The sequence below is a fragment of the Falco peregrinus genome, chromosome 15 (assembly GCF_023634155.1).
Source record: "Falco peregrinus isolate bFalPer1 chromosome 15, bFalPer1.pri, whole genome shotgun sequence".
Classification (NCBI taxonomy): domain Eukaryota; kingdom Metazoa; phylum Chordata; class Aves; order Falconiformes; family Falconidae; genus Falco; species Falco peregrinus.
This window is the reverse complement of record NC_073735.1, coordinates 6346742-6468637: the sequence shown is the minus strand read 5'-3', so window position 1 is coordinate 6468637 and position 121896 is coordinate 6346742. Positions and strand designations below refer to the sequence as shown.

Below are 121896 nucleotides of genomic sequence, written 5' to 3'. Positions count from 1 at the left end.
CCTCCTGCATTGCTATCCCCTGCGCTCCAGCTGCTGCGAACAGATTATCCCCCAGGCTGCCCATGTCCCTCACCTCAGTGAACTGGGTATCGCTGGCTGGGTGAACTTTGAACATTCACCTGATGGAAGTCTTTGCGCTCCCAGCCAGGCCAGTCCGGCAGTAACTGGGGTGGAGCTTTGCCTGACCACAAGCCAAGCTGATGCAGAGGATGTCACCCCGTCTTGCAGTTCACCGGCAATATTCCCCTGTGCCCCCAACAGCCAAAGCAAGATCTTCACGTTGCTCGTGTCTCCAGAGATCTTTCCTCATGGGCAGCCAAAGCTTCCTCACCCCCAGCATCACGTACCAGCTGCGGGCTGCCTGAAGGTGCCTCGCTTGCAAAAGGTGGGGTCTCACTTGTGTTGCTAAGTAGCTTTTTTTTTTTTTTTTTTTTTGGTCAAATCATTTTATTCCGGGAACTTTTGCTGGAGACACTGAGAATGACTCATTATTAGACTTTGTGGAGGTCATTGCTTTGTATTCTCCACCCCTTCGTCATCCCTTCCTGGTACTCATTAAAAGACTTGCTGTAGCACAACCTGTTTCTGATCCAAAGGCTTCTGTCTACTCGGGGTTCTCCAAATATGTTTCTAAAGGAATTTTTCTCTACTTTTCTTAAGGAAAATCTGAAGGAGGACAGTCTTACCTGGATTGCCTTCTTGTAATGGTAGCTGGCTGTTAGGTCTCTAGCTTCTAATCTTGTTAATTACGAGATGCACATGCTTTTTTGGAAGATGAGGAGGAGGAAAAAAAAGAAGATTGTTGTGCAACAACAGATCCAGCAGAATTTGCACAGCAGAAAATGGCAAAGCAAAATTTCTATGCCGACAAAATGGAAAATCAAGAACCTCTGTGACCTAAACGTTGGCAGATTTTAAGGACCAATTCTGTTATTGCCTCACCCAGCTAAACTCTGATGACTTCAGTATATGTTTCTTCTACACTGGACCCAATTGAGAAAGAGGAGAATCAGTTCTGGGAAAACAGTAGCCTGTGAAGATCAAATGGAATTTCCCATTACATGGCTTCAGTCACTAAAACTGCCATTACACTCGCAAAATTATTGGCAGCCACAGAAGGGGACAAAAATAGTTTTCTTGGAGGGAGATGGAGAGAAAAGAGCACAGCTATGACAGAGGACCTCAGAGCATGTGTTGAGGCCAAAACAAGATGAGGAGCTAAACAGAAGCTCTTCAGAAAATGCCAGGGTCCCCTGTAGGGTCCCCTGCTTTTTCTGTCTCTGCATAGGAGCCACATGCAGGAATCCCCGAGTGCCATGGTCCCTAGAACAGGATCAGCACTCCTCACAGCCACTACTGTGTTGCTAATTACTTTTAATAAACGCATGCTGTGGAAAATGCACTGAATTTATGGCCAAATTAAGCCACATAGTTTCTGTTCTTTTCCTCAGACCCTTCATGTATAAAAAAGAAGCTTATCAATAGTAAATAGATGAGTTCAGCTTGTTTGAAGCCTCGCTCCCTAAGCTAAGTCGCGGGGGGGGGTGTGGGGGTGGGGTGTGTGGGGGTGGGTGTGTTCAGGTGATGCCTTTGGAAAGATTATGGGGTTTGAAGCTGGATAACGGGAGATTTTGTTTCTGTGAGGGGCAGAAGCTGCCTTACTCCGTGGTATCAGATATCTCTACATGCACAGAAATCCTGTGTGCGGCTGTGCTGAGATGTTCCTTGGGGTTCCAACCTGCGCTGCGTTCCATCTTTCCGTTGATTAGTCATGGACTTTGCTGTATGATAAGACCATATGCTTTCCTTTGTAGGATTTGATAGGATTATTATTTTTTTTTTCATTTTCATCCCAGTGTCTTACTGCTAAAAAGACCACATTTCTTCACTTGACTGACAAAGGTAATGAATTTCAAGGAGGAAAACCTGAAAACATGACATTTTTTGATGCAGAAGCTGTGTTTTCCAAAATGCCCTTTCTGCTCTCTCTGAAGAGGTGTACCTGCATTCACGTACAGTTTCTTTCTTAGATTTGTGGAGCAAAGCACTGAACCCATCATTCAGCCACTCTGTTCTCCGTCATGCTCTGTAAATTATGGATGAAGTTACAGAGGCGCGTGAGCATTTATAACTACAATATTCTGGAAGCGGCGGAGCACTGCAGCCAGGCTGGCCAAACAAATCCATCGGATGACATTCAGAGATGTTTAAAGGAAAAACATGGACCCCTTCCTAAAAATTTCATGGTCAAATTTTATTTTGGATTAAGGACAAACGAAAACTGAAAAAATAAAGACACCTTTCCCCAGAGGTTTCTCTGCCTTGGTTTTTTTTCTGTTCAAGGTACCAAACCCACTCCTCACTCCTCACAAATAATCAGTGAAACCCCCATCCAAAACATGCCTCTGTATCATACAGGTTCAGAGGGGGAAAAGCTCTATTTTAGTATGGCAACAAGTTCTATCGCTTAATAAATTACCGAGCTTTTGTTCTGTATGGCCAGCATCAGTGGAGGTTATGCTGGAAAAGAACCATCAGCGGCTCAGGACCGTGCGTTTTCCCAACACCTTCAGGTACCCTCACGCCTCACACCGATCCATCCACCTGCATCCTGCCTGGAAGAAGGAGCGTCAGCCTTGTTCATGGCCGGGTGACGAGCTGCGTTAGTAAAGCACTCTGAAAACCTATGGAAAAAAATTGTTCATACATAAATCAGGAGGGATCTGAAGGAACATGGTCTGGACCTGGCTGGATCGGCAGCTGGGAAGCCGTATTTTACTCGTGCTCACCCTTAGGTAACAGAACAACTCCTTGGGGCTCTGTGTGCACACGTACAACTTTGCTGACATAACGAACAACTTCAATTTTCGTTGGGAATCAAATTGCCATTAAGGATTTTGATGCTGTCACTGCTGTAGCACCTGGCAAATAGTTTATAGAGCTTCGTTCTGGGAAAGTGAACGAGGTACAACGCCTGAATTGGTGGCAAGCTGGCATTTTCCACTCCTTTTTAAAAGAGGGGAGGAAAAAAATGATCTATTATGACTAGAAGTCATAATGATATTTTCCCTGAAGGCAATGATAAATTCTGAGATTAAATGGAAGCCACTGCCCCCACCCTTTTTCTTCCATGATTTTAGGAAATCACAAGGAAACCAAGGGTTTTTTTGTATGGTTTTATCAGCAACAGGAGTTTTTAGGACAGGATTGAAGCTTTGATTTCACAATGGAGATCATATTTTAAATCACCTAGGGCTTTTTTTCTTGACATGATGCTTTTAAAGTCACCTTTTATGACCATCTGTTTTGTTTCATATCTGCAGTAATGATGCCACTTCAATTAAAAGGGACTACCCAGAGATTCCTTCAGCAGGGCAGCTATTCCAAACACCTCACCAATTCCATCTGCCGGTGATACCATGATTAAGGCAAATGAATTGATTCCTTTGACGGAGCTTGCTGGGTTTTGCTACCACCGCCTGTACAAATGCTTCTGTTTCTACAGCTTGGGGCTGTCTTCAGCAATGCAAATTGCTGATTAAAATGGTCACCTCTCCCACAACAGATGCATTTTTCACCTGAATACAGCTCAAAAATGTAGTAATTTGTGCCTCATGATGTTTGTGTTAGTCCATGCATGGGAAGACTTGAAAAAATATGGAAAGCAGAGTCCCATCACACCAAGGTTGATTTGGATTGAATGGCAGGTTTGGGGTTAGCTGCTTTGTGTTGCTAGAGAAAGACTGCAGGAAAAGATATCAAATTCTGTAACAGCTGATGATGATGATGGTGAAATCCTGAACAGAGTTATTTCTCTCCTGCCCTGGGACAGGGGGCCTGGTTACTTGGACGGATTTGTGCTGTGCCCTGTTTGCACACCATGCACAGTCCCACCGATGCTCCGCAAGGCACAGTCCCTCGCTCCCAATCATTTTTGCCCAGCAGAGCCTCCTTCATCGCCCGTTGCTGCCGGCTTGCCCTGCGCAGAGCTCCTGTTCAGCATTTGGAAGCACTGCCCTGTAACCCCGGCGCTGGGAGGACTGAGCATCTGATTCTCACTCAGAAGCACAAGGGCACCCGCTGTTCTCATTGCAGTGAAAGGAGAATGACATGGTCCTTTCTCTTTACTCACCGTTTTCCATCTTTACAGAGGCTCCGTTCTGTTACTTGATGGGGAGAGATGCATTTTCCTTGGCACAGCCACAGCAGAAAATGAGCCCAAACCACCACCTGTGACTCTCATGATTCGGAAATATTTGTCATCTCAAGCTGCACAGATCTTGAGTGGATCTTACTCAGATGCTTCCCACCTCCTGCCTGGACTTCCCTTCGCTCCACACCCTCTTACCCATGTCACAGGTGCCTTATATCTTGCAGTGCACAGGGAGAGCAGTCACATTCACCTTCCCTAATTAATGGGATGATAAACAGTCATTGCTTTTTTTGTCCTTACCTTGAAATACAGTTTTTGGCTTAGGCTCTCTGCATCTCGTCTCTGTGCCAAGGACTATCTGTCTGTTGTTAGTAGGCACATCACTTAAAAATCTTTTTCCCCGGTGAATCACATACTTGACAGAAACTGTTCTCCAAAGGCTGTTCTCACAAAATGAATGGGTTATCCTGATTCCTGCAAACCACAGTTTATTTTCTCCCAGCTGGTCTTAGCACTTAAACAGCACCAGGTGACAATTTTACTATTCCTCAAGAGTTTAGAAGAGCTATGAACTAATGGCAGCACAGTGGTGCTAGGCACTGGTGACATCTCTCCTGTCCTTCATGCAATGACTTGTTAGTGTGTTCTTTTTTTCCCCACCTGTAGTTCTAGACGAGCTAGAACTTTTTGTGTCTGCCATGGACCAACATGGGGTTCAAGATTTTTTCAGAGTGACTGTTGATGTAAATAACCTAGATAACCTTGCCTAACTGCACTATTACTGGGAAACAAATTCTCCACAATCGTTTTGTGTAATACAGAGCATCAAAATGCTTAATTCCCATCCTTGACAAATGTGAATTACACTCGGCATGGTAGCTAGAAGTGAGTTAAAGGCACTATTGGAAAAAATCAGGCACCTTCGAACCTGTTATCCTCTCTGGTGCGATGTAAACAACAGTACCAGCCACAAAAATGCCACCCTGGTGATAGAAAAGTTTTCAGCTTTTACTCCTCCCAGTTCCTCCATCTCTGATTGAAGATGTTAGGTAGGCTATGGACACCTTCCCTTCCCAGCTTTTCTGGAACATCTTTCACTCTCTAAAATCCTTTCATTAATCTGAAGGTATGACTAGCGTCAGATAATGAAACGCATTATTAAACATTATTAAATGCATTAGATGAATCCACTGCATTTATTAAACTACGGTAGAAGACAATATAGATGTTTTTTAGCAGCTCCAGAATATTTCAGAAGATTCTCTAGGTGGAGGTTTAGGTTCTTGGGACACAGAATGCTGTAGGTGCCTGTAGATGTGCTTGGTTAAAGAAACCTCTGGTCCCCACGTAGAATGATGATGCTGTGCTGCTTTGCGCTCACCCACTGCCTGCTTGTCAAGTCCACCGCGAGTGTGGTGGGATCCAGACAGGCAGCAGGAGATTAGCTGGGGTCTAGTGAGCCTTGAAAATATTCCAAAGTGCCACTAACCAGCGTTGCCAAAGCGGATGACACAACGTGACATCTCCTGCCAGGCAGCCAGCAGCTGGTTATGTCTGTGGTATGTTAATGCTGACTGGTATTTGGGGAGGGAAGGAGCCTCAGCTGCTCTTTTGTTGAAATGTGGGGCAGAAGGATGTTTGAGGGACTGATCACGAGCAAGATTCTGCAGCAAGACCACTTGTTCGGGTAAGAGCCCTGCCTGATGTCCTCATTACAGGAGGCTGGTGACTAGAAGAAGAAGACACACAGACTGGGAGCTAGAAAAAGAGATGGGGAGAAAGCTGCAGCGATGGAAACACCGAATCAGCCCCAGAGAGCGGCAGTGCTGAAGATCCTTGCCTATGTGGTTGGCAGTTGTGCAATATTTGGGTGTGTGTCCTTTCCTTATTATATATATATATAATATAAATTACAGGCTGATGCCGATTAGCCACGAGAACCATCTGAACGATGTTCAGATATTTGCAAGTGTAGAAGCTTAATGAAGAGAGAGAGAAGGTGCAGGACCTCCATTTGGTTCAGTGTTTGCTGCCTTCCCCAGTCGCTGTCAGGGCTCATTCGATAAGGACGAGAACCACCAGCAGCTACCAAAGCTGGAGAGCCTGGGCTTCCTTCTGCCGCTCCCTCCCACGCGCCAGCCCCCACTGCAGTTAGCTTTCTTAAAGAATATTGCTGTTTGCCTTAACTTTCTGCTTCCTGCTAAAATCCACAGGGCTGCCTTTCTGGATTCCCACTGGGACCTGCAATCCAAATCCTTCCTGCTCCACAGATGGAGGGGGAAACCCACAGGCAGAAAGAGGCGTAAAGACGCCTTGGCTCCCCGCAGCTGCTGGGGCTTTTTTGCACTAAGTCTGCAGAGTCAATGCCTTCACTGCTATATATTCAGCATATTAATTCAGATTGCATTCTCTGGGCCTAGTGGAGAGCTCTGACAAGGCAACCTATCTTTTTGTCCCTTTTATAAATCCTGTACCATTTTTCGAGCATCTTCTGGATATCTCTTTCATGGCCCAAAGCAACCGACACGTATCTTTTTAATATCTAGGGTGAACTCCTCTCAGGGATGAACATCCCCACTCATAACATTTTCTCATTCATCAGTTCCAGGTTTTGCTCTGTCTGGAAATGACACCCTAATATCTGCAGCTGTGTCCTGCTGGCTGGGCTGCTAAGCTCCTTGCTCATGTTGGTCACTTTATCACACATGACAACTCTGTGGATGGAGAGAAGCCTCAGTCAGTGCTGGACAAAGGTGGCACGAAGCTGTGAGCCCTGTGATTCACAGCCCTGGTTTGCACGTTGGGATAGCCAAGAAGATTTTCAGGTTTATCTTCTTCGGAGATTATTTGGGTCTGGAACAACTTTCAGTGAATTCTCCTTTAATCTAAAAGAAGAATGTACGTGGGCATCTCGGTGTCTGGGGTAGCAGTTGATTTTTCCTCTGTTTCAAAGCGAACTGGAATTTTACAGTATTCTTCCCCTTAGCTCTTTCCTTTGTGAATGTTTTACTGGGAAGGAGGATTTTTAATGGCACGTGTGAGTTCTAAATCCCTGTGTTTAAATGGTTCCCTGTTCAACACTTCTGATTCCCTGTTCAAAAGTGAGAGGGTAACGCTCCTGACAGAGGAAACACAGAAATCAAGGCAGAATTTAGGGCATCTGAACATAGATATCCCGAGTGTAGGATCGTGGTGGTACTTTGTACATCCTCCATACCTAAATGTTTTTAAAACCACTGAGCATCTGTCATGACCACCTGTTCTCCTCTTTCCTGAGCTCAGCTTTACAGACGGGCTTTGGAAAGAATGCATTTTGAATCACTTGGCCATTTGCTTCTGCTAGTATGACTTGCTAGCTCAGTGAAACCCAGGAGCCACTTGCATACAACAAAACTCCTCTTTATCCTGAGAGGGATTGTCTGTGCCAGCTCATCCACTTATTGCCAAAACCATCATCTGATTCATGAGCAATTACTGCAAAACAAAGCAATGAACCGATTCTTGACTACAAATCAGAAATGGGGACACTTCCCACAGATGTTACAACCCTTTGCAAGGGCTATCTGTGGATGTAAGCACTGTATTTCTTCATGCCTGCCCTCAGGATGGCATCTGCTCTAGAGAACCAGCCCCACCTGCCTTAAGGGCCGGTGAGATCTCAGACAGGTTAAATTCAGGCTACTTGCACAGGAAATATGAAATCTGTGGAGTTAGTTCGTGCAAGCGCTTGGATTCTGGACTGATCCTGAAATCAGCTGCCTGAGGTCCAGGCTGACTCAGCCTTCATGATTCATTGTTCATTGATGAATTGAAAGAACCGGTTAAAACCACAAATGTGGCAGAAAGAGGCAAAAGAAATAAGGTAGGAACTGGAGCCTAAGTGGAACATAAGTTATAAAGGCAGTACCTTTCTCTTGCAGTTGCATGTCATTCCATGTTGGTTATCCCAAAGTTTTCCCTGCAATTGAACTAAATGGAAAGAGAAGAGCAAGTTCTAATAGAGCACTTGTGTCACACAAGCACTCTCTTCTGGTGCAACGCTCACTTGGCCATCTGTGAAATTAAGACCATTAGAGTATTCTCACTGCAGCTCCCTGGCTCTTCTTAAGCTTACAGGAATGCTGAGGTGGGAAATATTTCTTCCCAGAGCCTGTTGATTGAGTCCATGTGGAAAGCTCTACCTGACAGTTCGGCTCACATGCCTGAGCTGGAGCACAGATCCCCACTGAGTTGCTGCTTTGGAAATTTAACTCCTGGAAGAAGTGTTTCCTCTTTTCTTTGAGGCACCCTTCTTTCAAATATTCTGGATAGAATAAAACCTGTGTATCAATTCCTGATGTGACACAGGAGAAGACCAGAGGTAAAGACAACTTTCGCCACGGGCTACTCTTACTGTCATTTCACTAGAGGTCACACGTAAGACAGGGACATGGACTGTGCTCTTACTGGTGCCTGGTAAGAAATGATGGGTACGCTTGAACTGCCGGCAATTTGCACTTTGATGGCTCTCCAAATGAAGGCTGGGCCCATCCAAGTCTCCAAACAATAAAAAAACTAACCAAGTAAAGGTCGCTTTGAGAGGATTTTCCACTAAAACGTTTGAGTTGGATGAGCTACAGGACTAGGAAACCCAGCGATATTCTGTGATTGAGACAGGAGTGTGTTTCCTCAGACCAAGTAAGAGACTTGGTTTGGATCCTCTGCTTTGGGTAACAGAGAGCCCTGGGATCTACACTTGATGCTGTGGCGAAGAGATCTGAGTCTCCTAAAAATAAAGGCTGTAGCATCATATAGTGCTAGCCTCTTATCTGGAACTATTCCGTGGAAGCCAACAGGACAGGAACCAGTAGCCGGCTGCAAATCCAGAATGGGACCGTAGGAGATATTTACCTTTCCTCACCAAGAAAACTGCTTTTTCAGCTTCAGTTCTTGCCAGTCTTTGCCCTGCTCTCCGTCTTGACCGTACCCTTGAATATACAGCGATCCGCCACAAATGACTGCAAATCCAGAAGCTGGTCTTGGGAGGAACAAGTCCTGCTCCTCAGCTTCTCTCTTATTTCATGGTGGACTTGGTTCCTCAGTTACTATTTGTACAATCCTTGTCTCAGTTCTCACCCTTAATTTTTAACTTAAACACTTCTACCTCAGAGCATCCTTTTTATTTATCCTTTGTGAGTAACTACAATAACTCACTGTTTCATGCCTGCCACAATGTTTTGTGGCCATGGCTTTGCATCCATCGCTTTGTAAGGAAAAGAATGTGCTTTCAGCTAGTTACACTTCGGTTCAATTTCTGGTAGCATGACTGCTGTGGAATGGAGACAGGCAGAGGTGAATCACACCGCAGCTGTTTTGCCCTGAAAACTGATCCTTGTGGTGGGACACACTCGCTGACACTGGGAGTTGTCACTAGAGCAGGTGGCTTGGGTCTCTGCGGGACCAGGCTGGTGGCATTCCAGAGGGACTACTGTCTTTATGCAAGCAACCACCTCCATGCAGCGTTAGAGGAAACCTCTCCAGCTTCAAGCCTTGCCCACAGGGAAGGTGCCATTCAAGCCTCTTTGAGAAGCATTGGGAGGGAGCTACATGTCTGGAAAAGGGGGAGCACTGATCCTGACCTCCTGCTGCTGCCCTGGTTCCTCAATCCCATTTCTTTGACCTTGAGAGATGGCCATTTCAAAGCTAAGCCCAGTCTCTTTGCCAAGTCACCTGTTAAATATTGGGGAAATGTTCAAAGCAAACATGTTTATCCTTTCAAAGCTAATGATAGGTTCACTTCAAACCGAGCCCCATTCTGCTGTGATTTATTCTTGTAGTCTATATCTCTCTTTCCTTTTTTAAAAACTTATTGAATACAGGTGATGTATTTTTGACATGATTGATTTTGACCCGAATGTGCCTGAGCTAAATGAATCAACATTGCCAGTTTCCCCTGCCTGTGACTAAAGAACAGCCAAGTTGATAAGGGCATTCTTCTTCCGATTGAAATGTTAGAGCAACAGCCCCTGGTTTCCAGCTGAGGAGTCATCTGCACTGTGTCAGGCTGCACTCCGTGAAACGGTGGAAATTTTGTAGAGCCAAACCAGGGGTGTTGCATTTCCTTTGGATTCAGCTTTCACCTGTTCTGAGGCAGTTCAGTCCAGGCTAACGAAGAAAGTCAGGTGGATTGATGCTGGCTACTTGCACCTCTTCTGGCTGTCGCTCTGAGCTTCCAGGCGACAGGCTGCTCGTTAATATTTCCCCCTGAGCTGGGAGGCACTGGCCTTTTTGTGAGAAATTCTGCTGTCTTGCAACACTTTCCCCTCCATATTGCAGCCAACAGAGGCTCAATTTAACAACTCAGCTTACTGCTGCTGCTCTGAGCTCAGATCTTTTTTTTTTTTTTTTTTTTTTTCTTTTTTAGTTGTGTTTGTCCTTTGCCTTAAATGATTTTAATGAGTCAATTCCTTGTCATGGAGTTCATACAACATCCATCAAGAACCGTAAAGTACAAAGATGCCATATCAAGAAGAAACTCTTTGGAGAAACTGTGTCAGCAAAGTGCCAGACATGCCCCTGCATGGATGTTCCAGGCTAAATGCTGCTTTGTGATCAGAAACAAGTGCCCAAATACCTAAAACAAGTTCTTTCTCCATGGGGAACTATTTTTGGCACAAAAAAAAAAGAGGATTTTTTTCCTGGCAGAGAGCTGCACCTTGGAAAGGCAAGGCTCCCAGTTAAGAGTAGGTGTCTAGGGCACAACCGGTGCTGTTTGCTCTGTCTTGAAGCCGAAGGAGTGGAACGCTCTGGGATCTGCACTGGTGTTGAGCAGCATGAGCTACATACGGCCCAAATCTTTGCCAGCGGGAGGAAAAGGGGGTTGGAGTCTGCATCCCTCAGGGTAGTGCAGGAGCAAAGGATGCTGCCTCCCTCGGCTTTGGGCTGACCTGCTCTTCCCACCTCACTGCTGACAAAGAACCTCCCTAGGGCTGATGTTTCTCTCACGTCCTTGCTGATGCAGCCGTGGCAGGATTGCCCTGTGCCTGGTTATATCAGAGGCTGGCAGATTTTTCATTTCCCAGCCGCTACCTACTTTTCTTCCACTTCTTGCCTCTTCTTCAAGCATCCGTGCCACTCCCTCTCTCCCAGTAGCTCTTACTGGTGATGTGGAGGATGTAAAGGAGCAGATCTGCTCTTGGATTGTACCACTCCTTGTTTTACTTCTGTGCAAATGTCATGTGTCAGCTCCCAACATCACTTTGTCCAGCCTATTCCACTCTGCCAAGTGAACGCTAAGCTGCTTGCCTCTCCATCCTGTGACCTGGGTACACGAAGGAAACCAACAGCACGTTTCTATAGAGAAGTTTATCAAGTAATTATACACTGAGGTTCCCAAACACCAGGTTTTTACAGGGAAACAGCTTCTGGAGCAAGCCACTGGAGGGAGCCGCTGGAAGGAGGCTGGGCTTGGGCAATCCCAGTTAAAACCCATCCTACACCAGTTGCCACTCAGTCACTCCTTTCTGCAGGCAGGCAGGTCCACGGGTTGAGGAGGGATGTAAATAAGCGAGGAGTGAGAATCTCGAAGCCCTCAGGTCTCTCACAGACAAAGCCCACGTCATGAAAACCGTCTCGTCGGGGACCCAAGGCTAGGAAGCAGCTCAGCCTAGTTCAGTCACAGCGTTTGCTCCTGACGCAGACAGACACGGTGGCTTTGGTAGAGCCAAGAGGAAGGAGGAGGTGATAAGTATTCAGGTAAAGAAGAAGTGTCAAGCAAGCAAAGACTGAGTTTTAGTGACAAGAAGAAACTCTTTGGAGAAACTGTGTCAGCAAAGCGCCAGACATGCCCCTGCATGGACCGTCCATTTTAGAATAATTTTGTTCCAGGCTAAATGCTGCTTTGTGATCAAAAACAAGTGCCCAAATGCCTAAAACAAGTTATTTTTCCAGAGGAACTATTTTTGGGTTTCTTTTCACTGGTTGTTCTGGAAAATTCTATTTCACTGCCCGTTTCCCTTCCATCCTGTGCAAATGGGGAGGGAGGTCTGCAGTGCAGGTGTCCTCGTTATCCAGCGCTGCTGAGGTTTGAATATTCTTTAGAAATTCTGAAATATTTTGACCAAGTGTGTGCAAACAGTATGGTGTGGGTGTTGGTGTGAAGCTAAGGCTGGAAGAAATGTCCACATTTAGTGAACAACAATAAAGACAGGATGCTTTGTGAGGAAGAGCCTTCCTACCAGCTCTTGCAGTCATCGTCCCTCTGCGTGGTGGCACTCCGGGTGGTGGAGTGGGGACCAGATCTTCGCCAAAGGTGGCCCTTTGCCAGCACCAGCTCTGCACACTCATCTTCTCCATCCCTGCAGTTGTTCAGCAGGAGCAGCATCACAACAGCAGCCATCTGGAGTCACAGCAGGGGTGCTGCAGCGGCTCAGCCACAACAAGATAATACCGAAGCTGCTCTCTGCACCTGCTGATGCTCAGCCCCCAGCAAAGTGCCTGGCATTACCCTCAGAAAATCCTCTGCTCCCAGATCTGGCCTGTGCTTAGACAAGACACTCTTGTATGGAGGGAGAGGTACTGTGGGTGCAGATGCTGAAGGAAGAACACAGGAATAGGGTGAGAAAGTAGAGATTGCCCCATTTCTCCCAGCGAGCTGTGGCTTAAAGACATCCAGATATGGCATCTTTGTACTTTACAGTTCTTGATGGATGTTGTATGAACTCGATGACAAGGAATTGATTCATTAAAATTATTTAAGACAAAGGACAAACACAACTAAAGAATATGTCATAGTGTAAGGACCAGGGAAACACTTGGCACCTAGACATGTCCGTGGAGGCTTTGGCTTATGAGGGATATTCATCGGAAAATCAAGGAAATTGCACAATTGTCAGCACCTCCATCCTGCTTTGGGTTACCTGTTTTGACTCAAAGATGTCACTGAGTGGACAGCACTAGGGAAAAGAAATAGGTTTGGGGACTTTATTTTGGATTTCTCTATGCCTTTCCTGTTCAAAGAAGTAGGAGAGGAATTTGTGACAAGATACGTCTTCTGAATGACATTTTCAACAAAAACAGTAAGAGGGAGTGTGAGGAAAAAAGACAGAAGCTGAAGTTGTGGCAATTTTTTGTGACATTTACAAGCTGTCAATACATATCTACTTTACATGTGCTGCTGAAGGACTTGAGAGGCCGTAAGCTGTTCCTAGTTTGGGATTTTTGTTTTGCTGCACTTCTAAATCTTGGCTGTTAAAGCATCAGAGCCCTGGCTTTGCATACAGAACCTGAGAAGGGCTTGAAGGGACACCTGGAGATCACCTACTGCAAACCCTGCTCTTTCAGGGACAGATGAAGCAGGTAGCCCAGGACTATATCTAGCTGGGCTTTGAATACCAGGGATGGAGACTCCACAGCCTCTCTGAGCAACCTCTTCCAGGGTTCAATTGCCACCCTCACCCAGGTTTTTTAATGTTCAGACAGAATTCCCTGTGTTCCGCTTTGTGCCCTTTGCCTCCTGTCCTGTCACAGGCTAAGGAAAGCCTGGCTTCCTTCCCATTTCCTTCCCAGAAGGTATTTATCCGTGTTCATTAGCATCCCCTCAGTCTCCTCTTCCCTGGGCTGCAGTCTCAGCCTCTCCTCACACATGCTCCAGTCCCTTCACCATCTTTGTGGTCCCTCGCTCCAGTAAGTCCATATAATTTTTTGTACTGGGGACCCAGAACTGGGCACAGCGTGACTCCAGATGTGGCCTCACCAGTGCATCATAACCAATACTCTTCAGGTGAGTTTATAAGGGGTTAATGATTCATAATAGTCATAAAGGAAGGCTATTCAGATCTTCATGGTGTCGACAGATAAATTAAAGCAGGACATGCAGGTAGGTAATTTTGCAGAAGGAAGGGGTCTTCTCTCCCTCAAGCCTGTGCAGCTCTGGAGAGGGGGAGGGCAGTCAGGACATCCCACAGCTGAGCAGCACCTCCACGGCCCCTTCACCTCCTCCACGTCCCCCACTGCCACGTTCTCCCAAGAGGTGCTTTCACCTTTGCCTGGGATCCTGGGGGTGCGTTTGTATCAACATTAGCAGTGCTCCACATTACCCACTTGCACCTTGTTCTGGGGAGAGTCGAGCACTGCAGCCGTGCCTTCTGTTCTCGTCTCTCCATCAGGCCATCGCGTATTTCTGGAGAATTTCCTACTTTCTATTTCAGACACTGCTACTGAAGCCTAGTCAGATGAATTTATGTAGAGTGAGACAGAGATGTTAAAGTGTAAATGCAGGTCAAAAGCATAAACGCTTCTTTACCATCCTGTCGCTTCTGTGCTGCTCGCTGGTGCCTTGAAGCTGACCCAGCCCTGGGTTTTATTTTGCAAAACCAAACCCCAGAAGGCATGGCTTTGCAAATGGTTTAAACAGCAGCACTCGTTCCTGCCTTTTCTGACAGTATCCGCGACTGGCAGATGGAAATTTCTCTCTCTCCCTTTCCATAGAACTGCTCTCCTCGAGCTGGAGATGAGCCCCTGCAGGGTTTCAATATTGCTTTAACACCCGCCATAAATAAACCCTGCTTTCAAGGAGAACAAAGGCAGCCATGTGGGGTGGAGGAGCAGCCCAGGCGAGGCTGAACGATGGGCTGGACCAGGGGGCAGACACAGCTACATCTGGTGAGTGGCTGGGCAGCTCTGGGTGGTCCCGTGGGGCTGGCAGAGGGACACCTGGCTCACAGGGGGGCTGCCCGGCATTGATTTCACACCAGGGACGCACAGATGCACATTTGCTTAAACTAATTAACAGGGTAGAAGCGACCTCCTCATCTGCCTTTGCTGATGGCTGGCGCAAGCTCATTTTTGTATCGGTTTATTAGCTCTGATAGCTGATCTTATCTAATTGAATTATCTCCTAATGATGACTGCACTTTGTATATGCATTAGGAAAAAGACCAACTAGAAACTCCATGGCACTTAGCAGAAAATAAAAGAGGAAAAAGAAAATACTTATTCTATTAACTTTGGCAATGTGTTATTAGGGAATCTGAGGGCCAAGGTTGAGCATAAATGACATGGAGAAAGGATTAATGGGAATTCAGGCCAGGATGCAAGAGCCAGCTTGGACTGAGAGCTGAGTTATCTTCTCAAATAGGTGAAGAAAAGAATGATTCAGAAATGGTGGCAATAATGACAATGGACCTAAATAAAACCCCCAAGATCTACAACAGGGAAGTGTCTGGACAGACGTGCGGCTGTGCCATGCTCGGTGAGGCAGCGGAACCGCATCCCAGCGGACCAGCGCCCTGGCAGATGATGCTCCCAGCTGGCTGCAGGTTGGAAATGGGTAGATGTCGATCCTGGTTTGAAAAGAAGCGCAAGGACTGAGGCAGGAACAAAGCTCAAAAGCCTGTGCCGTGTTATTCCATGTGCGTGCGTGAGGGCATTTCCCCAAAGCACTGCAGTCTCTCCAGCGTTCTGCAAAACATCGGTCCGGAGGGCTTGGTGCGCTCTCCCAGTTTGATGCATCCCAGCAGCAGAGAGGCACTCCATCAGGCCGTCTTCAAGTTCTTGCTTTAGTCTTTATTTTGTCATGCTGTTTCAGAACATCGAGATTTAGCACAGCGCTGGACAGAATGACGTTTTTCAAGAGCTCACTTCATGCGCTTCTTCTCTTGTTTTCTTCTTTTAAGAAACTAAAATTCAATGGCAGTTCCTGGATAGAGGGTGGTGATGGTCAAAAAATACCTGCAACAGGCAGCAAAATCACCACAGCCCATAAATACACTGAAACCACTTGGAGTTGCTACAAAAAACTGAACCTTTCTGACAAAGGGCTGCAACGCCAGGGTAGTGGCAAGGAGATGGGACTGAGCTGTTCCTGTGTGGACGCTCACACTGCAGATGTGCCCATCTACACCTGTCTGGACTCTATTCTCAGTTGGGAGAAGCAGTTGTCTCTAAGATGCATCATCTAATCTGAAAGCATCTAAATTAGGCTCAAAACATTCCTCAGTGTCTATTTCTTTCTGTTGGCTGCAGAGGGAACCTTGCTAAGCAGCTTAGGTGCAGATCCGTTAGGGTGGGATGAGTCTTGCTGAAGAGCTTGGATTTGTGCAGAAGGTCTCTATGTGCTTTCTGATGAAAAACAAGATATCTTTTGCCTCGATCATGCTGTAAAATCAACTGAGCTGATCGCCTCGCATTCTTAACGGTTTTACAATTAGGCGTTCAAAGAGCTGGTAGGTCTGTTACTTTGACTGCACAATGTACCAAGCAAAGAAGAGACGCATTCCTGAGAAGACAGTCTGGTAAGGAGAAATGCTGGCATCTAAACCCTGGAGAACGATAAAAGCTGTCAAATGTCATGCCTGGAGGATTTTAAGAGGGGTGAGAAAGAGAAGCTGCTGCAGTGTTGCCCCATGAATGTTTGCTATTCTCACATAGGTGGAACTTGAATGTATTGCTAGACATCTGATGGGTAGCATTTGGTACAAGGCACAAGCAGGCAAGGGAACTATTCAACAGACTTTTTTCTTCCACATATGTCATGCACACTAGATCTCACCAGCATCTTCCTCTGTTGCTCATATTAATCAGCTTGTCCAGAGCTTGCCTTGGAGCTCTGCTTGTGATCCCCTGGGAAATGAAGCCAGAAAGAAAAAAAGGTTCTTCCAACATCAGCGAACTTCCCCTATACCATCATCTAAAGTGCCTGGTGTTTACAAGCGAATGAAACAGAAAAGCAGTGCTGAAGGGGAAATTAAAATGGGAATCAGCTGGGAATGGAGCATAATGCTATGTTTAGCTTTGCTAGGCATGGAAAAATATTTACTTCAAGCCTCAGGGATGGAACAGGGGGCACGTAATTAACCAGCATCAGCAGCGAAGGCCCACTGTTGCTGTGGCTTTCTGACCCCAGGGACCAGCGGCAGCAGCTGAGGTGGCAGGAGCTGGAAACACCGCCTGGGGCTGGTCTGGGACCAGCACCACCAGCCTAAAGCAGAGCAAACGTCACTGCTCAGGATTTCTTGAGGACTTTCTCTGTAGCCACAAGGCTAGGAGCATACCGGTGTGAAACCGGAGTCATCAGTCTGGTGGTGAATGTTCATCTAATTCAGATCTTTAGATAAATTACTCTTTGATTCCTAAGGTCCTTAGGTGTGCGGGTATGTTGGGGCTTGAAGGCTGGACTGCTGAGAAGTGACAAAACATAATGTGACAGCTCATGACAGGAGGGGGAGGAGGGAGTGGAGAGAGGTGATAGGAAAGCCATGTGAGAACAGAGACTGCAGCAGTATCAGGTTGGTAAAACTATGCCAGTTCCCGTACTGAAGGGAAATCACTGTCAGGAGCAGGGAAAAGAAAAACCAACCCACCAAAAACCTATAAATAAATTCTCCGTCTGACTTTTGAGTAAACCCTGGGGATTTCACTGAATCCCTACCTGGAGCAGCTAATGCCAGGGAGTCACTAACTGTGACCGCTAGCTCAGACACCAGTTTGCTTTCGGAAGGGAACGCGGCCATCCTAATGAAACGCACGGAGCACAGGGAGCGCGGCTTGCAGGAGGGTGACTGCTGTGGGACACCCATTAAACTGGGGGGCCCTGCTGCTTTGGAGATGGGGTCTATGCCCTCAGGCATTCCTGTCGCATGCTTTAACCCTCTACATGGCAGTTCCTCAGACAGAAAAGCAGAGATAGCAGTGCCTCTTTCCACGCAGCCTTGCTTGATTTTCCTAATTGCATGCTGTGTTCATTTAGGAGCAGAGACCGACTCTGCTGATGGAAGCGCCCAGCACCCAGCACAGTTTGCATTTTCTGCAGTAACAGAACAGACTTTTTGGTCTGTGCATATCTAAGGAAATGTCAACTTTCCTGATTTCTTTTAAATTTTCCCAAACGATGCTTGGATGCTAACATATTATGCAGCTGCTGAGTCATGCCAGAAAACAAACCAAAAAAAAAAAAAAAAAAAAAAAAAAGAAAAGGGAGAGGGGAGGAGAGGAGAGCAGGGATGAGAAAACAAAGACGTTTCCTGGGGATATTATAGCAGCTTTTCTATGGGCCATTTAGACCATCCTATAAAATTATTTAGAGAATTAATTCCTTAGTCTCCAAGTCGTCAGTATCTTTAAGAAACCCATTAGCAGGAATTGTATTATTTCTAGTTACCATCTTTATTTCCATTCTGGGACCCTTCCTGATTTCCCTTCCTCTCCTATTCATCCTGTAGCATTTTTTCTGTAACGTGGCAGGTAGGTGAATGAAGAATTTTTCTTTATTCAGTACAGCTCTCTGCATCAAGCATTTCGCATGGAGCATGCAGCGGCTTCCCAAGCCCTTCCCATACCCCAGGACAGGTAGTGTCTGGAGCATCCAGAGCAGTGATGCTCTTATTTGTACGGGGTTATATTTCCATTTGCTGCCCAAGTCCCGGCACAGCCTGGCCCCAGTATTGCTATAGAAACAAGGCAGCAGCAAGAGATGTGCTGGAATCTCTGTGTCTGACTGAAAATAGCTCCTACCTACCCGGCGCGCCGCAGTCTTTAACAGCCTGACCTTTCCACCGGAGCCTCCTGTGCTTTGTAGCAGAGACACAATTAGCTCTTATTTGGCCCCATTAAAACTCGCTTCTGCAGCCAACTGTTGTGCTGCCAGCTGGATTCCCGAGATGGCTGCTTGGAGGGGTGGTAAACGAGGAGAGTGTACTGGACCATATCCCAAGAGATGCTGTCCTCCCTCCCGATTGCTGGGGACCTCTGACCTCAACCCAGACAGGGCAAAGATATGCCTCAGCCAGGGGGTATCAGAGGACAGAAAAAGGCAACAATCCCAAGTACGAGCTGCTCCCTGCACCCCTCCCCAGTAACAGAATGCAGTCAATCCCACCTCCTCTTAAAGCACCTGGATATGCCTGCGTGTCTGCATGCATCAGACGGGTCACACCGCAGACCTTGCAGCAGCGAGCTGACCCTTCTCAGGGCTTAATGTTGACTGAATGCACCTGGGCTCACACTGCTGCCCATCACCATGGCATCAGGCATCACCCCGATGGAGCAGCAGCATCCCTGCTGGATGCTCTGCAGCCAAAAGGAAAGAAGTCTATCGTTGAGACCTCTGGGGGAACAGCCCTTCCAAGGAAACCTGTGACTCCTGGGCCTTGCAGGACCCAGGGCTCCCAGGCTTTGCCTTGTGGCTCTCTGGGAATGGCAGCACCCCCACCGCTGGTAAAAAAAAAATACCCCGGTATTTCTGAGGCATATGTCAGACAACTGCAGGATGTGGAGAGAGCCCGGTGCTAATTTCTATTCCTAGGACACCCCTGAGTCACAGAACCTGTGAGACAAAGCCACATCATGTGTCCCCACCAGGGGCTTTCTACGGGGCTAAATCAGGATGACAAGCTCAGACTCTAAGAAAAGAGACACAGACCCTCATCGTTGCCTCTTGCCCATTCACCAGCTGCTGCCTTCGGTGATGGGCAGAACTGGCACCAGGAGAGCCAGCCCTTCCTCTCCCACACCCTCACTGTGGAGCAACACACCTCTAAAATACACACTGCAACCCTGCATCCTCCTCTCCATCACCTCAGAGACCCCTCTCCACGCTGCCGTGGCTCCTCTCAAACACTTCCAGCTTCCTGCAAAGACTCCTTGGATCTGTGCCTTTGCAGCAGCTGCCCTCCTGGCTCCTCCATCCCCATCGCATCCCTGGTGTCCACGGGCACAGCTCTGGAACCGGCTTCCCGTGCAGCGGGGTGGATGCCTCAGCAGCAGCACGGGCAGCCTAGGGTTAAATATCTCCTTGAAGCCGAGAGCTAGAGAAGATTTGGAGGAATTATTTATAAACAGCTACTGGATTTAAGTCCGATACCCCATAAAGTTGGGTTTTCTTTTCCTCCAGCTTTCAGAATCAGATGGATTTCTTCATCCATCACTAAAAAAATCAAAAATAAAGAGAGAGGAACATTCATGCCTGCTTCCAGTGCAATTTCTTTAGGACCCAGTAATGTCAGCTCTCACCGGACTGCCTTCCCTTCCATGCCTTGGAAAGGAGTGGCAGGCAGGCACCAACACACAGAAGGACAGACAGTGTTTACAGAAACCTTGCTGCTCGAAGAGGGCAGGCTGAGCACTTCGTTAAAAGATGACCTCTGTTTTAAACATAACGTTGCCCCTCTTAAATTATTCAATTTCTCTCAATGTTAAGTCCATCTCTCTCTGGGCTGTAGGGATGCTTCTCCCCCTGCCCCACTGAAAGAAACTGGAAAATCGGTGCAAATATTTTTCTGAAAAAGAGTTAATTTAAAAGCATCTCAGCAGCTGAGGCAGTTGCCATTGCAATAGTCTGCAAGTGGACCATACTCAGGGAGCCAGAGCAAATGGCCTCAGCAATCACAGCATTAATCAGTAACTGACAGTAATAACAGGCCAGCGTTTATGACAGGGTTTATTCTGTGGGAACAGGGGCTTTGACTTGTTATCTCCCAAAAATCCTCACTGCCAAATCCTGCCCTGTGTATTGTGAATGCTACCTTCCTTCTAAGCCAAATACTCACTGGACATGTTAGAGCAAGTTGATGGGAGCTAATGAGGCTGGGCTGATTTATTGAAACCAGCTTGCTTGTTTTTTCCCCTCTCTCCAGGGCTGCTATAAACAAGGGGTAAATGCACTGACATCACTGGCGTGAGCCTGATGTAAAGCCAGGGAAAGGAGTGGCAATCACACGCTGTTTAATCAGATGCTCTGGCTGCCGATCTGCTTGGCATCCCCTACTTGTTTTGCGTGTCTCAAAATAGGAATTGCCAGCACTTTGCTAAATGCAGTGCAAAATCCTTCTCTTCCAGCGCTGGGGCTGTATAATCTCCTTGAGCTTTCTCTGCTATGCTGCTTCCGAAGCATCCCCCGAAACGCTCCTGGGAGATGCGTCGGCAGCTCTCCCTGTCTCCGGCAGCATCTGCGCGCTGGAGGGGACTGTTCCTCTGCTCGCTCCGGATTCCCCAGAGCCCTGTGCCTCCTCACGCCCCTGCTGCTTTGCCCAGGGTCTGTAAGAACTTCCAGCTGGACCAGGGGCTGCATCCACCACTTTGCAGCCCCTCTCAGACCTCCAGCCAGAACTTTAAGGATGTAAAAACGGGGTTTGCAGCTACAGCTGTTTGAGGTGCCTCCGAGCTGGCTGGCTGGCGGCTTCTGTAATTTACACTGCATGGGCAGCGCTGGTCCTCTGGGAATCTTATGGCTTTAAGTCCCCTGATAGAGCCATCCTGACACATGCCCTGCGTAGGTGTTTCACCACTTAATCTGCAAATGGCTGATCTCTTGTTCATATTTCAGCCAAAGCCTGATAAAGTTGGACCTAGACAGACAGGGTCATCTCGGTGACTCAGTCCAGCAGGAACAGAAATGCATATAAATCCTCCATTGCTCGGTACTGCAGCCGTCTTGGCCCTGTGCGCGTTCGGTACGTTGCACAACAGGAATCCATCTCTGTTTGCGGCTTTCAAGGTCTTTGGTAATATAAATTAATCATGTCATAAAATAGAAAAAAAGGACAGAGAAAGAGAAAGACTTTTCCTATAATGAAGGCTCCAGTGGAATACTTCATCCTGAAACCCGCTCGCTGCCAGTTTGTGGCAGCCATCGCAGAATTTCAATGGGAAAACGAATGATTTCTATTGGATCAGTGTGTCTGTCATTAAAAAGTGGCACTAAAAAGCTGGATTTCCAAATTAGTTGGTTAAAGAGCCTTACAAAGCACTTAGATTGGAAGCAATTCACAGGAGGTAACAGCTTGTTTTATATGTCTCTGAAGTGCCATGTACATTCCCAGTGGCATATAAATAATAAATAATAATAAATATGCATATGCAGAGATACAGAGAGCCTTAATCACAAACCACGTACGCATGCTTGCAATACAATGCAGGGGATTCACCCTTCAAAACCTGCCCCAAAGCTGCAGCTTTAAATATGCAATGAGGGGTTTTATGGCCGTTACACCTCTTCAGCCTTTGGAAGAGCCGGGGCTCCCTCCTCCTCTCCATCTGAGCCACGACCTGCGTCTGGTGGCTTCTCGTGTGCCCCCCCCCCCCCCCCCCCCCCCCCCCCCCCCCCGCTGCAGCACAGCCAGCGCCGCATCCCTGGTGCCCACACCCACGCGGACAGTGGCACAGAGTCCTCTGTAACGAAAATAACACCAGTATCTGCACCACCTGCACCACAAACCCATCGCACAGGGTTTCCTCGAACGTTCAGCCCCAAAGCTTTTAAATCCCAAAGGCCCAGGCTATGCCACTTGGGGTGAAAAGAGAAAGTGCAGCTGCCTGTGGGGCAGTGTCTATGCCCTACGCACCATCCACGAGGGATGAAGCAGCCCCACAGCCTTAAGGAAGGGATGGCTGTCTACTTTCTATCTCTTCTTCATATTTTTTTTTTCTCTCTCAGGGCTCCCATTGCCTCTTGTTCCAATACTACCGCCCCCAAGACCAAACTGCACTGTCAGTAAAAATTTTTTTACTAAATGATATACATCACGCACAACCGAATTTTTATGCTTTCTGAATAACGGAGATTAGGACTTAAAACCCAAGTTTTCCATGCGTCATGCATTCTTTCTTTGTAGGAACTAGGCTTTTATTTAAATGGGGGTTTATTTGCCGATTACAAACAGCGCATTCATGCATTGGAAGAAGTTATGCCTTGTTTCTCAGCAGGCATAAATCAACACGGGCTCCCTGATTCCAGAGCTGCACTGATTTACCCCTGCTGAAGATATGACCCTTTTCCCCACACAGCTCTGCCCTTCTCTAAGCAGTCTCCAAATTCTAACCCTACCCAAAGAGAAAGAAGTTGCTCTATCTCACAGTTAACTCTACAGAAGGGGAGTAATTTTTGAGTTGCAAAGGTACGTGCATTTCCCTGGTTGGATGGTTAGCTCATAAAGGTTCTCCCATCTGAAACTGGAACCTCAGTAAGAAAAAGATGAAGCACACTGAGCTCCAGCTGGGGCATGGGAAGGAGGAGGCAGGCATCCTGTGGTCCAGGTAAGCTCTGAGACAGTGGAGCAAGAACCCAGCCAGGCTCCCTGAGACCACAGTACATCCCACATAAACCACTGCAGGCTTCTTTCCTCCGCTCTTCCCAACGCCACCTTGCTGGCACCAGCTCTACCACCACACTACCCTGTTCACAGGGATGATGGAGCACACCCATTCAAGAAGCTGAAAAACCCTCACATATTCAAGGGTCTTGGAGGGACCTCCTAAGAGAGAGCAAGATTCACCATGACATCCAGGACTCGTAACCCCCCTCAGCTTTAGTAGCTACAGGAAAACACAACCGAGAGACAAAATCGTCAAGAGACTGCACAGCTCTTCTCGCGAGCAAGTATTTCCAGAAACTATGGGAGGAAAAAGCAACATCAAGAGGCAGCACTAAACAGGCTTTATTTATTTATTTCACAGCAGCCACTGAGTCATAGGCTAATTAATAAAAGCCCTTAGATGCGACAGCTTTGTGTTTAGCAAACTCATCTGCATTTCTTTTGCCACTCTGCATCAAAGCCAAGCAACCCCTGGGGCTGTTCCACAGCCAGCTTCTTACATCTGCATCCAAAACCTGATCCTTTGAAGGAGGCTTTCTAAGAGGGTTCCCTTAACTTATGGGAGACCTGGCTCTGTGCTGCTGCTCCCCTCCTGGTATGCTACCATTAACTTTTGTTGTGGAGAAATTTCTGGAGATGGATGACCTGCATACTTACTTTAAATGTGTGGGGGTTTGGTTGTGTTTGGGTTTTGTTTTTCTTTTTTTTTTCTTTTTTTTCTCTCTCTCTCTCTCAAGGGAGCACCTATCACTCATGGTGTGGCTGTTCCTGCTTCATTGGCATTATCACTATTCGTCCTTCTGTTTGTTTAATGTTTCATTTTCACTCCTTTCTTGGTTTTAAAATGCCCTTTGGTGAGTTCAGCTAGTGTTCAACTCCATTTATTCCTACAATTGCAAAACCTATGCTTGAAGCCAGGCAGGAATACTTCCACCTCATGGTCCAGTAACAACCTCTATCCAAATCATGGTGCCTTGAGAGTATTCTTTTAAAGGAAAGATACACAGCATCTGAATTGACCAGGTGTTGTAAAGTTTGATGGATTTAAATCTTAGCTTCTGCAGATTTAATCTTCTGTTAAACTCCCATTTTTATTCAGCCCTGCAATGTCACACACTTGAGGGTGATTTCTCATTTCCTACCGAGTATGCGGCAGAATTTCCTCCTTTCACACTGCCCTGAACGATGCTGTCATTAAACATCAATGTCTTGGGCATGTGTCTGGGAACAACTTGTATTCCAGGCCTCACCAGTGATGCTGCTTTATATTTTGATCTGCAGAGATGGTCCGCTCTGAATTCAGCCATGCCAGGAAATGGAGCTGCCAATTGCAATTTTTGGCTGGGGCAGTCAGGCAACTTTCAGACATATGTTAAATTACATTTGAAAATTAGCATTATTGGTCCCAATATAAACAGGAGGAGAGAGTACAGGCTTTCCATTTTCTGCTTCATGGGGTCTGAGGTAGTAGAAAAATATTCCAACACATGATTGTTTACCAGAGTAGCAATCCCAACACTTAACATACTCCAGATTTTTTAAAGCATTTGTAATAACAATGGTCCAGATCTAGATCTTGGAGAAGCCAAGGAGAGTCAGTCAGTTGGATTCTACTGAGCTATATCCTTAGCAGGCATAAAGTGGCCCAGCTCCAAAAAAATTAGCAGAGCTGCAAGCATTGACACCAACTGAGGATCTGGCCATATGTGGATTTGGATGAATATTTTGATTTTATGTTTTCCAGGCATCGGGCAAAACATTGGCTAATTGGCAACATTTGTATTGAAAAGGCAGTTAAAATAGTAACTGTATTTATATATCCGAGTATAGAAAAATAGATGCAGAGTGGGAGGAGAAAGCCTAATGGATGTAATCTTTAGGAATCAAGAAGCAAAAATTCAGTTTTAGGGCAGCAACAGATTCTGTTTGCAACCTCCCATAGTTAAATCCCAGCCCATTTCTTTGCAGACCTAAGGTTCCTCTAGGGACTTGGGTTTTTCATTTAGAACAAGGAATACAGTGACCCTTAAAGAAAGGCCAAATGGCTCTTAAGCTCCATTTTTTTTTATTGACATGAAGGTCCATGCCTTTTAGTAAATTGGTATTTTAAGACAATTACCAAACCCTTTTGCTGCTAATTTTTGTACAAAGAACTCAAAAAAGCGTATGTCACTCAGTGTCAGGAAGAGTGAAAAGTCTCCAAGGTACTCGCATATTCTTTCCGGTTTAAAAAAGAAACAATAGTAGGAGAAAAGCAAAAGCATCTTTTCCCTGGCTCAGAGAGGAACTGGAGCATTTTGGAAACACACCATTCTAGGCAGCTGAGTTGGTGATTTCAGTTTTGCCCATTTCCCGTTTTTGTTCCTTGGTTGTTCATTGGTGAGCGCAGGAATTCGCTGTGCTGCTTGTCCCAGACTGCGGCTATCCATGTGCTCCCATGGATACGAACTTCCAAGGAGAAGACCACAACAGGTTGCCCAATTCCTCCCATTTCAAGAGGCACTGCAGACGCAGGCAAAACCCCAGCTGAGCTGGCATGTCGGGTTTGCCTGGCAAGGTTTGGTAGCAGGGGGGCTATGGGGGGGAGCTGCTGTGAGAAGGTGCCAGAAGCTCCCCCCATGCCCGATGGAGCCCACGCCAGCCGGCTCCCAGACAGACCCACCACCAGCCAAGGCTGAGCCCATCGGCGATGGTGGGAGAACTGCTGGGATGATTGATTTAAGAAGGGGGCAAAAAACCTGTGCAGCAAGTTACAGCAGAAGAGAAGAGAGACACTGCACCAAAGCAGCCCCCCAGGTCAGGGCAGGAGGAGGTGGGGGGGCTCCAGGCACGGAGCAGAGGTGCCCCAGCAGCCCGTGATGAAGACCCTGGCGAGGCAGGCTGTGCCCCCAGCCCATGGAGCCCACGGGGGAGAAGATCCCCCCTCCTGCAGCCCAGGCAGAACCCCACACTGGGGAAGGGGGATGCCCAAAGGGGCTGTGACCCCTGGGCAGCCCCTGGCAGGACTTGTGCCCCCAGGGGGACCCCTGGGACCAGCTGTGCCTGGGGCTCTGCACCTCCTGGGAGGGACCCCCCAGGGCTGGTGCGTGAAGAGCTGCAGCCCGTGGGAAGGGCTCGCGATGGAGAGGTTCATGGAGAGCTGTCTCTTGTGGGAGGGACCCCGCTCGGGGACAGGGGCAGAGTGTGAGGATGAAGGAGCAGCAGAGGCAGAGTGTGATGGATTGATCGTGCCCCATCCCAGTCCTCCGTGCTGCGCCAGGGTAGAAAGGAGAGAAATGGGGTGTGAAGTTGAGCCCAGCAAGAAGGGAGGGATTAGGGGGAAGGCATTTTTAAGTTTTGATTTATAGTTCTCATTATTATCATTCAAATCAGAGTAGGATAAATTAAACTAATTTCCCCAAGTCGAGTCTGTTTTGCCTGTGACAGTAATTAAGGAGTGACCTCCCTGTCCTGATCTCGACCCATGAGATCTTCATTATATTTCCTCCCCCGTGCCCGGCTGAGGAGGAGAGTGATGGAGCAGCCTTGGTGGGCACCTAGGGTCCAGCCAGGGTCATCCCACCACAGATGGGCAAATATTTACTTCAGTTTTGTTTGTATGGAGCCTGATACGAATCCCCACACAAACCCAGCTATTTATCAAGTAAAAAAAACCCCAAAACTATCCCATGATGAGTCTCTACTGCAAAACCAATATTTGATTTTAATATTATGTGTACAGGCACTTGTAAAATAAACAGCCCTGTTTGCATTGGTATCTAGGTGCTTGGAGACAGAAAATCAGATACACCATTTTGTTCATTTTTCCCTTTCCAGACCAAGATCATACAAAAAACTTTGGGAAAGAGAGAAAGAACTGAACCACCAAGTGCAAATCTTTATTTTAAGACTGAGAAAGATGCGGAGCTGCGCATTTATGAAGAGGCCTCTAGCTTACACAAGCCACAGAGGCAAGAGTTGCCACTACTTCTACCAGAGAAGACCACCAATTTAACCTGCATTCCCCCCAGCTGTCACCCCCATGTGACAAGTGCTTGTTTCAATAAGATTTCCTCTGTCAGGGCTGCAGTGCCTTCACCCAAAGAAATAAACCCAGACTAGAACAGTTCTGCTGCAGGGGATGTACAACCATCATCTAGTCCAGCTACTTAACCCAAAGCTCCAAGCACGTTATTAAGGGCACTGCCCAAGTGCCTCGTGAGCGCGGACCGGCCCAGGGCATCGCTCGCCTCCCCAGGATCCTGCTGCAGTGTCTGACCACCCTCCATGAAGAAATGCTCCCTACATCCAGCCTGCACCTCCCTGGTGCAGCTCTGGGCCGCTCCCGCGTGTCCTGGCACGGGACCCTGGGGACAGGAGCTCAGCGCCCGCCTCTCCACGTCCCCCCCCAGGAGGGTGCAGAGGGTGACCAGGTCACCCCTCAGCCTCCTCTTCTCCAAACCGGACAAGCCCAAAGCGCAGCCGCTCCCCAGGACGTGCCTTCCAGCCCTGCCCCAGCCCTGGTGCCCTCCTCTGGAAGCGCTCGTGGACCCGCACGTCCCTGTGAAGCGGTGGGGCCCAGCCCTGCACCCGGTGCTCCGGGTGAGGCTGCACAGCGCGGGAGGCGGCAGGATCAGCCCCTCGCTGCCGGGCTGGTGGTGCTGGGCTCGCCGCACCCCAGGCTGCGGTTTGTGCTCCCGGCTGCCAGGGCTCACTGCTGGCTGCTGCTGAGCTGCTGCCAGCCAGCACCCCCAGAGCCCTTCCCGCAGGGCTGCTGGCCAGCCGACCCTCTCCCAGTTTATACTGGTGCCTGGCATTACAGCTCTGCCTCCCCATCCCTCCTGGACAGCCTGGAGCCCTCCATCCCACCACTCCAGTCGTGGGACTCCTTCCAGCAATACCACTAATACCAACAACACCCTAAGCTCTGGGAGCTGACCAGTGCTTCCAGTTCATCCTGTTTTTCTCTCATACTGCATGCGCTGGCATACAAGCATTTCAGAGACACCCCTGAGCCCCCCATGCTCCCAGGAGCAGCATAAACATCCCCACTATCACCACCAGCCTCGGGCAACGCCACACCAACCCCTGGCTTACCTACTGCAGTCCTGCTGGCGTCCCCTTCCCACACTGATTAGTAATTAAAGCTTTCTCAATCAGTCCCGCCAGCTTACACCCAAAGACATGCTCTCCCCATCCCACCAGGCCCCGGCATACCTTGCGCCTCTAAGGCTCTTCCATGCTTTAAAGCCCCAAAGTTCTGGTGCAGGCACCAGTCCCGGAGCCAGATATCAATATGCCTCCGCGCATCCCGCAGCCGGAATCCTGGGCGGCCACACGCTCGAGCAGGAGCTCTGCCTGGAGCTGCGCCGGCCGTACCGGGTGCGAGGAGCTCAGGAGCAGCAGAGGACACTGCTTTTGGAAGGGTGGTACCATGCTGCCTGCTGGGAGGTACAGGGGCTGGTCCATTGCCACCAGCTGGGCTGATGGTTTTCAGCTGCTTAAACCTCCCACGCTGCCATGCAGGCTCTGCCCCTCGCTGCCTCAGCCCATCAGCAGCTCTGGGGTCAGCTGCTCAGGGAACACCCCCTGCCCAGACAAGCCAATGACTTGTCCACGTGTGTCCCTTGCATGTCCCATCCATGTCCCACAGCTGCTGCTCCTCCATGCACCGCTCCGGTATCCGCCACAATCAAAATAAATCAAAGGCAACCTATAAATGATGGTTCAAGTACACAATTTCTTCATAAAAGCTGTTTTTCACGTCAGCTTCATCTCCACGCCACGTAGTTGGATTCGTATCAGTTGGTGGCCTTCTGCTACCCATGTGCTACTCTTCCCAGCTGTGCAGCCAGGCAGTGTTATCCCTCTGCTTGCTTCCCCGCATGGCTTGCTGCAGGGCTGGGGGAACAACAGATGCTCTGGGATGTGTTATTGTGCATAGTCAGTGCTAAAGCTTTAAAGGCCATATATAAAATGCATGTGTCCAAAAAGCCTTTCCAAACAGATGTTTGGAACCGGGCAGCTCTGACGTTGCATGTTTTTTGCCTCCGTAGATGACCGTGGGTGGTCAAGCACTGGAACAGGCTGCCCAGGGTAGCGGAGGAATCACCATCCCTGGAGGTGGGGACTTGGGGACGTGGGTTAGTGGTTGGACCTGATGATCTTAAAGGTCTTTCCAACCTAAATTATTCTATGATGATCCAGGATAATTTTGCTTCTAAGATCTTCTCCCCAGTTCTTTTACAGCTTCGTGAGTCTGAAATAATGCTTTTAAGCTGAAGGGTTTGCTCTGGTGCAGACTTGGGTCCCAGGGAGAATCTAGCTTGCAATTTCCATTTCTTCCACAGACTTCACTTGCAGTTTATCACTTGCATCTGTAGGCTACAAGGCTCGCTGCAGTCCGGACAGATGTTTTAAAAGATGTAAAGGGTATGAGAGGAATAATCCAGCTGTGTCCTGCTGGACTTCGTGTCTCCTCTCTGACATTCCTGTTTCACTCCCTGGGTCCCTCACAGAAACTAATCAAATTCTGTTTGCTTTGACCAGACAAATGTTCCTTCCCCGGTAGTTTGAACTGCACTATTAGGAAGCCTGTTTAGAGCCCTAATTAAGGTTTCTGCCACTTAAATCAAGTCAAACACCATGCAGAGTACTGAGTAATAGGACCCTGTTCTCCACAGCAGCTTTTTTTTTTCCCTACATAAAGGAAAATAAATGGCACCCATGCCTTCTCCAGTCTGTTGTGTGTTTTCCAGCAGTGGTCTCTGATGCAAATTTTCAGGGTTTGAGCTCTTGCCTGGGAGAGGGGAGGGAGCGAGACATATTGCCTCCCCCACGCTGAGATGAGACACTTGAAAGAGGAAGGTCCACGTTTACATGCTAGAAAGGCTGTAGCAAGCATGACCTGGTAAAGTCCTCCTTGCTCCCTAAATCTCCCATTCAACCTGCAAAACTTCACCTTCCATCTGTATTCCAAACCCTCCTTTGGATGCTCCTGCTGCAGGGATGTCCTTGCTTTCTTCTGGCTGATATACAACGTGGTCCTCAAAACATGATCAAGATCACTCTGCTGTAGCCATGATGGAGGTGTATTTTTTAGCTGACTTCTATGTAATTTCGCTTCGTTTTGTGGCCTGGGAGGAATTATCTTCTCTTGGCTTTTATCTTCCTGGAAAGCAGCAGGTGTTTTCACATACTCTAATTCTTCAGGATAAATACATTTGTTGCTTCACCTGTAGCTAGTGCTTAGTAGTACTCCTGTTTGCATTATGGCTGGGATGTGCTGATCTCCATCTGTTTTTATTTCCAGATTTCATTCTACTTCCTTATGTAAAGAAGAGCCAGTAAATCTCATTTCATCAGAGCGTATTCATAATGAATTCACATCCAAGCCTCTTTACAGGCTTTTGGCTTCAGTTACCGTGTTTACACCTCCAAATAAGTAACATTTTTTCCTCTTGCACAAGAATAATGTTCTTTTCAAAGGATGTTAGAGCTCAATAAGATAACTGTAATAGTGCCGGGCTGCCGATTCCCATCTGTAGCCTATCCCTGTGCCTTGCATGTGAAACCACGTGAATCCCTGTGCCTGTATTTCCTTAGTGGCATGGTATTGTAACTGGAATATTGCTTCTTCCCATGCTCTAGTAAGCAGGTCTTTTTTTATGTGAAGCATTTCCCATATCACCAGCTCATGGGCTGCAGCTGGTACCGACTTGTCATTTTTCCTGTGGGTTTCTTTGCAGACCCCAGTATCTCTTTAGGCCTCCTCTGAACAATGTAAGTGGGTCGATGAGAACTAAACTCTCCAAACACTAGTGCCCTAATTAATGTTCAGAATTAAAGTGCTAATTGTGAAATGGCATGTGATTCATCCTTCTCCATTCAAAAGCCCTTTATCCGTGCGCCTGAGACATGGTTTGGCTTTGTTTTGCGGCTGCAGAGGGGGATTGCATCTACCTCATGCAATCCAGAACTTTGTTTTGGGGTACCAGCATGTGCAGACCTTAGTAGGTCCAACACTCCAGTAGTGTTTTAATTAGAAAATTACGCCCGTCCCCGGCTCAGTGGCAGGCTGACCAGCACAGCCTTGGCCCACTGGGGCACAGTGGAACAGCAGCGGCCCGAGGTGCGTTCGGGGGCTGGTTTGTGGAGCCGTGAGTGGCACTGGTCAGCTTTGAAACCCAAATACCAGGCAGGGAAGTACCAGCCGCTCGGTTGCATGACTTGGGCATGGTGGGAGAGCTGCTCTCCTTGCATTCACTGTATGAGAGCAATGCAACTGCTTGGAGACACCGAGGCTAGGGAATTTATGGTCCTTTCTTCTTGCACCAGGCTGTTTTTCCCAATGACTCATCAAGTGCTTTGTACCTTTTAATGCTTTCAGACATAAATAATCCATGACATCATCTAACAAAGGAAGAAACTGTAAATGAAAATCAATTGTGCTTGGCACCTATTGGTAACAGAAAACCTTTGGTGCCGTATATTGAGTTACATTCATTGTGTTAGACCTTTTTTGGCTGATACTTGGTGCCAGAGAATTCCAGAGCATGAAATAATTTCTTCATGTGGTGTGTTAGTCAGGGTTATCAGAGACTCCTGCATCAGCAGGACGATGCACTGTGCTTCCCTGTCAGTCATGGAGCCTATTCCCGGCCTTGTGCTGTGACTTGTGTGACCTTGAGGAAATCGTTCCGCCTTCCTCTGCTCTCCTATCTCTCACGCAGCTATCTGGCCCTTCTGGCTGTTTGTGGCAGGGCCTTTTCTTACCCTTTGCCCATAAATCATCCAGCACCGCAGGACGAACCCTTGCTTGGCTCACCACCTCCTTTATGGGTTTCTAGAGAATACGAACAATAACATCAAGGTACCAAATTACCAGCACAGGACAATAACGGTGAGATCTGCTGGAAATCAGAGATACTTCCACAGCAAAGCCCTGCTCTGTGAGGTGTTAAAATTGCATTAATCCTTGGAGAATAATGAAGGAAATCCAAAGCCCTGTGGGTGCTTTCCAGCACCTTACGCTGCGTTCCCCTTACACTGCTATCTCATGGCAAAGGAACTGAACTCTGGATCACCCTGGTTCAGAATACCCCCTTCCCCTATCGCAATTTCCAGGAACTCAGAGAGAGGCTTCGCTGCTTATAAATCAGAAATATTTGTCAGGAAAGTATGTCCCTAAACGATAAGGACCATAATCCTGGATCTGAAATAACTGAATAGTGCAGTCCCAGGCTCCTGAGAGCCTCTCTGCCCCAGCTCATCACTTATTCCTTTGAACAAAGCAACAGCTGCTTCCTAGGAGTTTTGGCACAAGCTTGCCTTGTCCTGGCACTGTAGGACTTTGCTTACATTCATTAGTGCTGTATTGCATTTGCATAAGCAATGTCTCAACAAGCATGGCCCTTTATCACTGTGATTCATGGAAATGACACAGTGGATGGTTGTGCTAACTTTGCCTTGAGATTAGGATGATTTATTCATTGCGGGGGGTGGGGGGGGTGCTATGAAGTCATTGCCATTGCTGTTGTGTCTACATACAATCAGAAACAAGGGTTGTTTAAGTGAGGTACAGAGCAGGATGAAAGGCCTCTGGGGTCCTCCCTTGTCTGTACTCTTCAAAGTGTGCAAGTAGAGGGCAGGAGAAGAGCAAAGCATGGCTCAGGTGCACTGACAAAAGTTTTGGGGCCCAGAGTAGATCATTACGAATTCTTGTGGTAGCCACTCTAATCTCATTAGTTGTGATGGATTCTGATGATGTCCACGTTGTAATTTCCATTGCTGTTCAGCATTAGTCCACTTAGCGTCCACTTTCCGTGGAGTGTTTCCAAGCAATTAGTATTCTCATCTTTTATCCGAGGGGTCATGGGTTACAGTGCATTACTGAGAAGGATAGGCTGGAAGGAGGGGGGGGGGGGGCAGCATCTCCTCTGCAGAGGAGAAGGATAAAAGACAACTCAGCTTGCTACAGGGAAAGTAACGTGCTGAAGTCCCACCTGCTGAGCTCTACAAGGGTGACCTGTACATTCATACTTTTACCTTTTTCAGATTAAATCCCAGCTCCATTTTCGAGTATCTCTGAAATACCTCAAAGAAATATGGTGCAAGAGGCTTGTTTCCACACCTTTAGCTGAAATTTATTGTGCCTTCTGGAAGAGGGCTTTGAAGATCCAGGCCAGGATAGCAGTGGGATGCGTAACAGAGCCCTAGGTGGTCCCAAAACACACGAAACTGCATTTAATAGAGACACAGCTCATGTAATGCACTCCCTGAGCTACCTGTGCTTTGGGGTCCCTGCCCCCAGAGACCATACTGGACACAGAAATGCCCAGTGACCTCTAGTCCCTCTGCCTCTGAAGCAGGCTTGGGTGAGGTCCTAAAGGCACGACGATGGCAGAAACCGGCAACATTGCCTGGCTCACGGAGAGTATTGGATTGTTGCCACTCACATGCTGAAGCAGCCTGGAGATGCCTCCTACCCACCTGCAAACAGCAGGTATTTCACCCTCTTCGGTGCTGTGGGGTCCTGGCGGTGGTGAAGCAGCGGTGATGTCTGGCTGCATAAGCCTGTCTTGGGCGCCATGTCCAATCTGATCCCTTGACCCCTAGGGAGCCATGGGGTGATGCACACCCTTCTTTTTATAGCCCAGCAACACTAGAAATACATGCCATGGTCTGCACCTAAAAACCTCAGAGGAGGAGGAGAGGGTGAGCAGGCATCCACCTTGCCCTCAGCGCTGCCTGAAGAGGCCAAACTTTTATTTAAGCTCTAAATAATTAGCAAGCCCACGTGTTGCTGGCTTTCAGCTACTTTTGGAGTTTGAACTGGTGCCCTGTTTGCTCGCCAAGCTGTGCAGGGTGGTGGAGGACAGGACAGGTTTCCTGAGGACAGCTTGGGGGTGTTAAAGGGAGGTGATAATAAACGAGGGAAAAGAGAGCAGAAGACTTCTGCACTCTTTCTCCTATCACTCCATTTATTTTTCTTTCAGGCACCAGCTCAACTGAGCAAAGCCAAAGGCATGGTGGTGCCTGTATCACCTTCGTGGGACACGGTGTGAGTGCTCCCACGCTGAGCAGGGCAGGATGCTGAGCAGGGCTCCCACCAGGCTCCAGCCACCCCTGCATCCATGTAAGGACAAAATCCTCTGTTTTTAGCATGGAAGGTTATCTGAAACACCAGCTATTGCCCCTTGTCCAGGGACCACTTGACCTGATCTTTGCTCTGACCTACTACAGCGAGTAGGTCCTGTAGTATACCACCGAATTCTGACAGTATTTGGCTATCGGAAAGGAACAGCTTGCCAGGAGTATTTTAAAACGTCTGTTGGTGGAGAGGTTAAACCCAAATGTTCTTCACATCCTCGCGTTCAGTAATAAATTGTGTTGCTCTTCCAAATGCTCAGTCTGTTTCAGGGACAAAGTGTGAACAGTGCCACCAAAACGCAGCCTGACCTCTTCGTGTGCCAAAACACATTCATTTCTCTCTCAAGACAGGGTTACAATTTGACAGGAGAAAGCAAAACATTTCTTTTTCTTTCAGAGAAGAGTTCTACAAGATGCTTAACATGTTTTTTAGCTCAGCATGCTAACCAGCAGAGTTTCAGAAGCTGGCCTGAGTCTGGCAGTGAGCAACTCCACGGATGCGGAGCAGTGGGAGCCTTTCCCTGCACTTGCAAAGACACAGATTGAAAATAATTTCCATGCTTTCTCCTCCCTCTTTGGCAAGGCAGTTTGCTTGTTTCTGCCTCACGTGAATCCTTCTGGCACCGATGAGGGAGGCACACTGCCTCCTTAATCTGTGAAGCTTTCTCGCAGAAGGGGCTGGGGAATCGGGCTTGCCAGAAAAACAGCTTTGGGAAATGCCCGCTAATCTCCGCTCCTGCTGTGCCGGGGCAGCGCGAGCAATTGCTGCCCGTGTGTTCCAGGCTTGCAGTGAAGACATCAGACCGCGGATGCCACGTATGTCCCAGCAGATTTGTCACACGGGCACGTGCTGGAGTTTCCTTGGGAACCTGTCTTTCGACCTGGGGAAACCCTCACAGCTTTCCTGGTGTTAATTCCTCTCTCATTCCCAGACAGCTCCGCCTCTGTCTGGCAAAGGACATCCTACGTTCCTGAGCAGCTCCTCAGGGAGCTGATCCCTGTATCTGTAACATCAGCCTAATCCTCCAGCAGCCCTCAAGAAAGGCAGCCTGGCCGCATCTCCTGCAAAACCCTGAAAACCTCGCTCCAATTCCTTTTTCCTGGTGACCTCTGCTGCTGCTCAATGCCACCATGTGTCCTACCAGAATTAAGCAACGTTTCCAGCCATCTCTCAGGTGATGCTGCCAGCAGGCATTGCAAACATTTTAGATGTAAAGCCACCACACAAGGAACAAGGTTACCTAAAATTGCTATTAAACCATAGGGGAGCAAATACAGCCTTTGAAATGGCATGCAAGCCACAGAGCAGCAAACTACTCAATGTCACTTGAATGTGACTGAGCTGTGTGAATCCCTTTGTCATGTTCGGTTTGTGTACAGGGTGGTAATGGAAATTGATTCAGTTTCTTCTCACAAATCGGCTTTGTTTGTTTCAATAAGATGGATTTTTCTGTAGATCCCGCTCCCAATTTAAAAGATGAAAGTACAGATAGGAAAGACCGACTCTTCCCAAAGCTACTGCCAAACTCCTCCAGTAATCCCATTATTAGGGAAAAACAGGATTTGCAAATGACAGCTCAAGTGTTCTGTCTGACTGCAGGATTCAGGATTTTGGAATGAGTATTTAAAAGTATTTCAGTACCTAAGGATTCAGAGAAGCCTTAGGTGAGTTTTTCACAGGCAGCTCCTGGAACTGGATATCTAACTGTACCTAAACGTGTTTACAAAACTTGACCCCTCAGACCCAATTAATTTTGATGGAGCTCAGCTCAGTGCAGGATGGAAAGGCTCTGTAAAGGCGCTGGCCTGCACGGGCTGCTGCCGTCCCTGAACTGCCCCTGCGGTTTTGCCAATCCGGTAATCAGGCACCAAGGAAATTATTTTTCTGGCAGGGGATGAGGTAGCAGAAGGCTTAACACTGACACCTTATGATGAAGCCTTCAACAGCTACAAACTGCCTTGTCCACTGTGGCTTCCCGTCCAAAACTTATGGATGGTCTGGATAGAAACATCTGGCTCTGAGCCTGAAATCGTGAGTGAAGTCACCGTGGACCTAGACAGACTGGTTTGCTGGAGTGATGGAGACACGTGGGAAACTGTCCTTTTTTTCTCCTTTCTTCCCTCAGGGCCAGATAAAAAAAATAATAAAAAAACGGAAGAAATGGATTTGTGCCCCCTCGAGCAGTGGATAGCATTCTGTCTGTGAGCCACTGGGATGCTGCCTGGCGATGCGCTCTCTTTTCCATCTTTCCTGAGATGTTCTGTCAAGGCATCCCAGGAGAAATTGCACCTTAAGATGACCACCATGTCCAAATCTTTTCCTGGCCTCTTGATATGGTTCAAATGCAAAAGGAGGCTTAGGAGATCCTCAGGGCCAGGCTAAGCAGAGCGGGTCAGCTCCCTAGTGGGGGGAAATCCCAGGGGGATATTTTACACGGTGCCTCTGGAGGAGCAGGTTGTGGGGTTTTCCCATCTCCTTCCCTTCTGTGCCCTACGTGGACAGCACAGCCTAATCAGCACTTCGAGGCCACGGAAATACTATTGTTGAGGGAAACCCCTGAACTTCTTCCCCCAAACTAGGAAGGCTGCTCACCCAAAGGTGGGAGCAGGTGGGTGACCTGGTTTTTGTGGGTCTGCCAGGGCGGCCTGAGAGCTCCCACCAACAGAGGTTTTTAAATACTCCTCATAATCTGCTCCTTTCCAATAGCCAAATACTATCAAAACTCGGTGGTACATTGCTCTTCCCAGGATCTACTCGCTGTAGTAGGTCAGAGCAAAAATCAGTTGGTTTTTTTTTATTGACAGAGGCAATAGTTGGTGTTTCAGACAACCCTCCATGCTCTCCACGTTACTGAAAACAGAGTTTTGTCCCATGTGCTCTGTTTATTGCTACTGAGCCAGAAATCCGGGTGTATTAACCCAGGTCTGACACATGGTAAAGGTTCAGCGTTTCTCCTCCGTCAGTGAGGATGCGACCACTGGGACAGGGACCAGCAACAGCTTCTCAGTGTGTGCTCATCTCCTCAGCCACTCCTGATGAGTTCAGAAAGTAACTCCTGGTGAAGCACCTTATTGTATCTTCTTGGCAGCTGCCTAATCTATAGATGTCAGGAGAGATGAAATAAACTTGCTTACTACAGATTGGCCTGTCTCCCTTTACTGTGTCTCCAGGTGATGGATGAGCGCTACCTGTGATCTTTGAGTAGCAGCTGTATCTTTCAGAGGTCTAACTACAGCCAGGAACTATAAATGCTGCATTGCTTCACTGACAGAGCAACCTAGAAGCAATAATCTTTGCCTCCTGCAAAGGTTAACTCCTTTGTATCTTCACAGGACAAAAGAGAGTCAGGAACACGGCAGTTCCCAGGTCCATCAGCTGGTTTGTGTTGTGCAGGGATAAGCCCAGTAGCCAAGGAGGATGAGGACGCCTTCAGGGCTGGAAAGGGCAGGTCGATGCCCTGTCCCACAACTGGGTGCCTGATCTCTCTAACTAAGGTAGCAGAACCTGCAGCTGTCCTGCCAGCTGGCTTCCCGGGAGATCTCACTGGCTTCTGCTGACGGGCCACTGAGTAGAGGGAAGAACGCATTTGTTTTCATTATTACTGTTGATAGAGCTGCTGCAAAGCAGGAAGAGTTGGACCGTGGAAGCAGCAGAGCTTGCGAGGCATGCCTGGAGGATTAGCAGAAGGCTCTGGGGAGTGAAAAAATGAAGAGGTAACAGTTGGAGAAGAAAGAAAAACAGCAATCAGTGTAGACTGGTCTCTATCCTTCCCTTCGCTGATCACAGCTAGAGACCACCGATGCTTGCAGTAGAGCAGAAGTGATGCAGAGCTCAAGCCTGGCTGCCGAGCCAGGATGGGGAGCAGAGAGATTTCGGTACGCAGGTGCTGCTGCTGAGCTTTCCCAGTCCTCACTTGGTGCCTTAAAAGATGCCACTCTCTCCTTTGCATTTCATTCTGTGCAAAATGCCACTGTTCTGGTTCCATCACATGTCACATTGACTCGGTGCTAGCAGAAATTTTGTTTTTAAAAAAATAATCCTTTGGATCAGGTAACCAAATGGTTGTATGCTGCTGATTTCCATAGCCACAGGTAGCAAAACAGAGAGTAAATCAAAGCAAAGCAAAAGTAATTGAAATTCTGACTTTGGCATCAAAGAAGATTTCAAGATAAAAGCTATACCAAAAAATGGGGAGAAAGGCAGAGAAAATGGGGCAGAAAAACTGCAAGAATAAGAAAACACCGGCCTTTTCTTTTTCTCTGTTGAACTTATGGTCTTTTGATTGGGAAAAGCACCAGTACTAGGTGGGAACATATTTTTCATATTTCCTAGTGCTACAAAGAGAAATGTAGCTCTTTCCTACTGCGAGCTGCGTGTATGCGTGAAGCTAGACAGCTCCTGCCCCCTCACCACTTAGGACAGCCAAAGGAAAGAGCACGATCCTCACTTTACAGATGGAAAGACAGAGGCACAGAGATTCTGAATAGGTCTTAAAAAGAGTCTGCAGCAGATGTATGGATCAAACCACAGCTTCCTCAGCGATAGCTCAGTGCTCTCCCAGCTGTTCTCTTCCTCTGTGCTCAAGGGTGTACCTGAGACCCCTTGCAAAGTGTCAAGGCTTGTGTTGAGGGGAAGGGGGTTGCCCAGCAGCCGCAGCCCCTCCCTGGATGCCGTCAGAAAAGACCTGAAGGGGACAGGGCTACTTGCTAGATTTCAGCTTTGCCTTGCAGTGCCTGAACACCACAGCTGCTGCTTCCAAGTTACCTGATGTATCTTGGAGCCCATCCTGAAGCCCAGGGATACAGAAAATTTGTGTTCACACCTGGGTGAACGCACAAGGGGCAGAAGCCAGCTAGCTCCAAGGAGCCTGTCTTGCCTATGCTCTGCATCTCACGCCATCATTTACTGCAGTGTACAGCACTGCTTGTGACATTGACACCTTTGCCATTTCTCCATTGATATTCTTAATGACTTATAGTACGTCTGTTGGTCCTGACCGATTTAAGAGAATATGGTTAGTCTGAGCTCTAGGCTGATCTCATAATTTGACAGCCATACAAACCTGTGACTGATCTGGATCGAGGCATGTACAGATGCCAGCCCTTCCTTAGGAAGGTGGTTAGCTGAATTTCCCCTCTCTTGTTGGTGAAGGCAAAAGACACAACCAGAGAAAATCCCTTTCTTGTGAATCTAGAGCAAACTTGGCTCAATGCCTAAGTGAAGAAGAAAAAACTCCTCTAACACAGGAATGCAAGAACTACCGTAGGCAGAGTCACTGGAACTTCTGAAATAACGTAGTTCTTGGCTCTGGTGCGTGAAGCAAAGCCTTGTTGCTTTCTATTCAGAGCACACATGTTCATTTGCTACAATTCCCTTTTGCTGTGATTTAATTGCTTGTTTCTTTTCAAAATTCAACAAAGCATTTGGCAAAACAGAATTTCCACACCTAATCCTCAAACAAACAAGCGGCTACTTGCTTCTGCTGCATAGAAGGAATTAATGCATTCAGTGTGGCTAAAACCCAACAAAAACACGTATAAAATATATGAGCTATTTAATTTTGGTTGCACCACGTTGAAGACTTCTGCACAATGAATCACAGAGCAATCTTGTTGCCGGGGCTATAGCAGAATTGAACATCAGCCCTAATTCTGCCTTGTTGTAATGTCTGGTGGTCCTGGGGTGTCACCCCCTGGGTTCTGTGTGTCTGGGGGAGGAGATCCCCATGGAAATCCAAATGCACCATTGCAGGCTGCACTGTTCTGGCTGCATCAGTTTTAGACTAACTCCAGCCTGTTGGTGCTCAAGAACGGAACCAGGGGTCATTCCCTTCTCTCCAGGTTCCCTGCAGGAGCCTCTGCCTCTCTATAGATGCTCGCAGCCCTCCACGCCTGAACATCACCAAACCAAAAGCAGAAAGCGGGAGCAAGACCCCGTTTGACTCTAGAACGGTCTCCACCGGGGCACGGAGCGTGATAACGGGGTGAGTGACGGGGCCAGAGTGGCTGGAATTGAATTTCTGTGCCGTCTTTCGGCTCTGCTCACAGCAGCTTGGTTTCCCTGAGGATTGCTCAGCTGGCTCTGGGCACCAGAGCACTGATCCTGTATTTCTTCTCTATATTAAAGGAAGGGACCATTAACCTCTCTGCCTTAAAATTCCTGATCCAGACCCTCACCAGCATAGATCAGTGTAACTATCGATTTCTAACTACACAGTGCTGATTTACACCCTTGAGTCGCGGTCCTGGTTTGTATGACCAGAAGCTGTTTCAATGGTTCTGTTTTCCTGCAGGCAACTGGTCAGATCCAAGCGATCCCAAAGCAACTGGTGAGACAACGGCCGGCTCTACTAACTGCTGCTCCACCACCCACCTCTTCCATCCCAACCCTCCAGGGAAGCTTGCATTGGTAGGAGCACTACACAGGCTATAATTTAAAATCTATTAACTCGGAACATCAGTACAGCACATAAACTTAACTGGCCCTTGCAATACTGCAGCAAGTTCCTGTTCCTAGTTATTCCTATAAATCATCCCGGATCGGCTAGGACCCAATCGATGGGAAGAAATTATACCACAACATTAGATTTCATCATACATGACTTGAACGATTACTTTTCTGTCTTGTGGTATGAAGAATCGTGAAAATGAATAGTCTCTCTGTGCCCAAATGAAGTGTTTATGGGGCAGCATTATCTATCCTGTATTTCTTACTTAAAACCATACGTTAATATCTTTGGATTTACAACCGGTCAATTGTTTTTTGAACTTGCTGTTGTATCAAAAACAGGGAAACTTTATGGGATTTTTTAAAATTGTTTTACAGTCTCCTTCTCCAGAAACCTTTTAATGCCCCTTCCATAGAGGTGTCACATCCCACTAGACTTTGCCTTGTGCATCTGCACCCGGGTGGTCAGGGCTTAGCTCTGGCCAGCAACTCTCACTCAACACATAGTTGGCCTCGTGCAAACGGGTTGATGCTCAGAGGCAGGGGCAGGATGGACACAGCTTGTCCCAATGTGTCTGTTCTTGCAACAAATTCATATCTCCATGCTTCAGAGCTGTCAGTTTAGCATGACCTGACGTGGACCATCCAGACAATCCAGGGTGCTAACCTCAAAAAGGTGGCTGGACTTGAGTAGATTTTACTAAACATTGAATTGTTTCAGCTTTGGTGACAAAGCAAGTTAAGGATTCCAGCAGTGATTTTATATTGCGAATATTTATCTGTGTCATAAAATGCCTTTGACAATTTGTGCCAAGTAACTGGGTATCTGAAGACCTGTGAAAACTAAACCAGATGTCCTGTATTTTGTTCTTTGGTCTCCTTCTTCAGTTGGTGGCTGGCATGCTCAAAATTAACTCACCTGTGCAATTGTAGGGGTGAAATATTTTATGCAGCTGCAATGAGCAGACACTATTTCACCTCTGGGGATTGTTTTTAGTACCTTGTTTTGAAGGCAAACCAGTATGTATGTGGTTAGGTTGTGGGCAGGGGATGCAGAGCTGTGCTTAGAGAAGTGCAAGACGCGTGGATGCGGAGCAGCAGCCCTGTGCCTGCCCTGCAAGGAGCACGCTCCCTGCGTGTGCAGAGCTCCCACCTCTCCCTGAATATCAATTATAACGAGAGGTGAACACGGGCCCTTGATCCTCACCATAAGCTTCACAGCCGCCCCCTTCTAGGGATGAAAGGGACCTCTCAACCCGCCTGCTGCTGTTGTAAGAGCGAACCAGGGAAGCCAGTGGCTGTGGCATTTCTGTTCCCCATCACACTGGTGTGATTTCTCTTAGTGCCTCTGATTAGACAGAAGCATCTTCTTATTTTTATCTGTAGCCTGGAGGTTATTGATGCATATAAACAAAGGGAGATTAATGTTTGGCTGGTTAAAACTGTGCACTTAGAAAGATCTGGTTCCAGCTTTTAGCCGTGCTATAGATTTTTGTGCAAGTCACAGGTAGATTTCAGAGGTATTTTGATCCCTGAAGATGCAATCCTTTTGACCTTGGCATTCTTATAAACAACATCATACACTTACCTAGTTTTAGGAAGCAAAATCTCTTCCTTAATCTCTTTGGTTCCCAGCTGTCAAATATTTCTTTGCATCTTGGAAGCTCCAGAGATTAATTTGTTCACATAGATGGTAGAGTCTGTGGTGTGAGACATGAGGAAGAAAACATCTTTAGTAGTAGAGGATAGCTAACAAGTTTTAAACAAGAAATGGTTTTTTATGTGGTTACCTCCAGATCAGGAGGAAGGGGGTGGGGGCAGCTGATTTTCCATTTCCTAGGAAATAGCAGAAATTAAAACTTCCATATATTTATGCATTCCATAAAAGAAATGGAAGAGTTTTCAAAAAACCTATGGTAACAGAGTTCAGACTGTCAAATATCTCAAATGATTTTGATGTTGAAAACATGAGTTTCATTTTGAAACAACCTTCTGAAATGAACTCCCAGAACTACTCTGAAAACGTTGCAACAGGATATTTTGACACGGAGACATTTTGCCTCTGTTGTGGGTATGTGAAGTGTCAGAATTAACATGTATTTCTAAAACATGTCCATTTCAAAGACAGAAGCTTTTGTTAGAGTATACAGTAAAATGGAAAAAAATAAAAACGTAAATAAGTCTCAGCCTTTTCACTCAGCCCATGTCAGAACAAGGACCATCTGAGGACGCAGCAGCAGGTCCTATGATCCCTGTTGCACCACCCAGACTAGAGCAGAAGCGAGCCCCCCATCACCTGCCAGCACTAACTACACATCAGCCCTTCCCAAAACACTTTATCAGTTCTCTTCAGTAACAAGCCTCTGTCAGAGAGCTGAGACCATGGGGACAGTCACCCTTGCCAGGGAGGTGATGGTAACCAGCCCAAGACAGGCTAAAGCAGGCAGATCACAAAGGGCACGTGTGACCGCGAGCGAGTCAGAGCGGTCCCGCACCATCTACCCAGCCTCCCTGCTGGTTTTCAAACCCAATCCATTTGCAGCGAACGACAAACCCAAAGCAGAGCATTTGTGGCAGCGAAAAAAAAAAAAAAAATCAATTGAGGGACCTGTGATAGAATGGAAAATACTGTAGTGCATGCAGCGTGTTGCCCTTAGGTAGAGGCTGCCCCAGCTGCCAGGCGCTGCGACGTGAGTCCCGGGGGGCAGAGGGGACCGCTTCCCTGCTCGTGCTTTCATCCCGTGCAGTCTCACCTGGGCTGCTGACTCTTAAACCTACCATGAGAGCGCAGACTTTACTGGGAAAAGCAAAAGGAGCGATGCAGGAGCGCGCTGTGCCCCAGGCAAGGGCTGCTGCAGAAAAGCCATGGGGCAGGCTTATCCCTTTGGAGCTGCTACGGCTTGTGGGTGGCCACTGCGTAAGGCATCGTCCTGCCCTTGTTGTTGGCACGTGCCGTAAGAGGAGCAAATCAGAGTCTGTCCTGTTGCAGCTTTATACGTACTTCCCACTTCTTGTCTCTTCAAGACGTGTCCAGAGCTGCTCAGCGCCTGCACACTGTGCATGTGGGTGGACCGCATGTATGGCTGCACAGGAACACTACCTGTTTCTCATCATGGAAGACTTAATCCTCTCAGCTGCTTGAAAAAAAAAAAAAAAAAATCCATTTTCTTCCATTTGGAAATCAAAAAACTAATGATAATTCTATAAATAGCAGTGGCAGCATTTCCTGAGATGGCTTGCAGAACAAGAAGCGCATCCGAGGAATACTGGTGTGAGCTCAGCACCTCTGAATGTAGCTGCTTAATTTGTGCATTGGGGCAGGCTCGTAATCTGGAACACGAGCAGCATGAGCTCACGTCTGCCTGCTAAACAGCGTGTTGAATGCACGTGGTATATTTAGAAACTCAGAACAGTTTGAGAACTTTGACCTGAAATAGCCCCTTGTCTCAGCCTGTGACACCCAATATTATTTTATCACGGCTTCTCGTTATTCCTTGCTGGGGCCCAGCACATCTGCGCCACACAGAACCAGACCAACAGGCAGCCTATGCCCTGGGAGTCCAGCACAGAGCTCCCCCAGTGTGTTCTGTGGAGCTCAGCACTGTAAATTCTGCGCTGTGAAAGGATAGAGCTGACTTCAGGACTTCGTGCTAAACCCTGATTTGACTTTCTACTTCATCTCCTCGTTTTCCCACCCACTCTTTCCTCCTCCTTATGTCACATTTGTTTTACATTTAGTAGCTACAGAAACTTCAAGTTTTGCAAATGTAATAACAATTTTCCCTCCAGAATATTGAGTTTCCCTTGGCAACTGTCTCAGCTTCTGGATTCAAAAATGTATTTTCTTGACCTCTAAATAGGAAAAAAGAGCAGCTGTAATGCAGATGAAATGTGTCCTACATCATCTGGGATTCTCTTCCTAGTCCTGGAAGCTAGAAACAACTTCCCTTCTGTGTGTCTCTTTTTTTTTTTTTTTTTTTTTTTTTCACTTTTTTATGGAGAAGAGTTGAAATGTGGTATAATCACACGAGGAACTCCAGGAACCTGGACTCTAGGCATGGGCCTCTCAAACCTCATACTTAGTCACAAGTCAATGCTCCCTTCAAACTAGCAGCGCTCGCTGTTAGCTCAGCAAAGCAGAAGCCTGAGGTACCTGGAATTTTACCGTTCCTGATGTGTTTTGTCCATACCCTGGTTGCCTCGTGGCTTTGGAGGGAGAATGGCAGCAGCCTTTGCTGCCACCAGGCTCTGGCTGGAAGAAATCCTGCTCCACAGCACGAGGATCTCCTGCCGTTCATGGCACCATCAGTAGCTCTCTGTAGGCTGTCAAAAGTCACCCATGAGCAATTCACTCCAAGGAAAAAAGACGACCCTATGAAGGCAACACTTCAATTGGCATTAGGCTTAAAACCAGAAGTCATATCCTAAACGCAGCGGTGTGCTCCGTAGTGGAAGCAGCCCACACCCCCTCCATCTGGGTAGTCTCACCTGGGTGATGAGGCTATCAAGGGCTTGGAGGGGAGGAGATGATGGTGTAGTAGTGCCTCATTCTTGACACCAACCAACCTATCCCAGCAATAAGGACATCACCATGATTTCATGCAGGTAAATCATCCTCATCTGACTGTTACTGCAGCTACAGGTCCTTCCAGCCGTGCAGGCGATGCTCTAACCTACGGCCACAGAGCCTCGGTTGCATTCCCAGGAGAGCTCCTCCTCTAACATATCAAACAGGGACTGTGCTCACATCTCCTATTCAAGCCATGCTGCAAACTCACAAGCAAAGTCCCAACAGTCCTGCCTGAGTGGGAAAGACTTTGGGGTTTTGGGGGAGTTTGGTTTTGTTTTGGTTTTTATTTTGTTTGGTTTTGTTTTGTTGGGGGTTTTTTTGGGGGGGGGAGGTATTTTTTTTCCAGTTGGAGGTTTATTTTTTGTTATATGATTTAAACAGCTAGGCATGACAGATATTAACCGTGTACAACCAGACAGGGTTACCTCCCAAATGATTATAACCTTGCCTAAGACATGAGGATAGAAACCAGTGAACTAAAACGCCTCCTTAATTTATGCAAGATCTGTTAGTCTAGACTGCCAGCTACTTTCCAAAATGATGGGCTAGTTTAAAGACACAGCACTTGAATCATGGCTTTTCAGCATTGTTAACCTGTTTCCTTTGTGCCCTTATAAACAAAACAGTTGGAAAAAACCCTCCTGAGAACATTTTCTAGTAGATAGTTGACTCCCAAGGACAGACATGAGCTCTCAGGTCAGAGCAGGAGCGTTATCTCCTTCTTAAATGGAAATTCCAAAGAAATTGTGAGCCCAACAGCAAGGCTGCGATAGTACTAAGCTAACATCACGCAAACGTGATGGTGCTTCAGCAAAGCAAACTCCCTCCTCTTGTCCATAGGCAGCGAGGGTTGGTAGAGCTGGGAAATACATTCATGTATAAACACCCTGCTATGGCTTCATCCTGAACAACCAGCTTCCATGGTGAAGGACCACTACTAAAAGAACATTTGAAGTTGTCAGTTAAGGATTCTAGAGAATTTATTCTTAATAGGAAAACAAACATTTTTCTTGCAGATTAGTTGGCTCTGCAGAGGCTGTCCATGTTTTCCTGAAAGATGAAGGCAGGGTGGGCTTCAAGCATCAGGAGGAACAAGGGGAATAAGTTCCTGCAGCCTGGGCTGGAATCACTAGGAAGCCTCTTGGTGGCTGATATAGCTCAGCCCTTCAGCAGAATTAAAGCAACAGGGGGATGATGATTTCATTCTTTAAAATACCAAACTGTAAATTCACTAAACATCCTGGGGTTAACAGTACTGTCATTCTTTGACAGCCTAACACACAATAAGGATATTATATCCTAGGTCTGCTTCATTATACTGTATAATACAGAGAAGAACAAAAGGATTACAATAGGCAATATAAATATTTTTGATTGCTTTGTAGTATGGTGCAAGTTTTTAGCTTTTTTTCCTGCAATGGAATGGGCTCACATTGCTGCCCCTGTGGCTGTGCTCAGCTTGCCAAGGAGCGAGCAGCACCATCAGTCCCCTGAGGTCAGTGATTTGTGTCTGGTGAATATCTACCCTCTGCATTCCTTCCCTCTGGAATAGATGGCTTACCTTGGCACAGAATCACAGAATGGGTGAGGCTGGCAGGGGCCTTTGGAGATTATCTAGTCCAAACCCTGCCCAGGCAGGGGCACCTAGAGCAGGTTGCCCAGAGCTGTGTCCAGCCAGGTTTTTAACCCCTCCAGGGATGGAACTCCATGACCTCTGCAGGTCACCAACAACCCTCATTAAAAAAAAAAAAAAAAAAAGTTGTTTTTTACTGCTCAGTCAGAATTTCCTGTGTTTCAATTTTTATCCATTTTCTCTTGTCCCTTCACCAAAAAGAGTCTGGCTTCATCTTCTCTGCACCATCTCGTCAATGCAAAACCTGTTTCCCTCCTAAGCAAACCAACACGCTAGCTATCTGCAGGGGAGATGAAAGTGCTGCCAAGCAACAAGACAAGACGTCCCACTGGGATAAAGATGCTAAAGCTGGTACAGAAGTCTACGGGCTCCGAGAGCTGGATACAACTGAGTTGTACATAGATTATAGTTATTGATTAAGAAAATTAGTGGGCAGTGAAAAGCCATGCTGGTTGTGACCAAGAAACCAGCATGGGAGACTTCCTGGAGGTGTCACCTTGGTTGGGGCGTATCGATGAGCTCAGAGGGATGCCCGTGCTGCAGAGGTGGCCGAAGGCAGCGGGCTGTGCAGAGATGATAAACACCTCACAGCCTGCAGGACCACCAAGTCTTTCTTTTCTAATCCCTCCTATAGCACAAAAAGAAGGCAAAGCCAAAGGAGATGCATTCCCGTGTCATGGAAGGTGAAGCTCGTCTGAGCAGCCAGTATGGGAGGTGCATTGGAATTGCAAGCCTTTCTGAAGCCAGAAGGGAGCTGGAGCACACGCAGCTTGCCATTTTTCCCTTTCTGTGTCACTCCCCTGTACAGTCAGAGCAGTACAGAGACGAGTGAGCTGCCTGCAAGGGAGCCAGCTCTGCAACCACGACCCGTGCCAGCGCCCACCCCAATTCACTCCAGAGAGAAGCAGCACCAGTGCAGCTGCTCTGGGGCCAGCACCTCCACAAGAGGCTGCACTGCTGCGCGGACCTGGCTGCTTGGAAGCATCTCTACAACCCAAGCTGACAGCCCTGGGCAACACTGGACAGTGAGGGAAAATCATCTGGGCAAAGAAAGCGTGGCCAGCAGAGCACGTATTGAAGCCCAGAGTGCCTTAGCTGCTACGCGCGCTCTCGGTAGCGACAGCCCTCCTTGGCAGCAGATTCATCCTGCAGCTGTCGCAGGAATTGCATAAGTTTAAGATGCAGCTGCCACTTCTGTGAGTTCCTTCCCTGCCTCTCCTTCTTTCCCTCTCCCTTGTGACGCAGGTGTCCCCCTTACACCTGACCAGCCCCAGTGCTGGGTCCTCTCTGGTGCTGGGTCCTCTCGGGTGCTGGGTAGCGGAGCAGACGCATCCCTCTGCATCCTCCCTGCAACCGCTGCTGGGGGCTCGAGGCCAGCCAGTCCTGGCATTACTCCGCGGTGGTAGGAACAGCAACAACCGCCCCCCCCAGTGGACCAGAGACCATTTCAAGCTAAGAAATAGCAGATTAAATACACGGGGTGGCGGGTGGAATGGGTGCACTCACAGTTACCCCGCTTGTAAAGGCAGCATGGCTTTGGGAAGTTCTGCTGTTCCAGGGGCCATAAATCAATCATAATTGCTCTGCTCGACTCAGAGTCTTTATAATAGAAATTAAATACATCCAGGAGCTTTGGGTTCAAGTCACCATGGCAACCCCAGCCTAGAATGGCTGCGGATGATCCACCTTAACTTTTCCATTGATCCTTATCTTTTTGTGAACACGGATTACCTGGTGCTTCGTGACACTTTGAACATACCATACTTTCCCTTTAGGTCTGTACTTAACTCGCCTTGTGGCAGCATAAATATGCACAAGTAGGTGCTGCCTTTGGGGCATTAACCCAGTCAGAGTTTAATTAAGCACTTGATTTGATGTGGCGTTATTCTTCGACATGTGGATTAGAAACGTGCAGTCAGGATTTACACTTTTATAGCGCCTTTAATGCAACAGCCATGAAATTGTTGAGACATATATACGAATACAGGCGGATGGAAGCCAGAATTCCCCTTTTCCCCTTTCCATGGCAGCTCTGAAGTGTTAAAATAATGCTCATTCCATCTGCAAATAAAAACTTACTATTTGGGGAGTTTCCTGATGAACTGGAGCTTTTCACTGGCAGAAGTTAATGGGACATTGCAATGCAGCTTTTGGGGGGGGGCAGGGGGAGGTGTTTGAGGGTTTTTTTGTTTTAGTAGAGTACACTGTTGAGGCATAGGTTTAATGACAAAAAAATTCTGGGATACTGAGAAACTGATAGCCCTGACATTGTTATTTTGGCCTTAAATTCTTGGAGTTTCCAAGCTCCTACCTCTGCCTGAGCTGTAGGTTATCCACAGGACACGAGACTAGTTTTCTATCCAACCCTGCTTCATTTCCATCATCGTTAATGAAAATTAACTGCAGCCTTAAAAGAGTTAAAGATGAGAAGTTTCACAGAACAAACATCAGTAAGAAATGTTCCGATGGACTGATTAAACCTCATAACCAAAGTGCTCAGAAGCAGACTGATTAGCCACAGTTTCCACAGAGGTATCCTTGGTCACAGGGAAGTCTCCAGGGACACCCCAAAAAAATGAATTAATAGCTAAGCTGAGGTGACAGTCCTCAATTCCTGCTGACGTCACTAATGAACTTTCTGTATCTCCCTTTTATTTTTTTTTACAAGGGAGTGGTGGGGGTGTGAAGGAGGAAGCATCCTTACTGCTTTCTGCCAGCCACACAATATTTGCCATGGAGACACTTGGAAATCAAAAGGTTGTTAGACTTTTCTCAAAATAGCTTAAAGTAATCATTGCCTTACATATAGCTTTTAATGCTAATGAAAGTTACACACATTTTGTGGTATTCTCCTCTCTTGTGCTTTTTTTTTTTTCTTTCCCCATCCACCACTCCTTCATGGTTCCCTTTAACAGCACATTTCCCACCACTAAAAGCTCTGTTTTAAAATAATTTTTTTAATGTTCAGTATAAATGGCTTAAAAATAAAACCCTGCTGTATGTGCATCTCAATCATAATCCCACTCCTTCAGACACTTGAAGGATGCTTTTCCCTCCGCATAGCTGCTGTTGCCAAAAGGTCTGGAAAGCTGTGTTATTTCTACTCTAGCAGTCACTTTACTTGCCATGGAGATTAAAAAAAATAATAATAAACTCCCAAAACATACAAAAATCAACCCTCTGCAAGCCCTCCCCACCTCCAGACCTGAAGAGGGCTGATTGTCTTTCCACTGTTCAAAGAAAGCCTTCTCCTCAGGTGGAACATCATAGAATCATTTAGGTTGGAAGAGACTTTTAAGATGACGAGCCCAACAGTTAACCCAGCGCTGCCAAGCCCACCACTATCCCATGTCCCCAGGTGCCACATCCACAGGTCTTTTAAATCCCCCGAAGGATGGCGACTCAACCACCTCCCTGGGCAGCCTGGTCCAATGCTCGATAACCCTGGCAATGAAGAATTTTTTCCTAATATCCAATCTAAACCTCCCCTGGTGCAGCTTCAGGGAAAAAAAAAAAAAACAAAAACAAAAACCACCAAACCCACAACCCGAAAAACAAAGACAACCCAGGGAAAACTGGCTGCTGGCACAAAGGGTGTGGTAGAAGCCCCGAGACACAGCCCTGGAGCGAGATCTTTATTATTTTATATTAAAGAGAGACAGAAAGAAAAGGGAAGAACAGAGAAATATCCAGTACACACTGAGAGCGGAGACAATCATGCAGAAGCAGCACAGGGAGATGGAGAAATACAGGGCAAGAAGAGAGAAACTCCAGGGAAGACATGAGCACAGGCCTGGGGTAGTATGGACAACGCAGCTGCAATATCTTGATGTAAATTACATCAGGGACTTCACTGTGCTTTGTACCAGCAGCTCTCCAAAGAGCCACACATTTAGCACTTGCTTTCCCACGGGCATTTGCTGACTTTCCCTTAACTCATTGGACCAATTAAGTTTTATGAAAATATAATTAGCGACAGTTCAGAACAAAAACAGAGGGTGTGACAATAAAGGTGAGGCAGGATCAGTTGAGGCAGATGGACAATCTCTCCTATGGGTTTGCTCCCTGTCAGGGGAAGGGTTAGCTACTGGGGAGCAGACGTAAAAAAAAATATAAATAAGTTACAACCACCAAAAAAATATTACTCGGAGAAACACCAATCAACAAAGAAGCCCTCAAAGAAAAAGGAGGGGAAAAATTTTTTTTTAAAAATTTAAAGTCTGTTCTTGGCATCTTTGTGGCTTATGGCTTGTCTATGCAATGGTTAGGTTGGTCCTCCAGCTTGCAAGGGCAGGCACTGATCTGCTTGCTGGCTGCGGGAAGGAGGAGGGGGCAGGCTGCCTGCAGGTGACCTGCTAACCTCAATTTTAATTAGGCTTGGCAAGACAACAAACAGAGCAGGTTTCCCTTCTGAATGCTGAGCAATCCACAGCAGCAGTGCTGCAGAGTACAGCACAGAGGAACAAACATAGTTCTGCTGAGGAACCTTCAAGCACATCCCTTACAGGAGGCAATATTCCTGGTGTTACCCACTGGAAGAAAATTAGAGCCATCAATAGCCTTCCATGGTGCCACCTGGAAGAGGACAGTGCTGCACCGTGTGTGAGCACCTCCGGCTGAGCAGCCCGCTCGTGCCTCCCCTGCCGCTGCCTTTATCAAATACTCCCAGCACTGACTGTCAGCATTTATGTAACAGTTTATCTTACGCAAATTGAACTGTCGGCTCTCATTTGCGAGTAGTCAATAAAGAATTAAAAAGGATGCTGCAGACATGGTTTGACCATTTTCTTGACATCTGCAGGTGCATCACTAGCAGGTTTTTAGATGCACACTCCAGATGCACAGGCGCACGCTTACCCAGGAGGGCAAGCTTAATGCACATCGAGCAGAATTTTGACGTTCCAGAACATTCTGTTCTCATTGGCACTGATAAGAAGGCATCTCTACATGCTTTGTGCTCTCACCTATAGTGCACCCATCTACTAGGCTTCATGGGGACTGCTAATGGGGATCAGAGAGGTGAACCTTCCTGCTCTCCTGTGGGCACTCAATAGGATCACCCTTGCTTCATGGAACACCAGGTTCCTATCAAAGCACACTCCTTCTATGAGGGGAAAGAAAAAAAAACAACCCCTCAGAGTTTTTCCAATCCATTCTATGATCTGTCAGACTTCCTATTTTAAGACTGTTTAAAAAATGTCCTAATATCTTCCAATCACTTCTATTTCTAGTCCTTTACAAATGATGTTTCAATACAAACTTAAGTGTATTTAGCCTTGGTTTTCAAAAGGAGTTTCAGAGAAGTAAACACAGAATGTTAATGAAATCCCGGTCTTCCAGACACCTAGGTGTCTTAGAAGCCAATCCTGAGCTGTAAAATCCTCTATAGCTTCTTGCTTTGATATAACTTAATAAAAACAAGACTTGCTTCTCCCATTCAGGTGTGATAGAATTGTATTTGTTTCATCAGAAGGGAGTAAGACAATATTGAGACTAAGTAAAAACACCTGAATCTGATCGTAAATTACCGAGGAATCAGTTGGTTTGGTGATAACACGCAGTGGCTCAGAATGAATTTGTGTGAAGTCTGCAGCAAACCCTGGGTACATGTCTTAGTATTTTCAGCTTTTCCCAATTTCATCTGCGACGGGAAGTAAAAGTCATGGTATAAGCAGAAGGTGGGGGAAAAAAAAAAGCAAACCAGCCTTGCTAGAGAGGCTCATCTAACATGAACTATAAGCTTTGAGAATCCCAGAGCAACGAGAAGGTATTACTGCTCACACGTTATCTGAGACTTGCTACTTAACCTGTGCACGCCTGCCTCCCTGGGAGAGCTCCTCGGGGCAAACCACAGCTGGGTAATTCAACGGCGTGTGTAATGGGACCAGGATGGGGTTTATCCAGAGAACGAGCCCAGCTGTAGGAGCTACAGCAACTTTTAGACATTCTCTGATCTTTAACCGAAGCATCTGGAGTAGATACAGCAAAGCAAAGCATCCACATCGCTGTGAATCTAAGGGCAGGCTGAAGTGGGTTCGGAGCTTTTACTAAAGATGGTCCCATCAGCAGCCTGATGTTCCTCTGGCGAGTGAAAAAAAGGGCACAACAGCTCGGCAGCTCCTGGTCCCAGCTGGAAACGTGCGCCCTGGAAGACCCGTGCTGGCTCAGCTGACCAACTGCCAGTTCCTAAAGAGAATGGAGCACGTCCAGAAACACCCAGGGATTCTGTTTTCCCTCAAAAGGGCAGACAGGAACAGTGAAACGATTCTGCAAGGCTAGCAGGACATCAGACACACACAGTTGCTTTCTTAAAAAAAAAAAAAAAAAAAAAGCAGCAAGAAAGCAGCTGTATAAATCCTGTTGGATCAGCATCTATGTTTTTCCCCAAGTTGTAGTCAACTGATTTCAGGTGCCATCATCAAACAGGAGAATATTTGGTAATCCACAGACCCACTGCCAGGCTTTGTCTGGTCAAATGCTTTTGAAATTCAGTGAAATTGGCTTCTTTCCGTTTCCTCTGTTCTCCTCCCAATTGCTAATGGCAGGAAAACTCCTGCACGCTCCTGCTAGAAGCTGTGTCATCACACACATGTACAAGTACACAAACACTGAGATAAACCCCGTAACACGGTGAGAAGAGCTGGTTTCCTGACACAATCTTACCTTCTTGCTTGTGTATTTCCAAGGACAGTACTCCTCTCAGCCTCAGACTTTTCATTGTTGAAAACCTTAATCCCTAAAATTATAAACCTTGCAGCTTCATTTGCAGAAAATTGATTTCTTTTATCTTCAGCTTTATTGCATGGAAAACTACGAACAAAACCCTCTGAAGCCAGCGGGTGGGGTTTGCAAGCACCTACTGCCTTGCACCGGCGGCAGCTGTGCAATTACAAATGTACTGGGTCCAAAATACTTGCAAAGAAAGTTTCTAAGTTTCTTCTTGTTTGGCATAAAAATTTGATTTAAAAAAAACTTAAAATATTTTGATCCTTTGGGATTGTTTGTTTTGGGGTTTTTTTTGTGGGGGGGTGTTGTTTGGTTTGCTTTTTGGTTTTGGGGGGTTTTTTTGTTTAGTTTTGGGGTTTTTTGGGGGGGAGGCAGGGGTTGTCAGTAGAAATTCCAAATTTTTATCACCTCCCAGCAAAGGTAGATGCACGGCACTGCTGCTGTTCTGAAATGCCTTTGGCTGCTGGTGACAGCGCTGCCTCCGTTTCCCTGGCACAACGAGGCCTCCGTCCCTCAAGCCTCCAGGTACCAGTGCAATAATAAAAACAACTGGAAATGAGTTTGTTGAGCTCATTCCAGAAAATAAGTGTTACCCGGTAACTACAAAGCTATAGAATGCAGTATGTTCTGAAATCAGTTTCCTTGAACCCACACCTAATATTCTCCACAGCCGGTCTTTATTAAACATTGGAAGCTAAACCAAGCCTCCTTTATGCACACAAATGCCAAACCCCAATTTTTAGCCAATTACTGGAGAAATCTTTTTGGCAGCATATGGGGTAACCAGTGGGCTATGCATCTGGTGCCTAGATTATTGGTTTGGTTAGATCAAAGCATGAGTAATTTTTAAATTTCCACATCATCATACAGAGAAAGAGACATATTGAACATTGCGTTTGACAATGCAGGTCCACTCCTGCTACTGACTTTCTGAATTGTAACCCTCTTTGGAGGATTTATGTTTCTATTACCTGCTTTTACTTTTTCATTATCAACTGCTGAGTAACGCAATATTGCAAAACAAATAAATTCAGTTATGACTCCCAATAAAATAAAAATTGTTTATACATCTGAGAAATGCTTTCTGTTCCTACAGCCTCTTACAGCAGATCTCAAAGCACTTCACAAAAAAAAATCAAGATTTGGATTACATGCAAATGTGGTTTAGTTGCCTGGTATCTTTGCTGTCTAGTCAAACTGGAACAACGATGCACAGCTATGAAAATCCTGCAGAGACTTAAACTCATTTAATGTCATTTCAGCTTATTCCTACAAACACAACGTAAATTGCTATCAGACAAACCTTAAAACAACAGCAGATACTGTCAGACAGGTACTCACTCTATAAACCTTGGAGCCAGTTGGAAAAACTTCATTGCTTCTGCATTTTTTTTGGAGGTAGCAGCCTGTTAGTCTGTCGGTGGGGCAGTTTATGTAACTCTGCCTATAGTGCTGCAGGCAGAATCAGCTGGTGTGGCTTAAACTGATTAAATTGATGACCCGAGCTCACACAGCTTTTTTTTGTTGTTGTTGTTGTTGTTGGTTTTTTTTTTTTTTCCTGAAGCAGGTTAAGGAGTGCTGGCACACACCACTTTGCCTGCAGATCTGAAGGATTTCGCCGCTGCCCCCCATGTGGCATTGGGTACCTGCCGTGGTGATGTAGCTGCCGCAGGGATGGCTCTCCCTGGAGAGGTTTGGTCGTAGCCTTGCTGGGTGAAGCGCCGTAAACCAAGTTTAAACCAGTACCAATGCTGGGCACAACTGGAGCTTGTTTCACGGAACTGGTGCAATGGTTTCCAGCAACCCCCCCATCTCACAGCTTCCTGCGGAAGGGCACTCGGTAGATGAAGTTGTCCTGGAGGCAGACAGATGGTACATGTATTTATGTGAGAGCTTAGATGGGTCTTCACTTTTGTGCTAGCCCCTCTACAAAGAACTGAGTTGCATCCAGAATTATTACTTATTTTTTTAGCAAATGTGAAAACAGGGAGTGACTTGTCTAGGCTACCTTAGTCTGTCAGAGGCCAAAATGCAGCCAAGATGCCCTCAGCTGAACGTTCCTCCTTGCCATGCTTCCACTGAGTGAGCTGAAGCCAACGCCTCTGGCCAATATATCACCTTTGACTCCGTGGCAGTTTGATCCAAAAGAAACAGGAGTGATGCTACATATTGATCCCAAAAGTGAGTAGGAAATGCTCCAGGTCTTGTCAGCAAGCATGGGATAATAAAAGAAGATTATGGCAAAGTCCTTAAGGGATCATGCTGAAGATTATTTCTCTGAACCAATTAAGCATACAAATTAATTTCCTGAGGGGATAATGTTTTATTAGCAAACAGCTTTTGTAGAGACCCTGGAGTTTGCCTTGCTTGTGGTTTTTTTGGTTTGTGTTGGGGTTTTTTTTCCCAAATTTGTTGCGGACGCTGCCATCACCCTAGGGAAAATATTTGCTTAGTCAGACTGTGTTTTTCTGAAGTAGCTCTTCAGTAATTTTGCTAGAAGTAGATGAAATATAAGTTATCTGACAAGGAAGATTCACAGCCAAAACTTAATAAGTGACTCCTAATGCAAGAATGAGCTGGTAGTTGCATATTAATTAATTAAACCTGACTCTAACAGGGCATGTTTCACCAGGACTTCTTAGGTGCTTTGCAAAGTGTATTAACTTCTTACAGATGAACAAAAACAGCATGGAGAAGAAAAAGAAGCTCCATGGTCAAAAGAACTTACCTGTCTAGGAGCATGCACGGTGTCTGATGCTCTCTAATTAGCACCTAACACCAGATGCTCTGGCTTGTCAGCCTGACACCAGGGCCATGTATGAGGACATGCAAATGTTGGACTTATGCAACACGCTAATTGCTGAAAGACTGTCCATGGAGAGTCAGCTCGAGGCCTTGGCTCCTTCCTATCCACTGCAAAGATACGCAGAGTATCAGGGTGATGCCAGCGGTCCTGCTTCTTGCATCCTCTTGATGCTCATCCAGCGTTTGGGGAGCATATTCACATTGGGCACTATCTTTAGTTCCCAGTCCCCAAGGAAACCTGCAGGAACTGTAGGATGATGGTGAACTCACCCTGGAAGATGAGGGTGCAGGTACTTAAAGGTACTTATTTATTTTCTTGTAATAAATGCATTGTGGATTTAAGCTTGGAACTGTGCCCAAAGCTCACAGTTCTTGTTATTTCTCTCTGCTTGACTTAACTCGCCTTTTAACAGGAGCAGAAGAAAAAGGTAAAAACACGTTACAACATAGATACGTACAACATCAAGTGTCGGTGTGCCTTAAATTTAGGAGCACTTTCCTTCCTTCAGATTTCCAGGATGCTGGCTCCTCTCCGGAAACACTGAGCTGAACAACCCACCCCTGACCTCAGCAGTCCCCTCCTCACCGAGAAGAACCAGAAACAGTTGGAAAAAAACCCTAAAAAGCACAAAAATAAAAAAACATGGCATGGAAGTATAATGCGGTATGGAGGAACTGGAGGCGCCGTTAGCCTATCTGCTAGCATCTAAATCTAGAAGTCCAGAAAGAATGAAAGAAACACCTTAAACGCCTTCTCTGGGGAACCTAAGCCAATTCTTCTGGCTTCTAGCCAAGGCTCTTTCAGCTGTACTCCTTGGCTCCCTGTGTGGCTGGATGCAAGCCACAATTTTCTAGACTTAATCCACAGCTAGATGCCTCATTTCCTCTGTTGCTAAACATAGAAACCATCCACAGATCTTCAAGGGATGATAACAGGAGGTTCAAGCGCTCTGTCTTTTCATAAGGGAAAGCTGTCTGCCTCAGATCCCGGGGCTTCTGTGTTCCAAACCCATTTTTGATTCTAGCCTTGGGAGAAATTTACTTTTTACGTGCCTGAGCTTCAACCTAGGTCAAATCGGTAGGACAAACAATCTGCAGGCTGCGGGAGGTATGAAGAGAAGCCAAGTCTCCTGCGAACCTCGTCAGAAATATCAGGAGCTGGCAACAGCAGCATGCTAAAGCAAAGCGATGCTTTATTCTCCGGACTAAAAGCGTTTGCCTTAGCAGACTGCAGGCTATCTCCTGTAAATGCTGTAAGAGGCGAGAATGTTAATAAGCCTAACTTGTCCTGTTCGGGTTTTCTTCTTTCCCTCTGTCCTACACCTCAGGTTGATATTAACCTGTATTCACAGGCCCTTTCCAGGCGGATCTGAACTCTCACAAGGTTCCCAAAAAGCCATGAGCAACCAAACTCGGCATTAAGAGCCTCAGGCTGAGCCCATAAAAGAATGGGAAGGACACCTCTTCCACTTCACAGGGGCTAGGTCCCTGGGACCATATATAGGAGTGGTGCGGGGTGATTACAGTTTTAGTTTACGAGACGGTATTTAGCTAAAAGGACCTTTTTGAGTCATTTCTATGAATGACTGCCTCCAGCAGCGCCTTTCTGGGAAGCTCTTTCCCCAGTGGGGATGTGCTCATCAGCAGGCTGATCTGTTACAGATGAACAAGCACTCAGTCAAACAGCTCCAGCTGAACTGCGAACTCTAATTGGAAAGTCACCAACGAAAAGAACAGGAGGAAAAAAAAATGTCTTCACTTGATTTTAGCCTAAGTGATGTTTTTCTGTAAATTGCACTAAATGAGGAATTGATAACAAGATTCTGCAGGCTTAATGAAATGACAGTGAGGGATCTATACATGTGTCTCCAAGCATAACAGCCAACCCCTTCTCTGGAGCAGAGTGAGAATGTGATTTGGCATATTTTTAGACCGCAAGTTTATTTTTATGGAATGGTTAGCATGGGTCAGCAGCATGCATGCAGACTATAATAACAACAGGAATAATAGGAGAAGTTGCTTCTCTTTTGAAACCCCTGGATAAATGTGTCCTTGTTTCCAGTATTGTTCCCCGTGTGCTAATCTTTGCATGCAGTAGGGACAGATGCATGTTGCTCATCAGCCCAATAAAACTTTTCCATTCTGCTAACTTCCCATAAGCCGTTACATAGGCAGAGGCATTATTCCTGCAATTGATTTGTAGCTTCAACAGCATAAAAGAAAAGACGAGCTTTAGTGAAAAGAGATGAGAGAAAGGATCCAACACTTTGTGTGCTGGCTGGAGCAGCTTTGTTGCCTCGGCTGTGAGATACAAGGAGTGATGATGCGAATGGGCTTGAGAGGAAAACCTTCTGTGTTCAGCAGCTCTTAGTAGCCTTTGGCCACCTGCTGTGGACAGCCTTGGAATGGAATTCAAGAGATGCAGAGGTGTTAGGTTTTATTCTGAAGGTTAGTGACTTCTCCCTCCAAAATTTGGTACCAGATTCAATCAGATACTATAAAATCACTATGAGTTCTGCATTCGGAAAGGATCCATTCTTACTTATTTGGAATCCCATAATGATCTATTAATACTCTTATGAAAAAAATGTTTTATGGAAAAGGTGAAACCCTCAATGAATTTCCATAATACTGGCCACGGTAGATGTAACCCTTGTGAACAGAGTCCCTTTTGTCACGGTGGGGTTCTCAGTCACTGGGCAGGATGGAGTTCTTGTGTGAATACGGTGAAATGAATGTGATGTGTCCTTATAAACACATGCCTCCAGGATGCTATTGGTGATTTTTATTTTTTTTTAATGCAAACGTGTTTGCTGGCAGACACGTTGTGACAGATGCCTGCTTTAACCTTTGGACTCTAGACACATGGAATCCTCTGTATCTACATTTATCCGTTTGTGGTTTTTTTTTAGTAGCCCTCTGCACTGCCAGAATTGTAAGAGTATTAAGCCTTACTCACTGTTGTTCGGTTTGCTGACTTGCCCTCATTTCTAGAAAGAATTGAACCAGATCATAGGAGCAGAAATGACACCGGTAATAAAACCATCCCTGTTTTGCAGCAAGATCTAGGAACAAAACTCCCTGGCTGAAGCCTTGTTCATAGAGCTGCTGTTCATTTCGATGCCTGAGCATGCTGAAGCCTGCAAACAAAAAGCAAGAGGGACCGAGTCCTGTGCGGGGGGCTGCCAGCGTTGGTACACACACAAACTGGGAGCTGGGGGTGTCCAGCTCCCCCAGTGTCTTGTTGGCTTGGGAGAAGACTGGAGCTGGGATAGTCAATAGCCGCAGTGCATATGCGTGCTGCATTTCAGCTCCAGAAAAATACAGCCCTTGTTTATTGTTGTAGTTATAATAGTTTGCCATTTAGATGGGCCTGTATAAAATTTATACCCATTTAATATCTTTTTTATTGTGCAGTTAATCACAAGGCAGAATAAAAAGGGAGAGTGCCTGAAAGGCCTCTATTTCACTGGTGTAATAGAGCACTTGTGGGGGGAGCCAGCGAGCGTTCGTTAATAATTTATTTTAGGAAGATGTCTTAGATTTGAGGATTTCTGATGGTGGGAATTTCTGAAGAACAGGGCTCTTCATGAATAAATTTCTTTGGCAAGGAAATAGACCTCAGCCTGAGTGTTGGGTGAGGGACTTTACTTTCTTAGGAATTGGCCATCCTGCTCATCGAGGTCATCCCTGGGACCAGCCTTGTCCTTTCTCTGTGGTCTGCTCCTGCTCTTTGACACCAGTTTCATACCCCAGGTCATGTTTTCGATTCTTCATATGTTCTTCCTCCATCTGTTGCCACCTACCTCAAGCCAACTCTAACTCCCCGTGACACACATTGAAACAGTTGATGTTTGCAGCGCAGCCCCGTTCCTGTCCTAGAGCCTCACCAGCCTGAGTCCTCGCTCACTCAGCCTCCTTCAAACGGGCACGAAGAGCAATGTCTCCAACCTATTTCTTCCCCTGGCTCCTAAGTTGTAGTGTAACCACCGAAACATCCTTTCTCCTGAGGGTTATCTCGCCTTTTCGCTCTTCCCATGGTGTGGGGAACTGCTGTGTTGACTGTGGCCGTTGCTCCCTGTAGGACAGGAACGGTACGTGGTTATGGGCTGTTGGTGAAGGAATATCACTGCTCTTCTTAGAGATGCTCTTCTTAGGGGCATCATTGAGCCGGGAGCAGAGTTCAAGGTGTTGATCCCAGTGTGATATTATGCCCAGACTGTCCAGCTGAGCGGCTCCTGAGCTGTGACCCGCAGGTGCTACACCGAGTCCTCAAATTCAGATCACTTTCATTGCATTACTGCATTAACATTTTAGCAATAACAATTTGCCGTAATCTGGAAGCCGTGGTGAAGGCTGTCTTTTCAGTACAATCATGAGACCACAACATTTGACGTTGTCTGCTTCGCTCCAGCAAGACAACGCTGAGATTAAGGAATTATTTTGAACCTCCTCTCGGCCCCAGAGAGAATCAAAGAAACCCACGTTGACAGGGAATTTCAAACACCATGCAAATAAGCGCTGAGAACGAGAAAAGCACCAGCCTGACTTTTTTGGGGAGCTAGAAATAAGTCACTACTGAGGTTTTACACTTACACCTGTGATAAACGTGGCAGTAATTTTTTATTATCTTCTTTATTTCAGCGGGGAAGCTCTGCACAAGTGTCAATAAAAATAAAACATATATAAATCATGGAAATAGTGCCTTTGAGCAGATGTGTGTGGTAGGAAATAAGGAAGCATTTGGGATAGAAAGTGAAAAGCGCAGCATTTAATGCACTTAGCTTTCTAATAGCATTTCTGGATTTTTTTAAGACACAGCTTTGCCCATCTCATTTTAATTTGGTTCTGTGCCCAAATTTTTAATGCTGACATGGCCTCCACCACAGAACAAATGAGCGGCCGCAGTGACTTACACTCACAACAGCTCTGTGTCAAAGTGACATGTCATCCAACTTAGAGATCAAATATATGTACCCCAAGATCTTAATTTCATCAAATTTCAAAAATCCATTTCTGTGCCACATTCAGCACTAGCACTGCAGAAAAAAAAAACACCTTTAGGTTGTTCTTTTCCATCTGGAGGTAGGAACAGATGTATGGTTTGTAACCATATAATCACGTCCTCAATCTTGCACTAGACCACCGTTCTATTTACCAGATTAATGTTCCACCTTTCAAGAACTTGTAGGATTTGTTTCCTTTTTTTTTTTTTTTTTACTGGTGCTGCTAGTGCGGGACTGGTCAGGTGTCTTTACTCCTGGTTGCCACAGAACTTCCATCTAGGAGGAATTGCTATTGGTATCTCCAGCTGGGAAGGGCTAAGCAGTACCTGAGGGGTGCCCCGTGCACCCTAAAGTACAACCTTAACATCAAAGCAGCCAGGTGGAAACCTCTGTGGGAATTGCCAGCATTTCCATTTGAGAAAAGTGATGTTTAGCAGGGGATTGGACTTGACAGAATAAAAGGCCCCTCTGGTTCTCCGTTCCCGTGGTAGGAAAGAACATGACATAAAGCAATAACCTATAAATTAGATGCCCAAAGTTTTCTGTTAGGTGCTGGTCACTGTTCATTGCACCGGTGCAAGTACCTCTTTCAGAGTGCAAACCAATCTGGAAGAAAACTACAGTAATGATTTGCACTTTCCTCATTCCCATCCTCTGCTTTTTGTATCAGATGCCTTTTTAATTAGAATTCTGTGATAATGAAGTTTTGCTTAGGGTAAATTGATTTTGCTATTAAAAAGTTACTCTAAGGTAACTGTGATTTGAAACAGTAATAGGTGTGGAAGACCAAAGCAAAAAAAAAAAAAAAAAGATCTGAATGTAATCATGTGAGGGGTTTACATTAGAACTTAAATTTTATGTCCAGTATTGTAGCTTTGGAAGATGTGCTGCCCATACCTCAGCCTGAAAAGGACCTGCCTCGGCACACGGCATGTCGTGAACGACCTCCAGGGCTTAGAACTTCTGCACGTAGGAAGTGACACCTGAAATCTAGGACAGAACTTCTCCTCGGTATCAATTCAAACTGCATGTTAATAACACCCTAAAGGATCCAGCTCCTCTCCGGGAAGGCACACGGGTCCTGCCCAAGGGCAAGGTGCAGGGCCAGCTCAGCACCCAGGGCGTAGCTGGGACCTCCATGTGCCTTCCCTGCCTGGCTTTGGACGCAAGTTTTGGTCAGCTCAGGGGAGTAACTCCTGTGTTCTCTCTGATGTGCTGGTGGAGCAGTAAACGTCACAAGACCTGTGCTGCCTTTTTCTTTTTTTAAAAAAGAAAGATTCATGGACTGACTATTTCCTTGCTTCACCCCATTAACTCCCTAACTGCCCAGCAAACCAGAAAGAGAATAACATCACTTACTCTTGCTGATGTTAACAGGAAAGATGTGATGTTGGCAAATAATAAATACTTTCCATTTGCGAGTTTGCTTTTGCATGTAGATTAATGGGTTGTGAGTTTAAATTATGTATTTCTAATGTACTTTTCACCAAAGACATAAAAATGCTTTAAGGGAATGAATCTTCAGCGGCCCCAACATTGTGTGTGGAGGCAGCAGCAGACATCCCTTCCTTGCTAAATGCTTTACTTGGGTAGCAGGGGTGATCAGATTCTGCTGATCAAGAAGAAATAATGCAGGATTAAAGCTCATCTTGCAAAGCCACTACCTTTAAAATCCTGGGTATTTCATGGAAGGGCGAGTGCTTAGTTCTCATTCTCCCTTCCTCGAACAGAAGGTGCATTTCAGCCAGCATCGCAGTGCAGATCACCAGTATGCGTCGGAAGGACATCCTGCACTCCTTTCCGAGGAAACTGAACAGGAAAACGTGCATCCCATGGTATGTGGCAGAGCCCACTGGGCATTCCGTTACTGTGACCATACTAGAACTGGCCTGTGGAAAAGCCATCAGAGCTTATAACAGGGATATTGGGTCCTCACCACTAGTTGTTGCATGCCATAGAGCCTCGGCTCTTGGGCTGCACTACGTGCCGACACAGCCATGGCCAAAGGCTCTTCCCTGGCTCAGGCTCTTCTAAACACATCCCTTTGATGTTTCTCAAGCTGGCAACAGTCAGCTAGGGATGGGGCCCAGGGTCCTTACACACCAAGCGTGCATAATCCGGCAGTTTCCTACTACCCACTGCTCCTTTCTGAAGGACAGTAAGGTGAATCTTCCATATGGACACCCTAAATACAACCGTCACACACACACACAAAAATATCCCCAACTCTGTAACTAAGGCCACAATAACATGTATTTCAGCTCCTCCCAACTCATCCTGGTCATTCTGATTTAGTCTTTCTGATGTATATTCCTATCCCACCCACAAGCACATACCTTGATTCTGGAAATCGATGCTTTAAACTGGAAAGACGTCATTTATCTCCACAGCATTGTGGCATATCCCTTGTAAAGATTCCAATAGATCTGTAAGCCCCAGAGTTTATTGGTATAGATGGCCACATAACTGAAGTATTATCTTAGCAGCAACTGCTTCAGGAATATAGATGGATTTTTGCGCAATGAAATTGTATGATCAATCATAGCATTGAGCTGCAGAAAGCAAAGCCCTGATGATATATCTCTGCCATTAGAAAGGCATTTTAAACAGTTGCTTTCTATCTTGAGTGTCATGAGTCTGGAAATCCTGACGCAAGTGCTTTCCTAGTTCAGCCAGATGAGGGGTGATGGGGGCTTGTTCTGATGGGGGCACCGTTTGCTTGGGCGGTGTGGGGCTCCCTGCACAAGTGTGCACAACACAGAAAAGTATATTTTCGGTTAGACTTAATTGAGCCCTTGCTGCTTGTGGGTAGAAGACTTAAACCCAGAAACTGGTCCAAAGGAAATGACGTGCTTCAGTTTGAGTTCCCTCATCACGCTTCAGCTCCAACGGTAGATGCTGGTGTTCTGCACCCAGTCCCAGCTTACTAATTTCTGTTTGAGACAGGCAGGGAACCAGAGTGCCTTAAGTAGCTGGTTTTCCCCTGCCTCTTACGTTCTCAGATGCTCAAGTGCTACAGAAGCCTTCAAAAGATATGGCTTCTATCGATCATGGCAAAAGTATTTTTGTCTAAAGCTCTTAAACTCCTTATGAGCATCAATGACAAAATCTTGGTCTATACAAGCCCACGCCTGGCTCATGGAATGAAGGCACGTCCATCTGTCCCTGCACAGGCTGCCTTCGGTCCCTCTGCCCTGAACCTTGCTGCCTCTCCATCTCCTGGAAATGTCAATCCAAATTGCCCTGGCAGGGTGAATCCCACGAGAAATCACGCTTTTCATCAGCGAAATGTGAACCTTTCAGGACTCAAAACCTGAATAATTCCCCACTTCCTCAGGCCAAAATTTCCACATGAGGAGCAGAGAGCTGTAAAGCAACGGAAAAATGGTGGCATTTTGTAATGCAGCATCTACTCAAGAAAATACGTGAAAAATGTGATAAAAGAAGCCTCATTTTGATGACATATCCAGAGCAGCCAGGTTAGAGGCAATCCAAAAGAGAATACCCTGCCATCTAGCACTAATATCCCAGAAAAAAATAACCGCTCTTCCTTTCAATGGCTGGCACTTGATTTTAATAGGCCCAGAGCACATAAAAGCTCCCACAGAGATGAGGCAGACATATTTAGATCAGTCAAACAGAACACTTTCCCATCCCTTCCCCCGACCCTATAGGAGTACATTTATGGTCTAATATATTATTGACGAGGCTGACTTTTATAAAAGTGCTCTGGCATAAGTGGTTATAAATGTGTATCGTCTGCTCTGTATAATCCATTAACTCATTAAAATAATTGTCTTAATTTGATTGTTAAAGTGATTAATAGGGCAAGTGTTAAAGGAAATTAATACTCCAAACTGAAGCATAACTGCAGCCGAAAAATAACACCGCTGAAATGATGTGGTAACAAGGTGCAGGCTTGTGGTTAATGAGCCTTGGGAAGTTAAATATGGACCGGGGTGGGGAAGGCAGGAGGAAGACGATTCCTGGGTGAAGGATGCCTGGGATGGCTGTGTGACCTGAACCCGGCGCCCTCCAACCAGCTCAGGTGGTCGCCCAAGCACAATCAGACCGTGGGCTCTGCTGCCTGTGCCCATAAGTCATCCTAGCTGGGAAGGAAACACCAACACGGATTTAATCTCCTCTGATGTGGGGGAGTAACAAGCTAGGGACTATTTAGAGAAACCAGATGTATCCAAATTCACGGGGCTGGGTGGGAGGCTCCAAGGGTGCTGGGAGAAGTGGCCAGCGTGACAGGAAGGCTAAAGGACAAGAGGAAGATGCAATGTAGTAAGGTTTTCACACTGTCTCTGGCAGCATTTTGTTTAGAAGCTGAGGATGGACCTCAGGGATGGGCTGATGGTTGGGTCAGAATCGGGCTGGCTCACCAGGCTGAAGGTTAATGGTCACTGATCGGTGCCTGGGAACCCGTATTAAGGCCCGTGCTGCGTGTTCAGCAGAGACCTGGCTGATGGCAAAGAGTATTAATTGCAGGAAAGGTGAGGGTGAGAACAGACTAGGGATGCGGCTGACCATCAGCCCAAAGGGACTATCCCTACAGCGTCACTTGTGGAACCAGACTCTGAAGATTGCGACAGGTTGTTTATCAAACACCTCATGCCTGCTGGTTACAAAAGATTTCCACCCTTTACAGATCACTTTCTTTTACACAGGGCGTTCTACTGCTTTTAAATGTCACACCCGAGGCCAGGCATGGTATTTTATCATGAAATACATGATCTCCCATGCATCTGCTAACAGAGTGCCTTCAATTTCGTCTCTCATTTCTGGGGTTTAAGTGTACATTTAGATGGAAAAGAAAGTAAAATAAAGAGTCAACTTGAAAAGCAGCTCTTTCCCAGGAAAGCATCCCCTTCTTTTAATTCAGGGTCTAACCTACTCCTCCAGTAAATTCTGCTCATTTTCACAGGCTCACAATAGCAGTGACTTTATGCTTAACGTTCTATTTGATCCGTGTAAAATGATAAAATATTAAACATATACTCTTTTAAAAATCCCCCCCTAGATAACTGGTTGCCAATCAGTTTCTTCAGCAAATCCATGACAGTGACAGAGATGAGTTCCTTGCAGAAATTACTCTTTCACGTATATTAGATTTTGGAAGGATGCCACAGCCTCTTGCGCTGAGTAACTGAGTTATACAGTGTGTACTGCAATATCACACCATATATAGTAACACTGAAGAATGTCAAACAGCCATTTATTACTGAGATAATAGAAATCAGAGCTGTTTTCTCCCTGTGTGAGATACTCATTTACTGCTCGCTCTCCTCCACTGCCATTACACTCACACCTCCCTTTCCAGCTAAGCAATCATTCATATTAAGGCTTACATGCCATCTTTATTTGGGAATAGTTCATACCCAAGCGCAGAAATCAAGGGAACTATTCAGCTATAGATGTAACAAGCGCTGGGAAAGTCTCTTTCAGTGGCAAAAGCGAAATTGCAGTAGGGGGGAAGAGCAGTGGAAGAGGCTGGATTGTTGAGCTCAAGCAAAGAGCTGGGAACCAGCTTCGCATGCGCCTCCCTTCAGCAGTACTTTGCACCTGGGTACTGGGCAGACTGGTACGATTGCCCACGTGTCAGTGACTCCTCCTTGCAGCCGAGGTCCCAGCAATGAAGAGGGAGCTCGTGCCACTCCCTGATCTTCCTTCCCATCTCTTCGCCCCAAGTGAGCGAGCGTTAAGGGCAGCTGGAGGTGATATTCAGCTGCAAGGCACCCCACTGTTCCCCAAAAGAGTGCAGGAGAAACCCTGGACTGTGCAAAGTCAGGGATGGGAGAGCTAAACTCAGTGACCTTGCACCACCCGCAGACCTCTGCAGGCTAGACAGATTTCCATTGGGATGAATGAGGCCAAGCCCTAATCCGTTTATGGCTTAAAGAGGCCAGGAAGGGGCAGCGAAGCTGGATCAGAGAGTTTAGAAAATTTGCAGCTCTGCGTGTTACACCTGCATCAGGTTTGGCACCAGCGCCAGAGAGGAAAGGTTTGTCCCTGGAAAACTCTCCGTAACAGCCTCTGTAGGCTGCCAAGCACCTTCTCTAAAGCAGCTGGTCCTGGCTGCTGCTGCTGGAAATGGACCATTTGACCAGGCAGTGTTCTGGTCTGTCCCACTCCGGTAATTGCTTGGTCCTGAGGGACGGAAGAGTCATTTTCTGGGCCACTGAGTGAAAACTGGGGAACCTTGCCCTGGCAGAGCTCAGTCCCCGTGCCCCTTGGCTGACGAACTACAGAGCAGTGGCATCGTTAACACTGATGTACGGAGCATGAAACGATCCACCTCTGCCAGCTCTGTGAGTTTTCACACGTGAAAACGGTTTTGATTGTTTCTTTATTTGATTCTGGGTGAAATTTACCCTTTTCTTTTTGCCTTTTTCCAAGCTTTGGAAGAGAGCACTTACCCTCTTGGCAATACTGTGAATTCATGCTGAAAAGTCACTTCACATTTTTCATAGCAGAGCCAGCTTTCACACGGTAGTGGTCTTTTTGCAGTCATGTCAACTCCGGCATTTGTATCTATGGGGAAAAAAAAATCATTGCTGAAATGCAAATCCTTTCACGTTTTCTGTCTTCAGCGAGGGTTTTTTCTTCTTTACCTGTTCTGCTCCTCTGACACCACTTCCCACATTTCATCACTTATGCAATCTAGAAATTGTCCTTCTGCTCATGCCAGCGTTGGTAGATCTGATGCTAAGAAGAGGAAGGTTTAATACCTGCTCTTGGTTAATTTGTAGGAGATATGGAAATGAGCAGACAAAACCCTGTGACTGAAGGATCACTGAATATTACCATAAGCAGTAAATTCTTAGGAAATTAGGTATGAATACAGCTGTAAGAGGTAAAGTTTCTGGAATAGAAAAGAAAGGCTCACTCTGGAGCTCTATGCAGTTTGCTTTCAATTCCATTTATAGTTATTTCTTGTTTTTATATCCTGTTTTATTGAAATCCATTTCTTACTTTAATGTTTTTTGACTTGGGGATAGATATTTTTGCCTTAAGCATATGAATGAAATGCCACATTGTAAAGTGCCAGTTAAAATTATCAATGCAAATACTGCAGTCATAGTTTTATGAGTCTCTCGATATTTTTTCCCCGTAAGTGTTTCTGGGTTAAGAGTATTTATTTTGCTTAGTACAAAGAGAAACTCATGCCTCATAATTTGATTAGTATGTCAAAAGGCAGCTACCGGTTTTGCACCTGTCTCGATGCCATTCTGCTGTTTACTTGCTGCTTGGATTTTCTCTCATTAGCTTATTTCCAGGGAGGTTTGTGATGGATTAATCAGTCTTAGAGATTAAAATGCTCTAGTTGACCCTTGGATAAAAAAGTAGGGAAAAGCAGAGCCTATTTCTCCTTGGCATGTAGACCATGACACCTACGTGGTAGACCTGGTGCCTTTAGCAGAGGAAGTTTAAATGGCTCTTCCATTCTTTGTGTCAGTTGAACCTGCCGCTGCCGGGCACATGTAGCTAGGCACTGAGTGAAGAGTACAAAAAGGACAAAAAAATCCCAATCAGCCCAAGGATGTCAGGCTGAGTCCTCCAAAGCCACTAAGCAGACCTCACACCGTAACAGCGAGGTGCAGCACTGGAATCCTTCTGCACTGACAGCCATAAACTCCCTGAGCTGGAGCAGGACTGTGTACCTCAGCATCGCAAGGATGCCTGCAGATGGTTTGAAGGGATTTCCCTGCGCTAGTGTCAAGGGAGTCGCGTACAGAAGGTGTCTCCTTTGACAGGGACAAATTGAAGGTAGTCTTCTTCTCTAAGGGACTGGAATGGTTGGCAGAAAGGGCCCTGCAATAGGGTTGAGATCTGTAGCTATAAACTGTAAGGTACAGCTGTAATAACAGGAAGAAAGCAGGAGAGATTTCTTGAAAGGAATTGAAAAAAACGTAGGATCAATAGACCATTCACTCTGCAATGCAACTTTGCATGTTTTGGATATAACTCCCCGTGACTGCAGTGTTGCATTGCTATCCTTTTCCCAAATCGCTGTAATAGAATGCAGAAAGTACACATTTCTTCTTGTCCATCTCATTGTCTAAGGTTTAAAAGGGTAGAACAATAAAGGTATGAAAATAAATATTCGATTAATTTAATGTTTTGAGAGGTTGCTCTACACAGATAAGTCCTAACAGGGCGGACCGTGGTTTTGCGGCCCTGGGCAAATGGAGCAGAAAATATTGCGCAGCTCACAGCCTACAAACACCCGTGAACCCTAAAGCAATTAAAGATTTCATCACTCAGTTTGGACAAGCCCATTTGAACAAGTATATTGGATTTGAAAGGAAAAACTGAGAATAAGAGAAAAGCAGTGAACCATGGGCAAGAATGAAAGACAGCAAAAAGGGAGAACGATTCTACTTATTCATGTAAGGTCCCAACTAGACACCAAGATCCTCTTGCTATAAGCTTTATGTAAATATATAGATAGAGCATGAGTGAGTTACGGTAGTATAATGTTTACAGGCATTTTCTCTAGTTAATCAGACCATAGAAAACAGTGCAAAGGGAGACAAGAAAGGGGGAAAGAAAACAGTTCTGAGCTCGTCAGTGTCTGAATACTTTCATGAGCGCCATACAGACAAATCCAATACACTGAAGGTGGGTATTGCCTATTTAACAACACATGTAAATAAACCAGATATGTCCCTGGCCAAAATTCAAAGTGCAGGCAAGAAGTACAGTCTGTTTATTCTCCCCCGAGAGCAGTCATTCAGTCCAGCTATTGCTGTGACTGGGCAGGCAGAACTGGTCCCAGCAAACTTGCAGGAATTGTCACTAAATCTGTGTTTTTCTTGGGGAACACTTAGATGAAAATGAAGATTTAAAATTGTCATCTTTTTTCTTTTTGCAAATTTGGCCTGCTCAATGAAAACATCCCATGATCAAATCAAAAGAAAGCAGATTTTGACTAACAAAGAGAAATATAAGTTTATATGTGGTGGTGTAGTGGGTTTGCCTGGCGAGGGTCTGGTAGCAGGGGGCTGCTGTGAGAAGGTGCCAGAAGCTCCCCCCATGCCCGATGGAGCCCACGCCAGCCGGCTCCCAGAAGGACCCACCACCAGCCAAGGCTGAGCCCATCGGTGATGGTGGGAGAACTGCTGGGATGACGGATTTAAGAAGGAGAAAAACCCCCAACAATCTGCACCAGCGGGAGAAAGGAGTGTGTTGATGTGAGAGCAGCAGCCCTGCAGCCCCCCAGGTCAGGGCAGGAGGAGGTGGGGGGCTCCAGGCACGGAGCAGAGATGCCCCAGCAGCCCGTGATGGAGACCCTGGCGAGGCAGGCTGTGCCCCCAGCCCATGGAGCCCACGGGGGAGCAGATCCCCCCTCCTGCAGCCCAGGGTCAGGGGCCGAGTGTGAGGAAGAAGGAGCAGCAGAGACAGCGTGTGATGGACTGACAGTAGCCCCATCCCCTGCGCCGCTCGGGAAGAGGAGGTAGAGAAAACGGGAATTAAGTTAAGCCCAAGAAGAAGGGAGGGGTGAGGGAAAGGCGTTTTTCTGATTTGAATGGTAATAAATTAAACTAATTTTCCCCAAGCCGAGTCTGTTTTGCCCATGACAGCAACTGCTGAGTGATCTCCCTGTCCTGATCTTGACCCATAAGCCTTTCATTGTATTTTGTCTCCCCTGTCCAGTTGAGGAGGGGAGTGATGGAGCAGCTGTGGTGGACACCCGGCATCCAGCTAGGGTCAGCCCACCACAAGTGGGGACAAAGGTCATTTCCCTCTTGGATAGATCTAACCACCCATCAACATTGCTGGCCAAGTTCCAATGCTCCGTCCTCCCTCGCTCCCTCGTCTCCATCCATGCCTTCTGTCGGTTGTTTCTCCTGATGTGTTTCCAAGCTCGCTCGGGCTCGCTGGGGCTTTCTGAGGATGCCTGCGCTCTTCTTCAGGGCTATGCTGGGAGATGCCTTACAGCAACATAGCTATTCCTAGGCAGACAGCAGCAACGTGTATTTCAGGTATCGGCTGATGAAGTGGAGCGGCCAGCCCACAGAGCTCTGATGAAATAAGCTCCTTATCAGCAGTGAATAAACCAAGGAGACCTTGGAAAGGGTGTCAGGGGCTCACGTAGTCCCCTGGGTCCTGCAGCATCTCCATTAGCTAAAGTGAGGCCAAGTGCTCCTCCTTGTGACCGAGACAGATGTTGCCAGCGGTGATGCTGCACACGCGGGGGGGGGGGGGGGGTCGTGCCTGTTTCGCTGCTGTCCCACAGCCCTGTGGCTTTAGGAGGTGGGGAGCAGAGCTGGGCTGAAATGGGGAGCTGCTCACCCTCAATCCCCCAGAGCCACCGCAATCCAGACCCTTCCAGGTCACCATGGGTGCCACCAGCCTGCCCGTGAGGCAGGTTACTTGTCCCTGATGCTGCAAAATGGGAGTTTGGGATTTTCCCAAAACAGCCCGATGTGGTGACAAGCACGTGTATGTGCGCGTTCACTACCTGCTCACCATTCTCCCCGGCTTCAGCTCTTTTTCTTGTAGGCAACTCTATAAAGCAGTTCACAGAGCAACTACGTGAAAAGATTACAATCTGTTTTCTTTTTAACTCCTTAATCTAAAAGGATTGCCTCTGGGACAAAAGAGAAAGGCAGTACAATAATCTCTCCTGAACAAATTCAGCTTTCCAGCTTGGTGGAGCTTTCTAAATGCCTGGCTGTGGTAAGGAATGGGAGACTGGGAAGCTGATGGCTAGGCATGTTTTTGTTGAAGTTTTATACAGCGAGAACTTCATTTTTCAAAAAGTGTTTCATTACATCCAGAATGGTGGCAGCTCGGAGAAGAGGCAACAACCAAAACGTGTTAAATGACAGCAGACAGACACGGAGCAGACAGGAGGAATGGGCTGGCTAGTATCTGTAGCAGCTTGGCCTCCTGACTCCTATGATGCTGACTCTGCAGCACGAGCATCTGGCTATGTGCTCTGTCGGAAGTATGTTCCCTGCTCTAGAAACTTGATTCTGGTTGTCTTCAGCACCTATGCTTTAAATAGAGCCACTTCCATACACGCTCCCCCAAATGCAATCAGGCCATTCACAGGAAAGCTGTAAAGAAACTGCATTGCCCTGATAGTCCTAATCCACAAAAAGGAAAAATAATTATTAAGTGGTCTGAGAGTGGCAGCTGTGATGTGTGAACATGAAAGGCGACGGAGCCTCTTCATGTCTAACTGGCTGCTCCACGATGCAGCAGGCGCTGGCTGGGGGTGGCACAGCAGGGGGGCAGTAGCTGAGCCATGGAGCTTGGCTGAGTGAGCAACTTCACGTTTAATTAGGCAGCTCTCTGGGGGGTCGGGGGTTCCTAGGTGCTGCAAACGCACATAGGTGCTTTGCACAGATCCTAAAGAAGCATTTGCTTTCCCTCCAAACATGAAAAGAGAAGGGACAAAAGTGCTGACCTCAAAAAAGATTGAGTACTAAAGATTCCCAGGCATGGATGATAGGAGTAGAGCTGAAGTAGGGACATACTTCCAGTTTGGCTTCAGAGAATGGCACACTGTGCATGAAACGATCTTTGTAAGTGCCCCCACCCTGAGAAGCAAAATGCTTCAGGAGAGAAGCAATAAATTACAACTTTGACTAACTAAAATTACCCTTGACTATATGCAAGGGCACCTAGTCAGCCCTGAAAAGCTAGAGGCTGAAAAATTAGACCCCTCAGCCCTGTTCCCTGGTCCAGCAGGGCAGGACAGTTTCAGACTGACACAATGACTGCAGGTGTTTTAATCTTGATTACGCTGCAGAAGCTCAGCGCAGCCCTCCGGGACTCCCCGAAAGGTCTCCCTCCATCCTACCTGCCTGCACAACGGAGATAAACGAGAGGTGTCTGGAGCCTTTATTGATATTTTCAGGAGCACTTCGAGGTGCGTGCTGCACGGTGCTGCGAAGGCCAGCTGCAAACCTCTGGCTGCACAGCCCCTTGCGCTGGCTGCAGCCCGGCTTCCCGGCTGCTGCACAGGGCTGGAGCTGGGGTGGAATTTCTGCCTTAAACATTCATTTTGCACCTTTGCTATGCAGCCAGAGTGCATTCTCCAGGAAGGTGTTTAATCCGTTTGGAGGCTGCTGGCTTTTGTTTGCTCTTGGACACTCAGCTGGAGAATGGGACTGAAATTTTCAAAAGCGAGCGCTGTAGCCTCAGCACCAAAGAGTCCTCGGTGATGGGAATAAGCCCAACAGCAAAGAAAACAGATAAATCCACCGAGCCAGCTGCTAGGGCTGCAGCATTTGCACCTGGCTGCTCTGCCCCTAAGCCATATCTCTTGCCGAGGACTGAAGGCAGCCAGATGGGTAAAGGGCCAAAGCACCGAGGACTCGGGAGACACTGACACGCTGTAGACATGTAAGAATAAAATCTGGGTTCCCAGGTGTGTGATGAAAAATAGAGGGAGGGAATAAAGCCTGTTAGTAGAACTGCAAATTCTAATGGTGGCTTGGAGGTTTTTAACAGGCTCCAGGCATCCAGAGGACCGTAGGAGGTAGGTGTGGGCACAGCACAAACCTGCGTGAGATCTCAGAGAGCAGAAGGTGGCTGCATCTCACGCTGGGCTGCTGCAACACCTGGAGTGGAACAGCTCGCGCTGGGCTCTTTGAAAACAAAAGGGCAGCGATTTATCTGTTTTTATTTTTCCAACAAGCAAATGTAAGCTGAAGGTTTACGTCAATTTACTTCCAGCGGGTATTTTGGGACTGTACGCCTGTGCTGTGCAGCCCTTCTGCTGGGCCTGTGGGCAGGAATGACCCTCACTGGGAGTAAACTTGGTTGCATGTAGACTGGCAACCCATGAAGGGAGAAAGCAAAATTCACAGGTGATTATTCAGTCAGCAGCCAGAGCAACAAAATTAATCAGTAAATTATGTGTTTATTGCCCTAGTGGAGAGGGAATGCAAAGTGAGGTTTAGTGCAAGAATAACTTGGCTATTTTTTTAAGCCAGAATGAGGTTTCAGAAGTTTTACTTGCTTCCTTTGTAGGAAATATCTCAGGCAGAGCTGAAAAAAATACATGGCAAGTTTCTTCTGCTCATCAGAACAAATCAATGCTGCAGAAACCACCAGCAACTGTTAGAGCTAAAACCTCCGTCTCCCTAAAAGCAGGCAAATGTGAAAGGAGAGCTCAGCAGACATAACACTGCATTGGGGCCGTTAATTCTATTTAAGTCTTTAGCTCAGCTACCCTGTGTTGCTGTTGATGGGCTGTCTGATGTCTATATACTTCAGGGTTCAATGCAACCAGTATTTTGGTTGTATTTGACTCCAAGAAAATAGTCTGGGCTCAGGAGTGCTACTCCTACGTTACTGGGTCACTCTGCCAGTTACTGATGAATATGCAGCTCTAAAGATATTCTTGAGTGTTTTTAAATGCGGTGCAAAATGAACAGAGCCGAAGTTAAACAAAGCAATTATTTCCAAACTTGAGCTTTCACAATAGAGGCAAATTGTAATCACATCCTTTGAAACCTGCAATTACAAGCAGTTCCCACTAACCCTTTGCCCTCCTCCTTTGTGATAGATGGAAAACGAGCTACAAGGCGTTAGTCAGCGCTTCTCTTTTGTTTCTTGATACAGCAAAACTTCACTGAACTTGCCAGGAGCTGTTGGTGTTTTAATTCCTCCAAGTGTTTAGAGATCTTTTAAAGGACTAGGTAAAACTTCCCTGGCTGAGATGTTTCAGCACTTCCCTGCCAAAACAGGTTCTCCAGGAAAAGAAGTAGATTGTACTAACCTTTTCCCAAAGCCATTTCTAGAAACCTATTCCTGTCCTGGTGTCCATACTTTGTTTCCAAAAAGGTGTATAAAATAGGGTTGGCTCAGGGAAACTGCCAAGGCTGAATCAAGGCAGGGAAACAGTCCTTCTTCTCTGGGCTTAATACAGTGCCCACATCGACAGCAAAGGGAAAAGGTGGTTTAACCACTGTAAATACTGAGTGGACAAATATTTCACAGATGAGAAAGCTTTTTAGTTTAATAGACACAGACAGAAGAATTTTAAAGTGTTAGTAATTAAGCAGTGGTAACTGTTATCAAGGGATGAGGAACATTCACCATCTCCTGTAGTCTTCACATCAAGGCTGGATGTCTTTCCAAAAGACATCAAGACTCCTTCGGTAAGAAGCTGTTCCTCTCTAAATTTAGAGACCAATGAGTGAAATTAAATGGCCTGTATTATGTGGAGTTCAGATGGAGTGACTGTAATAGTCCTTATGAGCTTTTAAAATCCTTGAACCTCCAAATCTTTGCCAGCATCTCCTTAAGGAAAGTTTTGTGACCAGGATTGGACTGGTCAAGCTTTTGGACAGCACGGAACAGCCTGTCAGTGGTGTGTACATCAAGCCCTCAAAAGTTCTTCTCCCTCACTGGGGGGAAGAGCAGCACGGGGTGAGATTTGCAGCAGAGTGCTCAGACCGTGTGCACGTGCCCCTCAGCACCAAGGCTTTTTCCTCAGAACTTCAGTTGTCATCTTGGCCCAACTTGACTTCACACCTTGAGAAAAGTCTCAGTTTGTGCTTTTACTACATCCAATAGTCCTGTTTAGGAGGTAGCAGGCTGTATCTAAGCTGATAAGGGAAAATAGTAATTTCCTCAGTGCAGAGAAAGAAAAGACCCTCACGAAGTGAGTGGAATTTGGGGCACGCACCTCTGGCGTATGCTCACTTCTGATGCAAGGCATGACGGTACAGTCCCCTGGTCCCCCCTGAAACGATACCCTCTGAGCAGAGGTTTTCCAGCAGTAAAACAGAAATGGGACAGCATAACAGAAACTGCTCACATTTTTACTTTTGTACTTGCACTCTTTATTCTCCGACTGCTTTGGGGAGGGCTGGGCAAAGAAGTGAAGCTCCTTCGCTCATATAATAACCACATGTTTCTCCTCAAGGTTTTTGTCTTACCTAAAACCTGATGATAAAGCCTATATAGACTCCTGATTTAAAACTCTAGAGAGCAGCATTTGCATGTGCAGATCACCTTAACGCGCTGTGCTCCGGGGATGAGAACAGGCCAACCTGCTGGGCAAGACCAAGAACCCTCCCCCTCCAGCCCCAAACCTGCCCTTCCAGCCCCAAACCTGCCCTTCCAGCCCCAAACCTCCCCTTCCAGCACCGAATCTCCCCTTCCAGCACCGAATCTCCCCTTCCAGCACCGAACCTGCCCTTCCAACACCGAACCTGCCCTTCCAGCACCGAACCTGCCCTTCCAGCACCAAATCTCCCCTTCCAGCACCGAACCTGCCCTTCCAGCACCAAACCTCCCCTTCCAGCACTGAACCTCCCCTTCCAGCCCCGACTTTAGCACACCACTTTTCCACCATGCTCAGCGGAGTGTCTGCACAAATCCTTGTCCATCGGTTTGCTTGAAGAAAGAGCAAAGGTTTGCTTCATTCTGCCTTCAATTAGCAGCTCTCAGTGAGCAGCGGTGCTGGGCGGTGTCAGAGCAGCTGCCCAAAAGCGTGAAGGCAAAGCTCAAAGCTCAGCGCTCTTAAAGGGGTGTTACCGCAATGCTGGGGTTTGTTAATGGCAGTTAATACCAAAAAAGATGTAAATAAGGGGAATGGAAGCCTCATAGCAGGCTGCCTTTGGAACATCTCTTTCTAAATCATTAGCACAGTTTAACCAGGAAGAATCACGGGCTCACGCTGGACACTGGCTGCCTGTTTAAACAACCTCAGTGGCAGTAGCGATGGAAGCAGAGAGGAGCGAGCCCTCCTCGTAACACTGTGTTAGACCACAGGCAGCTGCAGGAGGCTCGGTGGTTTTGTCACAGAAGATCTGAGGGAGGAGCAGAAATGAGAGAAGCCACTGGTTGGTGATAACGGGGAGACTGGAGCAAGCAATGCCCTGAGACAAGGGACGCATGCACACGGGAGTGCTGGGTGAAATGACATCTGGCCCACAGCCTCTGCACATCTGAACTCAAGCACGGTACCATTAAAAAAATTTTACATTTCCTGATAAGCAAAAGAAAGGACTGAAAGCATTGCGCAAAAGTTCTCCCGGAGTCTGGCTGATAACAGTTCCCAGGAAAAATGTTGCTCGATTTTTGTTACTTGCGGTTTAATGAGGTGTGGGAACTCTGGTGGAATATCAGCATCCTCAAGGAGCGAAGTGTCTCTACAGGTCAAAGGAGCTCTCTGGATCCCAGAACGATGGGGAACATCCCATCTGTACCTATCCTGTTCCCCCCAAACTTGCAGTGACACACACAAACTCTTCAGGGTGGATCCTTTCCACTTCATGCAAAGCCACAGTCATTCCTGGGCCAGGGGAGTGGGGTTCTCCTGACTTTTTAAAAAGATCTCTATCCATTTCACATTTAGCTGGAACAGCAATCAGAGATGTTCCTAAACTCATGCAATCCTTACATTGAGATGTGCACATCTTGCTTGAAATAACAGAGATCAGGAAGGGGATAATCCAGGACTGTAAGTGCAAAAAAGAATCTGAAATAATATCTAACAACTGCAGTAGGTTCATTAATCTGGTGATTATTTCTGCAGTAGACACGTCACCTATAGCGTTACAGCTGTCAGCTGTCATGTGGCAGCACACAGCCCACAGCTGACAGCGGCTGAGTGGCAATGGAGCATCTTTAAATAAGCCTCAGCCTAAATCCCCACGCACGCCTAGAACAATATTCCAAACTGGCTTTGCTTCCCGGTGTTCCTGGCCTGCCATAAATCTCAGCATTACCTTGGCCCACGCCACAGCACCGTGATCACAGAGAGACACGAAGCCTTGAGGAGTCACTGGAAATGAAATAAGGGGGAAATTCCCTTTGCAAGTGTCCGGGTTCCTGGTGGCTGGGGGAAGCCTGGGATGCGGGATGCTGGTGGAGCGCGGTCACTCCGGCAACACTGCTCATGTGCCCGCGTGTCTCCGTGGGTCCGGGCAGAAGCAGTGTTCCTTTTGTAGGCTCGGGAAGCCCTTTTGTAAAGTAAATCTTCCAGGTTTTCCATGTTGGTGGTAACAAACCAGTTCAGTAGTACTAAGGCATTAGAAGTGCCAACTGTCTACGTAGCAGCCAAAGGGGGAGCGAACGCAGCGGAGCTGCTAACTAGCATCGCTTAAAACAACAGATTTATTTATGTGTCTACAAATGGAAATGGGGCCCTTCCACCTATCTTAAGAGCCAAATCCCGCTCCAAGGAAAGGAGAAATGTCATCTTCTTCCAAGTGTCATCCAGAGAGATAATAATCCAATTCTGTTTTAAATTAGCCATCATACCTAATGCTCCTGGTAGATTTTTTTTTTTCTGAAGCTAGCATTTGACTTGACATTTGGATGTGGCTATAACTGTCTTTTGCTGCAGGTACCAGCACCGTGTCATTGACTCATTGCAATTTACTGCGTATTGGTTCTGATGACACCAGTAACTCACGTTTGGCCAGCAGGGACTGGTAGGAGGCAGGGGGTGCGGGGCTGGCAGGCACCACGCTGGCCGTGGATTAGACTCTTGCCAGGAACGAACCGTATTATCGAGGACGGAGCAGAACTGCTGTTCCGACCCTCCACCTGGCAAACAGCTATCAGCTGCTTCACATTCACTCCGGCTATAACGAACTCTTACGCTGGTTTCTGCACATAAATTACGGCTGAACAGCCTCAGCCGTGCAGTGCAATTTTGCTGCTGTCTCCAGAGTGCCTTTCCTCCGGCTGAGAGCTGCCTGTCTGACTTCCAGGGGGAAATTTTTTAATAGGAATGACAGAAAGTCTGTAAGAATGGTTCAGCCGGTTTCCAGTTTCGATCAGTCCATTTCATCTGCAGCTATCAGATCCGCTAAAACGAGCCTGAGCTGGGAGCGAGGAGGAACCATGGAGCAGGACCCAGCCTGGGGAGAGGAGCCTGTGAGCAGCCAACATGTGCTAATTGCAGCCCAAAGCTATTTTGCTTTGGTGCTTGAAAGTCTGTGTGTCTGAGGCAAGCTGATGTTTTTTTGCAAACCCCAGAGGAAAGAGGGGAGGAAAAATTCTTTCTTTCTTACTTCAAGCAGCCATGTTACATCGGTAATTACATCATGTAGCTTTCAAGCCTAACTTGGTTAGGACCTTATCTTCCCTGTAATGGCTATGGTAACAGACTGCACCGTGGAGAGATTTGATTAAGGGGTGATGTCAGCCCATTTACTGGGAACAACATGGATTTGGGGTGCAGACAAGAGGTTTTAAATGACCCACGCTTGGCTGTAAGAATTGGATTTGCCAAAGCATGACTTTGTGTCTGCCACTGTAAGTTTTCAGTAAATTGCATCGTACTCCCACCCTCCTCCCTTTACCCCCTTTCTCCATGGGTGTTACTTTTCATCTGTGTTTTTCACTTAACATCTGACAGCTTCTTCTGTTCAGGGCTAGGCCAGATGATGGGATGCTCCAGCATCCTCCAGTAGCAGCTGGAGGTTCCAGCATGGATGAAGGAGAGCTTTAACCTTGTGCATGATGTTAAAGGATTCAGTGGTGGAGCAGGGTGTCAAGGGGTGCAAGGTGGGAAAATTAAGGTGCTACCCACTCAGTCATTACCACCTTGTTGCACATACCGAAGTTAGCAGGCGAAGGCAGTGGAATAATAAAATCTAAACACCTGTAAAAACTATGAGTTTGGGGATTAATACTAAAGTTTTAATCCCAACCAATTCTCTTTGGTGTTTTATGGTCCAGCTTCCCCTTTACACAACCAGAGAGCAGAAAAAGAAAGAAGGGCAGGAATCCAGCCTGCAGACAGATTTTAACAAATGGTGGATTCTGCCCCAAAGATCTTTTTTAGAATTCTTTTAACTCTACTTAACAATAAAACCAAGGCCTTTCAGTAAACCTATCAGGCAGACCCTAGTTGTGTGGGGACCGCAGGGAGGTCCGAATTACTCTTCTCATGCACGTGTTTATGCGTGAAGGTGGTATCTTGTCCTTGAGTGACACCCCAGTGTCATCTCTGAAGGCTTCATCTCAGCCTCAGCTGCAAAGCAGATGACTTTGACATGACCTGCAGAAAACATACCAGGGATGCCACCTGGCTCTTACTTTTGGAGGATTCATAAAGGCATTAGTGAAAAGGGACTTGGCCATGCTGTGGACACCTCGAGCAAATCTTTCCATCTTTCTCAATTTCCAGCTCTTTCCTTTCTATGGGAAGCTTGCAAGTCACCTGTTACACGTATGAACAGAACCTCAGGAGATAACAGGATTAGCCTCACATCGCTAAAGGTATGCAGATACAGAAAGTACACGTCAGTGACAGAGTGCTCTGATCTTTGCAGGATGAGGTATCCTAGATGTTTACTTCTGTACTCAAGGTGTGCCCTGAACTTACAGTTCAGGCATTACAGCGTTGCCTTGTTAAACTAGAAATGTCTGCGTGTTTTGCACTGGGTAGGTAGATTAACAGAAAACAATTGCCAAAAGCAATCAACAACATTCTAAAGCAGTTGTTCAGCTTCCCCGCAGCTGCTTCTCTTTTCCTCAATAAAAAAAACCCCAAAAAACCCCAACAGCCTCCCCCCACAACCCTCCTGCATAATCTTGCTGTTACTCTAGACCAGTAGCTACAGCCTGTAGGAAATACTCCTCTTGAAAAATCAGCCTCACCATTCAGCCTTGTCACTACATGATAAAAATGGAACTTTTCCTACATTTGCCCTCCAGCAATTAAGTAGCAGACCATTTCTCCAAGCAATAAATTTCTTGGGGATTACTGTTTAACAAAAACATAGCACAGTGGGAAAATGATCCACTGGAAGAAATATAAATTACAGAAGATGCTGTAATGCAATCTCTGTGTGCAGTTACCTTTAAAGTAAAAGCAATTAAAGGAAATGGGAGAAGCTGAAATGTATTTTGTTTTTCAAGCTGTTGAAAATAAAATAAGAAGTTGCTTAACCTGACTCACTTTCAATGGAAAATGCCATTTTCTGATCTCAGCCAAATACTCTCATCCTCTAGCAAAACCTTTGGACATCTCTATGAATTTCTGTGTTTGGCCACCCTCTCTCTCATGCACACCCCCTTCATTTCAGTTACTCCAACCAAAGGTGACACACAAGGGTTCTCCAGAACCTCTCCAGCCTCTGCTCACCGACAGGCAGAGCCGGGGCAGAGGCTGCCCCCCGAGTAGCACAGAAACACCCATCCACAAGAAGCATCCAAAACTTGTCAGAAAAAAGCAAGATCCCATCACATCTTTCAGAAGCAGGAGGTAAGCCAAACTGGTCCAAGCAGGGGTAAACACCTTTTCCCAGCATGCACGCACCAGAAAGCAAGGGGACAGGTCCCTGTCAGAGTGGCTAAGAGAATATAACAGAGCCTCACTGACGGAAATCAAACTGGAGGAAAGCAGGGAAAGGCATGCTTTGCCTCTGAAATGCTCCAAAGAAAAACTGGAGGTAACAGCTGCAGAGGTAAAGACAAACCTCATGGAGGTGGGATTAGGTCCCTGACTGGCACAGCCTGAGCTGGTGCCATTCGTACTATAAGGAAACCATCACCTGGCATTAAAAAGAAAATAATATTAAAAATAGCCAGAACGTTTGCCCTACATTTCTTAGATTAAATTGCCGATAATCCAAAGGGCAGCTCATCGCCAGCTTCTGTTAAAGATAACAGTCTGGGCATTTTCCTGACAGTTTTGTGACATCCCACGTACTGTTGGACAAGGCAATTTCTTAATGGCATTAAATATCCCTTTTGTGTGTTGACAACACATTACAAGGAGCCAGACCTAAAGACTGTTTTCCTACTGAAACTATAAAATTTTGTATATAATTCATTTAGCCATGTAATGGAAACTTAATGGCATGTGAAAAGCATAAAATAGAATTTGTGGTAAATGTCTTAAGTCTTAAAGATACATTTGTGCCCGCTCTGGCTCTACAACTGTCGCAGAAAGAACAGTTCTCAGCTTCAGAGTTGTGGAAGGTCTGCTTTAAATCTCTGGGAGGTAGAAGAGGGATTTTGTGTAAAAGACCCTAATTTTCTCTCGTTTACCCACAGGTTCTCTGTCTGCAGCCCTCCCTTGCTGATAACAGCTCCCCGGCCCATACAGAGGCAGGAGGAATGCCCGGCTGTGTCCCTTGGATACCCCTGAGGCCCTCATTAGCGCAAACAGGTAATTACGGAGTGGTGAGATGCAGGAAATAACGGGCAGGGAGTATCTGCGCTCTGAGACCAAAGCTATCACCAGGCTTTCTGCTTTCCCCACTTTTCCTGCAAAGCTCCTGGCTGGTTTGGGGCAAGGCGGGTGTTCACTGGCCTCGTCTCTCCTACTAAACCACGGCCTTGCTCTCACCTCATACACTGCACAGAACCCGGGCGGAGGCATCGGGCTCGCATAAAAACAGCCAGGCTTCGACCCAGGACTAGATACAAGCCTGGCTAAATTCGTGGTGAAATTTGCCACCAGTTTATAACAGCCCAGGGCTTAATGCATCCATGCTCTCTGCCTGTAGCTGAAGGAAGGAGCTGGCACCGTGGGCATCACTAACCGGATCTCCTGAACCAAGAAAATACTGAGTCAGGTGAGAGATGCCTGCGGCTGTCTGGCAAATGCAGCCAGTCCTGCTGGCGCTGGCTGCTGCTGAAAACATCTTCGCGTTTCTTTAAAGCTACAGCAGTGAAATGCATTCAAATCTGACATGTTTTTTTCTGTCTAGACGCCTTCATGTAGCTAATTGCCTTCTCAAATATCTCTTTCCTCCTTCTTTTGTAAAGCTCAAAGCTTAGGAAATCAAATATCTAGATCATTTCCTTGGAAGTACATGGGCGCTACAAATATCTGGTGCATTTGCAGGTGAAGGACAGTACGTTATCCACTATTCCAAAGCCACTGATTGTAGCGTCCTTAACTTTGCATAAAAAGGGGAGATTTTTTTGCTGTTGTACACTTATCGAGCCCAAAGTTTGAGTTTGGATTGAGGTTTAACCAAGGTACCTCATTTAGGAGTCAGCAGGCACAAACAAAGAATTCAGTAGCAAATTTTCTACTTTCAAACCTTCTTTTAGGAACATCCTCAAAGGAGTAATATCAATTGACTCACATTGTTCCTGGAGAGTCTGTGAGCTTTTAAAGCAAGCTGGCTCTGGAATTCTGGTGATCAGCTGACGCAGTGGTCAGTATTAACGAACCAACATGCAGACACAACTGACGGTGCTGCACAGAAAGACCCCAGCAGAGCTGGAAGATTACACATATGGGAGGATTTGCTTTGGAAGTTTGGGGCAGGAAGTTTTGGATGTTCACGGAATTTTCTAGTTTGCATTGTAAAGCAATGAAGCCCAGTATTTCTGATGAAGTTTCTGTTGGTCAGAGGTGCCTTTAACCCTGAAATTTCTCAGGGGCACTCTCCAAGAGTGGGCAGGTTTCTCACGTGCAGTACTCCCACCCCTGAAGCCAGAGCCTTTGCCTCCAGGATTTCTTTGCCATGACCTGTGCACAGGAGTGGGGAATGGGGACACGGACTCTCGGAGCTTCCCAGGCAGAGGGGTCCTGAGCTGTGTGTCACAGACGGTACCCAGCAATGTTGTGGTTAAGGTGCTGAGAACACAAGCACTGGCTAACTCTGGTGCCTTCGATCACAAACCCCTTTTTTTCTCTCTACCTGGAATGCATCTGGACTTTCAGACAGCTGAATGTTATTCCAAGGAGTTTACTTGTAGTATCATCCTCCACGGTGACATTGCTGCCTGGCTTAGAGGGAGAGACAAACCCAGGTAGACGGGGCTGCCATGCTGGGTCACAACAAAATTTCCTCTTGTCTCAAATGCCTGCAGAGAAAATTGATATATAACACCTTCAAGTGTAAATTCCAGAATGAAAATCTTGTTTTTCAGATATGTGGGAAGGCTAGAAACATCTCTTTTCCATTGTTGGGATTTTTTTTTTCTTTTGCTTGGAAATCAATGCCTCAAATGGAGAACAGCCCCCAGAAGAGATGAAGTTCAGGGGTAGTTTAATTTGCGAAGCTCTCCTGATCCAGAACAGAAATGTGCCATCCAAATTATGCCCTTTCTATTTGCAGGGAATACACAGGTTCTTTATTTCTTGAAGTATCACTTCAGGAGCATAAGCTGCACACTGTCCTCAGCCATTAAAAAACCTGCAAATGTGACTGCCTTGGGAGAAAGCTGCTTCTGGGAATGAATAGAAAAGAATCTTTCGCTTATTTTTGTTTCTACCTTCATATGTTATTTATTATCAGATGCTTCCAGGTATATTTGCAGCCTCCCTAGGGGCCATTGCTGGAGCGACATTAAACGAGTTTACTCAGATGCTGCTGTCTGTGATGCACTCTAATTTTAGACTTTGTCTCCCTGGTTTCTGTATTTGGATGCAAAGAAGTGACAAGCGCTTCTCCCTCTCTCCTGTATAATCTACATTTAAAGGATGGGAGCAGCTCAGGGTTTTGGCAGAAGTCGGAGGAAAACGGGGGGAAAAAAACGCATCCTGGGGTCACATTTGCCAGCTTTATCAGCAGCATCAGCAGGGGCTGCTGGGGGCAGGGCTGTCAGCCAGACCCCATTTCCAGGTGCTAAATCAGGAGGCCAGCAGAGCTACTCCCCTTCGCTCTCAGGAAACTGAGCCACCATCAGGCTGTTCCTAAGGGAGGGAATAATAATAAACAGAGGGGATTAGGAAAAGGCTGAGCACAGGAGGAGAGTGAAAACATGCTGGTAAGGAAAGATAAATGGAAGAGCAGCAGGAACTGCTGCCTGGGGAGGAGCGCGGAGGGAGCGCAGATGGAGAGAGGAGAGAGCGCTCGGTGTCAGGAGCGGCGCGGGTGCTCTCGGGTGGCAGCGTGCTTTTTCTGCAGAGAGACACTGGGACCCGGTTACATTTCACCTCCTCAACTATAGACTGTCCTCAACCCATCCAGGCCCAAATCACGCTCCTGAGCCTCAAGGAGCCTCAAGCCAGGGTGCTCCTCCACTACTTTTACAGAGGGTATGAGTTTGGGAGCCCGAGCCTGCGGCTGGTCAGAGAAAGTGATGCCAGGAGGTACACGGGCACATTTCGGAGACTGACAGCTCTCGAGGCCCTGAAAACAAGTTCATGGCAGGCTTCAGACTTTGCCACTGGCTCCAGCTACACTTCAGCTGCACTAATAAGGAGCTGATCCTTTGCAGAGTCAGAAGCATCTATTTGAGTTTCACAGCAATTTTTCATTTAGGGAAAAGGCAGACCCCCCCAGGGATTACCTCTAATGGCCTTTTCCTGGGGGAGCAATCTCCTGGGGATCTCCTCCTCCTCCTGTGGCGCTCCGAGCCGGGCTGCACTTACAGCAGATACTGCCAAGACAACTGAATATCTGCTGAACGTTCTTGTGCCAATGGTTAACGCCACGGCTTCGGTAGGCTGCCACTGTGTTAAATATCCAGCCACGATAACAAACAGCCCAGCTGACACGGACAGGCATAGCAGCTGCTTTTCAGTACAGACCAACTACTCCCCGTCACCACCTTTCTGCTCAGCGGTGCTCGGAACAGTGCTGAATTGCCTGTTCATTTGTCACTGTGTATATACATATTTTTCCCCCATTTCATCCAGAAGGCTGTGTAAAGCTTGGGAAATAGGTGGTACCATTAGGAATAATTACACCAGTTGCAAATTCCTATTAGCTTTATTGCAAAATAACCAGCTTGGACCCTATGTGGATTACAGCTGGGAAGCTGAGCCCTTTCCCCAGGTCTATCTGTTCCACTTAATGTGTGTTTCCAATAATGTTATTCCATTACAGAAAACTAGAGTTAGAAGCCCTTTTGTTTACTGTGTTATACAAATTCAATTTGTCATAGAGCTGGTTGTATAAATTAGAAATAAGGGATGTTAGCAAAATTAAATGATAAGGCATTTGCCAGTTTCCATTGCAGCTAAGATTGGTCTGATAAATTGGAACTGCCAAGCAATGTTTGGTGAACTAAAATACAGCCACAAATTAGATCCATAAATAAGTCAGTAATAGACAGTGTGTAGATGGACATGAATATCTTGGATCTTCCCTGCTCTTGCATTACAGAGAACTGGGAAGGAGGTATTAAGAAATTCGGATTTTCTCCTGTGGTGCACGCTGGTGTCAGCCTGATCTGCAGCAGGCAGTAAAGCAGCCTTGTCTGATGGCCACCTCCTTCGCCTTGCCTGCCCTCCGCAGACCTGCTGCCTCCACACTATGGCTTTACTAACTGGTGGCACAGGGAATGCAAGCGGAGAAGGGAACCTTGACTGCCCAAGGAGAAGCAACAACCGCTAGTGCTTGATTTCCTATCACTGACAGTAAGACCATGTTCTGCGGGGTTGAGTTGCAGCTTGTTAAGCCAGGAGACAGAGATACACCCCAGGATGACCTGTGAGCTGACAGCTCGGGAAACCCAGGTCTGGAGCTGGGAAGGTGTATCCCTGTCCTGTTCTCCTCAGAGGGGCTTGTGGGCTGGTGAGGAGCTGGCAGGTGAGCTGAGGTACCTTCTCGCTGCTCCAGAGCCCCAGGGACCTCTGTAAGGATGGCTGTGAGGATGGCGTTGGGGTGTGCTACAACAAAGAGGGAAGGGGTAGGATCAGCACTAAACATGCTCTCGCCCCCTTTTTCCGATTGAAAGAAATCAGAACAGATCAGACATCTACTGCCCTTCGTAGCTCCTTCCCGATGTTTACTGCCTCGTCTTTCAGAGCAGTCATGCTAAAATATTGAAGCCTAGTTTTTTATTCCTGAGTCTGAAACTGCCCCTAATAAGCACAGATACAGACAAGACATTTTTCCATCTCCTACATTTTTTAAATTACTCCTAACTCTTAAAATTTGCACGTTCTTTCCTCACAAGGACATGTTACACTGTACCTGCGACATCCTCTGTAATATAGCAACGTAACTAGGATGGAAAGACAGAGTTTTGTACTTACTCTACATTATTCAAGCTACTCATTGCGATTTTAGAACATCAGTAAAAATTGAAACTCCTTCAGAATAATGGTAGAAGCACTGTAGGGAAGGATGGCTGATTTTCTGCTGAAGTTCAAGCCTTTTTGCAGCATTCCAGGGGATGCTAACAGTTCTCTGCTCCAAATGCATTTGCTGTTGGAGACAAAGCACCACAAAAAAAGGTGATTAAAAGGAAGGAGAGCTGACGTGGCTGTAATGGGGAGGTAATTCATGTTGATGGAAATCCTTGAACTCAGTTCATTTTTAAGGGAGAAGGGGCAAAGGAAACCTGTTGTGTTGTTTCCAGGGTCATAGAAATCGGTCCGGAGCTTTCTCTCCTGGAAAGTTTCTTGCTCAGAAGAGCATCACAGCAGTAAGGGGAGGGGGAAGGGAGACACTTTCCTCCTACCCCGTGTATTACAGGGGGATATTGCAGGATGCCCAAGATGTTCCAGTTATTCTGCAGCTGATGGAAGGTTTCTCCTATTAGACTCTTTGCAGCAATATCCATCAGTAGGGCTCAGGGGCAATTCTCTGGACCTTCCGCCTGTGTTTTGGGAGCAGACTGGCACAACTACCACCTGCCAACACCTGACCACCACCTTCTTATCTGGGGGAACTTTGCTGGGCTCTGAAACGCTGCCTGTTCAGGCAGAATGGCTAATCCCCCCCAGGAGGGACTGTTCGGAGCGGAGGGGATACAAGGAAATAAACTCCCATCTGCAAGACAAGAAGCCATGTAGAATGGACTCCTTATAACAGGAGGGGGTGGGGAAAACTTGCCAGCAGGAGTTGGGTCCTGGAGCTCTCTGTCATGTACGTTAATGATTCCCAGACATGTTCTATAACGCGAAGCAGCAGCAGCTGCCTCGTGGAGCTGCACATTTTGCCTTTGCATGTTGCAGTTCTGTTCCAGGATAAAAGTTGAGCTAAAAATTCCAGTGGCAGGAATGTAATCCCTTTTTCCATAAAAGGATTTAGCCCCTTCCTTACCAAACTCTTGGACTGTAGGTGAGTAGAGGCAGAAAAGAGCAAAGTTCCGTTTAGCTTTCTGTGACGGATGGAAACCGCAGAAGCATTTACATGTCTCCGAGTGTCCTGTATAGACTTGACCTTTCACGTGTCAGTGCTCTGCTGACCCAGAAATTCATGAACCTGGAGGTACCTGGCTCTTGAAGAATTGTTCCTTGTGTCAGCAAAGCTTCTTGCTTGACATGGATTGGCCTTCCTTGGAAAAAAACTGAGAATTCTTGTTTTAATTCTGTTCCCAACTATTTTCATCACAAAAAGGAACAAAGCTTGCCTTCAGTACTAGGGCAGTAAGAGAGGAGGAAAAACAGACGAAGGAAAGAATCATTAGAGACACACACCAAATTATTCAGCTGCTGTGACATGACCAGAGGGGAAAGTGGAAGGTTCCTTGCTGGAGTGTGATTGAAAGCCTCGTGTATGTCATTCTGCAGTGAAAACTATCAGATAATTTATGTTAACTGTCAATTAGGAAGATTTCGTACTTTCTAGAAGGAAAGTCGCCCTGCAAATGCCTCATGCTTACTCATGTAGACTTAGTAAAATTCCACATTTACTGAGAATGTCTGACACCTGAACTGGCCCCAGACAGAGCCCTAGTCTGCACATGTGATGAGAAGGGGTTAAGATAAATAATTTTTCTTCTTCATCTCTCCCTCTTACCTTCTCGTTTATAAATCTCCACAGGCTCAATAGCTGTTACAGAGGCTCTGGCAGACGGATGTTAAGCAGGGAAGGGAGGAATCAAAAAATGTCAGGGAAGAAGGAAAACATCAACGCTACCCAACAGGTGAAATTTAACAGTGCCATTTCCAAAGGAGCTATGAGCAATGTGAGGAGTCTCCCACGTACTGCACATCATACCTCTCCTTTGGTACAGGTTACTTGGGGTAGCACTGATCCATGACCTTACAGATTCCAACAGCCACACAGGCACGTACGATGCTTGTTGCACAGGGTAAACACTACAAACTCAATGCAAACCCCAGATTAAATTATGCTTTTGGGTCCAGCTCCAGGAAAAGGTGCAAAGCAAGCTCCCAGGAGGAACCCTCAGAGCAGAAGGTAATATAACCACCGCCCTAAAGGTGGGTTCTCCCATTTCCTTCTTGCCCCAACAAGGCAGAGAACATTTTACGGAGACTCCCGCTACCTTTCCACCTGCATGTTCATGGATTGCTTTCCCAGAGCTGCTTCTAATCAATTGATCTTAGTTAAATCCTTCCACTACCGATTCTCTCCAAGTCCATGTAACAGTTTATTATCTAGAGGATCCAAAGCAGACCAAAGACCTTTTTCATTAGTTGTTGAGCAAAAATCTGAGTCTGATAGCCCTGGCCCTGAAAGACTTTGTTTCTGAGTAGGCAGATAATGAGAAATGTCATACTGGGAGCCAGCAGCCAGCTCTGACAGGTTACGTGACCGGGCACAGCCTAAGGCCCAGCAGCCCACAGGATCTCCGACACCTCACACCCTGCCCAGCCCCCCCCGGAGGGTATGAGAAGCATGGCCAACATCTGGCAACTGGTTCTCTTGTCTTTGCAAAGCATGAATACCTAAACTAGAAGCATCCCAGAGACAAGTGGCCATCGGACTCTCACTGAATAGCTTCACTTTTTTAAACTTTAACACCTCCTGCAACTATTGTTATGTCTCCTAGGTCATGTCTTCAGAGAAGGAAGAAGCCTTCGTATGTTTCTCTGTAAAGAGATAGGACTGAAGAGGGGGGGAGGGGGGGGAGGGAACCAGAGGATGGACCTTTGTCTGATTGCCTACAGATAAATTCCAACAACTCACCATGCTGAGAAAGCTACATGAATTAAGGAAAAAGCCTGGCATATAACTAGCATCACAGGGCAGGAAAAGGTTTGAGACAATGCTGGGGTGATGACGTATATGCTGAAGATAGCTGGCTGGGAAAACCAGCGACGTGGGGCAGGCCACAGAGATTCCATCTGCATCAGCGCACCAACTGCATTTAATAGAAGAGTTGAGATCAAAATAATAAGGCAAAGGGAAGAGGCTGAAGCTACACAGGTGAAAAATGAGCTTTTCTTTGGCCCCTCCAACACACAGCTTGGCCCTACAGCTTAGAAATTGTTGTGGCTGCTTGATGTGAAAATGGTCCTAAATTTGAAACTATGCAGAAAGATCACACCAGGTATTTGATTTGGGTTTTTACAGGGCTGAAAGATAGGTGATCAATAGGTTTCTTTTGGTCCTCAAACTCACCAGTGCACAACCAGCATTTCTACTTCTTGCACCAAAGGGAGTAGAATAGGTCCCTGGTGACCAAACAGTTGTGTCATCCAAATAAATGCTGTCACAGCATCTCCAGTTAATGGTATATATCCATTTCTCTGAAAACTTTCTGCTTACTTCAATGTTGGTTTTTGGTGTTGGGTTTTTGGTTTTTTTTTTTAAAATTCTACACCATTGCCAGCAGCAAAGAATAAAAGATCCTCGCGTATGCAGTGCAGTTCACTTACAGCTCCTTTATCACATCCCTCATTTTAAAGCAGTCTCTTCAAACCTCTTGAAGTCAGACCCATGTTAAAACACCTTTGCTGAGTTGAAACCTTAATCACCTCAGGTTCCTTGGGTTCTCGGAAGATAAGTGATGTAAATTTTACCTTGCTTGGGTGATGTTGGAATAAGCTCATTAAATTAATAGTTACAAAGTGCCATCTATCTCCCTGCAAATCACGGATGTGCTTCAGAGGGGAAACTCCTCTAGAGGAGCAGGTGGAGCATTTCTCATTCTAAGGAATAAAGCACTTCTCCGCTTAATAAGCTGGATGTGCCAGCTGCATGACAAAGAGGGTTAGATGAGCATGGGGACTTGTGAAGCGACTGGTTGAAATGGGACTGGAGAGAGAGCAGGACTCTAGAACATGGATGCAGTACTTATCTGGCAGGTCTGAGCGCTTTACTAATCAGTCTAATTATTTTAGAAGTGATTACCTTTTACCCCTCTCACTAAGCTTGGAGTTAGATGCAATTCAACTGGCAGATTAATATCCTGGAACTGTGTTTTTCCAGAGAGCCCAGGGCACGAGCAGGTCTCCCCGTACTGCCTGCTTGCAGTGCTCGCAGAGTTCGCCACCCCTGAAAGACACTCGGCTGTTCCAACCAACGCTCTCAGGGGAAGTGGCATGGTATTTTGCTACGTGCTTATACTTTGTGCATCAAAAAACAGCCCTGGCAACTTTCCCTCTGTTGTAGCTGTACCACAACCATGCTTTTAGGGAACGAGGTAGCTCTGTATTATCTTCTGCATGCAAACTGAGAAAACCCAGGGTTTCAGAAGTTAGAACCATCTAGCATTTCTGTACTGTGCTTTCCCCGTAAGGATGCAAAGGCTGATCGTTCACATACATACCCAGTGCATATGAGTGGTTTACATCTGCAAGATGCAGGTCTTTCTGGTTACGTGAGAATGGTGTCTGGAGGCTACAGAGCCACCAACACTGTCTCAGGCTGCCCCCCTGGCCCTCGGGGAACCGCAGCTACATCCACGGTCACGTGCGCCTGCAGCTCTTAAAATAAATGTGCAGATTGTATTATTCAGCATCCACAGACAGCAGCGGCCAGATGGCCAGGAAGCCGAGTGTGTGCCGCTTCCGAAGGGGCCCTGTACCGAGTGGTATTTCATAAAGAATTAGAACTCCCCGTGGTGACATGAAGTGTGTCGCATTTAATTCTGGGTGTAGCTGCTGACCTGGCTTGAACTCCATTAGGGAGCATAAAACAAATGAAGTATAGCACAGAGCTTGGAGAGCTGGGTCCCCTGAATCACCGAGACCGACTGAAATCCGCAGGCTGATGAGCCTGATGTTATTTGTTTCAGAGGACACTGGTGGGGACAGTGATGGCACCAGGACTGAAGAAACGCAAGGGGTTGAAGAATCGGAGAAAAGTGTGATGAGAAGATGGCAGATCTCTCTTGGCCATCAGCTGTATCACCTGTCTCCTTGCTCACCTCCATACCCAGAGTGAGGGATGCCCGCTCAGCATCCTAGCTCTGTCCAGACCACCTTGGACCAAAAAGAAAACAGACAGACACCTTTGCTCCTCCTTAAAATCTGCCTCTGGCATGACATCTGCCAGACCCTGTGACAGCCTTTCCTTCCTCGGCTCCTGCTTCTTTGGAGTCACAGCTTTGCCACCTAACACACTTTCCAAATCCAGGTTCCTTCAAAGCACCTTTCCACTGTCAATGACTTTGAGGTCTCTGTCAACACATCTCAATAAACAAACCGGAAGTCTGCCAGGCGGTTTTATGGAAGTATCCCTGGATATACCTATAATGTCTGTAGTTTGTTATATTTTATTCTCTTTGCATGGAACTGCATGTATTTTCCTTCTGTGTTTATGCACCTCCTTGTGCTGGCCACTCTCAGGTCAGGGTTGCTGGCCTGAGGTGCCACTGCATAATAAACGATTTAATTAGCAAATAAAATGCCTTGCTCAACTTTGATGTCTTCCATTCTTCCCAAACACAGGGAATTTTGATGACTGCAAGGCCTGTTACCAAATTCCCTGTAAATAATATGAACCTCTTTTGTCTAGATAGAAATCCTCAGGAAAAAGTCCAGTAAAATAAAAAAAAAAAAAAAAAGTATTAAATGTCTTCAAAAGCTTTTTTTTTTAATAAAAATAATACGTTTCCCTGAACTCAAATGGAATAAAGTACAGTGATATTCGGAACGGAACAGAGTTATTTTCATATAGAAACTGACATCGAACAACCTTAACAATGCAGTTCCAGACACATAATTAAAATTAAAATTGAAAACAAGGAGCATGCAGATATAATTGCATTTTTTAAATAGAAAGGCATTGAAAGAAAGGCAGAGAATAAACAATTTACTATTTTTTCTGGTGATGACTCTGCAGTTAAAGCAGAGCTATCCCCTGAGGATTCCCGAATCACTTAATATCCTGTTTGGTTTTTTTTTTGTTAGACTGCTTTCTATTACATTTTCTCTGTAGAGGGGTATGTGTCAGAGTGAAGAGGAGAGCAGACCCTGGACAAAATATCCAGTAAAAGAAAACGAAATCATCTGTGTAATTCCCAAATTATTTCCCCTAAGAAAGAAACCACGTTATCTTCAGCAAAGCAGGATAGGCACTGCCCCCGTGCCCTTGCGCAGGCTGCTTTGAATGGGGGTGGAGATGAGATACACCTGCTTATCGTGGCTCATTTGGAGGAGGGCATCACCCTCCCCGAGCAGCTGGATGTCGGAGTGTGGTATTTCTATACAGCAGACATAGGGACCAGGGTTATCCTGCCAGCTACAAACCCGGCTGATAAGAGGGGAGTAATGCTAAATAGAAATTGGGTTAAAACAAGAAATAGCCTTATCAGGGCTCGAAGCAGGCTAAACGGGGTGAAAAGCATTATCTGCTCCTGGTGATGCTCTCTGAACCATGGGAGGAGACTCCAAAAGCAGAAACCTCACTGGGGCATGAAAGCAGGTGGAGTGGGAACCTTATTCCAGATGTTTCAGGTTCCAAAGAGAGAGATAATCCAGCCAACACCATGGCACTGGCTCTGCTGCAGTAAGTAGGTTTCTGCCTCTAAGGACAGAGTCCTTTGTCTGAAATGTTTCCCTGTTTCAAAGGCTATTACAAGTCCCCTTTAGGCTGCCACCTTTGCTAATATTTGTCACCATAGCCGTCAGAGCCGCCACGCTGCCCTGCGAACAGGCACTTTTCCCTGTGGGAAGCGATGGGAGCAGAGAGACATAATGGCCAAACTGAAATTAAAGAAAACAATGCTTCTTCTGGTTATCACTGCACAAATGAGATATTTTGTGGGATGATCTACAAATTCAATGTATCACTGTTTTATGAGCAGCACAAAGCCAACAGATCAAGCAGCTTGCTTCATTATGAGAAACAAATGGGGGAAAGAACGACTGTGACTTTCCTATTTCAGGCTCTACCCTTGGACTTCAAACTTCATAACAGCTCCAGGACACCTCTCCAATTGCTACAATAGCCACTACTTTATTGATGTCCAAAGTAGAACAAAACCGCAAAACCACAGGGCATGAGCCTGTGATCTCCAGCAAGGCACAACAAGAACCATTTCAGACCCTGCTGGATCCAAAAAATGAAAAGGTTTGCCTGAAGAGGAGGAATGAAAAGAATTCATTTCCCCAGTGAATTTGTCAGAGGAAGGTCCTCCCTCCGTACTTGAGTTATTCAATGTAGCAAACAAAATTCCATTTCATTTGTTTATGACTGTTAATTCTGGCTTGCCAAGGAATGCCTGACGGATGAATATTGCCAGCAGAAAGATGGATTTTATTCTGAGAGCACACTGCAAGCTGCTCCCCTGTTCGGTGCCATATTTCTCTGGGGTAGGAAGGATCTGTGCTGTTGCATTTGTTTTACACTCTGTTTAGTGTTCCCAGGCATGGATTTCTCACTCAGCAGAGACCAACGAGCAGGTCAAAGTGGAGCTGGGAAAGAGCCTTTCTGTGCCAGCCAGTGTAGTAAACACTTCATGTCGACTGCTATTCATTTTCCACACTGGGCATTTTGCAGCTCTGGAGACATTGCCCTAGCAGAACTCAGCTGAGGATGAGAAGGTGGCTTTGGCACGTTTCACAGTGATTTTCCCAGATACAAAAGCTTTTGGACATTCACACAAACCAAATTTCCAACACAAAGCTAAGAGCCTGGTGTCCAGAAGCTGTTTCCAGGTGCCTCTGCTGAGAGCTCAGCTGCCAGCACCGCACCACTCTGCTGCCCCGGGTGCTCCTCAGCAGAAGGTCTGCAGGGACGTGCCCCCAGAGCAGGACAAGTGGTGGCCCGTGGGGCAGCAGCACTGCTGCAGCAAAGCTGCCCCTTCAGCCCTGGCACAGCTCTACTGAGAGCACCTCTTCCTGCACAAAGCCAGCCAGCCTGGCAGGGAGGATGCTACAAGCTTAATTAGGAGGCTTTGTATAGTCACCGGACAGAAGCAAGTACTCGGGGTTGCCCTTAACAGCTGGCTCACAGCGGGTGCTCCAGGTCCCCCCCTCTGCTGAGCGCCAGAGCAGGGTGCAGGCACACCCCTTGCAAGCCCCTCTGCCCCCAGCACCCACTTCAGACTCAGCTGGGTGTTCGCTGAAGGTTTCTGGCTGCTGGTCCACCAGACTGACCTACGGACAGCACAAAGCATCTAGGAGACGGGAAGGCTAGAAGGAAGGTCTTAGGAAATGCAACGCCCGCTTCTTTTTCTCCATGCAAGAACAGGAGATTAACAGAAATTAAATTCTAGAGAAGGGAAGACTGCCATACTTCAGCAGGCACTCCAATGATTTGCAGTTGTGAGCGCTTTTCCCTTTTTCCATATGTTTCACAGCCTGTTCTGCCTAGAGTCAGGGTATCGGGTATCGGCACTTAAAATATTTTTGAGCCCCCTGGTGGTGCTCAACACGGGCAGTGTCTGAGCCGCCAGGCAGAGAAGCAAGACTTGCCACGTCTTGGTAATGTTATTTATTATATCAAATAGATAAATGCATAAAAAATAAACGCAATAAATGGAATCCACCTCTGCCTGGGCAAGGGCTTCCTATTACTCTGTGCATGTGCAAGCTCGTGCACGCGTGTGTAACAGGCAAAGTACCCGACCGTGTTTTGGAAGAGCCGACTGCTCCGACAGCCGCGTGGGAAGCTCCGGGCAGGGGTCCCTGAGGTGCCTGGTGGCCCTGCAACACAGCATCAGCGGTGGCTGCTCATCACCAGCGGCAGGTTGGCAGACAGCAGATAAATCTGCCATGCACGTGTCCACGCATAATGAACACTGTCTTTATGTACTGCCTCTGCTGTGTAATCATCTATTAGTGCTAATTGCTAGAGCCTAGGGCTGAAGTGGCCTTTCACATTAAATAATATGATAATAAATAATATATATAAAAGATCTTCCGAAAGGGCAGCTGTAACCAGAAAGCTCCTCCCTGACTTAATACATTGCTTTTTCTGCCCAGGGCAGAGCTCTCTGCCACACCTTTGGTGCGAGCAGACATTTGGTGCGAGCAGGCAGAGGCTCCCTGCGGATGCTGGAAGGCAGGAGGGCCACCCTACAGACAGCATTGCTGACGCTCGGGCATTTACCTCTCTTCCTTGCGCTGCTGCCAGCTGCGTCTGAACACGCCATTCAGGGGCTGCCGGCTACTGAAGCCCCCCACTGCCGTACGGTGCCGTACAGCTCGGCAGCGCCCGTGGCACAGGGCTGGCTGGTCCCTCTGCAGCCAGGCAGTGTCACAGGTACGAGGGGTGGGGAATCTTCATAAACAGCCCTGCCACGTACCTCGCGCTGCAGGCTGGGATGCGCTACGAGGGTATCATCCCGAGTTGTTTTAGGAGGCTCTGATGAGGAAGGACCAATCTTATCCAATATATTTACCACCGAGTGCTTAACCATGGTAATGTGACTGAAACAGCCAGTCTGCTGTGGGGTGGCAGGGCTGGTGGCTTGTGCCGTATTTCAGGAGCCTTATCTGACCAGGGCTTATTTGCAAGTTTCTGACACTGTCCCCAAAACAACACTACCCTGTGCCTCCCATCAGCCCAGCAAACAAACTGCTCCAAACTGAAGGCAACAGGGTGCCAGCGAACAACCCACAGGGATGTGACCTTTAGATTACAGGTCCTCAAGCTATTTTCTGCCCACAAATTCCACAGACCCAGCAGATGATTGCAGTGGAGATTATTATAACTGTGGGGCCAGCTTCAATCCTGCTCAGCTTTAAAAAATAAAGAGAAGGAGGAATGTAAACTGAGCTGCAGGTGGCCGAAAGTGTTCCTGTGCTAAGCAGGAGGGTGATCCCGCAGGTTCTGCTCACCACACTGGTTTGAACTGTAGCTGAGACACGACGTCCTGAGAACATCAGGTCGGATCAAAATTAAACCAGAAAAAAACGAGATTGTGAAACCTCAATTAAGCCCATGTCTGCAATAGGTAAGAATTCGATGTTTTGGACAAAACCCCCAACTAATTAGAGAAAGTGATCCATTTAGCATTACAGACGGCCGGACTTTGAGTGACAAGAGGGTTTTATAACACTTAGACACCACCATGTTTAAAAACTGTAGGTTACAGAATTGCAGGATCCTTCCCCCATCGCAGGGCAGGTGTGCATATGGAAAAAGCCTTTCAGTCCTTAGGTTGAAGTCCTTCACTTAGCCAAGAAATCTCGTGGGAGAATGTTCAGGGGTCCTTACGTGACAGGTAGTTCTTTAATGGATTGTGCTGCCAGAAGGGACGGCTGTGATGCAGGACACAGGCCAAAGAGCATCACCTTCTCAGTAACATTTAGACTGTGGCAGAATTAAGATTTGAACACAGATCTTCCTTTGAAAAACAAAATTAATGGTGTTTTTCTAGTGCCTCAGCCCACCGTGCCTTCAGCAGTTGTGCTGTTTATTTCATTATAATAAAAATAACACTGTGGGGGTGGGAAAAGGCCACAAATTGGTGCTGTGCCACTTCCAAGCGGTCAGGTTTTGACCAAATTCTTATTCCAAATCATCAGAACAGAGGCCCTACTTTGTAAGGCTCTCTATACAGACGTTGATTTTGTTGCTGAAGACCTAGTCTTCCTTTACGGGTGCCACGGTGGGACCCTTCCCCAGCAGGGCACACCAGGGTGGGTTTGTAGGCAGCATTCCGTGAAAGCCTTAGGGTAGAAAACTAAGGTGCGGTGCTGCTTTCTGGTTTGATGTCATCCATTTCTCCTGTATACGCTTCCTATTTTCCTTTTCCCTCCTGGCTTTTTGGCAAGGTGACTCCAGAAGGGGCTGCATGGCTGACAGATAATTACTTCGCTCACATCCAAATAAAAGCTCCAGAACCACCGATCTAGGAAGCTGGGGAAAGAGCAGCTTTTGCAATCAAGACATTGCAAAGCTGGCACAAAACGCAAACCACTGACACCACCCTTGGACTCATTCCTGATACGGAAACAAGTACTGGTTCTAATTTAAGAGGTTCACAAAAGCCAGTAGGAGAAGAAAAAGGAAAAGCCCTGTGCAGATTTGTCTGGGGTGTCAGGATTCATCTCAATTCCTCCAGCAAAATGATCCTTCAGGGCACTGCCATTGCAGAGACAACTGCTGTTGAGAAGGATACTGTAGTTCTGCCAGCCCCCATGATTAAACCATGAGGTACCCGATTTATGCTTTTAACCTGACTTTTCCATTACCTCAATACTTTGTATGCAGATTGCTGAGTTTCTGCCCACCCTTCAGCACCTTGTTAAAATAACTTGTCAATGGTATGGGTTTCCTGCACACCTGGTGGGAGCAGAGCAGGATCTTAACAGCAGCTGGTTCCCCACATCTGCTTACATACAGCTCTCTCCAGCTCACTCGCGAAGGAGAGACTGGATGCTGTCTCACTTCATCCTTTTCCCTATGAGACTTCAGCTAGACAGGGCAACTGCAACAGTTTTATTTTGATTTCTTGACCTGCAGTAGCTCAGGCCAGAAAATTATACCCAATGATTTTTCCAGATGGAGTTCAGCAGCACGTGGTTCAATGAAGCTGAGGAGTTACTCCTCAGCAGCGACTCCTAACCCAGCGGTGTGCAGTACCTTCCCTGCCTTCTGCCGTCTTTATCTTGCAAAGATTTGTGTCATCAGAAACACATTTTTTTTCCCAAGCGCAAGAGCTTAAGCAAGTAGAAGGAGCCCCTTGCATGACAGAATAGCCCAAGGAGTAGCAACAACAAGGCTGTACCCAGGGCTCTCTCCCTCTCTGGATGGACTTAAAGCATTTACTACCAGGATTTTGCCAACTCAGCCGGTTTTGACCTGCATGGCTCGGGGGGCACTTACACTGCTGATCCCTTGGCAGAGGGACAGGAGATAAGATAAGCAACAAGCCCATGCTTTGGAAAGCAGTTAATTGCTGCAGTCTGCAGATTCCTGGTTACCCATGTCCTGAACTACAGTCCCATAAAGCAGGAACACACACTTTCACTTTGCACTAATTTAGCTGTGTGGCTGCAAAGCCCATTCAGAGACCATGGCTGGAACTTAGACACGTCATCAGGAATCATCCTGGTTCAGCGGCACAGCTACTACCGTAACAATTAAGAGCTACCCTAATAGATATGACAAAAGTACTAGAGATATTAAAAAAAAAATAACTCTGTTCTTTTGCTTTCGGCTGTTGCGCTTAAGAGCTCCTCCTCTGCCTGTTGCTGGCTTGATATGTCATTAGAGATCAGAACAAGGCTCTTCGAGCTGTGATTGTGTCTTGTCCTTCCCTGTTAAGCAGTTAATGGGGAAAGGAATGTTATTTACCAAGCTGATTTCCACACACCCTCCCCACCACACTTTTTTTTTTTTTTTTTTGCTGCCTGTGTGCACATTTTCAGAAAAGTTTAAACCCTGTAAGCTGACCCAGAGCAACAAGGTATACACTGGAGCTAAGGGGGCTCTTGTCCCCCAGGTCATGCAGCCCAGCCACTGACAGAAGAACTTAAATGGCTCTGAAAGGGCTTTTCATTGAGACTCTGGGAAAGGCCAGCATCTTGCTGCCCCACACTAATTCCTCTCCACATTGTTTTCTTAACCCACTGAAGCCTCTGCTGAGCTTCGCCTCGTCCCCTACACGGGCCAGTTCCCATTCACACAAGCATCCCATGAACAGCAACGCAGGTGACACAGTAGCTAATAAGAGCTGACCAGCAGGCAAAAGGACAAGGGAGGCAAAAGCAGATTAAAGCTGATGGCCAGGAGTGGACTAAATGACAGAGAAGTCAAGGGGCTAAGAAAACCGTAACAGGCAGTGGGAGAGAGACGCCAGCCATACAGGGTGCTACCGGCAGCTGTGACTGGATCCAGTGGGGCAAGTTACAGGCTTATAATAACATGTTTGAGTAAAGTCCTGTCACCAAAGGACACAAACTGTTCTGTTTAACGCCAGAGTACAAGGACATGGGGTTGTGATGCTCTCCTTTTGTTTTTTTTTTTGCAGAGAAACAAAACACTTGAACAAAAGCTCAAGTTAGGAGCCACATAAAAATGAGTATAACAACATTATGAATGTTTTCCTCCGATTCTAGAGAGGGCCAAGGCAGGAACAGAGGGTAGGTAAGGGAGGTGCAGAGCTCCTAGCTGGAACATTTGGGATGCAGCAGAGCGTGTAGACTCTTGGATGCTGCCAGGGTCCAGCTGCCGGCCAGCAGGAGTGGGCTGTGTCTGCAGCTACAGGAACAGAGATGGCAGGGCAGGGGCTTCGTGGCTACAGCGGTTTGGTCTGAGCGAGACCCCGGCTGGGCACTCAGTGAACCAGGGACTCCTGCCCCTTCCTTTGGGATCCTTGGAGAGAGGAGGTGAAGGCAAGCAAGGGCAAGCAGGCATGCGTGGGGGTGCGGATCAGCAGCGAAGGCACCACCACAACAGGGAGCACCAGTCACCCAGGGACCGGCCAGCTGCCGTCCCTGTCACCATCACATTCTCCCAGAAGACTGATCTACAAAAAAAAAAAAGAGCGGTATTATCGAGATTCTTCAGATGTTTGATACGCAAAGTGTCCTTGTGACCAGTTCAAAGGTAGTGTTGATGGATAAAGTTGCTCGGGATGTAATTTCTCAGTCGGAAAACGTTTGGATTGCTTTCAGCAATCTGCATCTCTGATCAAACAGGCCAATAAATGCGACTAAAGTAGCCAAGGGCTGGAATAGCTAAAGCACCCGAGGAAGCCAAGGGGAGAGAGAAGCTGGAGGTCTAGTGGAAGTGCCTAGAGGCAAGAACAAAGGCGAGGGAAAACTGGAAACAGTAAGGTGAGGATGTATACTTTCAGGATATGTTTACAGGGCCGTTTACTCATTTATCAAAGAAAAGTATCTTCAGTGCTACCAAAAATACAGAAACCTGCCCCAGAGAATTTAGTCTGATTACACTGAATAGACAAACAGTAACAGAACAAACATAAAAGTCCGGTTGTGGCTGTAGCGTGTACTCTATGGAAGGGATACTTGCAGGTTATTGTAGGCTATGCATGTACACTTATTCCAGCTCCTAGATTATTTTAAATAGTGGGAATAAAGCTTTACATTTTCCCCACTTCCCAGTATAAGAGGGGTTCAGAAGGCATCAGACTTCTTTCTTCCAGCTTGTGTGAGAAAGGGAGAGCTAAGGGCTAACAGTGGGAAAGGCACTCACTGAGAGGTCTTCTGCATGTCACAGAGCATAATAAGTCACAAAGACCACACAGAAGAGAGTCATGTAGACAATTTATATGAATCCAAGAAGAACACAACTCCTGGCCATTCTTTTCTGTCTCCTGACTCAGCAGCAAGCACAGTGGTGGTGAGGCTGCAGCTCTTTGCAAATAAACAGCGTCACACACAGCATTTAGTGTTGCAATATTCTGGTGCAAAACACGTTCACTGGGAGAAGTCTGTTGTGCTCTTCAGGTCTTTCTGATCAGGCACATAGGAGCCTGTTCATTCCGTTCATACGCATCTACAGCTTATACAGGGTTTATGGAGCAAAGACAATTGCAGCTGGATGCCTGTCACTTCACTGGGGTTTATGCAGTTTCATCAGATCCACTTAGCCACCCTGTTTTATTTCTCCTTGTACTGAGCATCCCTGCGCCACACCACAGCCAGAGTACTTATATGGGGGCCCTCATCCGCCGCTGCTGGTCCTGGCTGCTCTTGCAAGAGTCACACTCCGAGGCCATGCATGGAATCGCTGCCTGTCATGTGGCATCTGCTTTTGCCTGCACAACACTTGGCCATTAGGGCAAGTGACTAAGATATTCCAGTAATCTGGATTTCCTAACCAGATTTTTTTCCCCCCCCCTCTCCTTATCTCGCAGTCTTCTCTGGAGAGGGAACCAAGAAGGTCCTTGCTCATGTTAATTCTCAATAGGTTTTAACAGATCTAGACATTTGTCTGCTGTCACTTTCACAAGTGCAGGTATAAAGTTATTCTCTGCCTTAAGGAATGCAAGATTCCCAGCTGCCCTTCCTCAGGAAAGCTGCAGGAAAGTCAAATCCAAGATTATGTTAGTGCTATTGCAATAGCTTTCCTGTCAGGGTATCTTTCTGCAAAATCCACCTCTGGATTATCAGACTCTCACAATGCAGCTATTCCTGGGTGAGGCTCCACATTGCTTTTGTTTCTATCTCCATTTCACCTTTCCTTCTGATATCTATGAAATGGTCTCTTGAGCCTGGGTGCAACTGTTTTTCATGAGCACTCAGGAAATGCTGGAAACCAGGTGGCAGCTTTGAGGGCGACTCAGTTGATGCAATGGAAAGAACAAGAAAAGAAAAGAAAAAAAAAAAGGAGTAGTTTTCTAAAAAACACGCTGCTTCTGTGCTACAGTCTTCTCTCTTGTTCATCACATTGGATGTAAGTCTCCGAAAAAGGCAAGTACCACAAGCAAGACCGAGGAAAAGCACCAGAGCACTAGCCACCTTTATACTCAGTATCATGTGAAACTAAAAGGGTTAAAATCCAGGTTTGCTCTTCACATGACAGTGCTTCACACCTCTGCCGTCAGACTCCTGGTTTTATGAGCTCTGCTTTATAGATGTTTATCACATTTATAGATAGAGCTTTTCCTCTAAATTTAAAGACAAGGGTATTTTTCACAGCAGCCAGACTCCCATTTCTTGAATTTTTGCAGGAGCCACAAGGAAGGAGAACCTCTAAATCACCAGGAAGCTCTGACAATGCAGACCCTACTGTGCAAGATTGCTTTTAAAAAGCACTTACTTTTTATGGTCTAATTTAGGGCAACATTGAGTGTTCTCAAGAAAACCTTCCAGTTCCTTCAAGTGTTCTGCCCTGTTAAAATGTCTGAAAGTCCTTTCCTGCATTAATTCCAAGCCAAATGTACTGTGTGCTTCCTGGAACTCTACCAAATGGCCCAACCTGAAGTCATCATTTCTAGGATAAATTACCTCTCCATCAGCCTGGGTATGAAATGAATTCTGTAGGGACATGAGGACCAGGATTGCTTTTATTCCACATACATTAACGTTGCACTTATTGTTTGACCTGTAACTGCTACAGGAAGAGTTGTTGTGGTGGGAGAATGATGGGGAACTAAATGCTTTTAAGATCCAAACTCCAGCCAACACACCACAACAGCATCACTGGCCGACAGCGTTTCCAGCAGCGTGTTTACACAGAGGACACTTAGACGAACGGATTTTCATGGACTCATTTAGGTTGGAAAAGACCCTTAAGATCACTGAGTCCAACCGTAAGGCTAACACTGCCAAGCCCACCACTTTTCTCAAGCTACTCGATTCCGAGATGAGCTCCTTTGCCATGGGGACCGCAGACCTGCCAGGTCCTGGAAACACAACTACTCCTTCATGCGTGGGCTGTCCCCTAAAACATACTGGTGCTACTGGTGGCTGCAGCAGCTGCGAAGTTAACTCTTGTGGAAGCGAGGCCAAAATCTGCCCTGAACTCAACACGGTGGGTGCTCAGGGCTTCACCCTGTGAGCTCTTAGTGGCCCTCACATGGGTCTACAGAACATGGATTGGAGACAGACAGACTTCCCTATGGGAGGTCTTTGAAGCAGGTTTCCTCTCCTCCTCCACCCCTCCCTCTCTGTAGCAAATAGACACACTCTGAAAGTCTCAGCTTGGATTGCTAACACATTCTTGTTTGCAGAAGAAAGATTTCTCACCCAGCAGCCCGGCGCAGCACCCTGCGTATCGCCTGTAAGGTACCACAGCAGCCCACACTTAGAGAGCAGGCTGAGACTAGGCTTTCCTCCAGCAACCCTTCCCCACAGCACTGCTGCTGCACTGTTCTCCTGCAATAGTTCAAGTATATTAAATCCTCCTTCTTCTTTCTCAAAGAATTTCCCTGCCTCTGATTTATTTCTCTGGCAATCCACTTAGCAGTGGAGACCGATAGGGGATTTGGGAGCTGACAGCCTTTATTTACCCGCTGCCCAAAGCACCACCTCTCTGGCATCTCTCCAGCAACGCTTTCCAGCTCCTTCTAGAAGAGCTGCCCCTGCAGGTCAGCACTTGGAAGATCCCAAGTTTGCTTGAAGGCAACGAGCCTTCCAGTCATACAAGATGATTCCTTTCTTTTTAGCAATTCCTTTTTTATTTCCTGAGCCCGGTCCCAGCCCCCAATAACAATCACGTGCCAGATAAGAAATACAGCCCTCCCTCCTGCACAGCACGCATGCACAGAGCTGCTACTTAGCAGAAAAATTCACGACAAATAAAAAGCCTCCAGGCTGTCATCACTTTTAAATAAAAATTCATGAAGACTTGCAAACAAGGCTGTACGTTTCAGGTACAAGGAGATTTTATTTCCAGTCTGGTTTTTTTTTTTCGTTTTGTTTTTTTTTTTTCATGGAAAGGACAACGTGTATTTGGGAGGCAAAAGGTCTCCACCAATGCTTCGTTCCTAGCTTGTTCCAACCATCCTATATGGACCTTGAGCAGAAGCACTGAAGACCTGGATTCATTACAAGGGTTGGAGGGAAAGGAAATAAGGAGTTAATCACCTCACAACTCTGTGCCATTGGGAAAGGGCTACTCATCTCTTTCATAAAGTGCTTTGAGATCTGTGACACGTATGACATACATGGTCTGTGACAACAACAGCCTTCACAGGAGTTTGCAAGAAGAGGAAATTTGCACCTGGTGGAAGTGAAATTGAGGTGTTGCTCATGCAAACACATCGGCTGAGAAAGCAAGTCTCAAATGTGAGAAACTCTCACAACTTCCCTAGAACATAAAAAACCAACATGGAACAGAGCCGATAAATAAATTTCCTTTGGAGACAAGGTGGAGTTAAACTCCACAGTCCTGGTAAGAGCAGAAGAAAGCAGGTGCTGTCCCAGGGAGAGCAGAGCCAGCAGTGCAGCCAGCAGCAGCCTGCAGAGGCTGCGGACACATTCCCAGCCACCCAGAGCCACATCTACACAGCAGGAAGGGGGCAAACCCCAGATATTATCAGTCACCAAAGACCAAATGGATCGAATCCTCACCAACAAAAAGCAGGTCCTAAAGTTACTGGATTTTCAAAAACAAGGACAAAATATGCCACACTCTCAGCTATGCATCCCTGTCCTCCTACCAAGCAGGAAAGTCAGAAAGAAGTAGTGATGCACTACTAGTGCTGGTGAACTAGCACCTAAAACCAAATCCTTCTCTCCTGAGGTCAGACCACTGCCATGCCTGAGCATGCCTGCTGGTTCACAGTCCCTTCAAAATAAACAAAATTTCAAATGTAAGACAAATTTTCTCCTTACCTGATGCTTCTGGTGTCCCAGGATCAAACTACTGCGTGCCTGAGCATCACTGATGATTTACAGTACCTTCAAAACAAACAACATTTCAAATATAAGACAAATTTTCTCTTGTCCACCTGCTATTCACCTGTGCTGATTTCAGGAAAACGTGAAGTCCCATATTAGTTGTTCTGAGGGAGACAAGCTCACCACAGAAGTTTCCTCCTGGAACGTATTGCTTTGCACATCCTCCCCAAAGAGCCTGGGATGCAAAAACCCTTTTACTGAGCACCTCAGCCACAAGCAGAAGGGGGGATGCCTAAACGCAGATGGGATGCCTAAATGCAGGTGGACTAGATCACATCATAACAAGCCCCATCTGTGCCTCTGCAGTGCTGGATCAAGCAGGAGCTCACCCACTTAAGAGAGGGACACCCCTTCCCATCTGGAGCAATAAGGAGTTCCCACCCATTGCAGGCCTCCATCAAAGGGAGGACTGTGAGTGGCGAGGAAGGGAAGTTGTAGGTGTAAAGCTCAGTAAGAGGGTTGCATGTCTACTAAAATACTATTTTTTCTATCACCCATCTTGCTGGCTCTGCTTCTTCCTACCTGTTAGCTGATCAGCCCTTTCTGGGTGTAGAATTTAAATGTGAGCAGGAGATCGGTGCCGAATTTCTGAAACGTGAATTTAAACCTAGAAAGCCTAAAAGTCCACCTTGAAACAGGCATATCCCTGCAGCTATCAAAAGCAGCTCAAAGGTGTTTGTAGGCTGCTGAAGGCTGACATGAAGTAGGATACAGAAAGCATTTAGCTTGTCTTTGTGAAAAGAGGCTATTGCTGGGGAAGAGGAGAGGGGAGCTGCAACACATGCATCTATTGTCCTGGCGGCTGCACGAATGCAGAGGAGATAGGAAGCTTCATAGGGAAAAAGAAAACAAAATATCAGAAAGAGAGCATCATAGCAAGCTACTACTGAAATGGCACCTCTAGGACCTCCTTGGTGGCCATTATAAGCATCCTGGGAGATACCTGGTAACGAGACTAATGAGCAGAACCCGGGTGGGGTGCGGTAGGGTGGCTGGGAGCACTGCTAATGTGGAACTTGGCTGATGTGTGTTGGCACCCTAATGGCAAGTAATGAAAGCAGCAGCAGCCCTGATGGTGTATCTAACTGGTAGGAGCGTACGCTCTCAGGAGGAGCCTTTGGCATACTGGTCAAGCTGCGTTACCAGCCGTGTCTCCTTTCCTAGCCCAGTGAGACAAGAAGCTTGGCTTGATGGCTCTATGGTCTCTGCCTTCCATATGTGGGCAGGGTAGCTGTGCCACCTCCTGGACCAGCAGCTCCTGCCCTGCTAACTTCATGGAAAAATCAGAAGTGGCAACAGCCTGTTTTCTGCAGGCGCTGCTCCCTCTGACTCCTGTTCCTGCAGGTGGCCAGTTTTGGTGTAAGTTTTGGTGTGGTACAAACGTTGGGAGCATCACAGAAGTACTGATGGGCATGAACTAAGCGTGAGGGTTTAAAGAATGGTCTGTGTTGATAACCAAGGACACTGCTGCCCTTCAGACTAAAAGCCCCAAAGACCTCTACTCTGCTAAGATGCCTGCCAGCAGCAGACCCTGCACTCTGACAACAGGAAGGCAAAAAAAGCTGCAGCGTATCACAGATGCTGTTGCTTCTTTATGCTAGCCCAGTGTGAAGAGAGACTATAGCAAAAGGGCATAAAACTCATCCGAAAATTAGCCTGTCATCACCAGTCCAGAGTTATGCAGGAGGCAGAGAGCAGACTTAGCAGCCTGCAGCCCAGCCTCCGTGCCGCACACAAGCCACCCTGCCCAGAGCACTTGGACGCAGAAGTTTCGCTTTAAAAGTACGGGGTTGTGAAAGTGAGTGGATCAATGCACTTAGAGATTCTGTATAAAAATTAAATCACTTTCCCCTCCCATGAATTATTGAAAGGAGTTTTCTTACACTATTTTCCAACATGGGGAGGCACGCTGTCAGCACATTCACCCTCTTCGCTCTGCTTTGGGAACCGAGGCGGAGGACTTTTAACACTTAAACACAATCGTGACTTGAAGGTAATCCATCAGCAGGTAGGGGCACCTTCAGAGACTCACAGGCATGGTCGTGAGCCAGTGCCCTCGGTGAAGCTACTGGCTGTTTGTCTGGATGCCAGAAAGCTCCTAGTAGCAACTGGCAGAGCCTGTTTCTGCTCTGAGAGCTATATTTAGCTATTTTCAGGCACCAAGCAAACAGGAAAGTTCCTGGCATCTAAAAGGCAGAGCTCTGGAGGAAAAAAACCCAACCCTCTAGGTAAGCAGGCCAGTCTGCTGTTATCAGAACAGGTTGGTTAAACTCTCCCCAAGGGGATAAAGGTGGGAATTTAATATAAATGGAAAATTAACAATATCAGAGGAAGGTGGAAAGAAATGCGTTAATTAGAAAACCTTCCAGTAAGTTGAAGGGAAGCAAGAGGTCTGTAGCCACGTTACTTTTGGGGAGATAAGTGGAAATACTAACCGGAAGCAGCACCAAGTGTAGAAAGAGAATAGAACAGAAAAGCGGTTCTCCAGCTCTGGAGAGAGGTGTAATTTTTCATTATTCATTGTCCCTTTGCACTACTAACAATATTTCTCAGTGCTCCGTTCTTGGAAGCACCATTTCTCCCCCAAGAGCCCCAGGTGGTTGCCCAGGACGGCTAGCCAATACGCGTTCATACCAGGAAAGTATCCCTGTCTGAAGTACCAGAAGAACTGCAGCCATGACATGATGAGCTGGGGCGTAGGGGGGGGCTGCAGCACACGGGGAGGCTGATAGAGGGGCTCCCCTCTGCCCCTTGGCTGCAGCCTTGCACGAGTGCTCGTGTGACGTGGTCTGCCTGGCCTCAGTCGGGATTTCTGGCACTTAGGTTGACACGCACAAGGTTATTAGACTCTGCCCTGGGAGCTTCTTTCCCTTGGAACAAGACTAATAAAATATTCCCCTACCAACAGAAGGATGAATCCCAGCACCTCAGACTTTGTGTGCAAACCTAGAGCAGCAAACTGGCAATGCCAGGTCAACCGCTTGCATGGTGAGGGGTAAGAGGAAGCGAAAAGCAACCAAATCTTTATTTTTTTAACTTTTAAGAGACTTTTATAAACTGTATTTAGGAATAAATGGTTTGAAAATTCATGAAGAGTCCCTAGCTAGTGCCCCGGTGAACCTGTGGTAATGTTTTGCCTCTAAAGCATTTAGAAATGTATGAAAAGTGTTATCCAAATGAATAAATAATAGCTCCCAGACTGTTTTGCCCGAAGAGCCGCATACACTTTGCATAAGCTCTTGCATTCCCAACCCTGTGTTCCAAGCCCCTCCTCGGCAAGCGAGGGAGGGAAGAAAGGGAGGGAAAGGACTCATTAGCAATGCTGTGAGCCAGAAGTCCAGATGGGATCTGAAGCTAAGCAATGTGGGAGACGTGGCTTAAGGTTCAGTCGGCATGAAGGGTGCATCTGTTTTTGTCTTGAAAGTCTACCTTGACTTCACCTGCCACGATACGCATCTCAGACTAAATGAGCTTCCCCTTATTAAAGTGCAATGTACCCTAGTTTTCAGTCCAAGTAAGGTTTCACACAGGGAAGTAGACATCTGCTGAGCATTCGCACATGTGTTAAAAAGGGAAGACAGCACTTTCCTGCCCTCCAAAAGCAAATTCAGTACTGCTGGAGGGCAAAGCACACAGCGAAATAGGAGCTAAGGAGCAACACCAGCCCACGACGAGCAGGGATGTACGTTTGCCGCATCTTTCTAGCCCCGACAGTGTAAACCAGCTTAAGAAGGGCGGCTGCAGAAACTGCGTCCCTTCTTGCCCTGTGGAAACACCTGCCTCAGTCCAACCTGATGCAGAGTCCTCTGAGGCCCAAAACCCTTGTGGGTTATACAGAAGACCACGGTCATCACAAATCCTTCCAGCACTTAAGTGGCTTCTCTCCCCAGGTTTGCAGAATGTCTTGTTGGTTTCTTGATCCAGTGAAGCTGAAGGGAAGGCAGTTACTCACCACAGGAGCAAAAACGTCTGTGCAAAGCTTTGAACTTTCCCCTTCTCTTTGCTCCCGCACACGCAGCAAGAGCCCATGCCAGTGCCAGATGCCACACGGGTTTTGGGGCGCTGCATTTGCCTATGTTACAGAGGTACAGAGCACTAATGCTACATGGCACATTATTCATCAAAGGGGATAGTCCAGCACAATCAGAGCTCTTCCAGACAAAACTGAGAAAATTGCCTTTTCTTATCTGTAATGCAATATATAATGTATATAATAGAATGCAAAATGCCTGATACGGTATGTCTGTAATGCTTTCCTTGGTAGAAGATGAGATGGATTTCTGGAAGGACAGTCTTTCACTTCTTTCCTTCCCTGTCCCTGTCCAGTTCAGACATTTAGTAACCATTTTCTACAATACCCTTGCAGCCTCACCACAGGAGTGGGTCTTTCAAGCACTGGAGGGCGAAGCATATAATGCCAGACTACATATGCAGTAAGACCCAATATCTGATCATGTTTATGCAAATGCCTATATTTATTAGCATAACAGGAAGATTGTTCTACTGCCTGCAAAGAAATGAGCCCCTTTATTCAAATAGATGTGTCAGTTCTGAGCAGTTAATAAGATCTATTTGTAATCCATAGGTATGCACGATAAAATCAGGATACTTAACACTTCTGCTGGCAGACGAACTGCTAGGAATATTGGTGGCAGGTAACTTAGTCCAATTATTAAGAGAGATATTTAAGTACTCTTCAGGGTAATTCTTGATAGTGGCAAGGGAATCCAAACATACTCAAAACCTCATTCTAGTTTCAGCTGCCAGTGCTGCTGATTGCAGGACTAGCAGGATGGTGATATCCCTGTGAGGCTTCCAGCCAGGGTCAACCTACCCTACCAGATGAGATCCATAAGACGATGGGGAAGAAGGGAGAGCCTGGCAGAAGGGAAAGCACCATCATCATCTGTTCCCCTAGAGCACAGCCTTGAGGACCTTTAAGGCTAAACGCACCAGTGCCTCAGTTCTTGGTGTAAGAACTTGAGGGCATTATGAACTTGGATAAAAGTTTGGTTGGGCACAAGATCAGCTGCAGCCTCCCATTAGCAGCTGCTCTCTCAAGGCTTTAAGTTTATTTAATTTATTTCTTATCGCCCTGAGAAAGGACTAGGCTGGTTTGCACTGAGACAAGGAAATCTCACTCTGAATTACTTTGTGGGGGGAGCGAGCTGGGCAGTCATGTGCATCAGCTTAGCACGATTCATGACAACTGGTCCAAGGAGGAACCAGGGATGCCAAATGCAGACCCTAGCATGATACTTCACTGCCTCCCATCATGCTTGGGAAAGTGTTTGGCATCCTATGGTGGACACTAGAATTGCTGTTTTCATTTTCCCCTATTTAGCTATAAAATTATGTTTGCAACCTGCTAAAATGCCCACTTAGGCTGGTGGGTAGCAAACACTGGCCCATCTGCCAAGAGGTTTTCCAGCCGACATTTATCTACATAGAGAAATCAGACCGCTCTTCACATCTGATTAACAAACATAGGCTCTAATTAGCTCATGTGATTAAGATTCATTTGAGAAGTCCCTCCAGCCCATACATAAAACCGTCGCTTCTTTACTCAGTGATGATGATGATGACAAGAAAGAAGAAGAGCGGTCCTACCTCACTCCAGCTTTCCAAAGGAAAAGTGTAAATGTTTAAGGGCATGTTTGGGGGCCAGGCCATGGCTGGGGTCACTCCACGATAATCCGTGCCATTTTTCCCATCAAGGGATTTGTTGCAGAAGGGCCATGGCACAGACAACCAGGGCTGCAGCGGGAACAGACACCATTTCTTACCAGCGCTGTCTGCCTGTGTTCACCGGAGGTTTGCAATTACAGCACAGGAGGTGGGTCTCGGACACATGGGCCCCGGGGGGTGTGTGTGTGTGTCTCTGTTTTCCTTCCCTAAGCAAATACATCTGAGATATAGAATCTGAGCTCTTCTGTGCAGAGACAGGGGCTAGGCTGCAAAATTCCCAGTGATGTAGGAAAGACTCTCGCATTCAAAGCTGCTTGAATTTTGCTGTAACATTACCTACTTCTAGCGGTCTGCTACGGACCACTGCAGTTCTCCCCCGAGACTGGAGTGTTGGGGAAAGTTGTTCCTTCAGTGTTGCTAAATAACACATTGCTTGTTGTTCATATGGTTCGATGCGAAAATTACTACAATCAATTTGCTTTGCAATGTGTCCTGTCTTATGAATCACTGAGTTATTAACCTTAACAATGTCAATGAGCTGCTAGTGCAATTGAGTCTGAGCAAATTAAGGTTTGTGGTAATTATTAAGAGCTGCTTTGTACACAGGAATATATTAATACTTTATTGACGCCAAGCGATTGTACTCTTGCAATGAGTGAAGAATTCAGAGCAAAAGATATAAACGCAGCCCGAGCAGCTTCAAATGACAGGAGGTACGTTGACATATCGATTACAATTGCCTTATATTTCCCTTGTCATATTTATATAGCACTGAGCAATCTAACACGGTGCTGCAGAACTCCCGTATGTCGGCCTGCTTTCCCCCCAGGTAACGGGCTTTGCCAAGCGAGGTCCCTCTGTGAGGGTCACATTCAGTCCCAGCCTGTTCCAAGAGCATGAATGCCAGGCAGGACTGAAGAAATAAAAAGGGAGAGGAGCACATACAGCATATTTCAGTGTAACAGCACGACCTGCAACTTGATGCACTTTCTTTCTCCAGGTGAGTCACCAGGGGAGTTACTGCCTTGTTTATACGAACACTTGTATGGCACGAACATTTTTATGTTAATCAAAAAGATATTGAAATGCCAACCACAAATTTTGAAATGGCTAAAAACCCATTAAAAAAAAAAAAAAAACACAACAACTTAAAAACGAGAAAAAAAAAAGGAAAGAAGAACTGAAACACCAACAAATACATGAATGACAAATTTCATAATGGCTCCCTTCAAAAAACACAATTATCTGGAAGGATTTTAGAACTACACCTGCATCAACAGGGCAATCTGATCTGTCAGCTGTACACGTGAAAATGTAAGTATGAAAAAAGTCTATTTCTTTTGTCTGCAAAGAATCACCTGCAATCATCTAAGTTGCTTTCAAAGGATTCAAACTGAGCTAAAGGAAAAGAAAATTAAAGTGGAGAAAAGAATGTTCTGGGGAAAAACACAGTATTAGATTTTGTTGCATTAGTTGCTTCTGCTTAATATGAATCTGAATTTATTATGTTGAATTGTACTCCTTTTATGTATGAGTTACCGATCCTTCTGGGCCTGATATTTAAAGCACTGTCACACTTCTTTGGTGAGAGAGTATTTCCCTGGACAAACCCAACCACCTTGTTTAAGAATCATGATAGTGAAACTGGCTATAGGGAAGTGAGGGGCAATTTTTCACCTGCCGAATACGGTTCCACTATCACCATTTCGAGCAGAAAATCTCCCATCGCCTTGGCTGTGCATAGCATGCAAAAAAGCTCATTTCATCTCCCAGGCAGGGCTGGATTTGGGGAGATGTGATATCAGCTAGAAGTAAAATATTTATGCAAATATTTCTTCCCGGGGCAATCTGTATTTTTAAAGCACTCCCTTCACCGCAGATGTAACGTCTGCCTGACTGTCAACACTTAGTCTGCCGCTGGTCTTCCTAGAGGAGTCATCCTTTGCTAACGGTGAAGATTGTTAGTCTCGCTTCCAGGTACTAAAGGTCCTTTAAAATCTGTTTGGTTTGTTGATGGTGATTATTCCTTCCTGAGGGCTGGGCCCGTAGGAACAAGAAAATCGGCTGTATTGTCCTAGAGGGTTCTGTGGCACAAAGCTCGAAGGGAGAAGGCATAAAGCGAAACCCGGTATCTTGGTGACAGCCGTCTTTTGATAGCGGAAACATTTCCCAGCTGCTCCTCTGCTGAGGTTCTCTGCAGCCATCCTTGGTGATGCTCAGCACTGCACCCCGAGCCTGCGAGCAGCTGTGAGCAGAGGGGAGCAGATGCCTGCAAGGGCTCCTGTGCTCTCATCCCAGCTCTCCACCTCTCTCCCTTGTCCCTGTGCTATTGCCCTACCGCCCTTTAACGGGACTTCTGGTCCTTTTGAAGTTAAAACTGCCGCTCAGATTCCCTGTGAAAGCTGATGGGATAAGGACTGCCAAGGAAACCCTGTCGCAAGGCTGCCCAGCACGTCAGGACTGTGTCTTTAGTGCTGAGAAAGCCCTTCCCCGGGTGGCTAGAGGCAGCATGTGCTCCCAGCACAGCCTCCTTCAAGCCCAGTGAGGGGTGACCAGTAATACCAGTGTCCTTCAGCACACGGGGTTCGCATGCCCTCAGGTGCCTTGCACACAGCGTGAGAGAAGCCATCCTTAGGCTGATGCCGGCCCAGCCGCACGCAGCTTGCAACGCAGGAGGGGTCTCGCCTTCGCAAGGAATCTAATTATGAGGGAGGGGATTAGGATGAGCTCCCAATTAGATTCTTATGTTTCTGTCTGTCGCAGAAGCTGGGTCTGACATCTGACAAAGGTATTTGCAAGTGAAGTGGGTGGACCCTGGGAACCGTGAGAACTGGAGTAAACAGACCATTTGGAAAATGCCCATTTCCCTCTCTTTTGACCCTGGTGAGATTCTTCACCAGCTCTGCTACGCACCATTCTCAAGAGCCTGTGTAAGGCAGTTAAAGTCATTTTGAAGAATTTTGAAGGCCATTTCCAACAAAATGCAGCAGCAGGCATATTCCCTGTACCTCCCTGAGCAGCAGGAGCTGTGCAGGAGTTCTCTGGATGTTCAAGCACATGGCTGATGCGAGGCCACTTACAGTTTTGATGGCAGGTGCTTTCTTTTTCTTAGGTTGGATATTAACCTTGTTACAGCTCCCCAGGGAAACAATGTAAGTAAATAATGTAACTAAAACCTGTCAGAATACATTTCTGGTCTGTGAGCAATCAGCGTTGCAAATATCTATGGTACTAGCCAGGTGGAATGTTAATATATTGATGTTGGAAGCTTCCTACCCTAACTGAGATGCAGATTTCAACTGTATCAAGTGCTATTTGCCCCTTGCTCCCCCGTCTCCAAAGTGCTTGGTGTCTAACAGAGGAAAGAAACAGCATGTGGAGGCATTAGGAGTCTGAGCTGATGGAAGGGGTCATGGTGGGTGCACTGGACCTGATACAGGGAGGGGTGATGCTCTCGCGGTCACGCAAAGAGAGTGGCAGAGGCTGCAGCTGGAGCCAGCTCACCCCAGTCCCGTGTCTCTAAAAACAGAACTCTCCTAAGGGGCTTTGCAAGAGCCAGCGAGTGTTTTTGAATAGACCTAGAGAAATATCTGGTTGGGGTGAGGGACAGCCATACTTTCCAATTAGGAAGAGAAGGAATTGTTTTCCCTGAGCTCCCTCCGTGACCTCATCCCCTTGTGAAGCAGCCAAAAATATCAAGGCATCCTCACTTAGAAAGGAGCACATTGTTCCTTGTGTCTTTTGGCAAAGAGAGAGGTGAGGAGCAGGTCAAGCATGAAAACATGCCGTAATACCCCACATGCCCCAGCAGACTCCCCTGGGTGCAGAGCCTATCTGCCCAAACATCCACCACCCAGTGCAGGGCCACCAGCTCCAGGTGAATCCCAGCCTCTGGACTGGGACCTTCTCAGGCTCAGTCTTGCTCCTCTCTCACAGTGAGGAAATACGCTGTCCCTAATCAGCGGTGACATGGTAATTTTCTCCATCATGTCAGTTGTCAAGGGGGCCAGCAGATTCCCCTCACAACCTAGGACTCCACCGTGAGACATGCTGTGGAGAAATAAATCAATTATGGAGCCCAGCATCTGCATCTGCTTCACAGCAGCTGCCCAGAGCGGATGGCGGGTTCCTACCCATACCCTGGGCTGCAGGTCAGGGCTGGGAGTGCTGCGAAGGGCAGGGGAAACGTCTTACGGGATGATGTTGGCGATTACAAGGCCTTTACTAATGTTTCTGGCTCAGCGTTGGCAGCCTCCCTTCATGAGAAAGCTCCAGCGATGCATGGCTAAGCAAGGCGGTGGGGTCATCCCCCTGCAAACGGCACTCGGTCTTCTGGCTGCCCCTCGCCTGGATGCCCCTGTCCCTGCTGCCCCTCACCCTGCCGCCCCGGCAGCGGCAGAGCCTGTTTGGGCTTTATTGCCGAGCAAATGCCGCGGTTCAGGGGCTGCCACCGTCAGCCGACAGCTTCTGCCCAGGCCACAACCTGGCCTCTGGCTGATGGATGCACAGCGTGTGTTCCTGCTTAATTACAGACAAAAAGCCGTCGCTGATAGCAAGCGTAAGGGGAATGATCTGGTGGGATACGCAATCAGCTCTGGCACCAGGTGATGGTCTGTTCTGAGCACATGGGCCAAGTGATCCCACTCAGAAATTTGCTCTTAATTCTCAGAGACCTACTCATCAAAACAGCTTTTTGCCCCCCACCCCCCGCTTTGTATTCTTCACTTGCATCTGTTGTTTTCAGAAAAAAAAAAAAAAAAAATGCTTGTACAAAAATGTCATGGTTAAGAACTCCCTCCCAAATTAACCATCTAGAGGAGCTGAATCTCTGGTTTCTGGGGACATGTGTCTTGGCCAGATGCATGGGGGCTGGGGCTGATGTCACAGGAGTTGGTGGCTGTCATTGGAATGATCAGCTTTAATTCTCGCTGTTTCTCTTAGCATTCATCTACCAACGCCACTAGCTGCTTGCCACCTTTATCAGTGCAGTCAGTGGGCAGCTTTCCAAATCAATTAATGTTATTGTTTCATTTCTTAGGGCTGTAAAATCACAAAATTTAGAAGAAGTATGTAAGGCTATGAAGTATGCCATGGAAGTATGGCAGAGATGGAGAGTAATTAGATCAGCTAGAGCCACCGACATCCCATCTGCTGAGCATGTTCCATTAAAATACCTTTCTCTTTTGCTTCAAGAAATACTATTAGCTTAAATATCACAGGAAGGGGGGAGGAAAACACAACGGGTGTTTGTATTAATTCTTCTCAGATACATTTGAAGGGGAAACTGCAAAGAACTTTTCTGTATCGGGGGCACTTTTTTCCCATTTGAGCCTGGACACTGAGTGGGGCATGGCGTGGAGGTGGGGAAGGCAGACCTGCTGCATGTCGTGCTCTTGACATTGGTTGGGTGCTCTTCCCCTTTGAAGAAGAGCCAGCAGCAAAAGTTAGAAGGCACAGCCAAGCAAAAGCACAAGAGTTTCCACTGGGTCCCCGGAGGTTGGATCTCTTGTGAGCTGACTGCAAAGAGAAATCTGCAGGGACCTGGAAGGCCTCCTGCTTGTGGAAGGATGGAGGGCTTGGGCTTGATCTGAGACCACCTAGAGACAAACGATGCTATGGGCCTGTGCAGGCACAAAAGAGCTTTCTCTGGCCTGGAGGTTCCCTAGCCTAATGATCCCTGGGATCATAGCACAGTTTAGGCTGGCTGGGATCTCTGGAGATCATTAGTCCAAGTCCCTGCTCAAAGGAGAACCAACTACAGCATTAGGTAAGTTTGCTAAGTTGGCGCGATGGATGAAGAAGAGGTAGGATGGAAAGGCAGCAGCAGAATGGACGGGTGTCTGAAGGCCCATTCTCACACCCCGCGGCCGAACTAACTCCCGTCCTCTCTCGGCACAGTCTCAAAACCCAGAGCAGCCTTTCAACAGCAGCGAGAACAGCAGGGAGTGTTCGCAAGCTGTTACAGCTCCAGCACACGTTGCTTCCATTCATCTTTTATCCTCAAAGAATAAACAGCCTGAAGGGCCTATAATAATAGTTAAATTATGTAATGTAAATTAAAGGCCAAAAGAAAGAGCAGAAGCCACTGAGACAGTAGAGAGCATCTCTGCAGGCAGGACTAAACCCAGCCACCCCAGAACCCTCCAGCCGAGCTCGTCACCGCATTGGCTTTGAACGGTCCTTTTGCATCGGTGCACCTTATTTTGTCAACCGCTAAGCTGAGGGAATGAGAAATTCTCTCTCTGACCTTTGGTCTTCTACCTAGATTATATATATTGCAGTAAAAGTCTATGATACATCACATTGAAGTCTCATCTTCCGCGTATGATCGTACGATAAATAATCGACAGCCCTGGCTGCTGGGTGTCACAGGCAGCCAGGTACATGCCGCTCTCGGGGGGTACACGTTAATTCCAGAGACAAAATGCTTTTTCTTATCAATGAATTTGTTTTGCCCAACGCTTCAGTTAGATTACAAGTCCTAAAACTCTCTTCTGAAACTCTCGCTAATGACTCCAGTTGAGAAATACTCCTCCGTGCATGTCAGGTGCCTCGTGCCTGATGCAGCAGCAACACCTTGTTCGGAGGTGGTTGTCTTTCAGCTTGTGTTGATGTCCTCTCTCTGTAAGTTGTGTATCTGATTGTGACTTGCTCCGTCCTGGATCTTTTTCCCATGAACAAAAACCTGAACCCCTTAGATATTTTTTTTTTCTTTTTCTCTTCATCTTTAATAACCTGATTTTGACCGCAGAGGCAGACAATTCAAGGATTATCAGAAGGAACAAAGAGGAGGTATGTGTGTTTAATGGGGTTTATTGTTGTTTTCTACCTTCAGTGACATTGCTTTTCTTTCCCTTCCTTTCCTGAATTAACTTTAGCAGTGAATAATTGGATCAAACACCAAAAACTCCAGCTGCAGAGTTCATGGCATCATTAAGCCTCAGGTTCAAGGGATTATTACCAGCAGGTGATTTTAATTTGCTGCAGCAGTCAGCACAGGTAAAAATGGTATCAATGTATTTGTAATCTTGTGTTGCTGTCTCAGTTATTTAATGTGTGTGGAAGGAATAAATTGTGGAACAGACTCTTACAGTGTCAAAGGACAAAGTTAAGCAAAAGAAATGCCTGGTAATTTGAAGTATAAGCTGTTTGTATCTAAACGTTTAACATTTAAACTTAACAATAAAGTGATGCTTGAAGGAGTTACGTGCCAATTTGTGACAGGAACATCAGGTTCATCTGAGCTGAAGTGTCGGAGCGTAGCAGCGATTCAAAGCCATCTTTGTGCTGTATTGCTAAGCAACCCCATCCTCAGCTTTGTGTTGTTAGTATCAGTTAGCCCCATTTCAAAAGCAAGTTGCAAAAATGAAACTCCTGATTTAGGGAAGAGGATCAAGGAAGCATAAATGTTGCTTTCGTAGTCTGTTGTCTGCTTTTAAAGTGGGGTTATGGGTGGCAGCCGGTGGGATGGGTTTGAAGTAACAGCCTTTTGCAGTCAGCAAGTATTCTTCCTCCGTGTTTGAGGCTTGAAGCTTTGGGGACCATCAGATTCCAATAAGAAAAGGAAAGATTGATTTTTCTTATTATAAGCAGAGAAACTAAGCTTACTCTTCCTGCTGGCGTGGGAGCCCTGTCTCCGAGCAGAGGAGAACCCCTTCTGCCATAGGTCGGCTCAGCATCAGCCTTCCCTCCACAGTCCGTGTGGGACTTCCCTCCTCTATCCCTTCACACCTGGGAGGTCCAACGGGGAGACTGGACCTCAGGCTAACGGGGGGACAGATGGGACCCTTGGGCTTCGCACCAGAAGCAGAGCTAACGGGGACCCTAGCACAGGAACCTTTGGAAAATTTCAGTCCACAAAGACAGAAGCGAGGGGGTGAGACAGCACAGGAGAGGGGAGTCAGGACACACAAAGCAAGAGACACGCACAACGCAGCAGGAAAGGAGATAAGAGGGATCTGAGGGTGAAGAGCACACGTATGGTATCACTTGCTGCACATGGATTTATTGAATTTCCCTATAAGATATCCAGGCCCATCCTGTGTCTGTGACCCACAGCCACCATCCACCTCAGCTGCTTCCTTCTATCAGGACAAAAGGCCTCCAGTTGCGCCAGGAGAGGTTTAGCTTGGATATTAGGAAAAATTTCTTCACTGAAAGGATGGTCAAGCACTGGAACAGGCTGCCCAGGGCAGCGGTGGAATCACCATCCCTGGAGGTGTTTAAATACCCCGGAGATGCGGCGCTTAGGGACACGGGTTAGTGGTGGGCTTGGCAGGGCTGGGTTAACGGTAGGACCTGATGACCCTAAAGGTCTTTTCCAGCCTAAATGATTCTATGCCAAGCGATCAGTCTACCATGCTCCGAAGACAGCGACAGTAGGACCATCATCTCACATGCCTGAGAGTTTTTACCAGTTTAGCTTAAATCAGTTTTCAAGTGGCGTCTGAGAGTTTTTACCAGTTTTTACCAGTTTAGCTTAAATCAAGCCACTTTCAAGTGGCGTCAGTGACAGAGGCCAGGTGGACCCACAGGACGGATGGGTGCCTGAAGAGATGGGATACTCATTGTTTGCTCTGTAAGAGGCATGAGTAAGTGTTACATTACCAAAGCCAGAAAGGGTAAGCTCCATTTACTATGGTTATGCTTCTTTTTAGAACAGGGCAACTCAGCTCAACACTTTTCTTAAATTGATTCCCAGCTGACTTGGTTTATTGGAGATATAAAACGAAATGAGAGCACCCATAGCCCTCTGAGCACCAACAAAGCAATACTCTTAAAATTTTGCCTTTAAATACATGATGCTGACCTTCTAGTATACAAAAAGATCAATCACTCAGATAATCCTTCTTCCTCTACACCTGGCCTGATTCTTCTTATGGGACACACAGCAGTGAAAGGGTTAAGGAGAGAGGAGCAGCAGTAAATAGGGATTTTGGGATAACCCTGCAGGCTGGGTAACTCCAAAGAGGAAATATACATCACAGTATACATACGTCCTGGGTACTATACTGGAAACCAAACTGCAGTCATAGCAGGGATTTAGTTCTTAGGTACTGTGTTTTATTTCAGAAGGAAAACAAGAAGGGGGGATAAATGATGTGAACATCTTCCTCCTGATATTGTCAGAAAACTATAGTAACCATGGCAACAAGAGGAGCAACATCTTAGAGACTGTATGTCTGGTAAACATATACTCTAGATTTCCATTTATTATGGTATTAAATAGCATGTTTGCGCTGAGTCCTGGCACATGTATTATTACGCTGTTATCACCGAAGGCCAAATACACTGGTTGAGCGCTCAGCAGAGTTACTGGTCCTAAATGCAGAAATAACAGCCAGCAGTCCCAAGGCTCCTTGTGGGAAAACAAACATAGCAACTTCCACAAATATTCCTATCTCCCGGGGAGGCTGGAGCGGTGAGGGCCTTTCTCCCTCCAGTGTCCTGACAACCGGGGTAAGAGCCTACTATTGCCACCAGCTACTGGTGCTGCTCCTCTAGCTCCAGCAAGGAAAGTCAAGGGTGCTTGGCAGGCAAGGTTCAGGTTGAGTCCTTGGCCACACACAGCTGTGGTGGGTTCTGTTGTTCTGTTTGAGTTTTTCTCCCTCTAACTAGTAAGAGCTGGTGCCCGATTTCTGAGCTGGAAGATCACGTTGATCCCTGCAATTCATCTGCTCGCAGCCAGAAGCCCCTGCCCACTCCCCTCCTGCTGCCCAGATGTGCTGCAAACCATTAGCAGGAAAAACAAGAGCTCACACTGCTGTGAAGTATTGTCTCCAGCTGTTACAACATAGTGCTTTACATATTTTCTCAGGATAAATGCTGGAAAATATATTTTAATATTTTACAATGTCCACCTCTCCTCACCCCTGGCTGCATTGCCAAAGATAACACCAGGGAAATGGTAAATCTGATGTGCAGAGCGAATGTACAGCCAGGCACTTTGGGGGCAGGAGGCTGAATTCTGGTAACCGTTGTTCAGCGCTGCAAGTGCTTCAGCAGATGAAAAGAAATCTCTTTCCGTACGGCCCCAGCGCGTGTTTCCCGAAGGAACACGTAAGGTGACGCTGCCTCCATCCTACTAGAGTTTACGTGAGCCGAGAGTCTCACCAGCCTGCAGTATCCGAGTGTCTGTCCACCTGATGGATGCCTCCTACCATGAATGTTGGTGTCCCCCACCAACAGGAGCAACCAGCCCAGGTTCTCCCAACTCAGTCCCTGGTGCAGAGCCAGAAGGAGCCGTCCCCTCCCTTCCCCCAGCCCTGCCTTTTCACAGGGCTGGATGTGACCACCTCAGAAGCTGAACTGGAGCAACAGGAGCCCTCAGCTCAGTAACTGCAGCCAGCTGGGCATCACCTCAGCCCAGGTCCTTGCCCTCCTGGCCCCTATGCCAACCCCTCT

General features: G+C 46.8%; 1 long non-coding RNA gene across 2 annotated transcripts; it reads right to left on the bottom strand.

Annotated features, from left to right (window-relative positions):
• Nucleotides 1-2275: 2275 nt before the first annotated feature.
• Nucleotides 2276-55170, bottom strand: LOC114012860 (uncharacterized). 2 transcript variants are annotated; one of them, XR_003555576.2, is made up of 3 exons: nt 55069-55170; nt 42387-42498; nt 2276-2684 (listed from the first exon to the last, which is right to left on the bottom strand). It is a non-coding gene; the product is annotated as an uncharacterized LOC114012860 (long non-coding RNA). The 2 variants fall into 2 exon arrangements; XR_003555578.2 differs by lacking the exon at nt 2276-2684 and adding an exon at nt 23982-38041.
• Between the last annotated feature and the right edge of the window lie 66726 nt (nt 55171-121896).